We start from the raw sequence: 123,121 nt of genomic DNA on the forward strand, positions 1-123,121 counted from the left end.
TATTTTAACTCTGAAGTAGCTTTAGTTTCGATAAGAACAGATTATTTCCAACAGGGGAAAATAAAACAGCAAAATACAATATTTTGTCTCTTCAGAAACATAGCACATAACAACTAGCTAGTCGTTAAAGATTTTTTTGAGTAAGTAATCACCAAATTCATTCAGACCTTGTATTCATTTGATTAACTATCATTCACTCAGCAAAAGTGGTTTGGTTAATGTCAAATTCAGTTGATCATGTCTAAAAGGTAGGAGAGAAAATCCGCACTTTTTATCAGATATTGAGCACCATGAATGTAGGACCTTGCAAAGGGAAGAAGAAAACTAATCTTGATAGCTCAGTTGTGCCAGGCACTATATCTTCCTGATCACCTTTAATCCACAAGCAACTGTATAAGGTTAGAAATCATTACCCCTACTTTACTGATGGGAAAACAGAAGCTTAGTGAAGTCCAAGTAATTTGGGCCTGGTTTATACATGTATAGTTTGTAAAGTTATTGAAACATAGGCCTCCCATGATAATTGCAATACAACATGCTATCTATTTAGCTTTTCAGAAGGTAAGTATTCACTTGTAAAAGCAGTTTTAAACATTAAATGAAAAATATTATGAAATCATTTTACAAAATTCAAAGCATTCCATAAACGTATGCCATTATTTTTGATTATCAATATTTAATGGGATTATTTAAAAATATTAAGGGGAAATAGTCCAATTCAGGCTTGCATCCTACATTTATAGATTATTCCCCTCAATTTCTGATTTCTTTGCATTATATCAATTCCACACTATTAGTCTGTGTCTATAGTTTGAAACTTTCCGAAGTATGTAGCCTTATTTGTCAATGTTTCTCAAATACCTTATTCTTACCATATAATTCATTTTAGTACATTCTTCTTTTTAAAGAAAAATAAATTCCCTTTACTTTGTTCTCTGTAAATTGTACTAACTTTAGATTAGTTTTTTAAAAAAGTGTTCATTGGCAAAATAAAAAACAAATAAGGAAAAGAACAGTGAACACAAGTGGATGCCCAGGTCTGCTGGGCTGTTTTGCAGTTGCCTATGAAGAGCCGGGAATCTTTAGAAAGCTTGTTACAGAAACCTGAACTTGCCTTACTGGGAAAGTTGTATGTCCAACAGCTTGTTTCTTGGGTAGCATTCCTCCTCCACGGCATAGGTACAGTGGGCAATGAGTTCGGGTCATGTTTCACACTACTACATAGCTTCTCTTGAACTTTCAAATGGATGTTTATATATTGAAGACTCTGAGAAGTTCTGCAGCAAGCCTGTTTAACTTTGTAACAATTTTCCATGACTCTTTATATTTTCCATGCACCACAGCTCTGGCTGAGGGACTTAGGGATGCTGCCATGAGTCTATTCTATTGACCATTTTCTGCCCATAAAATGCCAGTTTGACTCTGCCAGATTTAGATACAACTGTTGGTCAAGGTCTTACAGGGCTAAGATGATCAAACTAATGTATAAACGAGGTTCATTACCCAAATAGTCTATGGAGAAGTCCATGATGATAAATACGCTTCTCATAAAATAAAAATGTTGCAAGAACAGTATTTTAAAAACTCCTATATCCATCATCCAGAGTCCTCAATCATTATCATTTTACTATATTTGAATTAGCATACTCTTTGTAGACAGACAATATAGATTGAGTTCTTTTCTAAATCGTTTGAGAATAATTTGAACAAGTTGAAGACATCTAGTAATATTCATCAAAATTCACAAATACTTATAACTATTAAATCAAAATCCTCAGAAGTATATAATTAAGTCTATAATTTTACTTATAGTAACTTATTGTAAGGAAATCTTATAGAGATGAAAAAGTTTTAATTATAAGAACATTGTTCACAGCAATGTTTATCATATCGAAAAACTAGAAATGGCTAGTATACCCACCAATAACTGCCTGGTTGAGCAAATTGTGCAGTTCAGCTATACACAGCCTTAAACGTCCTCCTGTCTGCCACTGACCATTGGCCTCTGTAGCCATTAGGAGAAAGTTCAAAACTCCTAATATGTCTGCTGCTATTGAATGTATCACAGTTCTCACAACTAGAGCTCCTTTGAACCTGTTTCACACTTCTTTAAAGAAAATGATCTTGCAAGATACTCTCAACCTCACATGGCCTTGATGAACATTGTTTTCATCATGTAAGTCTCTCCAACCTTCCCTGCATTCAGGGTGAACCAAGGGACCATTGTACATGGATGGAGACTCTGTTTTGCCTCAGGTGCCAGACACTCCTCCCTAATAGCCTAAGATGAATAATGTGACTGGATCCAGGGCAGCAATGAAAAGCCTGGGCTCTTTCAGAAAGTCTTTCAATGGAAGAACAAGTAAACTTGGAATACAATCAGAATCCTACAGAATTTTCATTCAATAGTTAGTTCCTCAAAATTACATATATTCATAAGAATTCTTAGGAGAAGAATGTCAGCTTTATTCTTAGTCACATCAACTGGGAAAATTGATTCCTGTGGCTCTGAAAATGCAAGCTTCCAAAAGCTGTGTATCCTTTTCTAGCCAGTATGTTTACCTTCCTTACCAAGAACAATGAACACAAATATAATATTACATAATTTCCAAAGGAAATCATTTTACTTTGACATCTCAGATTCAGATATTCCAAAGTAAAAATAAACATAAAATTTCAGATAGAGAATGTTTGGGATCATCGTATTTCTTATATAAATATTTGGATGGAAAATCATAGAATCTGATACAGCAGTTATGAAATAAAAAAAGAAAAGTTGACTATAAAATATGCCTCATAAATATTACAGATATTTCATTATATGAACAAAATTCTTAGAATCAGGAAGGAAACACACCAAAACATAATATTTATTTAAAAGACAATACAGTTTGTGTTGAAGACATTGTTTTCTGGGGAGAGAGGGCTTAAAAATGGAATAGAAAAATGCAGAGTGCTTAATTGATTAGACTGGAAACATCAGTACAGAATCTCTTTTCTCAAGGAGTGTACAAGATACCACACAAAATTTTGATTTTATTTAGTTTATTAATATGATACAAACTTAAGAAACGAGGAAAGAACACAAAACAAGATTTAGCTAAATTATATGAAGACAACCAAAAAGGTCTCCAGATATTCAATTGGTAACAATTTTATTATGGAAAGTCTGTCTATTAACTAATATAGAAATAAATCTACAACAGCAACTGTGACTCAAATTGAGCCAGTATGCAGCCTGTGCGACATCCAATGGCAGTCCGCGAGGCACTGCATAGACCTCACACCCACCTAGGCCAGCTCCCTCACACTGTTTAGCCTTGGACTGGAACCTCAAAAAGGACCCCTCACAGCATAGCATTTGCAGCTGGATACATGTTCTTCTCAGCCTACAACCAGTTAGGTCCATTTCTATGTTTCCCGTAGCCTCTTTCTTTTGAGATAGTGTCAGAGCTCAATAAAACACTCACCTGGGCAGCGCTGAGCAGGGAAGGATGCAAAAGTACTGAGATGGGGTTGGGAGTAGCAATAGACTCAGATAAGTGAAGAACTTAGAATGGGCATGATCAAAAAGTATTGAGATATGGGACCCACGGGTAATTCACAGAGGACAGAACTGGGTAACATTGAGACAGGAGGGACCCTTGTTACACTTGGAAAGACACACCCAAAGAACGATGAAGAAGATGAAAACTGGAATGGAGAGAGAGTACTTCTTTTTACATGTTTAAGATGAAAGTATTTTTTTAAAAAGGAATATAAAGGCCAAATCAAAATTAAAAACATCAAATAGCAATTGTGAGTGTTTAAATGAAATGTATTCCAGAAGTAAAGAAAGAATTCTTTTACTTCCACTTGACATTGTCCAAATTTGTATAAAGGTGCAGTTATCATGCCAGTTGTGCTCCATTGGTAATTGATACATTTTATCAGACATTTCTGAGGAAAGGAAGAGAACCCATGACATCTCCTGGGTAGATTGGGACAGTAGGAGGGAGTGTATGAAAGGTAAGTCTCCACGATCTTCACACACACTCCTCATGCCCAAAGTGCCTTTAACTTCCACCTTCAATGACAGTCTCGGATCACAGAAGACATCGTCACTGAGGACTACAGAATTAGGGCCACATGTGTAAGCGGCTCAGCACGCTGCCCAGGACTGTGAAGCACAGCAGCAGCTTGAGCGAGAAGCTTCTATGCAGGGATGAGGAAGGAGAGGTGCACACCAAAGGCTCTGCTCTGTATGGTCTCTCTATGTCTGGAGGTAATGCTGTCATCCCTTGGATCTGAAAATGAAAGAGCAGACAAAGCCAATGGGTGAATGATTTAAGAGCAGCGCTGTGGGCAAGCCTGCTCAACCCTCGCACTTCTGCAGGGATCAAAGGGGTGGGGGTGGGCGAGCAAATATCTGCTGAAGTTGTCAAATATCAGGACAGTCCCAGCCTTAAGGGACTTGAGGGAAGTGGAGAAGAGAGCCGGGCACACCTCTGGGACAGAAGAGATACAAAACAGGCTCCGCTGCTTTCTGAAACTCTCATCTCATGCTATTGCTGCTTCATACAACTTTATGTTTAGAATAAATTTCCCTCTTTAAAGGGAGTGAAATCAGGAGTTTTCGGAAAACTCAAGTAATGGTTATCAGCTGGATTGTTAGATTTCTGGATATTGGTCTGTTCCTTAGATTTTAACTGTTGTGGATTCAAGGTAAAATGGGACCTCTGGTATCCCAGAAGATTAAAATGGAGTAGGGCTTACCGACCACTCTGCATTGTCTGTCTTGGAGCATCTCACGTTCACTGGCAGGCTTAGGACAAGCTTGTTGAAGGACAGACCTTCCTTTTTAGTCCATTTAAACTTGTTCATTGCATCCATGAAGGAAAGGTTTTTATATTGCTTGGGGCTTTTAATAATGAAAGGCCAGGTCCTGAATTTAAAGTTAAAAAAAGAAAAAAGAAATCACAATGTCATATTCAGAATAAAAGCATTACATGTTTCCATTCTTTTTCAACATTCTAAAACAGACCTCATACTTGCTCATTTTTACAGACATAGATGATGTAATACACCGCACTGATGAACTCATCAGCAGTTACTAGAAGAATTACATACCAAATAAGGAGTCTTTTTAAACAATGAAATTCCTTGTTTTGATAGCAGATGGATATTACTTTGAGACAAATAATTTTGGCTCAGAAAGCTTCCCCAGAGCCTCACAATTCCTCATTTATTTGTTTTGGCTCTAGTTAATAACATAACTGATAGATAAACAGTTCTAAATAGTGTAATGCTAATGTTAATGGTGTCATTTAAAAACATGTAGGATCTTGAAAGGGACTGTACCGGCTGTGGAAATTTCAGTTTCACTCACAGTAGAAAAGCCTGACCCCTAGTGGCTACGCTGCTTTGACTTGCTTACATGGAGAAAAATTCCAAAGATTTGAAAATGAACCAGTATTTTAAAAATTTTACTGAGAAAAAATATTCTTCAGACAATATACTTTGCTTCTACTTGCTGCTCTAAGAAAAAACAAATGAAAACCATATTAAATGCCCAAGAAAGAAAGAACAAGTCACAGAAGAATGACAAGACCTGCTTGAAAAGATACTCTTCATTAAATATAAGTTTAGTTTATATTATTGCTTTGTAAAAAAGAAAAAGTGTGAATGGTGACACATAACAAAAAGTTACAGGAACTAACCGTGGACCTTCCAGGAGACTGTCATGGGTAACAAGCAGGTGTCTGGCTCCCATGACACCCCAAGAAGATGTTCCACTAATTACCAAATAATTTATCTCCAGCTGAGAAATCTCCATTTTAATATTTGATTTTTAGAGTTTCTTCCCTTACGCACATAACCTACTTGGACACACTGAATATGATCGTTTTAAGTAAATTAAGCATCCTTTATTCATTTTTTAAGTTATAAAGATAAATTTTATTGTCTAAATTAAAATTATTTCCTCCATACCATAGTAAGTAATACAATAAAAAAGCAAAGCATAATATACAATGACTTTTCTATTCTTTAGTCCTAACTTCCTTTGTTCCTTTCATTAAAGTCAATATATCTTTGTTGAGTTTTAAATGCATTATTTTGTACAGTGACCTTAAAATTAAATGTCAGAAAGGAAGAGCAATCAGCGTCACATTACATTAAGCATATCCACCAATGACCTAGAATCTATCGCATTTTAAAATTCAACATGCTGTGAACACTGGTAGAGATACAAATCAGAATTAGTATAAAACAAAAGCTTGAAAGGGGACTATTACGTTTATATACAATGTCCTTTTAAATACAATAAAAACTACATCTAGGTTTTATTATTAAATGTAAAAGTTTTAAAACAAAATATTAAAAATAAAATTTACTTTTCAAAAGGGTAAGGCATCTGCTTGGAAAAAAATAAAATCAACCTCCTAACCAGGGAAATACTGGCGGGCGGGGGAGGTGTGGTTTCCCGGGAATATGAGGGGAGGAATCATCAGCCTGTAACCACCCAACACACCACAAGGTGGCACTAGAATCTCTACTAAGGATCCGAGTTGGCCTAAATCCTCTGAATTTTCTGTAGCCTTGCAGGTAAGAATGAATACTGTCTTATTGTACATTGATAAAATCTTTAAAAGCTTTGCTGTTACAGTAGATTAGCAAACTAGGATTTTTTGACATGAGGTATAAAATATGTTAACTTACTATAAATATGTGGAAAATATGTAAAAAAGGAAAACCCACAGGTTCATAGGTTGGGGACAGCAAGGCATGACTAACTTGGGGACATAGTCACCAACCTCTCTGAGATGGCATTACTGTATAATGTTTATTGTCTCTTTTCCATTCCTACAAACTGCTCTATAATAATGTCACACCGCCACTTCCAGCCTGTCCCACACCACACCTCCAGCTTATCCCTGGACAAAAGAGGGCAAAGCAGAAAGAGGAGAAATCCTGAAAAAGTGAATATTTTCATTTTGAGTATTTTTCCTTATAAGACTAAGCTTCAAGTCAGAAATACATAACCTTGAAGTAGCAAGTTCTTCTGCTATCTCTGGGTCTGAGAGTTAGGAATATCAGGAATGTTCTAGAAATCAATAGTTACATTTCTGCACATCTGGGCAGTATGTAAACATCTACCCAAATAAACACTTTAAAAAGGGTATTATTTATATATTACTGTAGTTAATAAAAATAAATCACATTAATATTATTTAATATTAATGAGTAATTTCTCTTTGTAATTTTAATCTAGTTGACAGGTTGATTTAAAATATATAGAAAAATGAAATAAACAGACTATCCAAAGTAAGTTGGGGAAAAGGAAAGGAAATGACAACATTTGGGGACTTAAACGCTCTAACTGAAGGACAAACTATAAAATTATAATAATTGAGTGTGATATTATATTAAGGCTAAACATGTACAACAATGACACGGAATTCAGAGTTCAGAAATAGTCAGCACATGGTCAAATGATTTTCAACAAACATTCCAGTGCAATTCAATAGGAAAAAGATAGATATTTTTCATCTTACTGGTTCTTGAACAACTTGATATCTGTATGAATAACAATGAACCTTAGTCTTTATTTCATACCACGTGCAGAAATTTATTCAAAATATATCATCAACCAAAATGTAAAACCTAAAACTATAAAGTTCTTAGTAGAAAAAAAAAAAAAAAAAAAAGAAAGAGAGAAAAGGAGAAAATCTTTATGATCTTGGGTAGGCAATTATTTCTTACATAGGACATCAAAAGCACAAAACAAATGATAAATGATAAAATGGATTTCAAAAACTACAGCTAAAAAATGAAAATCAAACCACAGACTGGGAGAAATTATCTGTAAAAATATGTCTGACAAAGGACTTACATCCAAATATAAAGAACTCTTTAAAAATATAAAGAACTCCTACAAATCAGTAATAAAACAAAAAAACCCAACTAAACAATGGACAAAAATTTGAATTAAAGAGGAACTTATATAAATAACCAATAAGCATGTGAAAAGAGGTTCAAGATTGTTAGTCACAAGGGAAATGGAAAATAAAACCACAATAAGATCATACTCGTCGTCGGCAGCCGTCCGTCTCGAGAGACGATGGTGTAGCTTCTTAAGAGTCTATCTGCACCGCCGAGAATGGCTGTGCAGTCCGACTCGGGAGTGACACGGTATCTGTCTCCTCCCGTGTTGAATCGACATCTTGCGATGACGCTGAAGCTACAGAGCCTGGGCAGGGTGATATGGAGGGTCTGCTGTTGCCCATGCAGCAGACCCCCCCTCTCTTCGCAGCTGAAGGGTCCAAGGGAAAGACGGAGTCAATACAGCTTGGTTTCAGGTGCGCCGCAGGAGTTGCCGGTGTTGACTACAACGTCAAACCGCCTTAGGGACTCCGGCTCCGGATTTTCTGTCGAGGTTTACTCCCTTAGCCTTTCCCCTGAAGAGGTATGCCGCAAGGCAGCGGAGGTTTTTTGGAGTCAGAGTTTTCCTTCTCTGATCATACTACATACATATTAAAATAGATGAAATTTTAAAAACTGAAAATACAAAACATTGAGAAGAATGTTAAGCAATAGGAGCTTTTATACACTACTGCTAAGAATGTAAAAAGGTCCACCATTCTGGAGATGTTGAGAGTCTTATGAAATCAATGTAAACTGAGTATACAGTCCAGCAATTTCACCCCGAGGTATTCACCTGAATGTTCAACAATGAAATATGTTCAGTTTAACTTATGTGTTCTACAGGTACAAGACAAACGCTCCCATTCATCCAAAGAGATCTCTGAAGGGGGTGGGAAGGGATTATCCCACAATATTTTATCCAGTAAAATTCTGCCCTGATATAAGTGCAGCAATTCTCAAAGGTAAAAGAACTCAGGGCATAAAGCACCTGGAAGCCCTTCTTGATTAAACAACTTGAGAAAAAAATCCTGATATATCAAATTAAAAAAAGCAAAAATGTAGAAATCATATAGATTCGGGATTATCATGAAATCTATTTAAAAATTAAAGTTGCATTAAATATTGTTAGGCTTAAGTTTCAAAATTAAATGTGAAAAACTAAAATCTTGAAAATACAAAATTTCTAATATAAATAATAAATATTTGGAGGTATAGAAAGGGGAGGTTGGACACAATGTGAAAGTATGAATGTCCTTCTCATCTTTTACGATCTAAAATTAAAACATGTAGTTTAGGGGAAAAAAGAAAAAAGAAAGAGAAGGAAAACAGTAAGAACAACAACAACAACAAAAAACAACCAGGAAAATAACCACCCCAAATCCCAAAATTTAAAAAACAAAAACAAAAAAACAACCACCCAAATTCCATCATGTAGTTTTTAAAATGTGAGTGTAACATCTTAATTTTTTTACAATCTATTTTCTTAACTTTTGTGAGCCCCTTAATTAATTACTGTCTTTGTGGTTAAAAACAACAGCAACATTTATTTGAAGTTCAACAACTCTTCTGTTTTAGTTCAGTTTCTTTTTCTTCTGATAAATTAAAACAAAATTAAATTTTAATGTTTTTGTTTAAAACAGTGAACAAGTTAAAATCTTTATAACATAATTTATTCATGTTTACATCAATATCTACACAGGAAAATGTTTATAACAGCTTTCAATTAATGTTATTAGTATTTATTTTCTAACAGAATTTGAGGTGATGGCATTCATTCTTTTGAAAACATTTTTCTGCATTACCTAAGCTATAATAAGCCTTTGTGATTTTTCACATTATAAACATAAAGTGATTTTTTTCTATAAAGAAAAAAAAAAGAAACATCTCTCTTGATTCACTTTTAGAATTAGAACAAACAAAAAAACACAGGAACTTTTCCATTACATAAACCTTCTGGAACTACATTGGTGTGTGATGTTTCAGAAAACAGAGAAATGATATAAACTCATTATCTAGTCTGTCATCTCATCTAACCTTTGTGAGTTTCTGTTCTTCCTTAAGCCTTGCCAGATCTGTAGGAGGCATCCCCTAGAACAGATAAATTCTGAAACAGGATGTAGTTGTCTCTATTTTTCTAGGAAGTCATCCTCTAATGTCAGAATTGCTATGTAATGTTTAAAATGAAATGGGGCACCTAACTAATTATTACATTAAAAGCACAAAATAGGAGATTTGGGGTTACATGTGAGAAGATATTCCTTTTTAGTATTGTGTCCTGAAACCAAATTAGCAATTTTCTTTGAAGTAAAACAAAACAAACAAACAAAAAAAAACAAACAAACAACTATTTCCCTGTTTCTGATCTTTTAACCAGTACCTTGTTATTTTGGCCTTCAATAATATTATGTCACTGTGATGATGAACTAGACTTGGAACTTTGATTTAAAGTCCAAACATGTATTTCATAGCAGAGACTCTTTTCACTCATATTTTTGAAGAATAAGTATATTTAACGTGGAGTTAAATCGCTTTATGTAGGCAATGATATCTCAAAACTGGCCTTGTTCTGCAAAGCAATTCTCCTTCTAAGTGATAAAAAGTCCAACGTCAGTATTTCCTGGGGGAGACCAGAGCATGGGCAATGGCAGAACCCCCTCACAGGGACATGGAAAATGAGCATTTTCAGAGATTTTACACAATAAGAACCAAGAAAGAATAATTCCACCATAGGATGTATTCAAAATAGAATGTATTTTGAATCACCATCTTGTAAACATGCAGCCTTGAAAGTCCATTTGTTTTCAACATTCTTTCAAATTAACTGCTGATTAGGGAAAAGTTCTAGTCAATATATAAGAAATATTCTAAAGGAATAAAAGGCTACTTAAATGTTAGTAGGAGAGAATATTTTAAAAACAACACTATATTCTAGTGTTTTTAGAATAACATTGTATGTGCTGTTTTGATTTTTATCAATATTTTATTTAAAAATATAATAATTTGTAATAAAGGAAAATACTTGTGAGTATATCGTCGTCGGCAGCCGTCCGTCTCGAGAGACGATGGTGTAGCTTCTTAAGAGTCTATCTGCACCGCCGAGAATGGCTGTGCAGTCCGACTCGGGAGTGACACGGTATCTGTCTCCTCCCGTGTTGAATTGACATCTTACGATGACGCTGGAGTGTCATCTCCAGTGAAGCTGAAGCTACAGAGCCTGGGCAGGGTGATATGGAGGGTCTGCTGTTGCCCATGCAGCAGACCCCCCCTCTCTTCGCAGCTGAAGGGTCCAAGGGAAAGACGGAGTCAATATAGCTTGGCTTCAGGTGCGCCGCAGGAGTTGCCGGTGTTGACTACAACGTCAAACCGCCTTAGGGACTCCGGCTCCGGATTTTCTGTCGGGGTTTACTCCCTTAGCCTTTCCCCTGAAGAGGTATGCCGCAAGGCAGCGGAGGTTTTTTGGAGTCAGAGTTTTCCTTCTCTGATGTACCCTGACTGGAAGATCGAACCAGCGACACTTAGCTCGCAGGCCGACGCTCAATCCACTGAGCCAAACCAGCCAGGGCCAATATATATATATATATATATAATTAGAGACTACAATATAAACCCTAGCTCTGCCATTTACTATGAATTATAGAACACTGAACAATTTCATCATCTCTCAGTTTCCATTTCCTCCTCTATAAAACTAGGATTGCAAGTTTTGCTCTACCTATTGGAATTGTGTGAAAATAACTTACATGAAACCATGCATTTGAAAATACTTCATAAACTACAAACTAATTCACATAAGCATTTTGTTATTTGTATTTTAGTGGATCCAGCCTTCTGTTCTGGTGGTCATTGGGTTGTCTGGATACGAACTCAGTAGAACACATTTATGAACTGTAAGTGTAATTTTAAAGTAGTGCTTTAGTTCATAATTTATAATCTCTATAATATTTAGAAACAAAAAGTAGACCATAATTACATTCTCCTTTAGCATTTGAATTTTACCACATCCGCATTGTTTTTTTACCCTCTTCTTAAATACACCCACTCAGAAATCTATGTGTAACTTTTGCCTAATTATATCAGTCTCTTTCATTTTGAAGAGTTTCTGAAATCATTAGAACATTCTTCCTTATATTAAAACAAAATCTATACTTCAAAATTTCCACTAGGCACACTAATTCTTCTGTTTTTCTACAACCTTAATATATCCAAAACAGAATTTTCAATTTCTCCATCAAACAGGTTTCCCTACACCATTACCCCACTGATACAACATCATTTTTCCTTCCCTCTTTCCCTTTGACTAACTCCCTGAGATGCAATCAATCAACAAGTCCAGTGAGTGCTGCCTTCAGAAGGTAACGTGGTGTAGCCATTTCTCATTAACTCTGCTGCCACCACCTTGGTACAAGGCACCCTTACCTCTCACCTGGACAATCATAATAGTGTCCTGGTTGGTATTATTCTCTCTAATCTTCCCCTCCTAGAATCTTTTCTCAACCCAAGAACCAAACTGACTTTAAAAAAAAAAAATTATTTACTTGTTTATTTATTTTTAGAGAGAGGGGAAAGGAGAAAGAGAGGGAGAGAAACATCACTGTGTGGTTGCCTCTCACTTGTGCCCCCAACTGGGGACCTGACGTGCAACCTAGTTATGTGCCCTGACTGGGAATCGAACCCCCGACACTTGGTTCTCAGGCCAACACTCAATCCACTGAGCCACAAACTGACCTTTTTTTAAAATACACTACAGTGTCTTCTCTTTGCACTTAAAACCCTAAGTCCTTCTGTAGCCTCAATCCTATATGATCTGGTCCCACTTGCTCATTCCCTACCATACTTCACTCTGCTCCAGCTAAACTCACCTTCGTGTTGCATGCTAGCTTCGTACTCACCATTGGGTCATTACACTGACCCTTCTCTCTGCATAGAGTAGGCTTGGATATCTTTTCATAGCTGGCTTCTCATCACTTTGATCTCTGCTCAAGTAGCACCTCTTGCCATGGACTGAATGTATATGTCCATCCAAAATTCATGTTGAAATCCTACCACCCAAGGTGACATTATTGGGAGATGGGGCCTTTGGAAGTAAGTCTGCCCTCGTTTATGGGATTACTACCCCTTATAAAAGCAGCTTAAGAAAGTTCCATTGTTCCTTCTGCCATGTGAGGTCACTGTAAGAAGATGACCATCCATGAGGAAGTGGGGCTTCACCAGACACCGAATCTTCCCATGTATTGACCTTGGACTTCCCAGACTCCCAAAATGTGAGAAATCAGGTTCTGGAGTTTATAAACCACCCTGTTTATGGTATTTAGGGTACAGTAGCCAGACTAAGGCACCTCCCCAAAAGGCTCTCACCACCCTATTGACAACAACTACACACGTCTTTCACTGTCTTAATTATTTTTATAACATCTTCTATCTGAACTTTTATATTTATATTGTTTATTTATTTTCTCTCCCTCATTTGAAAGGAATAATATTTATCTTGTTTATTGTTTTATCTTAACGAGTTATGCAGGAAGAGTTCAAAGAGCCAGCCTGAGACTGCTACAGTATTCCCTCACTTCTCATGGGTATTACATTCCAGATCCCCCACAAAGTAGGAACCTTACATTTATTCTACACTCTTAAACCTACGTCACTTTAACAACATACGTATACAGTACCGCAAAATCCCACCATATAGCGAAAAATCCGTGATAAATAATTAAATATATTTAAAAAAAATACCGCGATACAGTGAGACCATGATAAGTGAACCATGATATAGCGAGGGACTACTACTGTATTTTTAGAAATGCCTGCTTGGAAGTTTGACATGTGGCTGGCATCAGGGAATTTAAATAGCAACCAATTTGCTGTACTAATATAAAACTTTCTCTAAATGATAAGAGTGACTCGTTGTGCCTAGACCGTTTGCACAATACTGTAGTTTATATTGAGTACCTGTTTTCTTCCTGGGAGTCTGGAATTTAGGTATTTTCTGAGCAGAGGGCACCTCTATGACCAGCCCCCAATAAAAACTCTTGTGCACTGAGTCTCTAATGAGATTCTTCAGTTCACAACCTTCTGAACATGTTGCCATAATTTGATGCTGGTGGAATTAGGCACTTTCTGTGTGACTCCACTGGGAGGGGTTTCTTGGAGGTTTACGCCTGAAAACTTTGCCCCCTGTACCTTTTTCCTTTTGTTCATTTTTCTTTATATTTTCTCACTGTAATTAATATTAGCCAGAAGTACAACTATATGCCGAACCTATATGCTGTTAGGTCCTCCTAGAAAAATCTCTGAACCTGGGAGCAGTCTTGCAGACCTGGGCAAAGCAACCAAGAAGCTCTTCTGGTTTCCCCAGTTGAAGATAAGCAAATAGAAATAACATATAAAGGAATTCCATAACATGATGATAAATACAATAGGAAAATAATGCTCATCCTTTTTGGAAGTATATCACCCCTACCATAAAATTCAATTATTGCTTACGTGACTGGCCTGTAGATCTCCTTCACGCCAATGAACTGAAGTTGTTCCATAATGTCTGGAATACTTGCACATCGAGTAAGATTAATTCTTGGGTAATAAAGAAGGTATGAGAGACACATTTCATTTCTGGTGCTTAGTCCTCCCTGAAAATGAAGATGTTTTATTTAGAAAAATATGCTCTACTAATTGGGACATTTGTAGCACACAAGCCACCAAGGTCATACAGTTCCTTCCAGTATTAAAATGTAAGAAATCTGAAAGCTCAAACATGATACAAATGACAATTTACTTTTTTAAAAGGTAGTGACACAGTTAAAATTAATACAATTATTTCCATCCCCTTAAAAGTTGTCTTTCTCAAATGACCTCATGATCTCCTTAAATTTCTGTTTAAATGATGTAAACTTCTCGCCACAGTGAACATTTCAGAGGATTATGGGGGTATATGGTTAACATGATACCAATGAATCAGTCAAAGGAATATTTTCCCAGTTGCACTGAATTCTCTATAATCTTGTTGTCATGTGTGTAAATATCAGCAGCTGCTTACCACAAGGATACAGATTTCATGTTTTGAATCTAGATAGTAAATTGTCTATTAAAATTAAAAAACAAAAACAAAGATCCTCAGAAGAAGAGAATCTAGAATTGCTACAATGCATTATCTACACTGTCCAAGTTTTCAACCTAAAGTTATTAAACATGAAAAGAAAGAGAAAACTATGATCTGTACTCAGAGGGAAAAAGTTAATCAATAGAAACTAATTATGAGAGAATACAGACACAGGTTTTAGCAAAAACTTAAAAGCAGATATAAATATATTTAAAGAGTTAAAAAATGATATTCAAGTAATTAAAGGCAAGTATATTGAAAATTGAGTGAACAAATAAGAAATGACATCAGAGAATGGAAAATTAAAAAATAAAATAAAATTCTAGAGTTGAAAGATACCATAATTTAATTAAAAATTCACAGGACGAACTCAACAGCAAATCTGAGATGGAAGAGAAAAGAATCAGTGAATTGGAAGGAGATCAATAGAAATTATCAAATTTAAAGAACAGAAAGAGTAAAAGCAAGACTAAAGAAAGTGAAAATTTCCCCCAGAGAGCTATAGAACAATTACAACTGTTCCAACATACATGTAATTGGAGTTCCAGAATGAGAACAAAGAGAGAAGGGGTAGAAAAAATATTATAAAATATAATGGCTGAAATTTCCCCAAATTTAGTGAAAAAACATGAACTTATAATCCCCAGCACCTCAACAAATGCCAAAGAGAAATATTAAGAGAGCTATACCTCAATACATCATAGACCATATTGCTGAGAGTCAAAAAGACAAAGAAAAGAAAATCTTGAAAGCAGCAAGAGAAAAATGACATAGCACATGTAGATGAACAATAATACAATTGACAGCTGGCATTGCATCACGAAAGATGGAAGTAACAAAAAGATATTGAAATTGCATAGTCAACTACTGCAGGGAAAAATAAATTAATCAAGAATTTTGTATCCAGCAAATTAATTATCCTTCAAAGATAAAAGTGAAAAACTTAGTAATATTGTTCATGGTTATAAATTAATGCAGTGGCTAATATGCAAGGACTACAAATTATAGAAGTATGATGTCTTACACTTGATGAGCAAGGCAGGATTGAGCAAAGAGAGAAGCCATTCTACAAATGAGACTGCATCTGATGCCTCTGTAAGTATCATATTTAGTCTATCCTTGAGCGGAGGTGGCTATTCAGAGTTTTCCCACACTGTAGGAAGGAGCTGAGCCTTTGAAATCTCACATCAACCGGTCATTGACTGCTGGCTGCTCCACTAGAGTGAGTGTAACTTTAAGTGAGCCATTCCCTGGCACCAAAGTCAATGCCCAGTAAAGGATACAGTTGTGGCTGAGGTTTAGCTGTCTTAGATCTGAAAAGGGAGAGTATTGAAGCAGAGCACCAAAATATACATTAAAATAATAATTTATTATATATTTAGTAAAATATTCCATGCAAACAAAATTACATATAAGGCATGAGAAAAATGTCAACACCAGTGTCTGGACTACCTTCTAGAAGTGTGCTTACCTTCAATTTTCCTCTTACCCACCTGAACCAAAGATGATGATCATCTCAATATTTTGTTTATCATTCTAATGCTTTTTATTATACTTTACATTTAGTTCACTGATGTAGGCATCCTTTAAACAATACATGTTTAATTTCATATGTTCTTGAACTTTAGATACATGATATCACAACTACATATAGTCAGTTGCAAATTTGCTCTTTTCAATAAAGATTATGTTCTTCAAATACATTAGTTAATATATGAATATCATTAGTTTCCATAACTATATATTTTTATTTACATAACATGTGGACCTACTGTAACATATTTTTTGTTTTCCTTTTGATAAATGATTGAGCTGTTCCCAGGGTTTTGCTCCTGGGTTGTTACATATTACTATGAATATTTTATGTACTCTGCTCCTGGGACGCTTCCTGCAGAAGTCACCTTAAGGTTAAATCCACATAGGAATGGAACTGGGTAGGGCATATATCAGTCTCCAGCTTTACTTGAGAATGCCATGCTTTTCCCCAAAGTGGTTTTATAAATTTATACTCAGCAGCACGAGGGGAATTATAATTTTAAATATTGTCAAATGGTAAGTATAAAATAACTCATTTGGGTTTACATTTGTGTAACTTTGGTTTCAAATAAAATCAAGGGTCCTTTCATATGTTTATTATCTGTTTGGGCTTTTATTTCTATTAGCTATTAAATATTTTTATCTTTTGTTTCTATTGTATGTTTGTCTTATGTTATTGAATAATAAAATTTCTTTTAATACTGAATAGTAATGCTGTTTTAATCTATGTATTGCAAATATATATTTTTTCAGTTTAAAACTTCTTTTCACTTACTTAACCATGTTTTATTTTGTAACCAGTGGCTTTAATGTAGTCAAATTTATCAATATCTTAATTCATAGTTTCTGCTTTTTATGTTTTGTTAAAAAGTCTTACCTACTCCAAAGTCATAAAAATATATTCATATATTTTTTTATCCTAGAGGTTTTGAATTTTTGCTCTTCACATTTAAATATTTCATTTTCCTGGAACTTATTTTCTGTATATTGTGCAAGATAAGGACATAATTTTATTTTTGTCATTTGGATACCTAATTGTGTCAGTATTCTTTACTGAAAAGTCCATCCCTTTTCCTCATCTGAATGCCATATCTATCCTAAATCAAGTTTCCATATAAAGGATTTGTAGGTCTGTTTCCATGACCCTACTCTGTTCCACTGTTCTAACTCTGCACCCAAACACACTATTAATCACCGTAACTATGAAATAAGCCTTCATCTCCAGAAGTTTATTTCTCATCTTGTTCTTTTAGTAGTATACTGCCTATTATTGACACTTTGCTCTTCTATGTAGATTATAGAATCAACTTTCTCCATGTAAAAGCTAAAACTGTCAAATTCTTAGAAAATTAATTTATAGGAGAATATTTTTGTAGCTATGGCTAGATGAGGATTTCTTAATACCAAAATCCCAAACCATAAAACCTCTCTGAAGTTTTTACTGAAATTATATAAAATTTATAGAACAATTTAAATAGAATTGTTTTTATTTTACTGAACTTTTCTATCCATGAACATAGTGTCTCTTAATCTTTAGATGTTTCTTTATTGTCTTGCTATGTATATTTATAATATTTTTCCAGAGAGATCAAACACAGCTAATGTTAGATTTTATTTCTATAGAACTTAGAGTTTTTATTGTATTTCTTGAGATAGTTTCTTATATACTAAAATATAATTATTTTAGATATTACAAAATGTGAGAAATTTTTTATGTGGAAAATTACATATTTGTGAATAATGTGTTTTGTCTCTTTGCTTCCTTTCTGACCTTATATATTATATTTTTATTTTCCAGTTCAATGTTGAATAAAAATGGTGATAACAGATATACTTGTCTGCATGATTTTCAAGAAACACTTCTAGTAGTTCATTTAGTTTAATAATTGCTATAGATTTTCACAGCTAATTTTTATTTTGTTAAGAAAATTCTCTCTTATTTCTGGTTTGCTAAGTGCTCTTTTTCCCCCCATGACCGACTTAAATTTTATGAATGATTTTTTTCTTCCCTAATTGAGGTTATCACACATCTTTTTCCTTCAATCTCTTAACTAAAGAATGGCATTAATATATTTCCTAATTTAAACCAATTTGATGCTTCTTAGTGAAACCCAAATTGATCCTAACATTCGGCAGCCGTCCGTCTCGAGAGACGATGGTGTAGCTTCTTAAGAGTCTATCTGCACCGCCGAGAATGGCTGTGCAGTCCGACTCGGGAGTGACACGGTATCTGTCTCCTCCCGTGTTGAATCGACATCTTACGATGACGCTGGAGTGTCCTCTCCAGTGAAGCTGAAGCTACAGAGCCTGGGCAGGGTGATATGGAGGGTCTGCTGTTGCCCATGCAGCAGACCCCCCCTCTCTTCGCAGCTGAAGGATCCAAGGGAAAGACGGAGTCAATACAGCTTGGCTTCAGGTGCGCCGCAGGAGTTGCCAGTGTTGACTACAACATCAAACCGCCTTAGGGACTCCAGCTCCGGATTTTCTGTCGGGGTTTACTTCCTTAGCCTTTCCCCTGAAGAGGTATGCTGCAAGGCAGCGGAGGTTTTTTGGAGTCAGAGTTTTCCTTCTCTGATGTTCCCTGACTGGAAGATCGAACCAGCGACACTTAGCTCGCAGGCCGACGCTCAATCCACTGAGCCAAACAAGCCAGGGTGGATCTTAACATTACATTTTTATATAATGTAGGGTCTGACACTACTTTGTCAAAGATATTTCCATCAAGTGCATATTGTTGACCACTCTCAAACTGCCATTCTCAAGTTTTAGTTTAAAATTATGCTAACTTCATAAAATGATTTGGTTGGAGATGTGTTCCCTGGAAGAGATAAGAGAGGCATGAATGATCTAATTCTTGAATATTTGACAAAACTCCCCAGTAAATCTGTTGGGATGAAATTTCCCTTTGGGTCAGAAACCCTAAGAACATGCAATTCATTCTTCCTTTTGAAGTCTTGATTCATCTAAGTCCAGACTCATGTACATCATCATTAGTAACCACAGGTCTTTAATTAATAATACTGGGTGAGGAAAAACTAAAAGACTAAGGATAGCTTTTCATGCAAGAGTCAATAAATTACAATGCAAATATTATCACAGTATCATTAGTTAATGTGATGAAATGCTAAAATAGGTCTGATTTCACTTTTATAATGTTTCATGTTGAAGACATTCAGGAATTTTGCTTCCCAATGAAGATGTTTTCTAATTTTTTTCTTTAAAATCAAAGTTTATTCCTCCCTTTCTTCAAATAAATTTTAATAATAAAAATGTTCTTACCCAGGTCATCCGGGACCTGTCATTCGTGCTGTAGCGACACTCAGTAATTAGATGATCTCCCTAAAACATAAAGGTATGAGCTTTCAGATTGGAGGCTTACACTGTTTCATTTATCTAATACATTTGTAGGCCAGCAGTTTAGATTGCTCTATGGAGGGATGCATTAAGTAATTTGATTCAGGAGAAGACCCTTGATCTGTTAAATTCTAGGATGATAAGCAAGCAAGCAAACAAGCAAGGCTCTCTGGGTTCAGGCCAGACTCCACTGTGTTCTAGCTGCGTGACCTTAGGCAAGGAAATGAATCGTTGGGGCATAGTGTGGTCACTTAAAACATAATGATAAAAACAGCACTTATTTTGCACAGCTGTTGTGAGGGGATTATATGGCAAAACACACATTTACTCCTTAGTAGTGATTAAACACTTCATAAATGTTAGCGATAGATATTAGATATTGTGATTACCTCTTCATTTACATTATTCTCCTTAAAGGTCTTCAATTGTGTCTTTATTTTCTTACAACAGAATTGTGAGGCAAATTAATAGTAATTTATCCTTCCAGTGTTTTCCAATCTTTTGGACAATTCAGCACATATAGAAAACAATAATTTTTTAGGCTGCCTGCTCAAGTAAGTGGACAGGCTATTTATGGACAAGACAGAGATAACTCTGGTGCTAGCCCTCAGATTTGCTCTCCCTGCCCTGCTAGTCAGAGGGACCATGGATGAGTAGCTCAATACATTTATACCCGGCTCACAGCCCACCAGTTGGGAAGCTCTGAGATCACACAATAAAACTGGCTGGAAAACCTCAAGATGAGATCAGCCAACAAAAGGGAATGAGGAGTCTTGACATAGTGTTTCGCACACTTCATCTTTCTAGTCTCAGGGTATATCAAAGAATTTCTGCATGTAGAAAAGATAGAGCTATTACTATCATTTCAAAAGTAATATATAAGAATTGAACTTCTAAGTATAAAATATGGGTAGAAAGTTGTATGACAAACTTGATGGTCACGGGATAAAAAACTTGAAAAAAGTGAAGTATCACACACACACACACAAACTTAATAAAGCTTTCATTATTGTAAGGCTTAAGATTCTCTTCTGTGTCCTTCTGCCATGACCCCAACTATTGTTGCAAGTGGATTACACAGCACAACATAATTAGCCATGTCTGAACAGCATTGCCAAATAAAACAATTATCCTTACAATCGTGTTTACTGAAATGGAACTTCTAAAAAAAATATCCTATGGAATAAGGAAGGCTCTGACTTACCATTACCATAACTGCAGCTAAAGATTTCAACGGGGGAGTCAAATGAAAGAGTAATGCTAGTGCTCAGAACCCAATTTTTATTTTCTTTTAAAATCAACAACCTGAAGTGCCCCTGGGAATAGCAAGAAGAATGAGTTTTGATTTTGGAAACCAGATCAAACACATTGCGTCTGGGTTGTGCAACACCCATGGTGGGTGGCTTGGAGAATAAGGATCCCATGAGCAATTCATCTCAGCGGTAGAACCTTGCTAATTCTCAGCAGATATATGGCTCATGACTTTCATAACATTCATTGAGAAAGAACAAAACATTCATACTGGTAAGATTGTCTGTTCTTCCTTTAGATACTGAAACTCCTGGAAATTGAAGTCAAAACTGTCATCATAAGCAAGTAATTTCATTTCCTTCCCTTTGCGAAAATGACGTAGCCTGATGCCTCTGCCGGCCAGGTGAGCATGGAGAAGAACAGCAAACACATGGACTCCACTGGGCTTTTCAGCTTCCAGAGCCTATGGATTGGGGGTGGGGAAAGTGGAAGACTCGATTAGCCCAAACAAGTATGGATTCAGACAGTTCTTGTTAAAAGAAACTTGGAAGGACAACTGAGAAGAAAAGCTAAAGCAATTTAAGTGAATGCTTGAGCCACCAACTGGGACTTTTCATGATATTTCTACCAGTGTTATCATTGTGAAGCTACATTTATCAGACCACTCCTAAATCTTATCTTACTTTTTCCTTCTTTTAAGAGTTAAAGAGGAAGTCAAAGCTCCTGGCAAAAATATTCTGTTATATTAGTAACCTGCAAACTAAAACTCTTAAAAGGAGAAATTATTCCCACATTTACAGATAAGAAAACCAAGTGGGAGAGAAGCATTAAATGGACTTGCCCACAGTCCTACAGCTCATAAGTGGTGTAATGGCAATCTGAATTTCGGTTTAACTAACTCACTAGAGCATGCTTCCACTTCGCCTTCCTGCCACACTGCCTACCACCACACCATCTTTTAATTCATAAAGAATCTGACCCATGTTGAGATACTTTCATTCAATAGAAAAGAATATAAATGAAAGCAGCCATTGTTAAATACTTATACATGGTTTTAATTATCCAGTCTGTATATTTATATTAGTCATTTTGGCTCTTTGGTTAAAGAAGGGAAGAAAACTAGGGAGCAAAGAAAAGGGGGAAAAAAGGAAAATAAATAATGGAAAAAGGTAAAAGATGAAAGGTAAAGTTGAGAAAGGAAACTACACAGGGAAAGAAACTTTGAATGATAAACAGAAGTGTCCAACATAAAACAAACAAAGGAAGTGGGGCTAGGAAGGAAAACACGTTGAGAGTCATTCTTGTCTTCAGAATTCTACTCCTGCAGCCTTCAAGACTTAAAATAAAAGGTCTTGCTAAAATTATAAATGATGGTTTCATATTGTGATAACAAGAAAAACATTGATAATGAAAAAGCAGGGGATTTCCCTGACAGTTTTTTAAGAGCATTGAGTCATGTGTAAATAGCAGCACACCAACTGAGGCACAGCATACCTCTTCCAGGCACTCCAGCGTGCAATGGCCCTCAGACTGGAACTCAGGCATGCCTGGAGGGATGGTATGGAAGAGGCTTACCCAGAGGCCAGCCTCAATCACCCCGGCATCATATTTCCTTATGTCTGTTGTATGAAATAACCTCAGTCCAGAATTATCTAGTAAGCCTGGAACAAGAGCACGTAATTAAAAGTGAGTTTGCATTCTTATAAAAAAAATCCCTATATGCATTAATTTTCCCCAACTCTCACAAGGAAAAGGAATACAAGCAAAGATTAATGGAAGACAACATTCAGTTTCACAAACAGGAATTAAAAGACAAGTCGCAATATTATCTGCATTCCACAGGAGAAATATTTGTGTTGTCTAGCTGATATATCCCAATTATCCAACATGAAGACAGAATGAAAATCCTAAAGTCATTAGAGTGTAGAAGAACTCAACAAAAGTCTTATATTGTTTTCAGGTGAGGTTCAGTAATATTTATAAAGAGGTGAAAACCAACTGCTCAGTCAAGAAATCATCTCTTGATGGAGAAAACTGTTGGTAATTAACTTTCTATAGAGTTTGTCACCATTCTTTCAATCATCCAACAGTTATTCAATCAATACTAATTGAGGCTTTATCATGTGAAAAGCACTACAATAAGCATTGTGGAATGAATGGTGAATAAGACACATTCTTTGCTGTGACATACTTATAAGGAGGGAAAGTATGAATCCCAAACTTCATACATCTGTTCCACTAATTTTGAAATTAGTTGACTCCTTTCTGCAGTGGTGACTTACCTACCTATCAATATCAAATTGACCCTTTGGATCAATTATATGTATCATATCTAATTTTATATTTATTGGTGTAAATATTTTATTGTTACTGTTTCCCATTTTACTATATTTCCACAAGGGTGAAAACAGTGTGTTTTTCATGAACATTATATCATTAAGCACAGACCCAGCACATAGCTGGTGTTCAATATTTGCTGAATAATTTCATGAATCAATGCAAAATAATAAACAAAGTTATTGTTTTAAGTTGCTTCTGTTGATAATTTCATATTAAATCTTTCAATTTTTTGGTTTTGGAATATTTACATATGTAAATTCAGATATCAAATGTAAATATTTACTCCTCTTCATTTCAATATCATAATGCAGTGTCTCTGAATACTTTTTGAGTATATTTATGGTTTTCCTATCACACAACAAAATGCTTAATACTTCCTAGTGCGATATATGGTAGTTTTTCATATATGTAGTTAGAAAATGTTTCATCCTTATGAAACTGTATTTGGGACTAATTTACATAACAAAGGGAAAAGTCTATTCTCCTACTTCCTGGTAAGTAGTATGCAAACATTTTTTTAAGATTAGTGACCATGAGGCCCATTTGCCTTGTTCATCACTGGTAATGACTCTCATCCCAGTGTAATTTTTAATAGTACCCTCTTTTACTCTATAAGTATCCTAATTTGGATCATAAACATAGAATTTTATTCTAACAATAGATGTTATTTTATTTCAACTCTAAGACAGAGGTTACAAAACTTTTTAAAATCATAGATAGAATATACGAAGAATAAACTCACCTTCCTCATATGTCGGATTGTCATAATGAACTTCCAGAAGCACATAACGAGCATCTAATGGAGTGCCGAGCGATAATCCAACATGAGGTGGATAGGAAAAACCCTAAGTTAGAAAAATTTCATGAGACAGTGTCCTGTGAAAGTCCCTGAAAGCTCTATCCCACTCAAAAACCAACCATTCTCAAAGATATTTCAGCATACTGGAACTTCATTAATCAATAGCTGATAAGATAAAATGGCTTAAGGGAAGAATTCCTTTCTTTGGAAAGAAAAATAAGCTACCCTCATATCAAAAATTGTATATAGCTTTACTTATAAGTATTGGAATCATAGGGGGAAAACATGATCAATTCATTGTGTTACATCTCAGTAAACTCCAGCCCCACCTCTCCACCAATGGCCCAGGCAAACACAACGGTCTCGCAGGTGTGGAACGCATCGGGCATGTTGGGGTGGTAGCACTCGTGGCCATAGTCCAGAACGCTGTCATTCAAGTTGCTGCTGCACTGATAGAGCAGGATGTGATGGACCAGACTCTCATGGCCTCTCTGTATCACAGGCTCCACCTAAACAAGCGCAGAGCAGAGAGAGGAGGCCGTAAATTAAATTAGCCTCCCACACCGCACAGCAAGCCTGAAACCAGCATAACTGATGATCAGTTTTTCAAAGAAATGGTTTCTCAGTTGTGAAATGGTTATGTGGCTCAAGTATAATTTGTTGTAATGATGTTGATAACAGCCATGGCAACAACAGAGAGGAGAGAACTATTTACTACAAGAATCATGGGACTTTACTAATCTGTTTTTTTTTTTTTTTTAATTCTCTCTTATTTCCCTCATCATTCTGCATAACAGACGTTTAACACTTGCTTGCCCTCTGCCAGGCTTTTCCTTTTCCTTTGCTCTCCTTCCCTCTTTTTTTTTTTTCCAAGTAGAAAAAAATATATATCAAGGCATAAACTCCCCCATTCTCCTTCTCTTCCACCTCAAAATGTTATCTTTACTAATCTCTACTGGGGGTGATGGGTGAAGTCTCATGCATCTCTCTATCATCCATTTATCTATCTTCCTGATGCTGAGCATAGAGCTGGGCACAAAGTAGGGCTCAATCATGGATATTTTTATTTTAGGATTTAAAGACAAATTTTATTAAGAATTTTACTATTAGAATTTGGGAGGGAAGACAGAAAACACTGTAGTGATGTGCTCTTGTGACCCCCACTCAAAGGAGCAGAGGGGAGGCAGAAACCAGTGAAAACAATAAGCAGAGAAGTTAGTCTTCAGAGTAAAAGCACAGTCCACGGCAGCAGGGCTCCTTCCACTGCACCTTCTGTGAGTTCCCTTCCTTCGAAACACTCTCCCACTTCAGTCCAGGAGCTCAGAGTGAGCTAAGCATATCCTCACATCCCAAAGAGCCTTCCATCCAGAGCAAACGCATAAACCTTGTACTTAGCCTTGCTGGGTTATTGGTGTTCCCATCAGTTACATGGTTCTTTGAACCTTCTGTTTATCAAATAAGCCCTCATGTGTCCATAAATTTCCAAAGTTAAGCTGTCTTAGGGATCGTCCACACTTCTGCTTTTAACCTTATTTACTCAAATGCAAGCAATGCATTTTGAAATCCTCTCTTATTCTCTGTTTCAGACATGCATATAAAGATGAAGTGTTTTCAGTTATTTTCTCCTAAGGCTTTCCATTTTGATTTTCTACATAGTTTTACCTCTTTTTTTTTTTTTTTTAATAGTAAAATCTAAGCAGCAGGAGAGGGAAATGGTATGTACTGTAGTAGGCAGAGCTCTGAATAGGCAGCCAATTTGAGTTTCTAAATCCAGCTTGATTTTGAGTTGCACAGTGAGTCATGCCTTTCAAAATATGTACATTTTTAATATCACATATCCAGAAGTGACATTGCATGTGGCTTTGTCGGCACTTGCCTTGTCTCTAAAACACTGTGTGCCCTGAAGGCAGAAACTGTTTTCTTATTTGCTTGGAAATGACAGTTACTATTCAAACATGGTTGCATAACATACCATGGTTACACAAAAGGATAACCCAGACTTTCTATTAGATTTTACTTTCCACATCTAGTTTGAACTTTCTTGGGACACTTGATTTATGTGGGCACCTCAGTACTCCATGGGGGACAGGGCATTGCTAATATGTCCACAGTAAAATGTATAGGCGCATGTGAGATTTTTGCTAAGTGCCTTCTAAGTTCAAGAAGAACCTGTAGGCTGTACTGAACTTTGACAAGGTAGGTCTTAGAAAGGAATTGGTAAGGCAAAACTGTTGGTTGTTGCCAAGGCAGCTACAGAAACTAGTGGTCTTCATCAAGGCATAGCAAGAGTGAGCCAAGAGTGTGCATGCAGAGACGTGAGGCTAGGTGGTGCCTGCCATTAAGATGCGTAAAAAGAGGCAAAGGACCTGAATAGACTCTTTTGCAAAGAGAACATACAGATGGCCAATAGATATATGAAAAGATGCTCAGCATCACTAATCATCTGAGAAATGCATATTAAAACCACAATGAGATACCACCTCACACCTGCCAGAATGGCCATCATCAACAAATCAACAAACAGCAAGTGCTGGCGAGGATGTGGAGAAACGGGAACCCTACTGCACTGTTGGTGGGAATGCAGACTGGTGCAGCCACTGTGGAAAATGGTGTGGAATTTCCTCAAAAAACTAAAAATGGAACTGCCTTTTGAACCAGCGATTCCACTGCTAGCATTATATCCAAAAAATCCTAAAACCCTAATTCAAAAAAAAATACATGCACCCTTATGTTCATTGCAGCCTTGTTTACAATAACCAGGATTTGGAAGCAGCCCAAGTGTCCATCAGTAGATGAGTGAATTAAAAACCCGTGGAACATTTACACAATGGAGTACTACTCAGCTGTAAAAAAGAAAACTTTACCCTCTGCAACAGCATAGATGGACCTGGAGATCATTATGTTAAGTGAAATAAACCGGTCAGGGAAAGACAAGTATCATGCAATTTTACCCACGTGTGGAATCTAATGATCAAAATGAACTAAGAAACAAAATAGTGACAGACTCATAGATAGAAAGCAGGCTGACAGCTGTCAGGAGCGGAGGGGTGGAGGGATCGAGCAAAAAAGAAAAAAAGAGAAAAAGCTCATGGACATGGACAACAGTGATTTCTTGGGGGAGGAGGGGAGGGAAAGGTTCAGAAAGGTACAAGGGGGATAAATGGTGATGGAAGAAGACTTGGGTGGTGATCACACAATACAGTGTACAGATGATGTGTTGCAGAATTGTGCACCTGAAACTTCTATAATTTTGGTAGCCAGTGTCACCCCAATAAATTCAATAAAAAGGGAAAAAAGGTGCTTCAAGTGAATGTCTTAAAGTGCCTTTTTAAAGTATATTTTATTGATTATATTGTTACAGTAGTTTCAGGTTTTTTCCCCTTTGCTCACCTCTACCCAGTACCGCCCTTCCCTCCAGCAATCCCACCCCCTCAGTTCATGTCCATGGATCGTGTATATACGTTTTTCAGCTTCTCCCTTTCCTATATTATTCTTAACTTCCCCCTGTCTATTTTGTATCTACCAATTATGCTTATTAATCCCTGCACCATTTCCCCATTTCTCCCCACTTCCACCTCCCAGCTGATAACCCTCCAAATGATCCCCATACCTATGATTCTGTTTCTATTCTGGTTTGCTTAGTTGGATTTTGTTCTTATTTTTTAGATTCAGTTGTTCATAGTTGTGAGTTTGTTATTTTAATGTTCATAATTTTGATCTTATTTTTCTCAAGTAAGTCGCTTTGACATTTCATATAATAATAGTTTGGTGATGATGAGCTTCTTTAGCTTTACCTTGTCTGGCAAGCACTTTATCTGCCCTTCCATTCCAAATAATAGCTTTGTTGGATAGAGTAGTCTTGGTTGTAGGTCCTTGCTTTTCATCACCTTGAGTACTTCTTGCCAGTCCCTTCTTGCCTGCAAAGTGTCTTTTGAGAAATCAGCTGACAGTCTTACAGGCACCTCTTTGTAGGTAACTCTCTGCTTTTCTCTTGCTACTTTTAAGATTCTCTCTGTATCTTTAACCTTTGGCATTTTAATGATGATGTGTCTTGGTGTGGTCCTTTTTGGGTCTAGCTTGTTTGGGACTCTCTGTGCTTCCTGGACTTGTATGTCCATTCCCTTCACCAAATATGGGGAGTTTTCCTTCACTATTTTATCACATAAATTTTCAATTTCTTGCTCTTCCACTTCTCCTTCTGGCACCCCTATGGTTTGGATGTTGGCACGTTTAAAGTTGTCCCAGAGGTTCCTAAGCCTCTTCTCATTTTTTTTTTCAATTCTCACTTCCTTATTCTGCACTGGTTGACTGTTATTTTCCTCCTTATGTCCCAAATCATTGATTTGAACCCCAGTTTCCTTTCTTCACCATTGGTTTTGTGTGGATTTTCCTTCATTTCACTTAGCATAGCCTTCACTTCTTCTCTTATGTGTTTGCTGTACTTAAGCATATCTATCAAGCCCATGAGCATCTTTATCACCAGTGTTTTTGACTCTGCATCTGTTAGGTTGGCTATCTCCTCACCACTTAGTTCCCCCACTGGAACCTTGATCTGTTTCCCCTTTTGGGTCATACTTCTCTGTCTCCTCATCTTAACAGGCTCCTGTGTTTGTTTGCCTTTGTGTTTTAGGTAGAGCTGTCACTCCTGTTACATTGTAATGGGTGGAGCCTTAGGTATTCATCAGTACAGGGCGACCTGTTTCACCACATTGTGGCGCTGTCTGTGGGGGAGGGGTCTAAGAGGAAACAATGTCGCTTGCTCAGCACTTGCCCCTTTTCCAGGCATTCTCCCACTTTGTATGGGACTGGCGCCTCTCTAGTTGTTGCCTTGGCCATTGATTGCAGAGTGGGTGGGTCTGCAGATGTTCTAGGACTATGGGAGCCCTTTAAACAAATGGACTTTGCTGAGAGACCGGCAGTTTCTTCCTCTGCCCAACCCCCACTAGTTTGCAGTCAGAAGCAATGAGGCTTTATTTTCACCTCCTCTGGGACCGTGAGCTGTATGCTCTGGTCTGGTGCTGGGAGTGCTCCCCAGGTGTCCCTCCTGATTTTTAAAAATGTGCTATTGTGCTTTCCGGCAACCTGCCACTGCCACCATTGCTGCTGCCACCTCACCACATCCCTCTGCCACCGCCCCGCCCCTCCTACCTGTTTGGATGAGTATTTCTTCTTTATATCTTTGTTTGTTGGACTTCCATGCAGCTTGATTTTCTGGAAATTCTGGTTGTCTTTAGTTTTGAGGTAGTTGTATTTCTTCTTATTTGTGGAAGGAGATGCTGCGTGTCTGTATACGTCTCCATCTTGGTCGGAAGTCACCTTTTTTTTTTTTTTAAATGTAGGAAGTGCTGAAATCAACACCAAGCTTCCAAGGTACCAATGCATTCTGGGAATAATAATAATAACTTCTGTCTTTTCTTCAGCACCTACTACCTGCCAGCCACTATATTCGTCATTTGACATATTTCAGTTAATATTTATAACAAGTCTATAAAGTAAATATTAGATGAGAAAATTGAGACTCAGAGGATTAGGGGACAAGCCCAAAGTACCATAGCTAGGATGTGGTAGATGGGGATTTGTTACCGGGCTGGTCTGACCCCAGAGTCAGTGCTTCTAAACTGTGACATGTTATTGCAGGAAGACACATTGGAGATGTACCAAGGATCCTGCCAGCTGCTGCTGTGAGAGGGAGGAAGAAAGGCTTCAATAAGGCACGTTGCTGACAGATGTCAGCAATAAGGGTGATGACACCACAGCCACTACCAAGAATCACCATACAGCCTTGCCAGCAGTGAGCAATGGCAGCTAGGGAGCCTATGGGCTGGGAGTTGTCTCCTGCTCTCCTTGCTACTCCAGTCCAAGCACCCCTTGATCTTTAAAGAGAAGAGAGAGCCTGTGGCCTTTCCAAAATAGAGGAAATGACAAAGTATCTCCTTGAAACCTGGTGAGAGCTTCAAGGAAAATTAAACTGAAATCCAACCTACAGATTACAAATTGAGGGTATAGGTTAGAAAATGAGGATTTCCTAAGAAAAAAAAATACATTCATAAGACAACAAGGAAACTTTATGCATTCACTCCTGAGCACTAATCATAGGAAAAGATAAGACAACTTGGAAAAAGCAATTATTTTGGCAAAATAGAATGGATGTAAGAGATGAAATAGACAAAGATAAATTATATGTAAAGCTAACTACTGAATTAAGGGGCTACTAAAGTGGGAGAAAATATATGGGTCATCAGACTCCCAAAGAACAGGTGAATTTCTGAAGAAGGAATTTTAAGACAGTTGTGTGGAATAATTAAGTGAGAAACCAAGACTATGCCTGTGGAAAGGCAGGGTATAAGTCCCAGGGAATGGGATAACTTTGATCAGAGTAGGTCAGGGCCATTGGCTCTATTTTGCTTAATTCCCCAGAACCTCAGAATGTGATCTTATTTGGAAATAGTCTTCTACAGATAATTAGTTAAGATGAAGTCCCACTGTCCTATGGTGAGTCTTAAATCCAATGACTAGTGTCTTTATAGAAAAGGAGAAGGAAATTCTGATTCTGACACACAGAAAGAGAAGATGGCCATGTGAAGACAGAAGTAGATATTGGAGTCAAGCTACCACAAGCCAACGGATGCCAGAAACCACCAGAAGCTGGATAAAACAAGGAAGGATTCTTCTCCAGAGCCTATGGAGAGAGCACGGCCCTGCTGATGCTTTGATTTTGGACTTCAGGCCTCCAGAGCTGTGAGAGATTAAATTTTTGCTGTTTCAAGATACCCAGCTTGTGGTTATTTATTATGGTCTCATAGAAAGCTAATACATCCACCTCTCTCAATTTTTGTATCATAAACTAACAATTTGCAGACTTGTACATTTTATACTTAGGTCATAAATGTCCCTCCATTTATTTGTGACATGAGCCTTTCACAAATATACATGCTCTCCGTTTCATGATTGATGTTAAATAGATTTTATAATCTATAGCTAAATATATGTGTATCTTGCTTTAGATTTTATTTCGTGGGATAAAAATGGGGGAAAGTGCCCTTCCTGACTCGTCTAAGTATAGCTCGGTGTGAGAAAAACAGGAGGCTATTAACAGGTCTCACGAACAGTTTCCCTGTACTTGCTGTCCCAAGTATACCCACTTAAGATGTTGCTTGTTGAAACATGACTGGAACATAGCTCTCCACAAACAATTTGCAATTCAATAAATTAAAATGAAAACAAAATGAGAAAGATGATGGGTGGACTCTGTAATGAGTTGGAAATTTTGTAAATCCCTATCACTTTTCTTCCTGGCACCTTGTTTTATACATTCACTCAAGGCACAGGTTGCTATCCATGTAAAAGCCAGTAAACCATCTCCAACAGAGGTTATCCCAAGAGCATCTGGCTCATAAAGAGATGCTGCGTATGAGGATACTTTAGCCAGAACTAGCAGTGTAGGTAGATGACTATAAGATCATGCTGATATGCTCATGTGATCATGGTAGGACAGGGGTACCCAATTTATAAGAAGCAGTCAAATTGAGTAAGAGAATGATTATCCCACAGGTAATCCACTCTAAAGAGGCAATCAAACTGAGTAAGGGAATGATTATCTCACAGGTAATCCACTCTAAAAATGGTCAGGTTCCAAACAAAACCTGCCTTGCTGATGTGGTGTCAAGGGCCCACAGCTTGAATGCACTTGGCAGCTAAAGCTCAGGAAGTGATGGTCAAGTAGGATAGAGATGATAAAAGAAATGAAAAACAGGGGAGATCTGAGTGAGAGTTACTTATTCTGGGAAAAAAATTAACCCCCCACTGCAACCCTGAATTTGCATGGGAAGTACCATCATCAAGCACCAGCATGCTCTGCCAGCCACTATTGGCCAAATCAGGGATGGGTACCTAACACATCAATCTTTTCTTGGGATTTTCAAACTATGGGGGGGGGGGGAAGCGAAATATCACCCTCTAGAAGCTGGAGATTGTAGAAGTCAGCGCAAAATGAGACACAATTCACACACAGAAAAATTCCAAGGACAAGACAAGACAGTCCTGGCAGGGTTTAAATACCTAACAAGTCGTGTCTGAAACCAGTTGTATCCCTGCCATTCTGTGGCTTATTTAGTCAAATTTTCCTCCTATTTAATGAGTCAAAACATTCCTTTGGATTTTCTAAACTAGTTCAAGTTGGGTTCCTGTTACTTGCAACCAACAGTCCTCATTAATAACCAAACACAAGTAACTATATATTAATTCATCAAGATGTATGTGCATTTATGTATGTGCTATCTGAAATTATCTTTTATATTTTCTTAGGAAACTTGCCATATAAAACTATTTGCTTTTGTTTTACTCTTTCATCTTAATTGGATCTGAGTAAGTTAATAAAAAAGTTAGTCCAATAAATGCCCTTGGAAAGCAATATGAGGGGGAAAATCACCCTCTATAACACACACAATGTCTTTCTCCCTTGCTTACTAATTCCTGAAACTCCACATAGGTACCTAGTATTAAGGCTGTTTTCTTCATGAATAAGCAAGGATCCTTGAGAGAGATAAAACATTGTGGTTTACAGTCATTTATTTCAAAATATGAATTAATTAGGTTCTTTTGCCAAATACCTCAAGAATGTAAAAACAAACAAAAAAGAAAATTACATTTAAGAAATTTTCTAATACAATATGCTTAGTGTATATATTGTTCTTTGAGTTTTTAATAGATTATTAATTAACTCTAAGGTAGCTTCTGAGGCTATATTAACACATTGTATGTGGGACACGGAAAATTACATTTTTTGCAAACTGTGCATAGAGTGCCTTTATCTTTCATAATAACAATGAAGAATACATTCTAAGGTAAGAAACTCAAAATTTCATAAAGAAGATTCACTTTATAGTGATTTTATGTAACAAGATATTCAACAAACTAGAGAATACTTAGCTACTCTAAGAAATTTTAAATTAACACCTATATGGCCAGAAAGGAGTAGTGTGGGGAACTAAAAAGTTCCTCAGCTGAAGTCTTACTAACTGACATCCTAAAGTTCTGCTTGGCATAGCCTCACCATCCCATAATAGTTGTTTACTCCTTACTAGGGCAACGACCCTCTTTCTGTTCCTGGGATTGCTGTCCTGCAGTTTAACTCATATCTACCAGATAACGCCCAAGCTGCAGCTGCGTTCCCACCGAATGAAAAATTCCTCTTCTCCTGAGCTATAAGAATGCTGTTTTGACTAAGAATAAATGAGACTTGATCAGAGCACTGTCTTGTCTCCTCTCCTTGTGTCTCTTGTCCCTTCTTCATCCTCACTCCCCCTCTAGGGTCCTCATTGCTCAACCTGTGGGACGGGTCAACTAGTGGAAGGACCTGGAGGTCAGGAGACCAAGTTCACTTCCTAGCTGTGCCTCTAATCAGCTGAGTGATGGGACCTCAAGCAAGTCACATCACACTAGCTCTTACTTTCCATCAATCTCTAATGCTCTAGCCTCTATATGGACTTTAATCCTCAAAATAACCTTATGAACTTAGAACCAATTCATCACACATTTTGTATAGATGCAGAAAATAAAACCCATGTCAGTTAAGAAACTTGCCCAAGTATCAGAGCCCAGATTCTGACCTCTGGTAGCACTGGGTCAGCAGTCAGTGCTCCTAAGCACCACACTGACACCCTTGTATCTTCACTGACAGGGTCATAGGTGGGACAGGACCGATGCTCCACCAAGATCACTTCAGGCCCCTTGAACCTTTTCTGTGTGTCCATCACCCAATTACGGGGTGCCTTAGTTCTAATCACTTGCATCTGTGACTTTCCTCCATGGCCTGATCTTGAGCTAACTTTGCAGAGAGCAAGAAGTACCAGAAAATGCATATTCCTCTGGGGAAGAGGAAAGATAAGGGAGTGTAAATGCCCAGCAATCTTGTGTCAGAGGAGACAAACTCTAAACATAATGTTCCCCATGGGTGCTATGGACTGAATATTTCTGTCCCCCACCAAAACATTTTGTTATCTTGAAATTCTACTCCCCACAGGGATGGTATTAGAAGATGAGGTCTTTGGGAGGTCATGAGGGCAGCTCCCTCAGAAGTGGAGTTAGTGCCCTTATAAAAGAGACCCCAGAGAGCTCTCTCGCCCCTTCCACCATGTGAGGACTGCAGAGAAGACAGTCATCAATGAGGAAGCAGTCTTCACCTGACACCAGGGGCCTTAATCTTAGACTTCCAATCCTCTTTCGTCTTGGATGTTTAGGTGCTTTCTTTTTGGACACTCCATATTCCAGCCAGACAATTTTCCCAAACCAGCACTTTCACCTTGTTAGCCTGACCGATAATGGTCAATGGTTCCACACCACCCATCCTGTAGTTGATCAAGCCCACAGTTGTTTTTTTCTGACTCAGGGCCCTCTGTCATTGGCTGTATATAACCTGCACAGTCCCATATGCATAAATTCCCAGTCACTGGGGTCCCTTCCCTTTACACATCTTGTTCAGTGTGACCTCCATGACTTCCTTTACAGTTTTTTTCCATTCAATACATCCCCTTATTCAAATTTACATATTAAAATCCTTCTCATTCTGAAAGTCCCGGTTTTGTTTTCACTGGATGTCCTCTCTGATTATTTTGGCTCACATTTGCGTTGTTTCTCTGAACTTCTTTCAAGAGGCATTACTGTGTGGTAGCCTGAAGCCAAACACTTGGTTTGGAATCCAACCTCTGGTGCTTAACTGGCTGTGTGACCTGAGGCAAATTGCTTAACCTTACTGAAACTCAGTCACTTTATTTATAAGGTAGAAGTACAAATCGACTTTTAATCCATTACAAAAAATAAAGGAGAAAATGTGTCTAGCACATCATAATTTATAGTAGGCAGTTGAACTATACTCAGCTCTATACAACTTAGCACATACCATTTTTTATTGAATGTAATTATTTCATATGTGAATTTTTTCTCCTTAATTGGAGCTCATTGTTTCACCCCTTACTGACAATTCATTATATGAAGCAGACGTCTTTAAAGCCTTTGTTATTTGTGTGTGTTGTAATTAGGAAAATATAATATCAAGACTAGATCTTGCTAATTATTCCTTGACATGCTATTGCTTACATCTTTATAGGTATAAGCTGTCTTTAAGTGAAAAACTGAATTATTTTTAAGGTTAACCTGTTACCAGATAGCAAGTTGGGATCCTGCTGCCTGCTGCCACCCTGTAGGCAAAATTCCAGAGGCAAAAGTTTGGTGATAAAAGAAAGGAGTCTTTATCCAAAGGCAGTTACTTAAGCCTATCAATTAAGGCTAAACTCGAACACCTGGGTTCTCCTAGCTTTTCCCTGGTAATTTCTGTAGGGTTAATTTACAAACTAAAATAAAATACACAAAAGCTACACAATTTTTGGAAGAATGACAGGCTTCTACTTCAGAGCGTGTTCCCTCTAGAACACCCAAAGAATAAACCTGCCACCCTCTGCCAGGCCAGCCTAATCATAGACTGTGCCTGGTTTTCCTTCCCATCCAAAATACTGTTCGTTGGGAAACACAGGCAGCTGCAGCACCATCATCCAGGCACCTTCAAGGAAGAAGAGCCTGAAAGCGAGCTTAAGAGCCAGAGTCAGAGCCTGAGACAGAGCAGGCTCAGGAGCCAGAAAAGGTCAGAAAAGCTTGTGAGCCAAAGAGCCAGGCCTCTTTTATTTCCACGTGCTCTGGAGGCATCAGCGTCTCAGCCAATCCTATCCTAGACTGTTTACCGTTGCCTCGGCAAACTCCTCCTACAGCCCCTCCTACTTCTCCCCAGTGACCTTAATCAGATCTCTCTGTATCAAAACTACATGTCAAAATCTGGTAATTCATGGAATTAAAAGTACACACGGTTCAAATTCATATAAAGGCTCAGAAAACTTTTCCAACCATTCTATTGGTCAACACATGCTCTTTGATGCAACAATACATACATCAAAGGTGTGAGTATATCTGGATTTCTGCTAATCCTATGCAAGGTAGAGAGATGGCATGAACCAACATGTTTTATTGAGAATACAAACTGCAGAAATGGGAACATCTTATAGGGTTACTCATATAGTTCCACACCTCAGAATGACAGGCAAGACAGAAGTGTGTGATAAAATACATGGACACTCCAATGTCATTTTATGTGACCTGTTCTCCTACCCTAGAGAAATGAACTAAGTGTTAATAGAGGAAAGAAATAGAAGCAACACTCAACTGAGCTAAGAAAAGTAAACAGTAAATTACCAAAACAATGGAGAAAATATTTGCAACATTTATGTCAAACAAAGGGCTAAGACCTATAACACAAAAATGTTCTGATAAAACAGAACAAAAAACCCAATAGTGAAAATGGGCAAAAACATGAACAAAAATTTCATAGCGAGAGATTACAGGGAAGAAAGATGCTAAAGGACATCAATAATTAAACAAATGGAAATGAAAATGATGTCCTTTTTTTTCACTTATCAGTTTGACAACATTTAAAAAGTTTAATAGGCAACGTTGGAGAGCATTATGATTGAATGTTGCATCCCATCCCCTCCCTCCAAATTCATATATTGAAGCCCCAACCATCTACAAGCCAAGAGGAGAAACCTCAGAACGAAGCCTATCTTGCTGGCATCTTGATCTTGGACTTCCCAGCCTCCCAAAGAGTGAGAAAGAAATTTCTGTTGTTTAAAGCCACCCAGTCTTTGGTATTTTGTTATGGTGGCCTATGCAAACTAATACAGAGAGAAAGTATATACTGGCATTAAGCTGGAAATAATTAAATGTTGCTGATTAAATTATGTCTAGATTCAGATAATATATTATCACACAATCATAAAAGAATGATAGATCTATACATGCTGAAGTGAAACATTTTCTAAGAGATCACACTAAATATAAAAGGAATTGTCAAAATAATGCAACCCCATTAGCCTCTAAAGATCGAAACAACAAATAAACAGCAATAGACATAAATGTATGTGATTGCATATATGTATATATAGAAAAAGTTCAGAAAAAAATATAAGAAACTACTAATGGTGTTTATGGGAAGTGAAATGTGAGTGGTAGAAGTTAGAGATTTTTGCTTTTCACTTAATGGCTTTCTGTATTTGAATTTTTAAACAGTGAAAAAATATTAATTTTATACTATATTTTTAAAATTCTGGTTTCATCACTTACTAGGTGACTGGACCCTAACGAGTAAACTAAATATATGAGTCTCTATTTCCTACCTCACAATGTGATTGTGAAAATTAAGTGAGATATTGAAAAACCCCACACAGTGCACGGTTATATACAAAATATTCATCAAATATTAGTTCTGATATTTCCCATCCACAATGAGTTACATATGTATTGTATTTATGTCATGCTATTATATTTAATTTTATAATAGAGAGTCTCCAAAAACTTTTGAAAATTTTAATTTCCCTATACAGTGTGACATAATCTCCTTTCTTTCATAATATCCTGAATTAAAATTTGTTACTTAGAGCAATAATTACTAAGATGGACTTGGGACTAGGTTTCCGGAACAACACATTGTTACTTCGAAAACTCAATTATATCCCTTGAATTTCTTAGGCCCTTAGAATAATTTTAAATGTTTTCTTCCCCAAACCTGCTCTTAAGACTTCACAGCCCAGTGCCAGATGTCACCATGGGTGGCTTTACCCCTGAGCAGGCACAGCTCTTGCTAGGAGGGCCCAGCAATGACACCATGACACCAAGACCTTCCCTTGGTTCTGCATCAAACATTTTCTACCTCTCTGAATTGTATTTTGCTTTTTGGTCTCCTTTGAGGTTACAGTTGCTAGTCTGCTTTTATTGTTGTTGTTGCATATGGGGTTTTTCTTCTTCTTTTTTATGGTTTAAAGGCCTAGTAATTCCATCCATCAAAGGACAGAAGTCAATTACTTACAGATGATCTTCGTGATAAAACCCCACAGCCCCAAATTAGAGGAAAGAAACAAAAGATTTTTATTTAGTCCAATACCACTTACATATAAAAATACCCAATTTATTTCAGCATATTTTAAAATTAACTTTTTTAAACTTTTTTTCACATCCTGAAACTGCTAGTCCTGTGTTTACATATAATTTATCATAATAATTTTGACAGTCTCAAATAAAGCATTCATCATAATTTAAGGATTGTGTTTCCTGAAGAAATTTAATAAATGGGCCATCTTATTATTTTTTCTGAAAGAAGGGAAATAACCATTTTGTGGCATTTTTTATTCCTTCAGACATAGTTTAAAGATTAGATCTAATTGTAAGCAATACAGATTTATAACATTGCCTCATGCAGATTTCTTTGGTTTTTATCCAGAGGTCTAGAATTCATTGCTCTTTAAATTGAAAGTATATTCTGTTTTATCCTATAATGAAAATAGGAGAAACTAATGTTGAGTAACTTTCTCTAAGATACAACATAGCATTGCTTTGCAGCTGGTAATAAATCCAGGTCTTCAAATCATAACTTACTTCATTGAATTTTTTAGTTGTCTATTAAGTGTCTACAAGTAGCACAGCAGAACTGTTCAGTTCAGCCCTCAAATCAGATGCAGAATCCAGTGTCACAAGTTCAAAGTTCATTTGTCCCAGGGTAAAGATAGGTTTTTCTGAACATTGTTTACAACTCACCATCATTGACTTGAGTCTAGATTTGAGTTATTCATTCAATAAACATTCAACAAACATTCTTTAAGCACCACTGTCAGGAGCTGTGCCCAGAGCTGAAGACCCAAGGCCAGTAGGACACAACTGTCAGGTGGCTTAAGTTTCATGGTCAGGTAGAAAAGTGAGTCTTATGGAAAATGTATAGGTGCTATGGTATATCGATAATAGCTACCATTCGTATTTATATGTACTAAGGCCATTACACATAGTATCACATTTCATTTCATTTCATCTTTATATGCTCCTAAGAAAGGTATCACTGCCTTCTTACAGACAAGGAAACTGAGGCACAGTTGAGTACCTTGAACAAACTCACGTAGCTGCAGAATAGTGGGCTTAAATTTGCACCTAAGGCTCCAGGCTTCAGTGCCAATATCTGGGCCACTGTGCTTATCTCCCTTTCTTATCTGTACGGGCTGCAGTGGAAGTGTGAAGGGGGAAGGTAAGATTAGAAAAAGAACTGGAATAAGGCTCAATATAATTTGGTACTTTAATATCATAGTGTTGTTTCAAAGAACTACTGGAGCTCTTTATGGAGTTTTACCCTCTGGTTGGAAAAAGAGTGATAAAGACATGAAAAATGTTGTGCTTGATCTCACAGAGAAAGACAAATACCATATAATTTCACTTACATGTGGAATCTCATGAACAAAATAGACAAACAAAATAGAAACAGACTCATAGATACAGAGAACAGACTGACAGTTGTCAGAGGAGAGAAGTGTTCTGGGACCTGGGTGAAAGAGATGAAGAGATTAAGCAAATAATAATGATCATCATCATAAATAAATAAATAAATAAAAACCTCATAGACAACAGTAAGGTCATTACCAGAGGGAAAGGGAGTAGGGGGATGTAGGAGAGGGTAAAGGGGGGATAATGGTGATGAAAAGAGACTTGGCTTGGGGTGGTGAACACACAATACAATATACAGATGATGTATGATAGAACTGTACTCCTTAAACCTATATGATTTATTAACCAATAGCACCCCAATAAATTCAATTTACAGAAAAGAAATACTGTCTTTTATACTTTGGTGAAGTTAAGTAGATGAATATCAGTGGATGGCTTCTGTAATTCTGGCTCCTCTCTGTTTCTCTCTTATTATCTAAGTATTTAGGCATGAGGCCTTCATAAAAAAGAAGTCCTTATTTGTATGTCAATTCCATGAAAAAGGGAAAACAAACTGAACTCTGTCTCAGGCTATGGCTGAGTTAACATTGGTATTTTGCGAGTGAATCTCACTCTAGGTAGATAATTCCATTCAAGGATGTCTTTGCTTAATTTAATAAGCACATTCACACTTAATTCACCTTCTAAGCCCTTATGTTTCCTACTGCCTTCCAGCCATTTGAACAAGTAACTCTTCTCTAGATGGAGGTTTTTGGGGAGCAAATGTTTTATTAAGCTTTGGGGTTGTCTACTTTTGATTCAATTTGAAAAGATCATATCCAGGGAAAATACATCATATATCAATCACACAAAATTAATTAACATCTTGTCAGTTTTACTTTGTTATTCACCATTGTCCTACTAATCCAGCACATTTCTCTGTTCCCACTAGGCACTCAATGGTGACCTGAATTGCCAAAGTCGTACATAAAGATGAGTCTCAAGGACAAACTCAGGGGTCACTGGTCTTAACAGGTTTAACCCATTTTGTTTTTTTCCTAAACATGTCAGCTATCTCATTTAAATTAAAGTTTAAATAACTTTTGCAATTAATACTTTTTATCAGAATTTAAACATTCTGATGTCTATAGTCATAGAAGTCACATTAAAAATGGATCTACATATGAAGGAAACATAAAAAGCATAGGTGATTTATTTCAGATTTTTCTCCATCAGATAAAAGCCACACTCAATCTAAATTTCTTAACTTACAGCCTGCATAGACATTCAAAGAGAAAATTTTCAGTTTCCAAAATGTGGCCAATCTCCCTTCTTGGCAGCTGAAAGAAGAAACCTAAAAAGATCTGATAAATTAAGTCACAATAATGGTTCTAGAAGAGACCTCATCATCTTCTCTATCCCCAAGAACCATCACTTCTTTTGAAGTCTTATTAAAGTCCTAACCCCTAATACCAAATGTTTTGCAAAGTGTTTGAACTTCTACCTCTACAACAACACTGTGTGCATTCTCTCCTTACTTCCAAGGCCACTCTTCCAGTTGAAGCTGCCTTTTCCTCTCATATACACTGTCCTAATATGTCCAGCTAAAGCATTGGCTCTCATCTTCTGTATCTTGAACTCTATAATGAATCACGCCATTCCTTCAGCTAAAACCCAGTGGTTCACTTTGCCTCAAGAAGAACACATGTGTTGGCCTGCTAGCCATGCCATGCTCTCAATAATCCTGTCTCAAAATCTTGCCCCCCACCCCCCCGCCACAACCACCGCCAAATTACCAAGAATATATGTTCTCTGTATCTTTGATCATGGCATTCCAGGATTCTCAATTCTGAATGTGGCAAACCTGAACTGATCTATCAGAACTTGAGTTGTCACTAGAAGGATAGCTAGATGTTCTGAACGTCCCTTACTTGGAAAACATCTAGATTCTCAAAACTAAAAACAAATGTGACTTGAAATGTATTGATAAGTTCAGTAAGAAATTAAGGAGAACTTTCCAAAGTTAATATTAAAAGAATATAAAATTGAAATCAAAGTGATAAAAAAAACAGAAACTAAGGCTCCTGTGAGAATATGTATCTACTACGATCCTAATGTCTCCAGGAAAAACAGTCACAAGGATAAGTTAATTCAATGGTGGGGGGAGACTAAGTTTGACGCACACCACTTCCGCCTGCACCCTTCATTTAGATATAGAACCTGACCCTCCAAGCTGATACAACTCCCGTGAATTGGTGGACTGAAAAAATATAACTGCTAGTAAAGGCAGCTAATGAAAAACACCTGTCTATCTCTGCCACAGTTCTGGGTTATTGAGAACTGAACGTTTGTGTCCCCCCAAATTCATATGTTGAAGCCCTGACTTACAGTGTGACTATTTGAGAGGTAACTAAGGTTAGATGAGGTCATGAGAGATGAGGATTAATGCTCTAATAAGAAACCAGACAGTTTGCCCTCCCTGCCCCCTGCCCCCATTCGCACACAAAGAAGAGGCCATATGGGCACACAATGAAATGGCAGCCACCTATGAGCCAAGAGAAGAGACCTCAGAATGAAACTTTTCTGACCAGCATCATGAGCTTGGCTTGTATGAAATAATTTTTTTTTCAAAATAAATTTCTGTTGTTTACAAGTCTATAGTATTCTGTTATGGTAGCCAGGCTAAGACATGGGTAGAAGAAAAATAATAACAATATTCTCCCTGGAGATGTATAAACATAGGTCCACCCTCATATGACAGTAGCATTTGAATTTATAGCCCTGGATGGTTTAGGAAATTCCAAACCAAGACAATAAAAAAATCCCAATTGGGTTACCTCCCCTGGCTTCTGGCAAAAGCACATACAAATATACTTCCTGGAAGAAGCATCCTTAGACCAGTACCTTGTGATTCACATAAAAAAGGTTAACTTGGTAAAATTTAACAAACACTTGGGGAAACAAGAGACTAACCACAACATACTTAGATTCCTAAGGACTTGAGCTACTGGAATTATCAAACATAAAATAGGAAATAGCTATGTATATATTATAAATGCTATTTTATAAATGTTTTAACATAAAAGGTGGACTTAGAAAGATGAGCAAGAAATATGAAGATTAGCTCAGCAAAATAGCATATAATTTCTACAAATAAAAATAATTGAAATTTAACACTCTATGAGTTGGATATAATATTAAAAGCAATTTAAGGGAGAATTATTGAATGTGAAAATACCATTCTGATCACAAACTTCTCCAATACAACTTTTTCTCACCTTTATTAAGGTATAATCAACATACACTGCATATATTTAAAGTATAAAACTTGATGTTTTGACATATGTACATATTCATATCAAGATAATAAATCACAATCAAGATAATGAATATATACATATACATACATATATGTATATATATATCCATTATCCACAAAAGTTTCACTGTGCCCCTTGGAAATCTCTTATTGTCGTCCCTCCTTTATCTGTCATCATCCCAGGAAACCACTCAATGGCTTCTTTTCACTATAGAATACAGTAGTCCCTCTCTATATCGCAGTTCACTTATAGCGGCCTCACTGTGTCACGGGATTTAAAAAAATATTATATTTAATTATTTATTGTGGGTTTTTCATTATATCGCAGGATTTTGCGGTACTGTATATGTATGTTGTTAAAGTTACACAGGTTTAAGAGTGTAGAATATGTTTAAGAACATAAGTAGTGTTTATGAAAGTGTGGAAAGGGTTAATAAGGGAGTGGGAAAGGTTAATAAGGGGCTTGGAACGGTTTATAAGTGGGGTTTATAAAGCCTTAAAATATATATAAATACTAAATACTAAAATAAATGTAAGGTTCCTACTTCACGGATTTTCACCTATCGCGGGGGTGTGGGTGGGGGTCTAGAATGTAATACCTGCAATAAGTGAGGGAATACTGTACTTACACTTTCTAGAATTTTATTTAAAAAATGGAATCATTATTATATATACTTTGTTTTGTCTGGCTGGTTTAACTCAACATAATTATTTTCAGATTAATCCATGTTGGTTTTATGTATCACTATTTCATTATTTTTAATTGCTGTGTAGTGTCCCGTTGTATGTTTATTCATGCACCTATTAAAAGACATTTGGATTGTTTCCATTTTTTTGGCTATTACCAATAAGTTGCTATGAATACTTTTTTTACAAGTCTCTGCATGGTCATATGCTTTCATTACTCTTGGATACAAACTAACAGTAAAATAGCTGAAATTCATGCTAGTGTATGTTTAATTATTTTAAAAATTGCCAAATGGTTTTCCAAAGTGATTATGCCACTTTACATTCCTATCCACAGCATATTCTAGTTTCAGTTGCTCCACATCTCGCCAACCTTTTTATTTTCATATAGCTATCTGTATAGGTGGTATCCCAATCCAGTGTGGTTTTAATTTGTACTTCCTTAATAAGTCATGATGTTGAGCAATGTCTCAAGACAGTGGACACAGAGCAAAAAGGAGAGTGATCTCTGAGAAATGAGAAAAAAATGAGATTAATTCTATGACTTCCTCAGTTTACCACATGGATAGAGTTTCCAGGCAGTTGCACAGGAAGAGGAAACCCAGGCAGAACCTGGCATTCTCCCTGAGTTAAGGAGATAGAGCTAGGAGTTCAGGGAGACCAACTAAGTTACCGTTCATTAAATAAAACATGGGAAAGGAGAGAGATTCACAGAGAGTACTCAGGACATCTGCATAGGGTCTGCCTCAAGAATTTTACTGAGTACTGGTCCTCTCATGCAGCTAAAAATCACCCTGAAAATTTCTACCCGAAACCAAGTAAAAATTACTCTAAAGAATCAGAAGGAGCAATGCCAGAAATAACACAATACAGAGAATAGAGCATTTTCCCAACAGAATGGAAATCTCCTAATTCACAGAGCGGTAAGTATTCAGAATGGTTTTGCCTTGCAGTGCATGAAATTAACAGCTAACAAAGCTTAAAAATAAGATCCAAAGGTCTGATTCTATGTGTATTAACTACGTCTTAGAACAAAGCTCAAGACTATTTATAGGAACGAATATATCCAGCATTCAGTAAATAAAAATATCTGGGATCCAACCACAATTACTAGCCATACAAAGAGTTAGGGAAATAAAACCCATAATGACAAAATTCAAACCAAAATAACCCAGAAATCATGCAAGTGATAGAAGTAGTAGACAAGAACATTAAAACAGATATTATAATTGTATTCTGTATGTTCCAAAAGATAAAGCAAAGAGTAAAGATGTTAAGTACAGACATGATATATTTAAAATACTCAAATCTAATTTTTGAAATTAAAACTACAAAGACTGAAATGAAAAATACAGTGTAGAGTATTAAGACCAGAGCAGGTAATGAAGAAAAGATTGGTGCACCTGAAGATAGAGCAATAAAACTATTCAAAATAAAAAAAAAATGGAGAAAAACAAAACTTCAGTGAGCTATGGAAAAACCAGGAGAGCTTAACATACATATAATTGGAGTGACCGTAAGAGGGGAATGATAGAAAAACCTAGAACTAACCTAATAATAAAAATTGAAATACTTTCCTCCTATGGTAAGAAACCAGAAAGCAGCCCACCCTCACCATTAGTATTCATCATTATACTGGAGGTCCTATACACTGCAATAAGGAAAAAAATAAAAAGAAAGATCAAAAAGGCATCATATCAGAAAGGAAGAAGTAAAACTGCCCTTAGCCTCAGATGACATGATGATCCATGTAGAAAATCCAATTGAATCTGTAACAATGCCACTAGAACTAACAGATAAGTTTAGCATGTTTGAGGAATACAATCCATATATTAAAGTCATGCATATTTCTGGGTAACAGATAATCAGAAGATGAAGTTTAAAGGTAAACACCATTTAAAACAGCATCAAAAATATTAAATACTTAATAAATGTGACAAAAGTTGTATAAGACCTTTACTCTAAAAACTAAGAACATTGTGCTTAGAGCAATTAAATAACAAAATATTTATGACCTTGCGTTAGGCAAAAATTTCTTAGTTACTACACCAAAAGCACAATTCATAAAAAAAAATAGATTAGGCTTTACCAATTAAGAACCTCTATTCTTCAGAAACCTTGTTAAGTGGATGCAAAGACAGACCTTAGATTAAGATAAAATGTCAAATATGTGATTTAAAAAATTATATCTACAATATTAAAGAATATTCAATACTTAATAAAAAACATCAATTAAAGAAAATGGACAAATATTTGAAGAGTCACTTCACCAAAGAAGATATACAAACAGCAAATAAACAATAAAAGGGTACTCGACTTGGGAACTGGGGGAAATACAAATTAAAACAACAATGAGATACAACTGGCAGAATGGCTAGAATTTTAAAAGACTGACTATTCCAAGTGTTGATGAGAACATAAGCCCCTGAAACACCCTTCTATCATTGCTGGGAATGTGCGATAAAATGGTATAACTACTTTGGGAAATAATCCAGCAGTTTTTTAAAATGGTAAAAACATTGAATACCCTATGATCCAGCTGTTCTATTGCTAGGTATACACTGAAGAGAAAAGAAACATATGTTCTACAAAGAATTGTACACAGATGTTCACAATAGCTGTATTTATAATCACTCTGAAGTAAAAACTACACAAAGATCCATCAAGTGAATGGATAAATAAATTGTGCTATATTCTTATAATGGAATGCTACTCAACAATGAAAGAATAAACTATTATATGAGCATGCAACAACATGGATAAATCTCAAAACAATTATACTTAGTAAAAGGAAGCAGCTTAAAAAAAGTACATTATAATTCCATTATATAAAATTCTAGAAAATTAATCTATAGTGACAGAAAGCAGATACATGGTTGTTTGGAAATAGAGGGCAGGAAGAAATAGGAGAGATTACAAAGAGCCATGATAAAGTTTAGGGGATACGCTTATATTTTTAGTGTGATGATAATTTCAGAGGTGTACACATAGATTAGAACTTATCAAATAATTTTAAATATGTGCAATCTATATTCCATATACTTTAACACAGCTATTAAAAATAATACCATATAATACCACTAAACTCCCTCTAGAATGGCCAAAATAAAAAATACTGATAATAATCAAGTATATACAAGGACACAGGGCAAATAGAACTGTTGCAAAACTATTCTGTATCTAGGCTGGAACTGTTTTCTAGGGCAAGAGTAATGGTGTGTCAATCCCAAAACCAGGCCTCAATTGCCCTTACAGTTTGTTCTCTCTTTCTCTCTCTCTCCCTCTCTCTCTCTTTTTTTCTCTCTCTCTTCTCTATGTTTCTTTTAGCTGATGAAGAGTCTTGCCTTCAATTTTTATTTTATATTTTATTCTACTCTTTCATTTGGAACCTTGCCACCACCACTTGAAGAAGCTCAATCAAGGCTTCTGGAGAAGAAGATGCTACAAAGAAGAGCCAGGTGAGGCCTCCTAGGCCAGGCTACAAAGACCTGACTCCCCACCATATGATATGCTCAGCCACCGGTTAAGAGCTGCCTACACAACCCAACTTGATTATAGACCTATGAGTAAGCAAAGCAATACACAGAACCCCCTGGCCAATCTGTAAACCCTACTAAGTGTGCATTTACTTAAAGCCTTTAAATTTGAAGGTGTTTTGGTACACAGCAATAGTTAAGTGATATAAATGAATAAAAAATTCTGGTATAGTCAGACAAACACTATACAAAGATGTAAATGAATACATTATTTTCTACTGAAAACAGTATGGTTGACTTATACATCATGTTGAGCCAAAAAAGCCAGATACAAAAGCATAAACTGCTTTCTAATTCTCTCTACATGAAACTCACAACTGGCAAAATTAATTAAAGGATTTTGTTTTGTTTTTTAATAAAATGACTTTTAAAAAAGGAATTGGTAAAAAGATTGAATGCAAATTCACCAAAGAGGAAATATAAATAAAAAGAGCCTCTGTATCACTGGTAATCTGAAAAAACCAAGTCAAAACAATTTTAAATATTTTTTTTCACCCATCAGTAGGCAATAAATTGAAAAGACTGAACTATTCAGTACTTGAGAGAGCATGAGGAAATATGTACACATGGCTAGTGTGTAGATTTTAGAAAATAATCTGATAAATATATTAAAATTTGGAATGTATATAACCCTTAATGCATTTAGGAATCTATCCTGCAGAAATGATAAAAGAATATTCATCGAAGCACTGTTTGTAGCAGAAAAGAAAACATCCTGGATGTGTATCAGTGTGGATGGCTGCAAAAATTATGGTTTACACATAATAAGAGATTTAATTATGAAAAAATAAATAAATGTGTTATTATAGTTGACCTGTAATGATAGGGGTGGTAATTTGAAAAAGCAAATTTCAGAGTAATATATGCAGTGATCCTATTTTTGTTTTAAAAAAGGGATATTTACTCAATAAAAGCCTATATAATTTTGTGTTTTCTTGAGCATAAAGTTATAAAAGGATACAAATAAATCTGTTAACATTGATTATCTCAGGGAAGTAAATTTGGAGGAAGGGAGATACCACTATTATTTCTTTTATGCAGTTTTCACTTTTTTATTGTAACAAGTACATATTACATTAAAATGAAACAAGTACATGTTAATAAATACTTTTAAAAAATTCCCAGCATTGTAATTAAAGTAAAAATAAGAACATCAAATTATTTGATTAAATGCAGTTTTCAAATCTTATGCCAAATCAGCACAGGCAGACATAGACATCATACAAAATTGGCCAAAGAAAAGGAGAAAAAAACTAAACATTCCCTTAGGAAATAGTAAAACAAACTCCTTAATCTTTCAAAAAATGAGAGAGAAATTTAACTGTTGTGATCTCTTTCAAGATTGTTAAAGGACAGTCCAGGAGCATATCATACCACATATACATTTCATATGATTATTAATTCAAGCTGAAGAAGAAATGAAGTATTCCATAAAATAATTTTTAGCACTTGGAATAAATATACTTTGAAATAATGTCACTGAACCAACAATCTGTTGGAAAATTTTATTTGCTATATGAATGAAAAATATTACTCAAGAGTACTGACATTTCCTGTTTATCATTAAAAGAAGAACTTAGTTCTCTAATCTTATAAATTTAATTCAATTGTGACTTTTATGACTTTTTGCAATGAGAGCTTGCCTTGCATGACAAATAAGATGGATTTGGCAGGCCAGCCCTTACACACACTAACCTTTATCTTAAAAGTGAATATTGAAATAAAAAAGCTAAGGTAGTGAAAATGGTAAATTTAAGTTATAAAAGAACTAATATACCATATAAAATCCAGCTGGATATAAGCAAATATATTTCAGTGTTTCCTCCTTTTTAATGTCTCAAAAGTCAATGAAATCAAAGTGAGTTTCACAACTGTTCTAAATTGCTAGGTAATTACATGCAATTAATTAAGAACTTTTTCAAAAAGTCTAGAAATTCTTTTATTATAGATTATTTAAAGATGAAAGTAGAGAGAGATACAGCTCTTGGGTAAGTTTTGCATATTTTGATATTGTTTTATATTTTATATGTTGAAAGAGATACAGACAGCTAACAGTAATTTGGATTTATGACCTAAATTTTAATCCCAGTTTCAATTAATTAACTGGATGAGAAAAGCAGTTTTTTTCAATAGCCTTCACTTTCTGTAACCATGGAATAAAGTGTTGACAAAAGCAAACAGAAGGTTTAGAGTGTCAGAGTAAAAGAAAGAAGTTACTATAGAAACATAATATGTCACATCTATCATACCTCAGGTGCTTTATAACCATTTCCAAATAATTTCCACAGTAACTTATGAAGAGAATAGATAATATCTCCATTTTCCCAGTAAGAAAACAGAGATTTCAAGAAGTTCTATTTAAGTTACTCAAGGTCATACGACCCAAGGTCCTATAAGTAGTAAATGAGAGAACTGGGATTTAAAACCAGCTCTAAGTGGACCAGGAAGACAGGACTCTCCCAACTTCATCTCACAGAAGTTAAATAAATTGTGCAAGCCCCCAGTGCTAGACTAAGTAATGAGGTTCTTTGTTGAATTTATTGGGGTGCCATTGGTCAACAAAACCATACAGGTGTCAATGTTGTATAATACTTAATACTCTGTAACATTAAGACAGAACTAATTGTTCCGAGCCTCCATTTCCCTGTCTGCAAAAATGGTGTAAATAGTGAGTGAAGCACGCTCATAATGAGCATTCAACAAATATGTGCTTTTCTAAATTCAAAACATTTAAAGCACTTGCAGAATAATCTTGAGAAGAAAGGAATTGTTATTTCCATGTATGAGGCACATCAGAGAAGGAAAACTCTGACTCCAAAAAACCTCCGCTGCCTTGCGGCATACCTCTTCAGGGGAAAGGCTAAGGGAGTAAACCCCGACAGAAAATCCGGAGCCGGAGTCCCTAAGGCGGTTTGACGTTGTAGTCAACACCGGCAACTCCTGCGGCGCACCTGAAGCCAAGCTGTATTGACTCCGTCTTTCCCTTGGACCCTTCAGCTGCGAAGAGAGGGGGGGTCTGCTGCATGGGCAACAGCAGACCCTCCATATCACCCTGCCCAGGCTCTGTAGCTTCATCGCAAGATGTCGATTCAACACGGGAGGAGACAGATACCGTGTCACTCCTGAGTTGGACTGCACAGCCATTCTCGGCGGTGCAGATAGACTCGTAAGAAGCTACACCATCGTCTCTCGAGACGGACGGCTGCCGACGACGACATCTTTAGAAGGTGGTTTTAAAGCAGTATTTTTTTTTTCAAATCTTGGCCCATAAATAAATAAATAAATAAATAATCATTTGAGATAGATCTTTATTAGGCCCATGTTTCAATAAAACAAAAGGCTAAATGCTACAAACCTCTTCTACAAAGAATCCCAGACACATGATATACATTTAAACTATTAAGAAAATGTGGCTGACATTGACAGTGGGAATGGACATCCAACAAACAACAGTTAAGTCACTTGACATGACTAGAGCTCTAGAGACGACGCCTTCATTTCCACAACCGTAAGGCCATCACTCTCTCTGAGCAACTGCCTGCAGCTTGTCTTTAAAGAACTAAATGGTTATATGCATACGTGTGCAATTAAAAGGTAGCCTTGATTTCTACTCGGGAGGTACAACATAGCTTGTCAAGAGTATCGACATTAAGTAAAACTGGTAAATTCATGCCTGGGGATAAAGCGGCACAATGGTATCATTCAAGACAAAATCAGTGACCCCATTTAGGTACTAAACTCTGCAGTCTGCAGCCCTTTCCATATTTCACACTAAGGGCTTTGGTATGGATACGGCATTCTCGGATAAAAAAATGCAGTTACCCTGACAACAAGTCACTGCAGGGACTCTGTATTCTAATCTGACATAACTAGACTATGGATTTAAAGTTCAGCCAGCAGCTGCTGGCTGGCTCTAGCACCAGCAGATGCTGGTTGTAACATCAAGTATTATTTGCCACATGTGGGGCCAGATGGAGCTTCTGCACAAACCAATATGTAATAATTCAGAACTTTACCAATGAATCTCACTTCCTATTTTCCCGTGTTTTTCCACAGACTTAAAAAGTCTTAGTTTGAGGTTAAACCAGCAAAAACGCTCATTCATGTTTATTTTTAAAATATACTATCTTCCTCAAGGAAAAGTATACAAACAAAGAAGTTATCAGTGTGGGCATGTTACTTAACCTCCCTGGGCTTCAGTTTCCTCATGTGTAAAGTGAGGGTAATAATACCCACTTCCTAGGATTTTTATAAACATGTAAGGTGAGCAGAATGCACAGGGCTGTCAACACATGTTGCCTTATCCTCTGATTTTATTTTGGTGCTTAAGCATAGAAACAGAGAGGCTGCCTCCTAGCCATCCTCACCACATGTCTCTAAGATCCATCCAGTTGTATTTTCCCAAAATATTTTTCCCATGTGGCATGGGACTGCCCTTCACTGCTGTCTCCTTTCTTTTTGCCTACACAATGTACTTTGATACCAATGTTTGCCTCTATCATTCATGTGTGCTCCTCTTCTCTCCATCCATGGAAGGTCCTTGGAGGAGAAAGGCTATGGTTTATATTGCCTTATATTTGACAAAAGACATAGCACTAAGCACTGTCCAAAGCAGGAGCTCACTAGACACTCATTGATTCATTCTTCGTTGTGATTTAGAGGGAGTGGGAAGGGATGTTTCCAGATGCCTAAGTTACGAGTATATGGTGTATTAGGTACACATCTTGTCTCTGAAGTCTATCACAAACCAAGTGCCTTTCCTAGATTCTCAGGACTTCCTCACATTAAGTGAAGGGCTGTGAGACTATGAGGAGCATCTATACATACAATATTTATTAACAGTTACATATATGGTCTTGCTTCCACTTAATATCTAAAATTCCACACAGAGCAATTCAGTGAGATTTCAGTGATGAAAAGACCTCTCTTTATTGGAAATGGAATGCATTTAAACTGAGCAAGGTGGCCTTCAGTATACAGTTTCTAAAATGGGTCCATTACATTATAAACATTCATGTACAGAGTTCACTTTGATATATATATTTCACTAGAACATAAATCTTTTTCCTTTCATAAAAGAAAGTATCCCTTATATCTGAATTAGTTCATGTTGAAATTTTATAATGAAAGTCAGCTGCGGCTCCAGGAAAACAGCTGCTGTTTTTGCCTCTCAACTTCCCCAAAGAAGTATGCAATGCATCAAGGAATAAACCATTTCAAAATCATAAATTGCTTAAATCATCTTCATGTTCAGACAACTAACATTTTATAGTTGATGTTTAATATTTGTTTAATTTTTACATTTGTTGAATAAAACAGTGTATTACTCAAAAAATGTGTATTGATGATACTTAATATAAAGGACATTTAATAGGTTCTATGAAATATAACTTAAATACAGTCTCCTGGGAAATTTTAGTAAGTATAAAACAGTGATTCTCAATCAAGGAGTTTGTATTAAAATCTACCTGGAGAACTTCTCCAAAAGACAGCAACAACCAACACCAACAAAAGGGCTTTGACACATACCCAAAGATTCTTTTCAGATGATTCTAATGTGCACTCTAAGTTAAGAATTAAGAAAAATAACAGTGACTCAAAAAGGCAAGACTCAACCATAATGTTTTTGACATGTGAGTGTAATACTTTTCTTCATAAAATAGGTATACCATTACATTCATATATAATATGAATTTTTAATGTAGAAGTACATTCATTTTAAATGTATCAAGAAAGGCTTGATAGTCTAAAAATTACATCTGTGCAGCCTTTTATAACTTGACTAGGGTTGTATAAAACTATCCTTTGATTTATGAGTTTTATAAACTGGAATAGTAAATATCTCATTTACTTAAAGTGAGTTTCCACTACATATATATTTTCTACCAATTACTGAAATATCCATTCATAAAAACTATTAAATATTTCATTGTTGCATCCAAATGGAAACTGATGTCATCTTGTTTTAATAAGTATGTAATTTTTAATATTGAAAACAGATATTAACTTAAAATTGGCATATTATATCCTATGGGAACACACAGAATAATTACCTTTGTTTCTTTTACAACTTTTAGGAAAGCCTTTTATTATAGTTTGTTTTATAATGTTATCAAATTTATATATATATTGTATAAATTTCCAGTTTTGTCAATTCTATTATTTAACTAAAGTCATGGAATTTTAAGAGTTAAAGGTCACTTAGAACAACTCTCAGGTATACCGCTTTATAGTCTTTGAACTGTATTATTAACATGAATTGAATTCAATCTCCTGAGAAGCACTGTGAAGTGGCCACAGGTATGCCCAGCAGACCAATGGCCAGTGCAGGGTCTGAGGTCACTCTGAGATGCCAACACTTCTAGTTCCTTTGCAATAACATGGTTCTTGTTTTTAGGTTACTTTTGTATAGGAATTTTGCCAAAATTTAACTTCCAAATGAAAATGTTAGTATTTCTTCTCACAAGTCCCTTTTTATAGACCGTTATAGTGAAGGAAACAAAATAGGTCATTACCATTATTTTCACTTAACTCCAAAGAGGATTGTAACTCAGTTTAAACAGAGGCTATAGGATTGTTTCCAATGCTCCGTATAAGACATGTCCAATAAGGTTAGCAGGCTAGCTTCTTGCCCCTGAAATTATTTCCAGTTCCTTCCTCCCTCATATCACCTCTGACATTTAACATTTTGTAGCCATATGCATAATGTTTTGTCTAATCACCCTAATTCTAATCTTATTTAAATTATTTCCTAAATTACAAATGAAACTCTACATGTGTCATCCCTTGTTAACACGCATTTTCACCCCCCAAAAAAGTGAAAACAGCAGGCCTCTGTGTACTCAAATGCCCTCTAACCGGATTTAAGTGAATTCCCAGTGTCTCTCAATGGTACCTCTGGAAGGTTCTGGTGGGATCTGTTCCTGTAGCCCTTGGTCTCTGCACTGATTCTGTAGGACATGCAAGTACTGTGGATTCTGAGAAGCATAGTCAAAGGGCCAGTGGCTGCATATAAGCTACCAGACATTTCTCACACAAAATATTTTTCGTTGTAGCATATATAATCTAGAAAAATCATAAGGCTTGAGCTAGTAGAAATTGTATATAGAGAGGTTCACCAGTTTTGCTAAGAAGTGTTTACTCGTAGCTCTGCGTCACATAATTTGTGTGATATCAAGCAAGTCACTTATTCATGCCATATCTCAGTGTGCTCATCTGGAAAATGGTGGTAATTCACCTTACCTTGTGGGAGGCTGTGAAAATCTAACAAGATAATATATTAGAGTAGCAAAAAATAGGTACGTATTTTATTGTACCTACATACTTCCCTGTACGAAAGTAAAAATCATTCATATCTTAATATTATCATACTTCTTAATCCTGTTATGCATTCAACATCTAGAATTCAACATAAATGTCTTAGCACTCTTAATAAAAGTGTTGTTAATTAAATTATTTACCAATTTTTATAGCTAATCATTATTAATACATGTGTTAATGCTTTTCAATTTTGTCATGCAACCTTTTGGACTATCTTTTAAAAATTTTACTAAATTGGAGAGAGTTCAGTGGTAAAAGAAGAGGAAAGAAAGTAAATATATTTCCATGTCTATTGAAAATGGCTTTATTTAAGGCCATAGAATGGAAGGCTACTGGGTGACCTTGGAATGCAAAAGAATATTTCCCAGAGGATAGTCACCAGCTGGGTTTTATCCTTACTTAGACAAAAACAGGAGGAAATTAGCTTGAATTTCATTTGGTTTCAAACAATGGAAGCAAGCTATGAAATCTAATTCCCAGGGAATCTTTTCTTCAAAATAAAATAGAGACTTACAGCCTACCATGGTTCCTGTGCAGTCCTTCTCAAAGTATGAGAAAATGCTAAAAGAAGTTCAAGTCGTCCATCTCTATAATCCCCAGCAGGAGAAGAAAACAAGCAATTACAAGCCTATTATGCAACAGGTGTTTTCACTTGTATTCATTTCATCTTCACTAGAAATTATTTCTCTTACTTCACCAGTGAAGATACAAGCTCTGAGAATTTAGTTTGCCCAAGGTCACTGAACTAATGAAAAACGGAGTTAAAATACATCCCTGCCTCTATCTCTAGAGCCCGCCCTGGGCACTGAACCTATAAGCCTACTTCTTTATAAAAATGACATTATTTCTGAGATTCATACTATTTATTTATCCATTTAAGTTGATGTTATTTAGATTATTTCCAAGATTTAGAGGTACATGAAACAAATGTAAATTGGGAATATAGAGTAGTTATTGAGCTATCTAATAATATATGTCAAATATATAAAACTTTACAGATATTATTTCATGTATTTTAATAACGACAGCTAGAATTTGAGACAAGTACTATTATTATTACTCCCATTTACAGATGGAAATCTAAGCCTCAGAATATATGCTAAGGAAGTCCATGTCAAGGGACGAAGGAAGGAGGCCTTTTAACTTCACAGGAGGCAGTGGGGTCCTAAGTGTTTCACCCTGCCACGCCATGGAACTTGGAACTTGGACCACAGGGCATACAAACCCCAGCACAAATTTCACTTCTACTTTTTAGCAAGTCATAGATACAGTAGTCCCTCTCCATATCATGGTTCACTTATAGCAGCCTCACTGTATCGTGAGATTTTTAAAAATATTATATTTAATTATTTATCGCAGATTTTTCACTATATCACGGGATTTTGCAGTTCTGTGTACATGTGTTTTTAAAGTTATGTAGGTTTAAGGGTGTAGAATAAATGTAAGGTTCCTACTTCACATGGGGGTCTGGAACGTAATACCTGCGATAAGTGAGGGGATACTGTATTCATAAATAGGAAGAGCCAACTGAAATCATCTGGTCCAATCCCTTTATTTTACAGGCAAGGAATCTGAGAACCAGCGAGAGGTTAAGTACTTTCTCTAGGGTCAGAAAGCTAATTAGTGACAGAGTTAACAATAAATCACTTCCATGAAAAGACATGCTTTCAAAGTGAGTTCAATTACCTTGTAGCCACAAGCAGCTATTAAGAACACCCAAGTAGCCAGAGATCTCCAGTGTTTCTGTGAAATAGATGTAACCCCAGAGGGTAGAAAAAGAACTTTGCAACACTAAGCCATCTAAGTCAACAATCTTTACAATGTGCTAATTTGAGTCAACTCATTATTGTTAGGGGTGGTGTTCCTACCAACATTTTTGCCCAAAGTTACAGTATCAGCCAGGAGAATGCCCAAGTATTTTCATCTCTTCTCTAGTAGATAAAAGATATATATAAAATTTCATACACGCTTGGGTATAAGGGTATAATTATTTCAGTGTTCATGAACTAAGGATGACAAATTCCCAAAGAAGAGGACTGTTTTGAATTTATAACACAACTTTTCCTAGAAGTCAAGAATCAACCATTTTGTCAATGAATGTCAAAATCACAGGGTCCAGTTGTAATGCATTGGTATTAAGAACTTAACAATAAAAAAAAAAGTTACAAAATATGTAAAAGAAATGGAAAGTATTTTCACATGAGGTCTTCTTTGAAAGTTAATTTCTTTAAACATACTTAACTAAATCTGCCTAAAGATCCATAGATTTGCCTTTAGGAAAAACGAAATTAGTAAAAGATAAAACAGGAAATGTCAGTAAGCCAAAAATGTTTACAGAGTTAGAATGGAAATGGGTAAAACTATGAACAATCAGTCAACTGTCAATAGAAAACATCTACTGGCGTGCCACATAATAAAGTGAAACAGAAGGTGAACACATGGAAAAAGAAAGAAAGAAAGAAAGATGAGAGTCTGTGGAAATGCATTCTGATGACAAACCAAAATGCTCTTTCCATCAGGGGGAAAAAAATCACTTCAATTAAAATATACTTTGAAATACTTCAGAGGAAGAAAAACGAAGAAGATATACTGACAGAGAAGAAATAATTCTAGTAGTTGCCAAATGATGCAGTTTGAAATTAAGAATTCCCACAACTTACTAAGTTTAACCTTGAAATATTACACATTTTTAGAAATAGAAACTCGTCATACTTGACATTTCAGAATGTGTAAATGCTAAAGTTCTGCATTTGATGGTGTCCTTTTAGTAAAAAGAACGGGGGTGGTATGAAGATAATAGAGAAACTGGGCTGGGCTACAAGGTCCATTTAACATGGTATGTAAAGTCACGTGTTCGTGCTATGTGTCTAGTATAGAAAAATCAACTTTTGAATGACTATTTCAAGGCTATACAGTACTCTGACTTCAAGGACATTTCATGGTTATTCAATGACAATTATGCTTAGACTTTCTTGTCCCAGGAAACAGTCCCCAATTAAATCATTCACATTCACAAATGTCATGGGGAGAAAAAAGCAGCAGCATCTAATTTCATGGCAAGAAAGATGTTCTGTTCAGTAGCAGCTATAAAGCATAGTATTTTCTTTCCTTCCTGTTTCTGTTGATGAAGAAAATGATTGACAGTATTTTGTTCACCTGAATTTCAGATTTCCCCACAGCAGGGAGTTCTCAGGGTGGTCTCCTTAAATGAAATGAGTGACAATCACGGTTTTATTAGAAACTCTGACTATCTCAAAAGTATTGGCTTGTTTGGGATTCCTCAGCAACCCAGAGACCTAACAAGATGACCAACAGATTAACAACTGTGTATCACTAGTGGTTTACATAATTTTATTTAATTACTTTATTTAACAAACACTGTTGTAAATACTTACAAATATTAAACTCCAGTGACTCACTGACTAGTCATAAGAACCCTATTAGAGGAGAAGAATTATGCCCATTTTCCAGATGAGAAAACTGATGTACAGGGAAGTAAATAATTTTCCTGAGGTCACAGCAGGAAAAAGTAATCCTCATTTAAAACTCAGCAACGGTCAACCTTCTAGCATAATGCTCTATTCTCTTCTGGGGCTCCTCACTAAGGAGCAGTTTTCAATGAAAAGTCATTCAGGATTCAACACTGAAACAAATGGCCTATTGATAATAGCTGGCCTTATTAAGCGTTTTCTCTGTGTCATATACGGTGCTAAGTGTTAATAATTTTTGTAAAAAACTGATATTTAATCTTCAGTAGAAACAATCATATAAAGAAGGTACCATTCCTATTTAAATGATTAAGTTAAGCTGTGGATGATATTTAACTTTCCCACAGATGAACGACTAATAATGGAAAGAAAAGATTCAAACCTGGCCCTTCGGAAGGCACAACCCAATACCATGAAGCTTACTGCTACCCTATTAAGGAGAGATGACTAAGAAATGATGATTCAGTCTGGCTAGTTTTCTTTTTTTCCTCTTTAACATGATAGGCCATCAACAGTTATTTATTAAATTGATTAAGACATATCAAGTTTAAACAAATAAACAAGGTGGTTTATCTACAACAATTTTCTGACAATTATCCTCAAAAAGTGGAATGTGCTAAACCAATTGATAACCCCAGTTTCTAGCAGAGTATATACAATCATTACTGGTAGGTAATAATGATAGTACCATTGACCAAAGAAAATGGAAAGAATCACTTCCCCCACCCCAAAATTTTAAATTTAGAGCAAAGTGATGTATTTGGCAAAGCATAACTAGGGTCGTCTTTAAATATGAAGGGATGGGCTAGACAGTAGGTGTCACAACAGAGAGGCAGAAGTGACCTCATATGAGAAGTGTGGTTTTCATATAAATTACCAAGAACCTTCTTCTTTACAATCTCCGTATCTGTCTGCAAGTGTAATGTGCTATCATCTGATGATACAAACAATTTCAAGTCACAATCTCAAACATTCTTGCAAAGATCAAAATACAAATCAATAAACTAGAATCACAAGTGAACTGGAACCACCAATAGTTTATACCGTAATCCCATCTTTACTGCAGATGAACGTATTTATCTTTGTTATTTTATAATTTTAGAAATTATTTACCATGTGTCATACTTTTAGTAGTAAATATTTGTATAATTATATGATTAAAATGTAAATTTTAAAATGTAATTAATATTTTGAATGTAGTCATTTGATTAAATATATTCATGATCAAGCCACTGATTTTTTATCTGCTTATCTTTAGGACACTCCAGCGTCATCGCAAGATGTCGATTCAACACGGGAGGAGACAGATACCGGGTCACTCCCGAGTCGGACTGCACAGCCATTCTCGGCGGTGCAGATAGACTCTTAAGAAGCTACACCATCGTCTCTCGAGACGGACGGCTGCCGACGACGACGATCTTTATAGTTATTACAACTACAAAGTATATTAGGTAGTACTATTAACATTTAAACTGCAATTACAAACTTTTTCTTTGTTTGAAATAAAGAGCAGACTATAAAATTGATTTCTCACAATACTACTAAATTCAGTATGTTAAAATTCACTCTAATCAAATACAACATAATACAATATAAAAGCAATGTTCTTTTTTTCTGAGAGAGTACCTTTTGTTTCTATCAGAGAATGTGGCTTTTTTATACAGCAATTTGTGGAACATAAAATAAGGAATAAGGAGAAGCATTTAGCTAACAGCTTTTCAAAACATAGGAGTCTTTTTGACTCAATGGAAAAAGGATATACTTTTCTTACATTTTTAGAAATCATCTCTATTAAGGAAAAGAGAACAAAAATGGGACAATTTTTAAGATAAGTTCTAGATCTATGAATTCTACCTTAGAAATTTATTAAAATTATTGTAAACTGCCATAAGCTGCAAATTAAAACTCATAACTTTATAACCTAAATGTTTTGCATTAATTTTTCCCCATAAAACTTTCTTTTTTTAAAAAATATATTATCCTATTTGAATTCATTTTTGAGTTAAATGTTTCATAATATTTAATGAACTATAAAATCTTCTAGGATTTACCAACAAGCTCAGGAATTTATTATAAGTGGTATTCTTAAATAATAATAGAATTTCAAAATCTAGCCACCAACACTCTGCCCTACAAAAACAAAAGCTCAACTTTGACCTGCTGCTGTTCCCTCAAATCCCCTTTGCTGGAATAAAGAACTTTCACCCTTTATAGACCCCAAAACACTGCAAAAAATGTTCCAAAGCCTTTCAGGTCACTGAGATCCCTTTTGATACCTAATGAAGACAGTAATGTAGACCCCAAAGTACTTAATTCTAAACACATTATTACATAATAGATGCCCATGTATCTGAGTATTACTAGGATCTGCTTGTGATAAGAAATCTAGCAAAGAATCTTTAGATGAGGTAGCAAGCAAATGTCCTATGTGGAGGATCAGGATATGTACTGCCCTCTCTTAAGTGTAGAAAATTATTTTTATTTCATTCAATTTAATTATTGGCATTAATAATGACAAGAAAAAATGCGTTAGTGTAAGCGATTAAGGACTTTGCATCCCATCAATTAACATTTGCTGAAAAACGAATCAAGGACCTTTTTTGGGAAACATTTATTTTTATTTCTGAAACTATGGTTTTATATATGTCCCTTAAACCAGGTTTCAATTAAATTTACTGCAAATGACACACAGTAATATATGACTCACAGGATATATAACTCTAACATTCTTTTTCTGAAAAAAAACTTTTCCTTCAAATAAGGAAAGAAAATAGGCACTGTTTTAATATGTAAATTTGCACTCCCTTTTTTTATATGTAAGAATTAGAAAATTACATTGCACAGAGGTAAAGGACTCATCTGCAGTCATATTGCTGGTGTCTTATGGTTGCAAAAATGTTCCACAAATATTTAGGACAGCTTACTAATTCAATAAACATTTCTCAAACTCCTCTTCTTGCCTCTAAGTAGTTATGAATCATTCTGTAAATGAAAAGCAGATCTATGCCAATGGACAAATACATTAGTAATTAACAAATTTAAGTCACTTCATAGAATATGCTCGGTGTTTCCATCTCTGCCAAAATGCTTTGAGGTTGCTAGCAAAAGTTCTATGAATGACCACCTTTTACAGATGAGGAAATCAGCACCTACAGCAAACATAAACCCCAGAGTGACTTACCTGAGACACATAGTTAATTAAAGAGTTGACCTGTGAATCAAACCCACATATTTTCCTCTAGGTTCCAGAATCTCTAAGTTTGCTCTTTTCTCACATCCACACTGCTTCATTACACAGTCTGAGGGCTGACAAAGAGTTGGCAATGTCTGGCCTCCCGAATGTTTACAGAATTTAATAAGCACTATTCAGTTCTACCTTATTCTTGCTTGTGTCTTGGTCTTGACTCCTACAATCTCACTGTAGGTTAAGACTATGGATATCTTCAGCCACTGGGTCTGCCAAACAATTCCTAGCACAAAGCCAAGGACCTATAAGTGTTGAAAAATACTTGCTCATTCACTCAGAGGCAAAAGTTTTGGGAGACCTATCCCTGAGATAGTGGGTGGGAATTATATGCCACAGTCCAGTTGTGCTTGTTTACTACACAATTCTTTATTTTATAAATTTTATAGAAATTCACTAATTTTCTTGTTTTCCTAGTTTCAAAAAGACTGTAATGATTATTTTTATGACAATATTCAGTATCATCAAAGAAGCAGATATTCTTAAACAATTTTGGTGGGGAATGCAACCTTCCTGGATATAATTTATCAATACATAAATACATTATTTTAAGTTGCAATTCCAAAATTCCAATTGTAGAAATGTTGTCCAAGAGATAACTAGAGGTGTTCCAATGCATTCCAAAATGTTTACACTTAACATGTAAAATTAGGAGAGAAAATGCAAAACACTAGTTACAATCCAAGCTTTCTCCCTAAACTCAATGATTCTTAAAACAATATGTGTATCAGATAAGCCAGTTCTTTGTTCTCTAAATAACTTTCAAAGAATTGAAAATCATTTCTATATATTTTTTATCATTTTCGTTTTAAGAACAACAATTTCTCCTCCATTCATACAAATTAAATTTAGCCTGTGAGTGAGTCACATACCTTTATTACATGATGTTTTTCCTGAAACACAGGAATCTTAAACATTTGGCACCAATATGTTGTACCTTTGTTTGGGATGAGGACCTGTCTTAATAAAAAGGGGACAGGAGCACAAAGTTACATTCTCTTGACAATTAATTAAATACAGCAAGTAAAAACTCTTGCACACTTCCAATAAACCCACCCCCGCAGTCATAAAGTTGGAAAACTTACGTCCTGATTTACCAGGTCAAAGTAAGGTGTGGCTGTAGACAACACACTGGTTTTCTCAGGATTCAATAACCGCAAACTCTTGGTGCCACGATTGGAGCTGTGGTACTTGGGGCCATCTTCTCCGGCGTCTTCATGGTGATAGGCCCAGATCACTCGCACAGTGCTTTCCTGGTGGTCAGACATGGGCATGATTATGGTCCAGGAGAGCACTTCCCTTACCACTGAGTTGAGTTTAAAGAACTCTATTTAAAGCAAGATATAAAAGTGAAGGAAAGAGAATAATAACATTTGGAATTCTCAATATGTTCTCTAACATTTATTGTGTAAATCTGATTCAATCATTAAGTATCCAAATAGACAAGTGGTTTTTTTTTTTTTTTTTTTTGGTCTTTTTTGGAGGTGGGCAGTGGGGTGAGCTAGAAAAGAGTAGTCTCTCTCAGCAAGCAAGGTTATGTGTTCCAAAAGAGGGTGAAGGACAACTGAAGTAGTAGGTATGCTTTCAAGGCACACAGAAAGTGCAAATCATTGTCATGCCAAACCCCCAAACTAGCAATGGGTAGTTACCAAGCAAATATTCTTGTTAAGTAACAGGGATTTTGGAAAATTAAAACCTGTTTTAATGCCATGGACATTTTAGGGAGAATAAATAAATAAGATGAAAATTAAAACTAGTTTCTAGGTCAGAGTTTTTACTTTCTAGCCCAGTCACAGGTATGAATTTACAGAAAATGTGAACACACGAGAAACTTCTAATTCTGGGTTTGTTTATTAAGCTTGAATCTATCTAATAGTTGTTTTATAAATCCTTGGACTTTGTAAGGAATCAGTCTACTATTCAACTTCATTTTAGAAGCTCACTAATATGAATCAGTTACAAATCAGATGAACTGCTCTATCCCAACTGTCAGATGAAATTAGTTTCAACTTAGCCACCAAGAGAGATTACCCAAAAAGTCGCAGGGCAGGCTATGGGGTGGCGGGGGCTGCTGGGTTATAAAAAAATTGTTCAGTCCTCCCACAGATAAAGGCGTCTTTGCCAGATCTTTGTAATAAGAACTTTGAAAATAAATAATAAAGCAAAAGCTATTTATTTTAAAAGCTATATTCTTTCTTAATAAGTCAAATGACTATAATTATTATTCCAATTAAAGTATAATTGCACTGTATATTACGTAAAAAATGATCCATGTCTTTGCATGTGCTTTTTTTCATCATCTTTTACTCTTTAAGCTGAATGTTAATCAAAACAGCTTTAGATTTTCACATTCCTATTTTTAAAGTCTTGATTTACCAAATAAAAGATAATTTTATTGGTCTATATAAAGTGAAATTGATCTAAGAAATTCATGGAAACTTCCAAAGTACCACAGGAATTATATAGTCTCTAAACATTTAATTTGCATATGAATAAAGTATTAGTTCTGACAATAAAAAATCTTGTATAATATGTTGAAAGGCAATTTTAATTAGTTCACTATTCATCTTGATTTTAAAAGTTTAGATGAATCGGTTACAAATCTGATTAATTATATTCACTCTCATACTTCTTTCTCCTGTAATATATTTCTTCCAATCTTTATCTATTGTCTATTTTCAAACATTAGAGAGAAGAAGCTTAAAATCTTTTATAAGTCAAATCACACTTTAAACAGCTCTTCAGAATTTGATATTCACACATAAACTGCCTTAATTGACACTTATAATCTTAGATTTTTTGTGTGTGGCTTATGAAGACAATTCAAGAATATTCTCCCAAAGACTATGTGTCTTTGTTATCAAAGGTTATTTTTAGATATTTGTTCCTTTTATCCTGTAAAGGGTTTCATAACTGTAAATGTACAACTTATTCATGCATGCATTCACTTGGACACTCCTTACCGTTATAGTCTTGTCATTAGTGTCACATGTATGCAGTTCTCGGGTAAATTCAATTACTGTGTGTGTGCTATTTTCCATGGCATATTCCAGGTGGTAATCTTGCTGAGCATCTTTTTTCAACTCTCTATTTTCATTTGTAAAATAATCCTGTGAGAAACATAGAAAAAAAATCAGGATATCCTAAATTCAGAAGGAAAAGAATTTAGATTGAGTATTTACAGGACCTTAAAAAACTGACTTTGGATTTGCTTATTACAAAATTCTGTATCTGTAGTTATTTTTTAAGTCCTGAAAATTTCCAAGGGGCTGGAGGTTCTCAACTGGAGAATCAATTCCCCAGTAAACTGGCCCATCTTTGAACTTCTGGCCCTTCAGGAAAAGGTGGTGTGGATGTATAATACTATAAAGCATCAAAAGAGATAAAACATTCAAGATCACTGAGTACTTTTTATTTATTACGCAAAGAAGAAAAAGAACTTCTACATGTGAAATTGCCTGCCCCAAAATGAAATAACTAGTTTGTGGCAAAGCAAGAACAAGCCCCAAGATCAGCACTTTTTCCACTATTTCACACATAATGTCTCTTCTGCACTTAAGCAAGGAAACCCATCCTTAAGATGATACGTTATTTTAGTATGAGCTTTAATGGCATACACTTATTAAAATGAAATGCAATAAAAAAGAAAAGAAATGAAACTAGCTAAGTTACAAGATATTAAAAAATTAGAGAAGTTTGTTTTTTGGATCAGCTATAACTTTCGTACTAAACTTGTTCAATGGTGTACAGATCACTTCTGGGAGGCAGACAGATGCAACAAAGCAGGCATAGGCTTTGGAATCAAACGACCAGGAGCTGACCCCCAGCTCTCCCCTAAATGCACTGAAGAATTATTAAAGTCAAACTGTGAGCTTTAGTTCTAACATTAGTAAAATGGGAATTATATATAATATACCCTATTTTATGGATTTTAGAAAGATAAATAAATGAAATAGCATATAAGGGGAACATGCTTATTATGCTTAGTGCCCATTCAAAGCTATTTCTTTCCATTCTAAAATATAGTTCGTTTTTTTCCAAAATATTCCTTTATACCCTTTACCATGAGCTTACTATGTTGAGAGTTATAAAAATCACACTGTTGATTATCATCATTTATGGACATAAATTTTGCCTCAATTATACTGGTTTTTCAGTAGATAACAATACTTTATTTTCAATCAATCACAAAGAGTTGATTTAGAATACATATACTAACACTAAGAGTAAAATTGCTTTTGAAGAAATGATTGCTATGCTTAGGAGAGAAAATACATTATACAAAAAAACATACAAAAACCACAACCGTAGATCATCAATAAATGTCACACTCAAATGAGTGGTATTTGGAATTTTTATTCCTGGTACTTTTTAAGGTAGTTATCAAGCACATGTAAATTTGCATCCAGGATCCCAGATCTAAACATTGTTCAAAGCCCACATTATTGGCAATGCTCAGAGCCTAAGTTTTTCATTCTAGTGACTATATCTTATTGAAAACATGTTATGCACCAGGTCCACTTTAAGCATTTTACATGTATTAATTCACTTAATTTTCATATCAAGTCTGTAAGATAAAACACTGCTTCACAAATGAAGGCACTGAAACACTAAGCATCTTGCCCAGGACCATACAGCTGGTAAGTATTAGCAAAGCTAGTATTGAAATGCAGGCAGTCTGTCCTACACCATAGCGGTCACTTCTGGAAACTTATGAGTTAGTTCATTTTTTGGTATATGGAAAATATCTTTATCAAGTTTTTCACATAAAACATTACTTTTCCCAGTGCTAAAACTGGGGTTTGTTAAAAATATATTCTGAGAACCGGTTGTGATTGTGAAAGCAATTCAAATGAAATATTCCTATGAAACAGTGATTTTCCCATTTTTAATTACACAGATTTTCAATATGTAAATGAAATAACAGTGCCTGTGGACAGTAAGGGATTTAGATTCATGTAATGAAATCTGAGCTTTACACTAAGTTTACAGTTCTTTACATGAATCAACCAGTTTTTGCAAACAAAAAGAATACAATACAAAATGTAATCAGTTCAAAGAGTAGAATAATTATCCTCATCTTACAAACATGTTTCTAAAACCATTAGTCCCACAAAATATCCAGCTGGCTTGCCAATTTTCCATTTGTTCTATTTCCATTCACCAATACCAATTCCTTCAACTATCCTACTTTTTCTGGCTTCTCAGATAACTTAGCCATGTAAAAGAAAATGGGAGAAACTTCACTCAGGCCTTAACTAAAAATCCTCGAGTTCATCATCCCTGTGTAAACCACTGAGGGTTCAATATATAGAAAGACCGCAGCCAATTATGTCAAGTTCCAGACTCCTGGCAAAATGTGATTGTCTAAAAGAGCTGATATCTTCAACCTTCCTGAGGGAAAATATGAATACATTTGATTAAAACTAAAATTGAAATGCGAAACATACTAACTATCCCTGTAATTCTACTGCATTTTTTTTTCACATTTTTCAACTTTAAAGGTCTATTTGGAAACATACCTTCAGATTAGCTATCCAAGTAGTATTATTAGTTACCTGTCTACTTCAGCCAGGCACTTATTAATGCTTGAAAACCCATGTTACTCTCTTGCTGTTTTCTCAGGAGCCATTCCAAGACAATTGTCCTAAACTTATCTGTGCAAGATGGCAACATTTCCCCATACTCAGCTATGCTCACACACCTCACTTTATTAAGAGAACTTCAGCTATGATCTGTGAGAGCTCACACTTTGCCTTTTTTTCTGTCCTAAATAATATCTACTTTATGAAATCATAAAACATACTCAATCTAAAAAAAAAAAAAGCCTGAAAAGAGAAAATTAAAACAAGGAGCAGATGTGTCAAATAGAAAACAAATAGATATAAGTGAAATGAAAGACAAATATTAAAATAGACCCCAGAGACATCGAAAGGTGAATAATATTAGGCACACCTTGATGCATAAAATTTGGATAATTTATATGAGAAACAGGCAAACTTCTGGAAAGAAACACACCAGCAACTTATTTGGAAAAAACCAGATGCACTGAACAGCCTTATAATCTCAGAGGTAAGAACCTTCCTACAAAGAAAAGTCTAAGCCGAAGTGCTTTCACTTGGGATTTCACCAAATATTTAAGGAAGAGATAATATCAATCCTTTGCACTTCCCAAATAATTTTTTGATGCTAGCATTACCCTGATAACACATAAAAGGCATGACAAGAAAATATACTGAGTATTATCTCTCGTAGACCTACATGCAAATTTTCTTAAAAATATATATTAGCAAATAGAACTCAGTAACATAAAACAAGATAACATGGCCATGCAGAGTTGCTTCAACATTAGAAAATTAATCAACGCAATTCATTGTGTCAAAAGTCTAAAAAAGAAAAATCATACAGTCATCTTGATAAATGCAGAAAAACCATTTGAAACATTCATTCATAGTAAAATCTCTTAGTAAGCAAGCAATAGAAGAGTACTACCTTACACTTACAAAGGGCATCTAGAAAAACCCTACAGCTAACACCATACTTAACAATGAAAGACTGAATTTGGGAACAAGTGAGTCCTGGGAACAAGGCAAGGATGTCCACATTCCTCATTTTGAGAAGGCTCCACTGTTGATTGCCCACCTCTGATAGTTTCTGTCATTCTCATCCCGAAACATGGACATCAAAGTTATCTCTTTGACAGTGTACTCCTCTGTCTTTGGATTTCTTCCTTTGGAAATCATCTACTCCAAGAGTTCCCAATCATCACCTTTATTCAGTATCACATCTTCAAAAGTCTATCGGGGCCCTGGCTGGTGTGGCTCTGTGGATTGAGTGCCAGCCTGTGGCAGGCAGCCTTGCTGGTTTGATTCCTAGTCAGAGCATATGCCTGGGTTATAGGCCAGGTCCCCAGGTGGGATCATGCAAGAGGCAACCACATATTGATGTTTCTCTTCCTCTTTCTCCTTCCCTTCTCCTCTCTCCAAAAATAGATAAATATATTTTTAAAAGTCTATTGGACATTTTCACTTGGAAGTCTTACTGTCATCTCAAATGCAATGTATCAAAAATAATCTTTACCTTTAATCTGTAAGACTAGTTTTCTTGATTTTCTTTACTTACACGGCCATTCTCCTAGTCATCAAATTCAAAACCACAAATTTTTTTAACTTCTTCCTCTATTATTCACAGTTCCACAGATAGTCTTTGCTCCTATCATATCTTCCTTTGAAAAAATAACCCATCTTTTACTTCTTCTCTACTACAGCTTCTCCTATTTCAGTTCAGGCTCTATCTCCTACATATTTCTGTCAAGCTCTTTCTTCAGAATCACTCTCAGTGTGTCAATACATTTAATGCAACAGTTTATAGTACAAAGTCCTATAATTTAGATTCAAGTTCACCTAAAATTTAGCCTAACCTGGTTTTCCAGGATGTCTATCAATTAATCTTACTACCAGATCTCTATTACAATACAGATAATTATCTATTTATTATTCCCCTTAAATACTCTACCTTTTTCCAGCTCTGTTCATATTGCTTGTGTTCATATTGTTCCTCTGTATCTCCCATTCTCCTTACCCCACTGAGATAGTAACTAATTCCACCCATTGAAACACTTCCTTCTCTTTCAGACTCATGACTCTATCTCCTCTATGAAGTTTTCTTTGATCATTCCAACTGGAAGTGATCATTCCTTCTGTGAATCCGTATTCTTCTACCTGCATTTCCATGTAGCATGCAATATATTCAAGACACAGCATTATCCTCTCAACCATGTGGTAAATGTCTAGTAATAGATACCTAATACTGTTAATCCAGTTATAAATTTGTAACTTTAGAATAGTTGTTTACACTGTAAATTGAACAAAAAAGAGGAAGACAGATTATTTTCTCATTTGCTCTCAATATATTTACATATGGTTAAGATCTGACATGGAATGTGTTTAACCAGATGCTAGGATGAATTTGGGTCTGCATGATCTGCCATGCAAAGACATCTGGCACTGAACTCTGGGGATGTTGTTACAACCTTTTAGCCCCTAAATGGACATGAATCTTATGAAACTGACATCAGCATTTAGAAAAAAAGTTTATGTATGCAAGTGCTCTTTGAAATCCTTTTACACTAGGAGGGCATTCCTTACCTATTTTAAAGGAAAGAAAAGAAAAACAGATCTGAGAGGGAGAAACCATATTTAGAATGTTTTCTAATGTAGAAACCATGTTTTAGAATGTTTTCTAATGTTAATTTATATCCTCAGTGCCTAACAGAATGACCTGCACAGAGCAGAAGCTCATTAAATATGTGTAATTTTAAAAGGAGCATCCTGCCTTTCCTTTTGCTAAATCTAAATGAAAATTAAAAAAATAAGAACCCAAGAGCCATCTTACAATATTCGCATTTTGTGGTATAGTTATAATTTAACTTAGTGGGAGCAAAACATTCTCCAGTAGTACCCTTTCTCTTCTTTCACACTGTATTAATAAAATACATGGTCTATAATCAAATATAATCTTAATGTTGTTAATATCATATAATAAAAATGGATTATTGGCAAACTTTAAGAGAACAATTGAGATAAGAGGAAAGAAAAAGACCAAAAAAAAAAAATCCTATTATTCAACTATTCTTGCTAGGAGGAAGAAGGAAGGGAGGGAGAGGAAGAAGGAAAATGAGCGAGAAAAAGAAAAGTCACTCAAAGACCTTTCAATTTTAAAAATCTTTTATGCAGATTAGCTCAACCTAAAAAAAAATAAATAAAAATGGATGTTTAGAGAAGAGTTTCCTGACAGTGTGACAAAGGGATAAATGTTATTCAAGTGGATAATTAAATGGAATAGTTATTTTGTAACTATCACACTGGGGCATGGGGGCACTGGAGAATGAAATTGACAGTAAAACATTGACCAAATAAGAGTCTGAATATCGGTACCATCACCTAGAAATTTATATTTACAAAACCATACTGTGGTATTTATGAGATATTCAAGGGAATTTCCCAGATCATTTTTACTGATTTTCACCTCTAGAATTAGAACTGAATGGCATCCCTCACCCTCACCCCAACTCCCTGTCCCACTGAGCAAATGGTCCCCAATGCAGCTCTACTGTAAATCCATGGTGAAGGCCTCCCTTCAGCTAACCTCATAGAGTGCTTGCTACTCCAGGACTTTAAAAATAAAAATAGGAATTTGATCTCATTGTCATGGCACAGACAGCCATTATAAAAATCTAATTGTTTTATATATATATATATATATATATATATATATATATACACACACACACACACACAAACACACACACACACTATACACACATACATATATATATGAAATATACTGCGCATTTTATAAATATAACAAAATATTGATAAATAAAAGTAGGCTCCAATTAAGTATCATTAAAAATGGACTGTGAAAGTAAGAGCATTGAGGAGGATTCAGACAGTCATGATTCTGTAGAGATTTTCTAAGAGTTTAAGAATAAAAATATGTAGATGTTTTAATTATATAAATCTAAAACCTGATACCCCGAAGCCATTCTTCTTTGTACTTACTCAGTTTTGAGGTTCTGTAAAGGGAAATGTGAAGTAATGTTACCCTGGATCAATGGCTTTATGTGAATTTCAATAATTCTAACACAAATATCTGCATTAAGATCTGCTTCAATTATGAATTGTCATTGAGATATGTTTTTACTGTGGATTATCATCTTAATTACATACTTTACTAATTTTACCTTTATACTGTATAAAGTTTTTTATTAGCCTTGAAAAATGAGTTAGCCCTGGCTGGTGTGGCTCAGTGGATTGAGCACCAGCCTATGAACCAAAGGATTACTGGTTTGATTCCCAGTCAGGGGACACGTGAGAACCACACATCAATTCTCTCCCTCTCTTTCTTCCTTCCTTCCCCTCTCTCTGAAAATAAAGAAATAAAATCTAAATAAATACATAAGAAAAAAGAAAACAGGAGTTAATAACTAGAGTCCAGCAACAGTTTTTCTATAGTTGTGTCATAAAAGATACTACTCTTAAAGCATGTTCCCACAGGATATTTTTTCTTTTGAACACTTTATGCTTTGAAAAAAATTATGAAATATATCATTAAGGTTTTAAAAGGCTGTGTGGCAACAGTAAAGTGAGCATTAGCAAAAGTTGGCATTTATTTTTAAGCATGAAAGCACTAGTACTTTCTGCCACATTCAAAAAGATAACATACCCCCCAAAAGCTAGCTTTTAGATTCTACAAGATTGGTATGACCTCTTGTTAAAAAACATGATTATGTACACAGATGTTAAATTGGTTCTCACTCATTGCCAGTTTTGTTTCTCTCTTGAATAAAATATAAGAGAAGAGAGCTTTGGCTGGTGCTATGCTAAACAGGATAAAGTGAAAATGCTCTGGGTGTAATAAAAGATATGAATAAACTCTGGTTCAGCCTGGAGAACTGAATGTAAGCACAGCTGCAGCAAAAACCTTGAGAAAAATGTTGCCATCTGTCATCATTTTCTCCAACAGGTGCTTGTAGTTTTTCTCCTTTTTCCACATCTCAAAAGCCTTGTTCCTTCGAACATTTGTTTGTAATATCAATTTCTATAATAACTGTTATCGTGGTTAAATAATATTGATAGTAAAATAATAAATATTTTTGTGTTAAAGGGAATCTTTGATCCTACAAAAACATAAAATTGTATAAACAAACTATGGAAACATAATCTTCAGAATTTCAAGACAAGCTGATTTGTAAGTTATCTTCACAAATCTTAGAAATTTGAACAAAATGTCATAACAGAAGGGGTCTGCCTTCTGGAAACCACTTCAGATAAAACTGAAACTCTAGGTCTAACAAAGGATCTGTTAAATAGCTACCAGATTCCAAAATATGAACCCCGCTAGTTTGCGTTCCCTGGGGGGCCCGCCTGAGCAACTTCTTCTGTAAGGTCCACCTTCTGAAAATACACATCCTTAATATTAATAAAATTAACATTCTCATTTTAATTTTATTGTAATTTAATACTTTGCTAAAATTATAGAATTATCAGAGATACGAGGTAAAATTAAAATTTGGACTCTGTAACAATAAACTTCAGTGAAAAAAGCAACTTCAGACCTCATCACTGAAATAAGATATTATTTTACCTTCATTCTAAATTTTAGATGACTTCTCTTAACTGTCCACGTCCATTCTAGAAGGGATATTTTGGTGTGATTGGCTTACTACAGAGTAATATATCAATACCCTTGATACAAACAGTGGAGTTTATAGGCTAATACTGAATTTGTTTAGCAAGCATATCCTTTGAGCTTAAAATGAACTAATACTTACATCTTGTTCATATGAACTCCAATTAAGTCCAATTTTACACTTCTTATGCATGCATAACTAATTTTTTAATCAAATGTTTAACTTTGTGTTCTCATTGAATTTTTAACTTTTATTTTCCTTTCATTATTTTAATATATTACAAGCTTTTGAGTTCTCATTCTGTAGTCTAATGTAGCCAGTTTGTTATCAACATATTTTGGGTTTGCATGTTTAAACATCTATGATTATAACTAATTCAACTTTATTAGTCCATATTCTATAAGGGCATCTGAAAACCCTATTCATTACCTAATATCATTCAGATGCGCCATTTATTTGATACCCCAATTAATGGCCCAGAAAAATCAAATTCAAAAGAAAATGCAGTCTTGTCAGTATAATCTCTGGTTATTGAAACCGTGTTGGCCTCTAGTCATTAAGGATTGCAAAGTGTTCACAAACCAGTTGTTTAAAGTTTGTTCTCAAATTTTCTCCAAAATTTCTACCAATCTCTACCAACTATACATTTAACAGAAACTTTTCCCATGTTGAAAAGCTGGAACATGTGTCTCTATGTAATCTTTTGATGGCATTTCACTAAGTGATTGATTCAATATAGCTTGTATTTATTAAGTACCTCAATGTGTCACATGCTGTGCTAAGAGTTTTACATGCCTGCTTTACTTATTCTTCACAAAAACCCCATGCGTTGAATTAATTACCGGCCCATGACGAATTCATTGTATAACTGGAACAACATATGGACAAGAGTCAATTTTATTATAATAACTTTGTTTGCTACTAGATCTATGGTGATCACATCAGAGGGCATATATGCTGAATAACTACTTTGTACACCTGAAACTAATATAACATTGTATGTCGACTATACTTGAATAAACAAATAAATAACATGGGCCAGAGAGTCAGGTTTAAAACAGCAACAATGACAAAACCCATGCATTAGATATGATTCTTTTCCTCATAAAGGAAACTGTCACTTAGAGAGGTTCAGGTTTGCCAAGGGTGACACAACCAATAGACAGCAAGCAGTGTTGAGATTTCCACAGTGTCGTTCTGCTTTTAACTGCTCAGCAGGTATCCAGCAAGTATTTCTTGGGGACCTGCCAAGCACCGGGACTTGTTCTTGGTACCTTGGGAAGATGTGCTGCACTGACAAAGTCATCAACTTGTTAAAAAAAAAAAAAACACTCATTATCTACCACTTCTGCTACCTTTGCTCCTCCCTTATGCAACTATAGCTGAGGGGCATTTCACTGCTTATTAGTAACCTTGGAAAATGACAGAGGGAAAGGAAAGGCTGTGTATTTGTATAACTGGAGAGACACTTGAGGAGAGTTTTACCAGATACAAAGGGAGTCCACTTTGTTACTGTTAATTCTAATACAAAAGTTTAGAGCAGGACAGTTTTCTTGGTTTAAATACAGGCTGCGAATTATCTGGGACATTCCTTCCTAATGTTCTGCTGATGACCTGGGATTATATATTATAACATATATTTTAGACTCTGTGTGGGCAAATATTCCTGTTGCTTAGAAACACAGCAGCTAGTACCAACTGACAAAAGGTGTGTCGGTATTTAAGAGCGCTCGGAGGAGGGCAGACACTTCCTGCTCATCGTATTTTGAAATATACCACTACCCACAGTTCTTCTATTGCGGGTCTTGTTTCAACATGCAAATTTGAAAACTACATAGAATTATCAACTAATTCATGAAACTCATCTCACAATTGTTTCCGCTCTAGGAAAACCCACTTTATTTTTGTTTTTGCAAAATAGTCTTAAATACCAAATGCTAGCCCTTGCTTCAAACATCAGATGGTCACTCTAAATTGCTTTGTAGAGCCCTGCTTTGCATCCCGTGTCCTATGCCTGGAATCTGCCAAACTTCTCTGTGTGGTTCACAAAGGAACCTTACTGCTATCAAGGAGCCTGACCACATAGGGTCAGCAGTTTCCAAACTTGCCTGCACATTAAAATCGCCAGGAAAACTTAAAAATATGCCTGTGTTCACCCCTGCCCCTCCCCCCAAGATTGTGATTTAATTGGTATGGGGGAAGGAGAGAAGGGATTTTCTGGACATTAAAGATTTTAAAAGACACCCAAGTGATTCTAGTGTGCAGACAAATTTCAGAACATCTGACGTGGAAGCATCTTTCCCAGCTCTCAGTTCTCTATAAGTGCTGCCTAACCATCACTAAACTGCCATCTGCCATAGCTTGAATCCATCTTGGCTTTGACCAAAGGTGTCCAAAGTACCAGGAGGTCTAGCATCTATTTGGTTTTATCTACCATGAGTTTCCTTGTATGAGTGGGTTTCAGTGTATAAACTTTGCCGGGAGGTGGGGTGGGGAAGGTAGCAATTTAACTTTATCTGAGAAACCAAGATTTTGAAGTTTTAGTTTAAAATTGCCTAAAAGATGGACATCTTCCCCAGACATGTGTGGTTTTGTTGATCTAGCTTCTCAAAATCCTTGGGTTCTATAAGATTATTGAAAATGAGAAAGTACACAGAGTATAAGAGAAAAACATTCCCACCTAGTATTACGAAACTTCTATAAAATCACCAAGTCTCTAGATCAAAGCTTGAAAGACTCTAGTTGAGCTTACTAAACATCTGTGTTATAATGCCACAGAAATAAAAAGGAGAGCTCATGTGGTTCAGACACATTTGAAAAAGCATTAATTATATTTCCTCCAGGTAGGCAGTTTCCTATATTCAAGGTCTACAGAGTTCTTTGATGCCCATACCACGTAATCTTCTTCATAGTATGTAACATTTTGAACTGTAAACACTATGGTTAATCTTGAAAACAACCTTTAAAACTTGAGATACTTTTTTTCCTTCATGTTTTTATTATAAGCATCCTAATCTGAAATAGCCACTCAACCCCTTATCACATCACCCTATTTTAATTCTCGGCACAGCACTTATCACTTTCTGATATTTTTCTTGTTCATTTATTTTTTTACCCCCACTGAAATATGAGCTCCATAATACCACTAACTTCATCTCACTTGATGCTATATTCCCAGCATCTAGAACTGTTTGATAAACCTTCAGTAAATATTGGTTGAATGAATGAATGAACATGCCAACATTCTCTGTCTATAGGTGAGTACTTTACTGAAATAATTAAATTCACAGATGATCCCCAAACTGTGTGACCCAGAGGCTCAAGATTATACCATCTACAAAATGAGAGAAATAAGATACTGGGCTATTGTAAGAATTACACACTTTAAGGATTTACCATAATGGTTGATTATATAAAGAACTCAATGACTGAAAAATCATATCTTAGAAATGTATATCTATGGCATTTATAGTAAAACAGAAGTAGTGAAATATACTATGATTTTATTTTATCACTCTGTTTAAAAATATATTTTATTATACATGTTCTTTAACTATTGAGGAAGAAAATTGGAATGTGGTTTTTATAAACTACAGCTTGCTTACAGAAGAAAGAACATCAAATTGGAACTCAGAGAGGCAACAAGCCATTTATTTAACAGCTACCCAAAACTCAGTTTCCTCATTTTTAAAATGGGTGGGAAGTAAGAAGCCACAAGTCAAAACATAAAACATTGATATTTAACCTGTAAAAGCAAGAAGTGTTTAAAGATTTTCTCGTAAATTTCTGCTTATGTTAGATCAATAAGAAGACCTCAGTAGTAAACTAAATTTGGTCTATTCATTATTTGTGTAGCACTTAGATATATAATCCCAATTTTACAGTTAACAAAAATTATCTATTTGTAATTACTATTTTGCAAAATACTCTACTTATGTGCTTTATGTTGCCCCTAGGAGTAGCTTTTTAAAAAAAATTTGCTCTAGAATTTAACAAGTTAAAAAGACATAGATTTGGAAGAAGCTTCCTGAAGAAATATATATTTTTAAAGTTCTGCATTAGTTATTTTTAACGTTACAATAAAGAGCATTGTGAGGCATCTGTGTGCACAATTTTTTTTCTAACATATGGATCAAACATTTCCAGAAACATGATGAAGTATAATGAATTCATTCCTTTCACCAGCAACTTTATTTTACTATGGCTCTATTACAAATGATGAATCAATAAAACACCATTCACTTTCTTTGAAGTGGAATCTTGCCTCTCTTTTTAAGAATTCAGAACTTGCCATTTGTTGCCTGAAGCCTTGAACTCTGTTGGTCAATTCATGGTCATTGTTCCTTTGCCTCTTCAGTATGTCTGCTGTTTCCTCAGACTGGCATTATGAAATCATCTGCTCTGCCAGGGAGAACCACACACGGAAGACTAACACCATGTATTGTGTGTTACACTGGCCATGTGTTCATATTACTAATACACAAGCATGAAGCTTGGAGAAGCCCCTTTGGCATCTGGTTATTGGGGAGCATTATCCAAAGACTTATAAATATCCCTTAACAAAGCCCCAGCTGGGCTGTGTCAGGGCGCACACTCTCTCCATCTTTCCCTTACGGCTTTTCAATTTGCTTTCCAAACATTTCTTTGTGGCCGTTGGCTGGGGTGCACTTAAAAGAAGCACATCATTAACCACAAAGAATGCTCACTGTTTTCTGTGATTTCAAATCAGTTCCAAGCACTTCCTCAGCTCCTCAGCAAGCAGCCCGGGAGCAATTACCCCGCTGCTGAAGACTCACTTCTCATCACAGAAAGTCTTCAGTTTCAGAGACAGCCAACAAGCAAGGCTGTAACAAATGATGACACATATTTTGGCCTCCATTCACTAGCAAGTTACACCCCCAAAGGAAGAGTGAATCAATTTTTGTGCAAATTCAACAGCACACCCGACAATGCTTCCCTCTTCTCTAACTCGCACAAACTGGGCATTCATCAACCCAGATCACTAGCCTCAAATGGGGATTCACAGTTGCTAAGTGGCTCCATTGGGCATGGGATTGCTCTGTGTCAAAAAGGGGCAAAGTACAAGGAAAGGACACAATCCATCAGGGAAGTGAGCATTGAGTTAATTCATTGAGAAAAAAATAGTGAAGTTTTCAAAAGCCAATGCCAAAGGAAGGACTACTTTCCACTCCCACCCCTGGCAATTTTGTGAAAGACGATGTAGAAAGTGACCTCAGCAGCATCCCTGGAGCACCGTTTCCCGAAGGGCAAGCTGCTACAAAACAATTTAGGTCATAGAGTACACTGAGACAGGCTTCACTTTGCAACCACATTTCTCTCTTCTCTTTCCCAGTTTGGTAGTACTTGATAACACACCATTTCGGGAAATATCTCCAGCCAGGGTCAGAGGGTTACAAAATGGGCAGGGAAAATTCCCATAATGCCTTCTCCTGTCTGGGTATAGTAAGTCTGTTGCCCTGCAAGGAATTTACTAAATCTGGTTTCTCATTCCACCAGCCCACAAGCAAATGTCACACTGCCCTCTGGAGGTAGACTCATTGGGTGATGGGCAACCATTGAACAATATGGGTTGTGGAAGTTCAGAGCTCATTTTGGGAAGGGAGCGGGGAGGAGTGGTAGGACTATGGAATAGGAGAACAATGGAGAAATTACCAACTATTCACTAACTTCTTATGAGTAGTGATTGTGTGTGAGTGCGTGTGTGGTGCATGTGTGTTTGTGTGTGTGCGTGCATGGAGGGAGAGAGAGAAAAGGTAAGTAAACACTGTCTCCAAATCTCAGCAGTGTCAAAAGAGAGTGGATGTGTGTAGACAGGTACTCAAAATTCAAAAGGAAATGGTGGCAAGACTGTAAGGATGGGTATGGTAGAAGGTTTTTTCCATACTAATGGCCATACTAATATATTTCATTGCCATGTGACCTCTTTGCAATGTGACATTGAGGTAGGGTCTATGTTCCTTCTTGAATCCAGTGGGACTGTGACTATAGCAGAAGACACATGACATGACTCAAAGGCTAAGTTGAAAAAGCTATACAGTTTCCACAAGGGCATCTCTGGATGTTCACTTTTGGGATCCAGCCACTCTGCCATGAGGACACCCAGAAGCTACATGCAGAGGCCACTCTCCCACCTCAGTGTCTGCTGGGGTCCCAGACAGCAGCCAACATCAACTGCCAGTCAAGCCTTCAGATGATTCCAACCACTCACCTTGGGGTTGATACCAAGTGGAAAAGAGAAGATCTATCCCCACTAAGCCCTGCTCAAATTGCAGATTTATGAGCAAAATAAGTGCTGTCTTTGGGTTAAGCCACTATATTTGGGGGTGGTTTGTTACACAATAGATAACCAAAACAATGGGAGGTCCCATCTGACACTGGACAAAATGTTCTTGGCACAGAATAAACCTAACCTAAAAAGAAATGGAACCCACCTCATTGCTTTTCATAGATTCTCATAATTGGGGGTGATTCTTCATTAAAATTAGCTTTTTCCTCTTGGTCCCAGATTAAGTTGTGCATGGGATCTATCTGAACTGAAACCATGTGTGTGTGTGTGCACTACACGATCTTTGTACAAACTTGAATTGTGGCCAGTATTTAGCAATCAGAAGATTTATTGCTTACACACACCTACAATTAAATTTCTGTCTTGTCTCAAAACAAAACAAAACAGAAGATCTGGCAATACTTGAAAATGCATTCCCACATAACAGCAATTCACTTGCAGAAACTCTGGTTTCCTCAATCCCCTCTACCCTGTTGCATTAATTACATCCTGCGTGGCCACTCAAGCCCCATCACTCTTTCACATTTGCTGCCTGCCCTATATAGGCATTTGGGTTTGTAAGATCTATTTAGCTAACAATTCTCTACCTGGTTGGTTGGGACTTATTCTCACATAGTTATTCAGCAGTTAACATCCCACTGAAGAGTTTAATATAATCAGAAAAGTAAAATTCAGAATAATAAAGTAGAAGTATAAAAGTCAAGTCCGTAAAACTTAATTAAGAAAGGACGAAATCAAATAATGAGGAAAAGCCACAAAGGGAGGTGACTGGGGTGTCAGCTTAGGTTTCATACAGCCTGATGCCATTTCCAATATCAATAGCTGCTGCACATGCAAAGAAGCCCCAGAAGCCAATGCTTTTGTTTCATTGTTTCATGTAAAGTTTGTTCTCCCTGGAAGTAAAGTTACACAAAATCCAAAGTACTATTGGAATCTCATATACTATGATTAGGAACCCTATTTACCTTTGCATATAGTTGCTGAGAATACCCTTATTATACCATGAAGACTCTGAAATGGTTTCTAGAGAGAAGATCTGGTGTCAACTGTTGGAAAATGGAATCACCCAGCTTGGATGAACGAGCTGAATCTGATACATTTCTTTGTATTTTTAGTCCTTGGTGTCTTTTATTTCATTACAGACTTTTAATAAATTATCTTTGAACTTCACTGATTAGCATAATTTTATTGTCTCTTACATGTCCTAAAAATGATTAGGATATTTAAGGAAATGAAATAGTAAAGGAAGTCAGCCAACTAAGAAAATGATTATCTTTATATATGGAAATGAGGATTTTTTCCTTAGGAATAAAAATGGAGGGAAAAAATCCTACTCCTTGCTCATTAAACTTATCAGAAAAGTGCCCCTTTTAAAGGTTTATCTCATAGTGATATGTATCTACTAATTACTTTAAGAAAAATTCTATGGTTCAAAATCAACTTAAATAGCACTTAATTAATTCTTATGCAATCTTTATAAAGAACCACCAGCAGTGTGAAAATACTCTTTAACAAAGTCTGTGCTGTGGTGGGCCCATTATGGCATGTAGAAACAGAATTCTACTCTTAACCTTTCATTTGATATCAAATTGAGTGGGTTTTCTAGAAATGCTACTCTTTGGGGAAAAACAATATCAAGTTATCTTTGATAGTATACCCTGTTTTATGATACTGACTTAGTAAGATTCTCGTGTCCCCTTCAATAAAACATGCAGGGATAGTTAAGGGGCATATTACCCTCCCCACCCTAAGAAACAAACAAACAAAAACCAAACAAAAAGATTTGGTTCAAATAGGTATTTATGTAAGGTATTGTCTACTTTGTATCACAAGAGAGTTAAGTTATTCAGCTAGTGAGGCCTGTGTTTGGGGTTAAATTCGTGGTTTATAAATTTTATGTCTGAGATGCTGCAGCAGAAGAAAATTTATACATCAATGACTTCAACTGAGTGTTATCCTCATAAAACTTTATTTTATTGTAGTTGTAGAGCACTTAGTTTGGGAGGGAAGGATTAATTTATAGGGAGGGGGGAGAAGAGGGTGGTTTTGAAGTTTTAATTGCTGTCATTTTCTTTATTTCCGGCCAACATGAGTAGCTCAGTGCCAGAATTAGAATTCAAAATTTGATGGCATCTCAGTCAGAACGTTGTAGAAATCAAACCCAGAAGCCAGGAATAAAATACCTAAGAAAGGCACTTTGAAATCTATGAAGTACATTGATTTTAATATCATCAAAGCCTAACACAATGCCAAAACAACTAGAAGTTTTCATCTGAATCAAGAAACTTTTAGCAAAGGGCAGTTCGATGAACTTCGATAAGTAACAACGGGTTACTTATTCACTACGCTGTTATATCATTGTGGAAAAGCATCCAAAGGTTGGTCAAGATCAAGTTAACAAAGATGTCCAGAAAACCTAACAACCTAATCATTCTGGTCCTCTCACAACTCGTTTTTCCTCTTCATAAGGATAGCTATGAACAGGCAACATCTCTGCTCCAGCTCTTTCCAAACAAACCGCCAGTTGTCAAATTAGCTTTGTTCGCTATTTAAAGTACGTGAAAAGTTTTGCCACTCAATAGGGGATTTTGCCTGGAGCTCTAGGTTTTGCAGATCCTTAAATGCAGCTTCCTAAGCGGCTGTCAGAATAGCAAAAATCCTAAACAATTCTTGGAGACTTACCTTCATCTCTCTGAAGAAGTAGCCGACACCAGTCCCGCGCCTAGGGGGTACCCCAAAAGCCGTGACTCTCTCAGAGTCCCCGACCCTAGGCAGCAAGTCAGCAAAATGCCCCAAATTCTCCGGCCCCGCCAACCCTGAGAGCGGTCCATTAGGTCCCCGAAGCCAGGGTCCCTCTCCTTTCCCATCAGGACTGAAAGGGATGCTCAGCAGGTGTGTACGAGGGGGTCTGGGGACAGAAAAGCGTTCAGAGACGGAAAACTGCCTGGAGTCACCCGTGCTTAGCATCGCGGGGCAAAAACTCTGAGCCGGGCGACAGAGGCGGGGAGTGGGAGAGCTGGCTCCTTGCTCTGGGGGTGCAGGAGCAAACTGCAACGGGGAGTGTGCGCTGGGCTGCGCGGATCGGTGACATCCAGCCTCGGTCAAAGAGACAGACAGTGGCCTTTGGTGGCCCTGCACTCGCGCCTGCCCCGGGTCAGAATGGACGGAACGGGGTGCGGCGAGGCAGGGTGTGCTCCTGCAGGGGACGCGCTTACCTGGAGGTAGGGTCGCCCCTGGGCCACCCCGCCCACGACAATGTCGGCTGCAGCCATGGCCCCGTTGGGCGAGAAGCCGAAGCCCACGTAGCCGGCGGTGCGCACCTCGAGGCGGAAGGCGAGCCGGCTGCCCCGCGAACTCCAGCTCAGCCAGTACTTGCCCTCCGAGTCGAGGAGGGTGCGGTGCGGGAAGGTGAGGCCCGAGCCCCCCGCCGCCGCCCCGGGGAGCAGCGCCCACAGCAGGAGCAGCAGCCCACCATACATCCTCCGCGCCTCCTGCCCGCAGGCACCTGGGCTCCAGCCGACTGCTGGAGCCAGGAGGAGGCTCGAGGGGCGGTGGCGCAAACACGAGCCTGGGACCGCCCCTTCGCCCTCCGCCCGCCGGGAGGGGCCGGTCCGGCCAGGGTCCTGACGGCTCCTGCCTTGTCCCGCCCTTCTCCACGAGCCACCTGCCGCCCCCACCCTTGACTGGGCCCCGGAGGTCTGGATTGGGTGGGAAGGAGAGCAAGGGGCGCCCTGGAGAGAAAGGAGGGAAAGGAGGAGGGAGAGCGCTCCCGCGGGGAGGGCGTGGGCACTTGCCTTGGACGTGGGGCCGCGGGATCCCTGCGGAAGGAATGAGAATTGATGAGAGGGCAAGTTTAGCCTAGCCCAGGAGGAGAGAGGTTGAGTGTGAGAAACGGATAATTCTAGGTTTGGTGGAGGGAAAGTGAAAGACAGTCCCCGTCCTTAACCTTTTTCTATCCGTTGCTGTTGATTTTCCGGAGCATTGAACCCAGCGGTGACCCTACCCGGTGGAAAGACAGGGCTCCCCTCCAGCGGGGTTCTCTCGTCCTTTCACCCCGCTGGGGCCCTAAGTCTGGGGAAGTCTTATTCCTGACCTGAGGCCTCAGCATCCTGACGCTTGCCTACCGCAAGGACGTGGTTGCGTTGAGTTTGGTTCGGCTTGGTTTTGAGGGGACAATTCTGCCAAACGACTTTTCCATCAGCAGAGTAGGTCAGAATTAAAGCACCATTTAGCAGTTAGATTTTAATTTAAAGTCCTATTTTTCTGCTGTTTCAAGTTTTGGCCGTAACCGTGTTTATCAGAAAGTGTTTTTGCCTCTGCCTTAACCACATCACTCCTGTCTTCTGAAGGCTAATTACTCAACGTAACACCTGTAAATTACCTTCTTTATTTATTCATTTATACTTCGCCGTGTTTCAAAAAAAGTTATAAGGTGGCTTACAAAAATACAAACAATACAAAATAGAAAAATAATATGAGAGAATCGATGAAAAATATGGGTAAGAAGAATTCTACAAATATTTACCCTGGATTCAGAGGCTCCATGCAAGCCACCTATACTTCTTATTTTCTCTCTTCAAGACATGTTTCAGCTTGTTTTTTCTTGTTTCTGTTTTCTCTTCCCATAACTTTTCCAAAGTTATCAGCATGCATCAAAACTGTGTTCTCTCAAAGACTTGGGCATATTTGACAGTGTCTGGAAGGCAATCATCAAGTGGATCTGCTTACCAGGGAGGGAATTCAAGGAGTTACCCAGAAAAGAACTCATCCCAAGGGGAGAGAGCCTTGGGTCCACAGTTTTAGCCAATGACAATAGGCCAAAGTCAGAGAAGAGTGATGTTGAAACCCCGGGAAAAGGCAAGAAATAAAAGTCTGGGAGGCCTTAAAAGAACTTTGGCATTGACAGTATGAACTATCAGCAACTACAGGGCTCACTGGACAGACACGAGGGCAGCAGCACCAGTTGCAGGAACTGAGTGTCTATGAATACCAGGGGCTTGGCTACTGCTGGGCGAGCTCCAGCCAAGAAGAGGAGAATATATGTAGAGAGAAACAAAATGGTGGACATGGAGGCCAAGAGGAATGGTTCTTAGCACTATGTGAGGCACACTCACCACACTGGCCAGAATTCCAGGGGACTTAAATTACTCTAGAGTGATCAAAGGCAAACTTTCTGTTTTGTGACCCTACTTTTATTCTTAGCGTAGAGGAGCCTGGAATACATGGCTCTGCCTGCTTCCCAAGGTTCATTATGCAAACCCCCAAATACACATCTAGAATCTATTCTCATTTACTGTTCTAGTTTCACCTTCCATCACTCTTCTGTCATTCACCCATTGCCCTCTAGACACATGACAACCACTTCGGGAATTCTTGAAAGAGAATCCTGCTGTTTCATTCACATCACAGCACCTTTTCAGACTGCGCACTCAGCCAAGACTCCTTTTCTCCCCTCTGTTCTTTGAAGTATTTTCCAACCCTCCTTTCCACTCTTCCCAGTGGTGCCTGTGGAATGGTCCTGTAGACAGCATGATGGCACCCCTAATGCTTCAGTGTCCTTGTGCTTTTCCTCTAGGATCCTCTTCAGGTCAGGAACAACTTCTGGTTCCTTGTTTTAAGCCCCCTGTTGAGAATATGGACCAGCATGCAGGAGGGGCTTGATAAATAGTTGTAGGAAGAGCAACTACATATCCTGATCCTCCTGGTAGAGACCTCTTAACAAGGTTGGATTAGGGGAGGGAAGCATGGCCCCCAGATGTGATTGAATATTCTTCTCTGCATTTATATGAAGCAAAAATAAGACAGAAGATGATACATAAATATACAAAAGAGGAAGTCATAACGGTTTTTATTCTTTCTTTAAGTAAGATCAGGTCATTGAGTATGAAGGTACTGTCTTTTGTTTGTCTTTGAGTGGCACTGCATCTAAAACACCCTGCATGTTCAAGAAATATTGAAATTATATAATCATTTTTTGAATTGGTCAACAAACAGAATATTATTAGCATAATTCATACTCAAGAGACCTGCTGTGCTTTGGTTTGAATTACCACAATAAATGAAAACAAAAGAGGGACTTTTATCTAAGGGTGCTTTATAAGTTGCCTAAATTCCCTAGATCAAAACCAGCTCCCTACTCAATTGCATACAGGTCTCAGTTTCCCAATTTGGAACTTAATTACTATGTAAGGAAAGCAGAAAAAAAAGTGTAGATCCATTAAAAGCTTGGGATGTATAGCAGAGAGAAGAATGAAATCAGTGGTAAGGAGTTTCAAATTTATTTAAAAAAAAAAAAAAAGAACCACTACTTTTTATTTAAAGAGAAAGGTTAGGTAATGCAAAAAAAAAGTATGAATAAGAAAGTAAACAAACAAACAAAAAATAACACCTGGAATTTCACCATCTAATAATAACCCTTGTGTGTATTCTAAGAACATAATTCCAGAACCTAGTTCCATTAAAGCCTGGAGGAATGGCGTTTTGGACAAGAATTTGCAATGAAACAGGTGAATTAATTTTGTAAGATTTTCTTGAAACAAACAGAGTAACTCTAATATATATATATGTATTACATATATGTATATGTAATACATATATATACATATATATATCTTCTTTTTACATGTATCCAAAAAAGAAACAGAGCAGGCAGAACTAGATATTCAGTGAGGTTTTACTTAAGTTCAGAACATTCAACCAAATTACTCATTCTTTAAATGAATAATTTTCTCACACTTTTCAATCAGGAATTTTAAATGTAATGTTTATTTTGAATCCTCACCCATTTGGACACACAGTTTCAGATCAGCCAGTGTGGCTGCACCCATGCTGAGCTTCCTCACCTTGGTTTATTTATATTTCCACACTCATCAACTACAAGGGGAGGAAGGGGAGAAAAAGCCCAACACATGGTAATAAGCCAATGCAAAGTTGCTTGGTATAAAATAGGTTTGTCTGAAATAAGTTACTTCTTATGTAAATATGGCAGTATCATAATTTTCTGTCTACTTGTACCTAAGGTGCAACAATAATACTAAATATTTATAAAGTTCCTGTCTTCTAGGGATCTCAAAGAGAAATATTTATATAAGTGATCTCAGCAGGTCTCCAGCATTAAAATAGGGAAGCTGAAGCATTTTCTCACTTTTTCCTCTATTTACTGTACCTCCTGTGTGGATAGGTGACTGGTTCAAGTTAATACTATGAGTCAGTGGCAGAAAAGCCAAAAATAGAACTCTGGTTTCTTTCCTATTTTTTTTTAACTGGATACTTCCTATAGTTCTTATTTCATCACCAGTTTTAAAAAAAATTAAAGCCACCAGCTTATCACCATGAAATATTCTTTCAGTAGGGCTGGTTTATTCACATGAGCAAGATTCTATGATCCACTATTAACCCAATGTTATATTCATTTTAATAATGGATGATACTAAAGCTGATGGTGGTATGGATAAAGTTGAGGCTATAGTGAGTTGATTTTTATTAACAGGGAACTGAGATGGGCTTAACTGAGGTTTTAGAGTTACTATGAAATTGAGTGCCAGTTGGCATTGAAAATCACTCTTAGGTTCTTCCATATGAAAATAACAGCAAGCAAACTAATTACTCTGTGCAAAATCTAAATTTTGGTTATTACCTGTAAGCTATGTTCTGAAATAAAACTCTTTCACTTTAAATGAATTTTGGGGAAAAAATAATACATTTAAAAATCACTAATGATCCCTTGTTAGGATTTTCCTTTATAAGGAGCCATGATGTATGTAAATAACATGGTAAGAAAGAGATTGATTCATATTAGTACTCAGCCTATATTTTTGTAAAGCCATGTTTATAAAGTTGCTTGGGTATTTAAAATATATATGTGTATATATATATGTGTGTGTGTGTGTGTGTGTGTGTGTGTGTGTGTGTGTGTGTGTGTTTTGAGAGAGAGAAGGAGAAAAGAAGGAGGAGGAGGAGAAGAAGAAGAAGGATAGAAAGAGGAAGAAGAGGAGGAAGATGAAGAAAAGGAAAAAGAAGGAGAAGGGGGGGAAGGGAGGAGGAAAAGAAGGGGGAGGGGAGGAGAAGAAGAAAAGAAAGATGTGAGAGAGAAACATGGATCGTTTGCCTCCTACACATGTCAGGACTGGGGATCAAACCTGCAGCCTTTTGATGTACAGGATGATGCTCCAACTGAGCTATACCAGCCAGGGCAAAGTTGCTTGGGTACTGATGAGAGTAATAGGCCTTGGCATTGTGCTCTTTATCAGAGTGATCTTTATGAAAAATAAGCATATCCTCAACAATTTGACAGATTTCACTTCTATGGGGATGAAGCAACAGAAGCTTTCAGTGATTATGGGAGAAGAAATGAGGGGCGGGCGAGAAAACGTGTCGGGTGTGTCTTAGGAATGCCAGCCTTGAAAGGAAGCTTAGTCCACGCTCTCAGCTTGCAGATGAGGAAAGTAAGTCCTGGAGATAAGTGAATTGTTCAAGGTTACATTTTAAAAATAGATACAAGAAACAAGTTTGGTTGCCTGGCACAATTAGCAACAATGTCTCTATCTTTCTGCTTCCTTCTCTTAACAGTTATTCTTTTGGATGTCTCATTTCACCGCTGATAATTGGTCACACCAAGTTTTAGCTTACATAACATTTTGGGAGACAGCGATATGCTCCCTGAATGCAGGACTCTCTAGATATTACCATTCTGGTTATGCTGTTGATTTGGCATTCATTACATGTGCTTCTATGCGTCTAAGAGCTTAGTTGAAATGAACAACAGGCATCGAAACTGCATATGAATTTAGCTCCACACTGAGAATGAGGAGATGATTCAGCACTACTTGATTCTAAATTTCCACATGTGATTTTGGAAAAATTTAAAGAAGTCTGTACTATAATAATAATAAATAAATAAATAAATAAACAACCCTGGCTGGTTTGGCTCAGTGGATTGAGCGTCGGCCTGCGAGCTAAGTGTCGCTGGTTCGATCTTCCAGTCAGGGCACATCAGAGAAGGAAAACTCTGACTCCAAAAAAAACCTCCACTGCCTTGCGTCATACCTCTTCAGGGGAAAGGCTAAGGGAGTAAACCCCGACAGAAAATCCGGAGCCGGAGTCCCTAAGGCGGTTTGACGTTGTAGTCAACACCGGCAACTCCTGCGGCGCACCTGAAGCCAAGCTGTATTGACTCCGTCTTTCCCTTGGACCCTTCAGCTGCGAAGAGAGGGGGGATCTGCTGCATGGGCAACAGCAGACCCTCCATATCACCCTGCCCAGGCTCTGTAGCTTCAGCTTCACTGGAGAGGACACTCCAGCGTCATCGCAAGATGTCGATTCAACACGGGAGGAGACAGATACCGAATCGGACTGCACAACCATTCTCGGCGGTGCAGATAGACTCCTGAGAAGCTATACCATCGTCTCTCGAGACGGACGGCTGCCGAAATATCGAAATAAATAAATAAACATTACAAATATAGATATAAAATTTAATTATCCAAAAACTTAATTGAAGCCATTACAATTATTACTAGGCATAACACATAAGGAAAAGAGGTTCCCTTAAATGAAAAACTGGAATAATTAACAATTATTTTTCCACATGGAAACTGGCAAATATAACAAGACAGTCTGGGAATGAGTATTAAATAGGACATGAAAACTCTCTAACCAATAATAGAATAAAGAAAAAAAATGTGTATTTCTCATGCTGCAAGATTTTATTTCCTCTCATGTCTAAATCTATGCTTTAGTCTCAACTCTGGAAATTTCCAGATTTAAAAACCCACATTAGGAATTAAAGATTAATTAACCTAGCCTTACATAAATGCAGCTTGATTCTTAAAGGGCATCTTTTACCTTACTTTGATAATTAAATGAAGGACTGAATTGTAAACCAAATAATTAGATTGACTGTCCTTGCAAAAATTGACCAGGTAATTGCTATCACCTCTCTTACAGTAGAGTTTGCCCAGAGTCTATCAAAACCCCAAGCTATTATAAAATTAGCCTTAGGAATAAAACTATCAATAATAATGAGAACACAGAAGCATGACCAGCTGAGTAATTTCAAGGGAGCCCTACACTTGAAAAGAATATCACTGTATTCACTATATGTCCTCTTCCTCTTACCTCCTTCTTCCAAATTAATATTTTATAAAACAAATTCCAACAGTGAGCTTGAGACACCAAAAGAATAAAGAATAACTGTTAAAGGGAGACTATGAAAGGAGACACACTGCTGGCCTTAGGACTGAAACTATAATAAAAATAATAATATTGATAACCAAAGTAATCGTCGGCAGCCGTCCGTCTCGAGAGACGATGGTGTAGCTTCTTAAGAGTCTATCTGCACCGCCGAGAATGGCTGTGCAGTCCAACTCGGGAGTGACACGGTATCTGTCTCCTCCCGTGTTGAATCAACATCTTGCGATGGCGCTGGAGTGTCCTCTCCAGTGAAGCTGAAGCTACAGAGCCTGGGCAGGGTGATATGGAGGGTCTGCTGTTGCCCATGCAGCAGACCCCCCCTCTCTTCGCAGCTGAAGGGTCCAAGGGAAAGACGGAGTCAATACAGCTTGGCTTCAGGTGCGCCGCAGGAGTTGCAGGTGTTGACTACAACGTCAAACCGCCTTAGGGACTCCGGCTCCGGATTTTCTGTCGGGGTTTACTCCCTTAGCCTTTCCCCTGAAGAGGTATGCCGCAAGGCAGCGGAGGTTTTTTGGAGTCAGAGTTTTCCTTCTCTGATGTGCCCTGACTGGAAGATCGAACCAGCGACACTTAGCTCGCAGGCCAACGCTCAATCCACTGAGCCAAACCAGCCAGGGCGATATATTTAGTGAGTACTGCATATATGCTACACAAATTATCTCATTTAATCTTCAAAGTAACTTTATGAGGTCAGTGGTGTCTTCTCCCCATTTTGAGGAAACAAGAAGAAAATTACATTTCAATTTACATAAGAGCTAAGACAACAAGATCTTCTCTCAACTGTGCGGCATACCTCTTCAGGGGAAAGGCTAAGGGAGTAAACCCCGACAGAAAATCCGGAGCCGGAGTCCCTAAGGCGGTTCGACGTTGTAGTCAACACCGGCAACTCCTGCGGCGCACCTGAAGCCAAGCTGTATTGACTCTGTCTTTCCCTTGGACCCTTCAGCTGCGAAGAGAGGGGGGGTCTGCTGCATGGGCAACAGCAGACCCTCCATATCACCCTGCCCAGGCTCTGTAGCTTCAGCTTCACTGGAGAGGACACTCCAGCGTCATCGCAAGATGTCGATTCAACACGGGAGGAGACAGATACCGTGTCACTCCCGAGTCGGACTGCACAGCCATTCTCGGCGGTGCAGATAGACTCTTAAGAAGCTACACCACCGTCTCTCGAGACGGACGGCTGCCGACGACAACGAATACCATAAACACATATTTTGGAAAAAATTTTACATCTCCTATCAAACAACTTTGTTGGTAGCATTTTTATCAAAACAAACAAACAAAGAAACAAAAAATGCAGAAAGCCAATTTGCTACAGATGTTTGGACCTTTCCTTGAATACAAATTTCTAAAATTTTATGTGGTCACTGGGTTCCCAGAGAAGTGGCTTTATGCTGAAGTTGATTGTATGGCAATGGGACATATAAAAACTTAATGTTAAAGAGGTCATGTAGGGGATACCATGTGAAAGGGGAAGGGAGTTTGAGTGAAATCGAATGAATGACTCACCTATCTCTCCTTCTCTTTCATGCACACACATTAAAATTAATTAATTATTCTCGTTAGGGGGAACAGGAATTATTAATGCATACTTCTTTTCTCAGATGTTAGGGAAAGGAGAACTGGAGATGTTGAAAATATAAACTTCATACAATATAAAATGAGAGTAGATGTCTTGTAAAAAACAACTTAGAAGAAAATAAGTAATTAGCTTTCTGTCTTAAGTATGTAATCAGTGCTCAGAATTCACAGCAGTAAAAAGTTATGGAGAAAGTTGCCATGATCCTGTGTATTGGGGTTGTAGCTTTATTTTGTGAGTCTGAGTGACATTAGAGAGTAAAGACATTTAGATAATTCACACCATGACTACAAACATTAATCAGTTAGTGAGTACAAAATATTTTGAAAAGTTAATTTTAAAAAGAAAGAACGTACTTTTTAAAAAAAAAATCTGAAACATAATGTTTTATAGTTGCTACTTACATTGCAGGACTATTAAGTCAGGAAAAAAATCTAAGGGAGTCAAAAATATCATAATTCGGGGTACAAACCAGAAAAATCAAAATATTATTTCTGTAACTTCAATACTGTTTAAAGGCTTTTTTGACTAGCATAACAAATGTTTTTGGTTTGAAAACATTTCAAAAATATCAGCTCTTGTGAGGTAAGATTATCCATATAAAAGACTTAAATATTCCATAAGAAGGGGCTGCCCTGACCTATGGGGTCATTTTGCCCAGCTTCCCACAGTGAGGAGTCAAATAATCAGAAGCATCTCCTCTCCTGTTCTTCTTCTTTAAAAGTGATGCCTTAATTCAGCCTTGAAGAGATTCCTGGATCAATATATTTGCTGAGGAAATAATAAATAATACTGAGTAAAAAACATTAATTTTAATTATCTAATTTACTGTGAAAGTAAACACCATGTGACAAAATCGAGGTTATTTGAGGATAGCAAAGTTAGGCAAACTAATAAATGATATGGTAGTGATTTCTTAAAGTATATTTATTGTCAATTTTTAATTACTTAGGACTCCTTTAATATGAAGGAATTATCTAAAATGTGTTACTCATTGGTAAAAATACAGACACTTGTAAATACAGGTAGCTATTCACAAAAGGATGAATAAAACAGACTTCTCAATTGTTGAATGTATACCGTGAATATTTCCTTCTATTGAGCATGTGAATAGTATTTTTAAATTTTAAACTAGTTAAAGCAATTTTAAGGTGCCCAATTTGGTGCAAATTCTGTATCTTCCTTTGGTGGCTGAGAATGAAAATAAGAGGGAGAGCTAGAAAAAGCAACAGACTGAGCCCCACTGCAGGAGTCACAAGGGTGGGAGACATGTAAAAATGAAAGGGACAGGGTGACAGCAGGATACAAGGGTCCTGCCAAGTCAAGCACTGGGTCTCAGCCCACGTGACCTCCCCCTCTTCCAAATAGCTTGGTTCAAGGAAACTCCCACAATTATGATTATTGCCTTAATTTGGCTAATCTGTAATATTTCACAATAGGGGGAGGAATATGCATCAAAACCGTGAGAGCAGAAGCTTGGAATGTTCCAACAGAAATTTATGATTAACCAAAACAGCTCTGCCCAACTAACATAGGTGTCATGAAAACGAAGGCAAGCTAGTAGAAAGAGATGATAGTAGTAGAGTTTATCTAAAGATCCAGCCAGAAAAGGAAAGTTAGATTAAAGTAAAAATGTAATGCATATGTGAGATGGGATGTCTGATTTCTCAGGAGTCCTCTGTGCAGTTTTGGTTAGAAGAAGGTTACCAACTATGAGATATATTTTAGGTTAGGGAATGCCAAAACTTTAAAATCAGAAAGACTAGGAAAACTGATTTTTTTAATAGAAAGAACTCTTTACAATTAAGGAAATATGTCTATTTAATAGACATATTCACAGTATACATTCTATAATGAATATTTTTATTCAGCTTTTTGTGAATAGCTATCAGTATTTATAAGCTTCTGTATTTTTAACAATGATTAAAAATTATTAGAGCAGATGATTTTCACGGGAAATTCTAACTAAGAAAACAAAAAAATGTACATGTACTGTGAAGTAAAGCTTTTCTAAGAAACTGTCATGTTTACACAGCCTTATAAAACAACATCTACCTTGTTAGAATTAATCCTTTTAAATGTTTTGTTTGAAATGTGAGTTTTTTTATTTAGGTTGTATTCCAGGATGATATTTTATTCATTTATTCAATCACAAATACTTTTGATAACCTATTGTGTGCCTGTACTTCTAGACACTGGGGATATCTCACTGACCAAAACTCATTCAAAAAATCTCTTTCATTACAGAGCTTGTGTTTTTAGTGATTTAAGTAATTGAAGAAGTATTAGAAGAAGAATCAAATTATAAGTAGTCAAAAACTGACAGGTTTTTTTCCCCCTTTTGAGTTGGCTATGGGATGCATGTTTCTTTAATATAAAACCATTTTGAAATATCACTTTCTTATTTTGAGTTCCTTCAAAAGAAAGAACACAATAAAGGCCTCCATTCTCCTAAATAAATAGTGCTGAAATGTTTTGCTCCATGTGGTAAGAATTATCGGAACATGAAGAGTAAGTAAAACAAAGCAAAAATTTGGGGGAAGAGTATTTATATAAGAGAGAACTGCATCAAGATACTTTTAGTGGAGCCAAGACACAAAGTTTAAACCACCATAAAGAAGTAATGAGTCCAAGCACTAAAGAAACAAATGGAAGATGTCCCATTCTAAGTAGGACTGAAGTATAATGTTCACAGAGGTCAGAAATGCTGATGCATTTTATGTGATACCCCAAAGCATAGATGTTTAACTTTAACATTATCAAATTAATTTATTAGGAAGCACATTCAATCAACCAAATAAACGTTGGGTATGATATTTTGAATTAGCTTTGTTATGTAAATATTTTCATCTCCTCTTGATCTATATTTACTCAAATTGCTTCACACACAATCATTGCTTCTCTCTCTCTCCTCCTTCCTTCCTGCTTATTTTCTACATTCAGAGTATACCAATAGGTAACAAGACATAGGTTCAAATTTTCTTAAAAGTTAGAACATGGACTTTGGGGCAGGGGATACTGGAGTTGAATCTCAGCCCTGTTAACTTGCCAGCTATGCAAACTTAGGAAAGTTAGTTAACTTGTCATTTTTCATCACTTATAAAATGTGGATAAAATTAATGGTTATCTTATAAGATTGTTAGGATTAAGTGAACTCATGAAGTCCTTAAAGCCTGGCAGTAGGTACATGTTAAATAAGGTAACTAAAAAAATAAGGTAACTAAATAAGCTTACAGATAAAACTGTTCTTCACTCCTAGAAATAATTTCTCTAGAACAACAAAAACAAACCAACAAACAAAAAAAGGAAATTAGTCAAGGCAGCCAGTTTTTCCATTGTACCTAGTCCTGCATAACAAATATATTCTATTTCAAGAAATTGAAATTAATTTCTTTTGTCCATTTACTCACATTTGTAAATAAAATTCCAAAAGTTATCTGTTGTTTACATTCCATTGGTCATTAATAAAAGGTAGAATTGTTTCTGAAATTAGATATCAGTAGGGGAGTGGAAAGAAAAAAAAAGTAAAGAAGTGACTATAAGTGACATACAGGAAATCAGAAGAAAACATTTTAAAAAACTGTAATTAGAAGCATGCAAAGAGTCCTGTTGACCTCGGCTGACTCCAATAAGAGAAGTAGTCCACTCCAGCATGTTGTTAACCATAAACACAGAGGTGAAGAGTTCCAGGACAAAAAACATCAAAGGCAAAGGGAAAGTGTGATGGGATGAAGAGGCCCCACCCAACTTCCCTGGAAGAGCTGGGATTAACATCATTTTCCAGCAGACTAACCAAACCAGCTGCTTTAACCCTAAGTGTAAATTTGCACCAACTCTAGCAGACACGCCTGCAAGTATAGTTATAGGCAGTTACTCCTGGGGATCAAGGAGCACACTGAAATTAGAGAGAGACCTTTCATTCCCTTGCCTCTGAGTGGTGATCTGAGTTTGTCTTGGATGAATAAAGCCCCTCTCAGACTTGCAGACTCCCCTTAAGGCTTTGACATCACTCGCAAAGCACTCGCTACATCATGTTGCCCTCTGACCTAGTGGGAAAATCTAGTTCATGAAGGAGATCTGAGATAACTACTCATTTGTCATTGAAGTACAAGTCTATGGGCAATCACTTTGAACTATGTAGTCATTAATTTTTGTAAATTTAAAATGTGAATATCTTGAGTTACTTTTATTGATCCTTAATTGCTGGTTTACTAAATCACTACTTGATATCTACTCTCAAAAATTAAGAAAATGGAGAAGTAAGATGTGTAGCAAGAAAAAAGTCTAAGTATTTTTACTTACTTTTATCAAGAAAAGGCTAGTAATTTCCTTTGAGATCAGGAGAAATATAATTTCTTTGTGGTAGAGAAAGTCGGGGTACGTAACCCTCCCTACCAATAATCAACCAGCAGCCTTGTCTGAATGTACCCAGTTCTGAACATGAACTTTTTCTAATCAAGTAATTTAAATTGTGAAAACTTTCTGGCACACAAAAAGATATAAATATAATATAACACAATTCTGAATAAAGATGATCACTCAAATACTTGATTTGCCTGTTTGTCCCCTTGAAACCCACTAAGATAACGTTTCAAGGCTCTAACTCACAAAGAAAAAGAAGATGTAAGAGGGAAAGAGAACAGCAAAGTTTTGGAAACCATTAAACATGTGAATCCATGGTAACCAACTTGGGAAACCTGAGAAGACTAAATCCTAACCTGGCAATAGAGAAAGTCCAGGAGAAAGGTGGTTTAAATCACAGAATCTTCAAAAGACCCATCACTGGGGACTCCAGATACCCCTGCAAGTGATAGTGATGGATAGGGAGGACACTGAAAATAGGAAAAGTGCTTGAAAACTTAGGAAGCAGTTAGGCAACTTCATCCCCTCTCTGCCTCTCACCTGTGCCAATGACAACCTTCTGTTTCAGCTCCAAACTGAAGGATTATTCTCCAGAAAGGGTAACAGAGAAGCTCTTAATTGGGGAAAGGGTGAGAGGAGTAGGAAGCATTGAGGGCAGGGGTCCTGGGAAGGAAGAAGGGGAGTAAGTGCAATGAGGTTATAGTCCTTTCTTTACTACTCTAGAACCCCGAGAGCTGATTTACAGCCTCCGAGCAGATAAGTCAATGGATTATCTACTCAGCTTAAATATATTGCTGTTGGGGACTTCCCAATTTAACTGCCACATTAGATCACTCCACCACGAAGTCCACAATGTATAAGTCCCCCAAAGCCCTAAAACGTCCCATTGAATTTTTCAGATTGAGTGAACTGCAAAGGTATTTTGAAAATCCACAAGGTATTTGAGAAAATCCTCCACTATTCTAAACTAAAAATCAGAGACTGCCCCCAAAAGGGAAAATAAATCATCAAAAAAATTTTTTAATGCAACCAGAGGAAATGAAAACTATCCTGAGAAAACAAAATATAACAAAAATCTATCATTAATATCCTCAGAGAGCTAATAATTAATATAACATCTATGAAATAATAATAGCAGGATGCTTTAAGAAAGGAACAATCAGATAATAAAAGGAGTCTGGGAGATTTAAAATACCATAGATGAAAAGCTCAAAAGAAGGCTTGAAAGATAAAGTTAAAAAAAATAATAATAAAAATAAGATGCAAAACAAGTATTTTTAATAACACAAAATTAGGTAAAAAATAGAAGTTCCAGAGAAATAGAACAATTTGGGGGAAAGAAAAGTTATCAAAAAATTCAAGAAAACCCCCCAGAAATCAGCCCACTGGGCTCAGGATGAAAATAAAACTACATCAAACAATATCATCATTAAATCACTATACATTGTGAAAACAATCTGGAAATTTCCAGGGAAAATGAAAGAAATTGAGAAAAAAAAAAATGTGAGACTGAGATTGGCTCAAACTTCCCAAGAGCTCACTGGAAGCCTGAAGTCATTAGAGCAGACAGCAAATTCCTTAAGGAAAATTATAACCAACCCAGTCAAATGATGAATTAAGAATGAAGGAACCAATAAAATATTTCCAGGCTTGCAAAATCTCAAAAACTTATCTCCTATGCATTCTTTTTAAGAAACATTCTGGATGGAATACAGCAAGGAAGAGGATGATTAGGGAGCTGTCAATCATGGTCTCAGAGACAGAAGAGACAACGGAAGAGCTCCCCAAGAATTAGAAAAAGAGAGATCCAGAGATGACAGCTTGTACTTGTCATTTACATGTACTTGTAGCTTTTACATTTACGTCTATGATCTATTTGAATTCATTTCTGTGTAATGGTATTAGATAAGGGTCTACATTCCATTTTGCCTGTAGATATTTGTCTCAATATTATATTTTGAAAGGACTATCCTTTTTTCCCCAAGAATTGCCTTGGTGGTCATTGTTGAAAATCAATTCACCATAAATGTAAAGGATATTTAAATTTTAGGACTTTAAATTCATTGACCTATTGGCCTATTCCCATGCCAATAAACACTATATTTTCTTAATTACTGTAATTTTATACTAACTTTTGAAATTCAGAATTCTAAAATATATTATCTCTAACGTTGAAAGAAGTAACAAAGTGGATATACTTGCCTTGTTCCTGATTTTAGAGCAGAAACATTTAGTCTTTCATCATTAAGTACCATGTTAGATATAGTTGGTATTTATTTATTTATTTATTTGTTTGTTTGTTTGTTTATTTATTTATATAGATGCCTTTTATCAAGTTTGGGAAGTCTCTTTCCATTTCTAATTTGAGTTTTTTTTTAAGTATAAATGGCATTGATTTTTGTCAAATTCTTTTTCTGTGCCCATTGAAATGATCATATGATGTTTTGTCCAGCTTCATAATTGCTCTTTCGGGAGCAGATTTACTTACCTCCTCTTTCTGACATGCCACAATAGGAGGTCCTTATGGGATTGCAATTTTAATTATTATATAATTTATTCTTAGTTTGTGGTTGTTATTGTTCTTAATTCTTTTCAAGTCTGACTGATCATCTTTATGTGTTTATTTTCTTTTTTTCTCTTTTTTACTATTTTAAAATTAGATGCATTATATGTTTTTTATTTTCATAATCCTTTAATCTGAAATCCTGGGTGTTCAGTTTTGTAATTTATTGCTTCTTTTGAGCATCACCCATAATGGCTTGTTTCCTTGTGTGCTTTATAACTTGTATGCTCACATTTATCAAGCATATACTACATAGGAACAATTTTTTTACACCTGAACTAAGGCCAATAAAGATGGCATTGATTGTTTACCTTTCTGGGTGGAAAGATTTTTCTAGTCCTACTTTTGCTAAGGGTACAACTCTTTGAGGGTTCCAGCTAAACTATTAGGTTTTTATTACAAATCCTTTAGTAATGTAAGCCTTAATTATTAATAACTGTTATAGTTAGAAGATTTTGCCTCAGACACAGGAAGATGGAGACTAGCAAATCCCTTGGGGGTAACTATTAATTCCATGTTGCTTAGCAGTAAGAATTTTTAGCTTTCCTTATTTCTTGTTTTTCCTTATTTCTTGAGTATACACCTATGGATATAGAGCAGTGTGGTACCTAGTTTCCAAGATAATTTTCAATGATATCTACTTCTTGGTATTCACATCCTTGTGTAGTTCCCTCCAACACTGAATCATGGTTGACCTGTGTATCCGTTAGGATGATGTGGAAATGACGATGTGCACCTTCCAAGGGTAAGTCATAAAACTTTGCAGCTCCCATCTTAGCCTCCTTCTAGGATTGCTTGCTCTGGGAGAAACCAGCATCACATTGTAAGAACATTCCAGCAGCCTGTAGAGAGGCCTACATGGGGGGTAAACTGAGGCTTCCAACCAACAAGGAGCAGCATCACCTGTGGGGAACTGCTCCTTGTGGTTTAGGGAATTGTAGCCCCGGCCTGAGCATGACCTGCCGCTGGCACGATGGCTGTGCTTGTCTTTAAGTCTCAACAATGGCTACGTAGGAGACATACCTGAAAACCATTCAGAGGGTTTCTGTGGGAATTGGATTTAAAGAATACTTATTATGCTTTAGAACTTGCTCTGCTTTTCTCTATCTCATAATTAAGTATAAACAATCTCTAGCAGGGAGTATATGAAACCTTGTACCTAGTGCCAGTGTGGGGTCAAGATGTTTAATAGACCCTGGCACAGACTATTCATTGTACCCATTGTACTGGAACTTGTAATCAGTTATTGTCAATTGTAATCTAGGCACCTGAAAGCTATTGATGATTTATGAATTTTGATCTTGTATCTCCCATGAGTATCCTTTTCAATAAAAAGCATACGGGACGAAGGTCTAGCTGCTGTTCTCCGCTAGAGAGGCAGACACCTTCCTTCCCCCAGACATAATAAAGTGTCCTGGGTAAAAGTTTGTTCTGCCGTGGTCACGAAGACTGCTGGACAGAGCAGCTTCCAGCCTAGCCTAGGTGTGTGAGGCACCTCTGTCTCAATTAACTTTCCAGCTATGTGTGGGAGTTACCTTGGAAGCAGATCTCAGTTATGCCACTTATCTTCATCTGCCAAAACAGTGAGAGATAATGAGTATTTACTGTTATTTTAATCCATTAAGTAACTTGTTACACAACAATAGAAATCTAATACAGGTGGCATTTATTATAGCATTTCCACATTTATAGACGTTTTGTAAAGGGAATGCCCACAATTTTTTAGTCCATCATAGTCCCAGAAACAAAAGTATTGGCTGTGAAATAACCACACAGATGCCCTCCTGCCTCGAGCTTTTTTCACTTGCTAGTCTCTTCCCTGGTCACCTTAGCTAAAAATGTCAAGAGTTTCTCTCTTATTTCTTATCCTCCTTTCTTGTTTTCTTTTCCTCCTTAGCACCTATAGCTATGAAACATCTTAATAATTTTATTTCTTTTTAAAAATTGTGTATATTCCAACCATAACATATGTTCTTTTAAGAGTAGTGGTTTTGTTCTGATTAGTACACTGCTATGTCCCCATAACCCAAGAACAATGTCTAGAAAACAGTAAGTGTCTAATAAATATTTGTAGAATTAGTAACAGGGTAAATGATATTTTAGCCTTTAATATTATGTTGATGAAACCTTTCTCCATGATATTCTGCTAACTCCCCAAAGCTTCTATGTCTCCCAATAGTATCAACTATGAAGCCCCCATTCTCCAGATTTGGAGGTAGAGTGTGACATGCTTTTCTTTCCATTCATTTCTATTCCTCTTAATGTCTACAGCACTCTTCTGGTTATCAATCACTGAAAGGTTTTGGCTGGTAAAATTCCCTGAGTTTTCCATTTTTTTTTTTAGACAGGGTTTTCTCTAGTCCAAGTTAGATATTTCTCAACTACTTCTTAAATCTTATTTAGATAGAACAAACACTTCAGATTGGAACTAACTTCCTTCACAAACCCTGAAGTGGGTAAAGATGTGTAAATTTTACAACTACATCCCTTTATCTGGGTTTAGCATTTCCTCTATCACCTCACCTAATTTTTTTGTCTTAGATATTGTAAACCTTGTTCCTCATAAGGTTAAATTTTAAAAACCAGACTCCCACGTGTAGTAATATTAGGAAACTCCAGAAAGAAAACTAAATAAAAGGCTTTTAAGAATTTTATTTCTCCTCGAATACTTATCCAAAATGGTCTTCTTATGTTAGTTTAAATTTCACAAGAAGTTTATGTTTATTTGATTATTCTTCACTAAAAAAAAGGAAAGATTGTGTTTGTTACAGTAAGTATTAAAGTGGAGAAGAATGTTTATTTCCAAATAACAAAAATCGGGCCTAATGAGACGTATCCCTTGCTTTCTTCTTACAGACTTTCGTTGTGCCAGAAGAACACTGATCAAAGCATACTCTTTAATTGTATTAAAGAGAAAACAATAGAAGAGTTGATTTTTTAACTTAAGCAATATTGTCTTGACAAATGCTACTAGGAAATATTTACTTGACTAGAGTATGAAGAATAAGGTTACTTCCGATCTCTAGAACATATGGCTGTTTTAAATAAGCTATAAGACTGTTATTTATTTGTCTGACTAACATCAGAAACTCCACATCTCAAATGAACCAAGCTAATTACACTAGAAAATTCTTGTTGGTTTTAGATTAATTCAGCTGTCAAGGTGGTACAATGATGTATCAGAGAATCAAAAGTCATTTGGAATACACACTGTGCCTACAAAAACAAGAAAAAACAAGTTCTCAAGGTTTTTATAATGATAATTTAGAACATTCAAAAAGAAAATATGGACCAGTTCCCCACATTACATTATAATGATAAAGATACTATTATTGTTATTATCAATTTCTATGGAACAGTTAATACACTTCTTAATTACATATGAAACATCCTACATTTTCCTGTTCTTGATACACTCATATGTTGTTTTATCAAGACCAACTCACCCCTTGTGTGTTTAGACTATTTCACATTCATCAGAGGGAAGTTTTCTGGGTGTCCACAGGAGCAAATGAAAGCATGCATGTGAACACACACAAGAGGTAGTTTGGCACCTTTTTCATTTATTATTCTACCTGCAGCCCTGAGGTCAAGTTGACAGGCTTCTGTCTTTTTAGGACATGAAACACCTTTCACTGAGTTGGTACAAAACCTAAGTGTCTATAATTTTCCTGGAGAAATGTTGCCCAATGAACTTGTTCCTGAAGATGTCATTTCAGTAGGTACTCTGGCTGTTGTCTTCCAAGAAATCAGAACTAAATTTATTTTACATGAGAGAATGCAAGAATTTATATACAACATGGCTTGGCTCCTGGTCAAGATGGTAGTGTAGATAAATGTTATACTTGCATCCTCCCCAACCTCATCAAAATTACAACTAAACTACAGAAGAACTGTTAATTGATACCACCTGAAATCTAGCTGAATGGAAGTTCTATAACTAAGGATATAAAGAAGAAGCCACATTGAGACTAGTACAAGGGACAGAGACAAGGAACAGGCTGGTCCTATACTGATTTGTGGAAGATAATAATTAGGAGGGATATCTTGGCTGTGGAAGTCCCCCCTGAGAATTGATGGGACGCAACCCCACACCAGACCTCCCAGTCCATGGTTCCAGTGCCAAGAAAAGAAGTCCCCATAACTTCTGGCTGTAAAAACAAACAGAGATTGTTGCTGAGTGAGATAGAAGGATTCTGGAGTCCCAGACAGTTCCTCTTAAAGGGCTAGAGTACAGACTTACTCAGTCTCACCCCTTTTGAGTTCAAGCACTGGGGCAGCAGCTCAAAAGGCACCAGGGACATACATAGAGAAACTGAATTGTCTGGCATCAGACAAGAGCTAGAGGAAAAGTTTTCTCCCAGACAGAAGTGGTGGCAGAGGTCATTGTTCCTTTTCTTAACCCTCTCCTCTGAGAGCTAGCAAGTGGCACCATTTCTGAGTCTTCATCAGCCTGCCTACTACTGTTCATCTCAGCCTCATGGTTCTCTGAGACCTCATCCCACACAATTTTCAGGTCCACTTAGGCTGTTTCCAGTGTTTGTTTATTTGTTTGTTTTAATCCAAATGGCCAGTCTTGGCTCATGCTTAAGGTTTTCCTAAAATCTCTCAAACAAGCTGCATCTGGCCTTGGCAAACATCATACCACTTGCTAAGTGGTCTGAGGCCCAGCACTAGTGGAAGCTGGCCTTTGTTCACAGCTTGGCCTCTCCAAGACACCTCCAAGCCCAGCACAAGTAATAGCCACCTGCAGGTTACTTTGTAGCTCATGTCAGGTGGTCCTAGGCACAACACAGGTGGCAGATGACCTTGGCCTATACCTCCCAGGAACCCCTAGAGCTAGTACATCCATGAGAAGCTTCAGATCACATGGAAGCACCACCCAACCACCTCCACAAGCAACACAGTCAAGGGGCAAACTCAGCAGCACCAGAGCCCCACTGAAGTAGGTCCTGCTCTGTGGGTGGGCCCCAGTGTAGCTGATCCTACATAGTGTTTACAACCAGTCCTTGCAGTTCATCTACCTGGGGGTCAATTTCTCCCATTGATGTGCCAACATCAATCAGGCTCAATTACACAGTCCACATGGGGTGGGGTCAGGCTCACATGGCATGCTCAGTTCAGGTGAATAGGGAAGCATTGCCATTGAATTCTATAGGATACCTACTACATTAGGCCACTCTACCAAGCCTAGGAGATACAACAGCTCTACCTAATACAAAGAAACACAGGGAGGCTGCCAAGATGAGGAGACAAAGAAACATACCCCAAATGAAAGAATAGGGAAAAAGTCTAGAAAAAGGACTTAAAAAATGGAGACACACAATCTACTAGATGCAGAGTTCAAAGCACTGGTTATTAGGATGCTCAATTAACTTAAGGGTAGAGTAGATGAACTTAAAACATCAACAGCATAAAAAATGACATGGAAACCACACACACAAAAAGTCAGTCAGAAATGAAGAATACACTAAAGGAAATGAAGAATAACTTACATAAATCAATAGCAGAGTTGATGAAGCCAAAGATCAAAAGAACAATTTGGAATATAAGGAAGCAGAAAAAGAAAAAGAAAAACAAACAAACAAAAAAACACCCCCTCCCCCAAAATAAAAAAACCCAAAACACAATCAGAACAGCAAAAAGAAAAAAGACTCCTCCAAAATGAGTACAGTGTAAGGAGCCCCTGGGACAACTTCAAGTGTACCAATATTCATATCATGTGTGTTCTGGAAGGAAAAGAGAGAGAGCAACAAAAACTTATTTGAGAAGATAATGACAGAAAACATCCTTAACCTGGTGAAGGAAATAGACATACAAGTCTAGGAAACCTAGGGAGTCCCAAACAAGATGAACCCAAAGAGGTTCACACCAAGACACATCATAATTAAAATGCAGAAAGTTAAAGACAAAGAGAGAATCTTAAAAGCAGCATGAGAAAAGCAGTTAGTTACCTACAAAAAGGCTCCCATAAGACTGTCAGATGATTTCTCAACATAAACTTTTCAGACCAGAAGGAATTGGCAAAAAATATTCAAAGTGATGAAAGACAATGGTCTTCAACCAAGAGTATTCTACACAGCAAAGCTATCATTTATAATCAAAGCACATATGAAGAGCTTTCCAGACAAGCAAAAGCTGAAGGAGTTCATCATGACCTAACCAATATAACATGAAATGTTAAAGGATCTTTTTTAAAAAGAAGAAAAAAATATATATATATATGTATATGAACAGTAAAATGTCAATAAATACATATCTATCAACAATTGAATCTAAAAAACAAAATAAACAAATAAGCAGAACAGAAACAGACTCATGGATACAGAAAGCATTTTGACACTTGTCAGATGGGAGGGGGTTGGGAGGATGGATGAAAAAGGTGAAGGGATTAGAAGTACAAATTGGTAGTTGCAGAATAGTTATGGAGATGTAAATTATAGCATAGGGAATATAGTCAATAATATTGTAATAACTATGTGTGGTGTCAGATGAGTGAGATTTATGAAGATAATCACTTAGTAAGTTATGTAATGTCTAATCACTGGAGTATACATCTGAAACTAATATACTATTGTATGTCAACTGTAATTGAAAAAAATTAAATTAAAAATAAATAAATAAAAGCACAAAAGAAAAACAATTTACATACATACTCAGAGTAATGAGGAATGATTATTTGTGTAATAGGATCAATGGCCACTGAGAAGATAAAAAGACTCTGTTCTCAATGGAGGTTGAGAAAGGAAAGACTATGCTAACTCTTAGAGAATCCCTAATCTGAATGATGAAGTTAAACTTGGGTTTAGTATCTTCATTTATTTAATATACGTATTTATACATAATAAATAATTAGACATAGCAAAGTTGTTGAGGATGGAGTATTGCAGCTGGAAAAGGGAATGGCTGTAAAGGCAGAACGGAAGCACAGTGGGACCTTAAGCCCTTACATGGAGATAAAGCATTTAGGTCTCTGAGCCCCTGTCCCCATCAAGTATAAGCCCAACAGGAGCTCAAGTTGTTTTTCCCAGGACATCTGAAATATAAGAGAAAGTAGTTGATTTCCTGACCCAAGGGATAGTAATCCCTCACCCTTACTCAAACTTGCACCCAGCAAATTTTATTCCTAGCTGTCTCCCCTTCTAAACTGGGGTTCCTGGAATATGAGTGCCTGAGACACTTTCATTAATTATGCTCACTCAGCTGCTCTCTCCAGACTGAAAATGATAAGTATGTATCAATTGACTACACACTAGTCACTCAATAAATGTGAATGGGGGGGGGGTGAGTATAAAGAGTAAAGGGCGAAGGGTAAAACAGAAACATGAAGCTCAATACCTAACTGAGCAATCTTAATCTGGTTTAATTGCTTTTAATTCCGAGGTCAGAATGGTAGAACATCTATATCCATAATAAATTCTGTGTGTACAAAATCTAATACCATATTCTATGTTAGAAAGTCAATAGATTAACTGAATAAAATATTTTATGAATTTCATTTCTTTGTATATTCTGGGTAAAAATTCACAGTCATTTGTTTCTCTACTCATAACTTAATTTTTAATTATGAGCCCACCACTGTTTCACTTGTTAGCTTTTCACATCGATCTTAAGTGAGGAAATGTTTTGAACTCAAGTGTAATTTAAAAAATTATGATCATTGCTTGCTTTGGAAATATGGCTTCATTCTGAGTGCTTATAGTTATTAAACTTTAGGAAATATATAATTGAAGGGAGGTAATATAAACACAGAATAAAATTTACTTGTGTTTGTAAATCTCTTTAAATTCATTAAAAACAACCTACAGTGAATTTTCTCAAATGTAAAGTGTTGATTTTTCAAATGTCAAAATTTGCTTATTCAATCATGTCCTTTCTTCAAATGAAATCAAATGTGTAGTTATCATTACTGTACAGTATTATTTAAAACAAAATATGAGGCTGCAAATAGGAAATGTCTTATTATTTCTAATCTTTAAAGGTTAACTGTTAAAAGGTTTAGAAAGCAATTTGGTATTTTCTATAATTTTATCCTTTGTGCTTTTACTTAGATATTTGATATCTCTAACTCTGTTATTTATTGGTTTATAACATGCTTTTAAATATTTAGATAGGTTATTTCCTGGACTAGTTAATTGAATTGATTTTTTTCCTGTCAAATCTCTTCTTTGCCTGTACTCATTTACCTATCTTTAACTGAATCAAATTAGAGATCAAGCAATGTGGCCTCCAAAATAAAAAAGACAGTTAACTGAATTTTTCAAAAACTAGAAATAAACAAGTAAACATGTCATTCAACATTTCCAGTTCTGCTTTGAAGAAAAATCATGTTATTATATTTGAAGTTAAAATGTGTATTAATTGTGTGTCAGGCTCACTCACTGCATCCTGAAGATCTTCATTCTTTAAACATACATCTATTTAAAAACTATAATACTAGACAAACATTCTCAAAACTATAAACCAGTTATAACAAGCTCTCTGATTGTCCAAGGCTAAGATTTTAAATGAATCTCTGTAAACACAGACATATGTACTCTTAGTCAGGTATCTCTGTAGGAACCAAAGCATGCCTCAAGGGGATTAAAATGAAGGTGGGCCAAGGTGATTAACAGGCTTTTGAACTGACATCATCAGGCAGGTTTTTGGAATGAAACAAGAGTCCTTCTATTCACTGAAGCTTTGGATTGAAAAAAGAGTCTCTCTACTCACTGAAGCTTTGCATTGAACCACTAACATGTTTAATTTCGGGGAGACCCTCTACTGCAATTGAGAAGAGAAAGCAATCTCTTTCTCTGCTGAACACATTGGGGAAAGCATGTTCTACAAAGAAATGTCTTTTTTCAAGTTTTGAAGCCAAGTTGTTCATTAAGCTGTCAATTATTGTTATAATTATTCAACAGCATCCAGCTCAAGAATCACTGAAACAACTGCAGGAAATGCTGGTTTCCAAAACTACTTAGGCTGGAGACTCAAGCTATTTTATTTGGATATTAATGTAAAATGTGACTCCAATATCCTAGGAAACTTGAGAAGACTTGAGTTGCATACATATAGATATGGATTTTATATCTATACAGAAAAAATTTTGGAGAGATATAAACCAAACTGTTAAACAATATTTATTGGGAAAGGGATAACTGGAAACCTTTAGTGGTCTACTTTCTATATTTTTACATTGTTTAAAAATAAGCATGGACTAGTTTATGAACATGAAAATTAATAAAGATTTTTCACGATCATTATTTTTATGTATTGGCATAAAATCTTAACCTAGAGATTATTTAATTGATAGTCTTGTTGGGAAGGTACAAACTTTATCATTCTTACTCCCTCTGCTGGTTGGCCAACAGGAGCAATGAAGGAGCCTTCAGCTGCCACATGTTCTAGCAGATTCTGATGGGAAACAGGACAATAGCACATCCTTATTAGAGGCTCTTGATTGCAGAATGAGGACCGTATCTGATGGTTGTTTCTTAGCCTGGAAGGAACCCAGTGACTCTTAGTGTAGGTACCTTCTCCTGGAGAATTCTAAGTATAAAGACAATTCAGAATATATCACCTGATATTCCCCTAAATCCCACCAATGGTATCTTATGACTGATGACTTTTCATTTTCAGTTTGATATGTAGATTAATAGCTTCCATTTATCAAGTGAGAAAATCTCTTTCTTTCTTGTGCCTACCTGGAATTTTCCAGGAAATGGAGTGCGTTGCACCATCAGAGCCTCATTGGTCACTTTGCAGCCACCATTGCCCCCTGGACATCCAGTGCCTTAAACACATGCTTACAGGCATGCTAGGAGAGCCATGGGCTGATAATGACTCCAGTGTGCTCTCCTGGGGGCCCATTTTCTCCCCGTCGCTGCCAGAGCTCTTCCTTCTTGCCTCCAGGTCCCTAGACATCATTTTTTTTTCTCTTTAAGATCCAATTTAGTTTTATTTACAATTTATTGTATTTTTTTCCATTACCATTTAGTCCCCTTATACCACACTCCCCGCACTTGAAGAATGTGTTTGTCACGCACAGGCCGTGGTGACACGAAAGCTCAAGCAGTCGCTGACCATTCTCATTGATCTTTCCTCTCCCAAAGTTTCCAAGGCAGGTGGGCCAGGCCATGTGGTCGGCTCCTACTCTTGCGTTGAAGTCTCCAAGGAGATAGAGAGCGTTACTTCTGGGGATCTTGGATAACGCTTCGTCCAGTGCATGGTAGAACTGTTCTTTCTCTTCGATGGTGGCGCAGAGGGTTGGGGCGTACGCACTAAGAATGCTGACTGGGCCGAAAGTTGTTGACAATCGGAGGGTAAGTAATCTCTCTGTGCCTCCTGTGGGTGGCTCTATGGAGTTAACAAGCGTGTTCTTCACAGCGAACCCAACACCGTGCTGTCTTGGTTGGTCCGGAGACTTCCCTTGCCAGTAGAAGGTGTAGTTGGTTTCTCTGATAGTTCCGTTGTCGGCCAACCGGGTCTCCTGTAGAGCCGCAATGTCGATGTTTAGTCGTGCCAGTTCCCTATCGATGACAGCGGTTTTCCTGGCACCATTGATCCACGGAAGGTCTGCAGTAAGTCCGGGGCACATGGTCCTGATGTTCCAGCTAGCGAGACGAAGAGCTGGAGGCTTCTTTCTTGTTGTTTGCTTGGAATTAACTGGTGCGGGTGTTTTGTGGCCCACTTTTCGAGAGGCGCCTCTCTGATCCCCACGCACCCAGTGGGGCAGGCGAGCCATGGCGAGACAGCACCTAATTGGCTGGGGCTGCCCAGCTTGAGGCGGGCGGTAGCTGTCCAGTGAGGTGCGATGACCTCTCCCACCGTCAGAGGAGACCCCTGGCGCTCGTTTCCTTCGCCAATCGGATGAGCTTATAACCGGTATCTGTCTCCTCCCGTGTTGAGTCGACATCTTGCGATGACGCTGGAGTGTCCTCTCCAGTGAAACTGAAGCTACAGAGCCTGGGCAGGGTGATATGGAGGGTCTGCTGTTGCCCATGCAGGTGTCATGGAGGCACCCCCGCTCCCGCCATTGGCACCAGCTTGACCTCGTCATCACCAGAAGAACGGATATTGGCAGCACCCTCCTCACCCGCAGCTACCACAGTGCAGACTGCGACACGGACCATGCCCTCGTGGTAAGCAAGGTGCGCATAATGCCGAAGAGGTTGCACCACTCCAAGATGAAGGGTCGCCCACGCATCAACACCAGTTGTGCCAGCAACCCAGTTAAGACCCAGCAATTCATCAACAAGATGGAAGATGCACTCGGCGAGGGAGTGGCGGCAGATGACATTATCGAATCCAATTGGCCACGTCTCTGCGACGCCATATACAACTCCGCCATTATTGCTTACGGGAAGAAAGAGCGGAAGAACGCTGACTGGTATGAGGCTCACTGGGAAGAAATGGAACCCGTGATCGAGGCTAAGAGGAAGGCCCTACTGGCTTACAAGGTCACGCCCACTCCCAGTACACTTCAAGCTCTACGGGCTGCCAGGAACAAAGTCCAGAAGACCGCCCGCCACTGTGCCAACACCTATTGGCTAAACCTGTGCAGAAGCATTCAGGAAGCCGCCGATATAGGCAACGCACGAGGAATGTATGAGGGTATCAAGAAGGCAACAGGCCCAATCCCCTCCAAGATCGCCCCCCTTAACTCCAAGACAGGTGAGGTCATCACTGACCAGGAACAGCAAATGCGGCGGTGGACCAAGCACTACCTCGAGCTGTACGCAACAAAGAACACCGTAACAGACACTGCTCTTAACGCCATCCCAGACCTACCAGTCATGGAGGAGCTAGACACCCCACCTACTGCGGCAGAGCTCAGCAAAGCCATCGACCGCCTCGCTTGCGGGAAAGCACCAGGAAGCGACGGAATCCCTCCAGAAATCCTAAAGAACGGGAAACCAGTCCTGCTACAGCCGCTCCACCATCTACTCTGTCGCTGCTGGAAGGAGGGTTACATCCCCCAGGATATGAGAGATGCCAACATTATCACCATGTACAAGAACAAAGGAGACCGCAGCGACTACAACAACTACCGGGGCATCTCTCTCCTCAGCGTCGTCGGCAAAGTATTCGCCCGGGTCGCTCTTGCCCGCCTGCAGACCCTTGCTTCCCGCGTCTACCCAGAGTCCCAGTGTGGCTTCAGAGCTGGCCGATCAACAGTGGACATGATCTTCTCCCTACGCCAGCTGCAGGAGAAGTGTCACGAGCAGCATAAACCACTCTACTTCGCCTTTATCGACCTCACGAAGGCGTTTGATCTGGTCAGTCGAAGCGGTCTCTTCAGCTTGCTACGGAAGATTGGCTGTCCACCACATCTGCTTGCTGTGGTCATGTCCTTTCACGACAACATGCACAGCACGGTGTCCTACAACGGCGCAACCTCTGAGGCCTTCCCAGTCAGCAGCGGAGTAAAGCAGGGCTGCGTCCTCGCGCCTACGCTGTTCGGAATCTTCTTCTCCATGCTCCTCCAATACGCCTTTAAGGACTGCAGCGAGGGTGTCTTCATTCACACCAGATCCGATGGCAAGCTCTACAACCTGGCCCGTCTACGAGCCAAGACCAAAGTCAAAGAGGTGCTCATCCGTGAGATGCTCTTTGCCGACGACGCAGCTTTGACATCACACTCTGAAGAGGGACTCCAGCAGCTAGTCACTTGCCTTTCCCACGCATGCAAGGAGTTCGGACTAGCCATCAGCCTGACGAAGACGAACGTTATGGCTCAAGGCACGGGGACTCCCCCATGCATCACCATCGATGGATACACCCTGGAGGTTGTCAACGACTTCACTTACCTTGGGTCCACCATCTCGAGCTCTCTGTCAGTCGACCTGGAGGTCAACCGGAGAATCGCCAGGGCAGCCACAGTTATGGCCAGACTGAACCGGCGAGCGTGGAACAATTCCAGCCTCACTGAGAAAACCAGACTGCGCATCTACCAAGCCTGCGTACTCAGCACTCTCCTCTATGGCAGCGAGACGTGGACCACCTACGCAAGGCACGAAAGGAAACTCAACAGCTTCCACATGAGGTGCCTGCGACGCGTCCTGCATGTCGCCTGGCAGGATAAGGTCCCCAACACCGAGGTGCTGAAGCGAGCCAATATGAGCAGTTTGCATGCAGTTCTTAGCAAGAGACGCCTCAGGTGGCTCGGCCATGTCAAAAGAATGGATGCAGGCCGTATCCCCAAAGACGTCCTCTACGGCGAGCTAGCAGAAGGCAAGAGGATGACAGGGCGCCCAAAACTGCGGTTCAAAAACATCTGCAAAAAGGACATGACACAATGCTCCATCAATCTCAACACATGGGAAGTTCAAGCAGACGACCGCCTAGCCTGGAGGCTCGCGGTCAGGCAAGGTACGTCACGTGCAGAGGCTGCGCGCAACGAGGAGGCGGTCCAGAAAAGATCGAGGCGGAAGCAGTGTCAGCAGCAGCAACAACAGCCATCTGCCTTCACCTGTACCAAGTGTGGCAGGGATTGTCACTCCCGAGTCGGACTGCACAGCCATTCTCGGCGGTGCAGATAGACTCTCGGGAAGCTACGCCATCGTCTCTCGAGACGGACGGCTGCGGATGACCACACTCCCCCCAGCAATCTCCACACTGTTGTCCACATCCACAAGTCCTTTTTCCTTTTTGCTCAATCCCTCCACCCCATAACCTCCTCATCCCACTAGCTGTCATCGACTCTCCATCTATGAGCCTGTCCCCATTTTCCTTGTCAGTTCAATTTGTTCATTAAATTCCACATATGAGTGAAATCATATGGTATTTGTTTTTCTCTGAATGGCTTATTTCACTTAGCATGATAGTCTCCAGGTCCATCCATACTGTTGCAAAGGGTAAAATTTTCTTCTTTTTTATGGCTGAGTAGTGTTTCATTGTGTAAAAGTCCCATAGTTGTTTTATCCACTCACCTACTGATGGACACTTGGGCTGCTTCCATGCATTGGTGATTGTAAATAACACTGCAATGAACATGTACTTTTGAGTTAGTGTTTTGGGTTCTTTCAGATATATTTCCAGAAGTGGGATAGCTGGGTAGAAAGACAGATCCACTTGTAATTTTTTGAGGTATCTCCATATTGCTTTCTACAGTGATTGCAACAATCTGCATTCCCACCAACAGTGCTTGGGGATCCCCCTTTCTCCACATCCTGGCTAGTGCTTGGTGTTTGTTGATTTATTGATGATAGCCATTCTGACAGGTGTGAGATGGGATCTCACTATGGTTTGAATTTGCATGTCTCTGATGATTGGTAATGTTGAGCAACTTTTCATATGTCTATTGGCCACCTCTATGTAGTCCCTGGAGTTTAAGCGGTGCTAGCTGCCTCACCTCAGGTATGCCCATTGTCCTGCTGATCTAGACGTGACTTGTGCTCCCTGGGACACCTTTCATGCTCTCATTTCTGCTGCCCCCTGCCTGACCCCCACCCCCAGTGTTAACTGCTTTCTCAGCATTTTTCTCTGTGTCCAGCTCTCAAAGAGAAGTTCTCACAGCACACAAATAGCCCTTTCCTTTCTAGTGCAACCTCATGTTCTAAAATAAACCCCTCAAGCACTGTTGGTGAGTCTTAACTGCCAGACAGGTTAATTACCACTGGGGATTTTCCCCCAAGATGCCCCCTTGTTCGTCCTTGAAATCTGTCTCCATTTTCTGCATTCACAATCCCTTTCACCCTTCTCAGTCTGTTCGTTGGCATATTTTCACTTGAATAAAGTGAAACTCTGAATTGATTTCAACATGATTTATAAGGATGTTATGCTAATTGCCTTTTAATGTTCTGTGACAGAGAAGCATTGAGGGTCTCTTTGGTAATGTATGTAGACACCCTTCAAAAAGATGTCAGCTGTGGTCAGAGGAGGACTACCAATGACCATGTTTTAATGAAGCTTAATCTTTAGGGGCTCTCATTTGCACCTATCTATGACTTGCTGTGTTCTTTGGGTAGCCAGGGAAGAAGGAGTGGCCCTGTCCATGAGCAGGAGGCAGGAAGCATTGCCTAGTTTGGTGGTCACCTCTACAATCTGAGGGCGATATTGATACTGTAGTGGGAATAGCAGGCTGCCAGCAATACTTCCGTATCATCCTGGTCCCCCCCCCCCCCCCCCCCATATAACTTCAGGCTCCTGGAGCCTATCTATGGCCACGAGGAGAAAGACCAAGCAGATATCTCCCTGGTTGTGAGCCGCTCTGACCTCAGATTCAAGAACATTTTCTGTCTACAATCTCAGGTATTGCCCAGTGGGAAGAAGGCACAGCAAAGGCCTAACCAAAGTGGGCCATCTGTTGTGGCAGGGGCCATGAAGAGTCCATACCCTGTGATATCAACAGGCTGGAATTTTCCTATGATTTTCCTGATCACTGCCTGAGTGAGATTTCAGATGCGGTGTTAGCAGTAAAGAATGGTGAAGTTGCAAGAAAGCTTTCTGATCATTCAATTTCCATCAATAATGAGAGAGAAAACAGTGAACTATATTTCTAGCCTTTCTAGAGGAAAAAATTCTAAGATTTTTCATATGGAAAGATAAGCTAAGTGTGTGCACCCCAAAAATGTAGAAAAAGTTGTTATAGAGGTGTTCAGCTGATCACCACTGCCATCCTCATCACGGCCTATTATTTTTCTAGATTTTGTGAAGTTTGTGCTACTTAACCCTCTCAATGCAATTTTTTTCTTACATTATGATGGTTATTATGAGGAGAAAGGAGCAAGGGTTCTCCCTGTGGTAGTTTCAGCTGTGGAATTGAAGTCATTACCCACTGAAGAGAATATTAATAAAAGAAAACTACCTCTTTGCTGGTTAAAAGGGAGTGGCCTAGGGAATGAGTGATAAAATGTCTGTGTAAACTAAGTATCGTGGTTCAGCTTCGGTGTTCTCATTCCTTTTAAGATCTCTAGTTGCGTATCAATATTGAAATAGAAACAACTATTTAGCTTTATCCCTTTAAAATATTGCTATTAAATGGCTATTTGTCCTCTTCCTGTTAACTTTCTCACTAGCCCTCATTAGATTTAAAGAAATTACTAGGCCAAGAAAGCTAAGAGTCTTCAATTGGTTCTCAAGTTGAAAGCAGCGCTATTCAACAGATAAAATTATGCCATTGTAGTGTGTTTGCCTGTGTATGTCCCTGTGTTGTTTCTCCGCAAAAAAAAAAAAAAAAAAGAACAGTGCCTTCCAAATAGTGTTGTTACTACATAAAAGACAATTACACCTATATTTAGGTAATTTGGAAATAACCTTGAACAGAGACACAAAAATTAAATAAAAATATTGAAAGATAAAGTGAGAAACTGAGTTTTTTTGTTACAGTTAATGATTCACACCACAACAACAAAAAGAGCCAGTTCCTCTTTGCTCTGTTCCAAAGAGCTCACGGAGGTTTAATCTAAACAAATAAAAAATGAAATACAAATGTCACTTTGGAATCACTAAGTAGGAGCTGTTGGTCTTTTAATATTTAATAAGAGTAAGTGGTACTACTTTACAAATAAAAAAATAAAAAATAGCTTTGGAGATTAGGAAAGAGGAGACATCTAGACATTTTTCTTTCTTTAGTAAAAAATGGCTGGTGCAACTCACCCTGGTTCTCTGAGGCACATTACTCCTGTCCTGGAAAATCAAGTCAGCAAAAGGGCAGGCTCATGTGTCTCAGAGACCCTTACATACTTAAGTGTATCTTCCAGTCACATTTAATTTAAACCAAACGTTGTACAGTACAAAGAGAAAACCTGATTTGTTTTGATAAAACCCATATTACTTTGTCACTTTGTAATATATTTGGGATTAAACTTTGTTCCTTATTAGAACTATTCAGGAAAAAAGTAAGTCTAGAGGACCCCAAATCAAAGAATGCTGTTTGCTGTGAGTGATCACATTCCTCTCTGAAATAACATCCTTCCCTTCCACCTACACCTTGAAAAGTATAGAAAGATTAATAGATATCTGTAATGTAATCAATGCTGAACTATTACCCGAGGAAAAATGCTTAGGATATGAGCAAAGCGGAGGACCCAGAAATGATTAAGAAAAGTTTAATTGCAGTAAATTTATGCATTTCAAAATAAGACAACATAGAAAAAAGTAATTTTAATTTTAGGTTTTATGACTTTTTGAGAAAATAAATTTTCTTTTAAATTACGTATGGGTTGTCATGACGATCTTTTTTGTATTTGAAGCTTCTAACATTCTCAAACCAGTCCTGGATACAAAAACTCTAAACACCGAGGGTTAAGGCATCAGAGATGAAAGCTAGTACACTTACAACTATTTATATTGCAAAGGCTTTGCCCTTCTACAAGAACATGCAGTTTCCCAAACACTAACCTCTCTTTACACGGTTATGCTTATTAGCTAGGATTTGTAGCTCAATAGCAACACTGTTCATCCTTGATTCAATTCAGATTGTAATTTCTTTTTAAACTACCTGACCCTTATAATCATATGGTGAGTAGGTTTGATCATTCATCTTCCTGAGGCCAAGTATTTGGTCTGAACACAGAGTCACTTGTATTTCTGAAGCCTCTCAGCATCATGATGATTGGGGTAAAAACTGTTGAGAAAAGTTTGAAAGAAGTCTTTCATACAACGATTTCATTGTCTTATTCTTTTTCTGGAACTAAAATTTCTGATTGCAAAAGTAAGTCTTCCTAGATACAAGGATAAAGTTTTAACAGATCATCTTTGGTTCTAATTAAGTTTAGAAATGATCAACTATTTAACTGTCCCCAGTGTTAGAATTTGCTAAATAAGATTTTGTTTTATCTCAGGGCTGAGCAGTTATTTGGCACACAGGAGATGTTTATTGAATGAATGAATGAATGAATGAATGAACGAGTGACTTTACCCAACTTCATGTCTTTGTCCTCAAGCTGTTTCATTCCTCAGCATATTAAAATGTTGTTTTAAGTGTCTGATTTCACAACTGGAGCACCACAGTCAACACGCTGCCCAGATCGGATTACAGGTTGGAGGCAAGTAATTGCCTAGATGTGGTTTCTGTCCATTCCTGAACCCAATCACTGAGGCAAAAGGGATGTGATTAGGCTGAGGATTTATGTAAAGCAGTGTGGACCAACTCTGGAGTTCGGATCCAGTCAGTTCCACCCAAGGCACATGGCTGCTTCCCAACAGAGGAGAGAAAATGTTCCAAAGGGAAGCCTGGGGCCATTTAGAACGGACAGGAGTGGCATAGATACTGAAGATGCAATTTCTACTTTCAATATCACTCAATAAATAGGGTCAAATGTATGGTGATGGGAGATGATTTGATGTTGGGTGGTGGGCACTCAGTGCAATATTCAGATCATATATCATAGAAATAGACACTTGAATCTTATATAGCCTTATTAACCAATGTCACTCAAATAAATTTAATAACAAAAAAAAGAACACAGCTTGAAAACAGCCAGAAAAAAAGTGATGTATTACTCTTAGGGAAACAATAATTCAAATAGCTGCACATCTCATTAGAAACTATAGAGGTCATAATAAAGTGAAACAAAAATATTTACAGTGCTGAAAGAAAAGAACTTTCGATCCAGAATTTTAAATCAAGTGAAAATATACTTCAGAGATAAAGGTGAGATAAAGACATTCTCATATGTAAAAGAAAAATCGATGAAAGTAACTTATGTCAAATAATTCTGTATCTCTTAAAATTTAGAGTAAATCTCCTTTAAATTGGTTTTAAAAAACTAAAAGGTTTTTAGTTACATTGATATTATGCTCATTTTTAAGGAAGAAACCCTAATAGGATCCCACCTAGTGTTTTAGACTTTAACTAGATATTGATTTAGCTGACCAGCCTTGAGTATTTCTTAAAGAGTTAACAATGTTATTTCCAGAGCAGTTTTAAGTAAAAAGTGGTTGACCTGATGTAGATTATGGTTAATATTTTTTGCATATTTTCTAAGAAATATTTTGCTAATTAGAGGTCATAAAAATGTTCTAACATTTTCCTTGTATATTTTTTAGTTATGCTTAAGTAAAATGCTCATTCTCTCATTTTGGGGTGTATGATATTTTACATAACAATTAAATCAATTTAGCTTATTGTGTTCTAACTGCTCATGTTTTTGCTGCTTGAGATAAAAATTGAGAGAGGTACATGATCTACATTATAGGAGGTTTCTCCATTTTTTCATGCAGTTCTAGTAATTGTGGATATTTTGCTGATTTAGAACTGTTTCAAATTGTTATCCCTGTCTCACTAGTTGAAACTTGTATTATTTTTAGACACTTCTTATTCCTATTAATGCTTTTCACCTAGTATTTATAAGGACTAATATTGATACAGATTCCCTAACTTGGTATATTTGCTTATTATAGTATTGTTCCTAATCCTTCTTTTTGTCTTTCTCCAGACTTGTGCTTTCTGTCTTTTGTAAACTGCACATGTTGGGAAATGTTGCCTTCTTTATCTGATGGGGTAGGTCATTTACATTTAATGTGATTATTAATTTATTATGTTTTCCATTTCCTTTCTCTATCTTTGCCCCCCCTTTTTTTAGCCTTTCAAAGTTGTAATTTGTTTTAAAAAGGTTTTTCCCCTTACTTTAGAAAGCTTTCTTTCTATTGGTTAGAAGTTATACTTTTGTTCTTCTCTAATGGTTATCCTTGAAAATTTATCACAAATTCTTAGGTCAACAAAGCCTTAAGTTATTCATTATCTTGACTTCCATGCTAAAGGGAATAAGATTCTGTGAGCACTCACAGTTTTCCAAGCTCCTCCTCCCACCTTCCCCGCACATGTTTCCTGGCTCATACACCATTTTGCTAGTATTTTAATTGTGCTCCTTTTAACCCCACAAAGTTAATATTTTTTTTAAAATATAGGCAGTATTTATTTACGTTTCCTACATGATTACCAGTTACTTAGCTCATCATTCTTTCTTGCATCTCAGACTTTCCTTCCAGGGGTTTTTCTTTACCTTAAAACTCATTCTTATTCTCTCAGTGAAAGTCTATTGGTCATAAATTCTACTTTTGAAAAAAAAACAAACAACTGAATATATCTTTATTTTGCCCTATTCCTGGAAGGTAATTTCACTGGTGCTAATTTTAAGTTGAAAGTTATTTTCACTTACCACCTTGAAGATGTTATTCCAGTGTCTTTTGGCTTCAGTTTTTTGGTATTGAAAAGTCGTTTGTCATTCCTTTGTAGGCAGATATTTAGTTATTCTGTCTGCTTTTAAAATCTCTTTGTCTTTGTTGTTCTCAAGTTTCCTTATAAGCAAATTGCAATGGCTTCCTTTTACTTATCCTGCTTGATATACATTTTGTTTCTTGTATATGTGGATTTGTGTTTTTGATTATTTCATAAATTCTCAGCAATCATCTCCATTCTTTCTATTCTCTTATCTCTGAGACTCCAAGTAGACATATTAGATCTGTTATCCCTATTTTCTCTTTGTCTGTCTTTGCTGCTATGTGTCATTTCCTCAGTTAGCTAATGTTTCCTTTAAATGACTAACATGCTCTTAAACCATTAATTGAGTTATATATTTCAATAATTATTTTATACTTCTTTAAGTTCTGTTTGATTCTTTTTAATACCTGCATTTAAAAAATTTATTTATTGATTTGAGGGAGAGAGACATCAATTTGTTGTTCCACTTATTTATGTATTCATTTGTTGATACTTGTATGGGTCCTGACTGGGGATGGAACCTGCAACCTTGGTGTATTGGAATGATGCTCTGGTAACTGAGCTACTTGGCCATGGCCTGCATTTTCATTTATTTATCTCTTGTTATATATTCATTTAAATTCATAGTGATTTCTTTGTGAACGTCATCATAGTTATTCCATTTTTGCTAATTCCAATATCTAAATTTCTTTAGTATATAAATCCTGTTTCTCAATCAAAATGGCTTATTTCCCTGTGTGTTTGTTTACTTAATCTGGAAGCATTAATTAGGAAGGCTTTCCTTTAGAGAGGATTTTCATTCACTTATTAGAATAACTGTCAGAAGCCACTGACCTGGGACTACTTTGTCTCAGAATCAGAGCCTTTTCCTGTTTCCCAATTACTTTGGGTTTAACTCACTTTCATTTGTAATAGTCCTTAGTGATTATATAGCTTTCCAATGAGCCATAAAATGAACTAAATATTATGTGTTGTGCTTTGTCCAAGAACTAATATTATTTTGGCAGAAGGATGATTGAGAGTCCCAGTCAACCACACTGCCAGAAGAAGAAATCATCTATCTTTTTCTTAGTTGATTTTGATAATTTTTACTTTTCATATAAATTATTCATTTTATTTCAAAAAAAAGACTCAATCAATGCAGGAAACTTTACTGTTGTAAAGAGGGTATGGGGGGATAAATGGTAACAAAAAACTATGATAAAAATAAGTAAATAAATAAAGACATTGCCAATCTTTAGCAACCACCAACCTGGGTAGACAGCAGCTATCAATATTGAGGCAAAACCCTATACCAGCAAAAAGATTATGACTCACCTTGCTGAAGGCTCAGATGATGGTTAGCAATTTTTAGCAATATTTTTAACTAAGTTATATACATTTTAAAGATATAATGCTACTTCACACTTAATAGACTATAGTGTAGTGTAAACACAAATTTTATATGCACCAGGAAACCAAAAATTAAGTGTGACTTGCTTTATTGCAATATTCACTTTATTGCCATGATCCAAATACCATATGATATCACTCATATGTGGAATCTAATGAACAAATTGAACTAACAACCAAAATAGAAACAGACTCATAGAAAGCAGGATGACAGCTATGGGTGTGGGGAGGTTAGGAGGTGAAGGCAGTGAGCAAAAAGTAAAAAGAACTCATGGACATGGACTACAGTGTGGAGGTTGCAGTGGGGAGGAGGTACAAGGGACGTTAAATGGTAATGGAATAATACACAAAAATTACAAAACAAAACAATACAAAAAAAGCAAATCCACAATATCTCTGAGGTATGCCTCTACAGGTTTAACATAATTCTTATCAAAATCTCAGCAAGATATATGTGTAGATAAGATATTCTAAAATTTATATGGAAGACAAAGTACCTTAAACAATTTTGAAAAAGAAGAATAAAGTAAAAGCAAGAAGTCTCTTTGACTTCAAACCTTATGAAACAGATCGATCAATACTGCCTTGTATTGGTGAAGATTTAGACACAAAGATCAATGGACTAAAATAGACAACCCACATAAGGACCTACACAAATATGTTCAACTAATTTTTTTCCAGTAACTCATTTTTGTCCAACTGGTTTTTGACAGAAGAGCAAAAACAATTCAATGGAGGAAAGATAGCATTACAACAAACCTGGTACTAAAACAATTGTCTATCCATAGGCAGAACAGTGAACCTAGATCTAGGTCTCACATTTCATACAAAATTAACTAAAAAGAATCATGGAGACTTCCAGCTAAGATGGAGGCTTAGAGAGACACTCTGCATCTCCCTCCGCAACTAAGAAGGGATACAACTACTTCAAAACTGGAGACAACCAGAAGTTCCAGAAAATCTAGCTGCATGGAAGTCTAACAAACAAAGATATAAAGAAGAAATACTCATCCAGACAGGTAGGAGGGGTGGAGCCGGGGTGGAGAGGACGCAGTGTGGTGGCTGCAGCAGTGGCGGCAGCTGCAGACTGGTGGAAAGTGCAGTCATGTGTTTTAAAAAGTTGGGAGAGACACCTGAGGAGCGCTCCCAGCAGACCAGACAGTGCAGCTTATGGTCCCAGCACCAGGGAAAATAAAGCCTCATTGCTTTTGACTGTGCAAACCAGTGGGGGTTGGAGTGGAGGAAGAAACTGTCAGTCTCTCAGTAGAGTCCACCTGTTTAAAGGGCCCCCACAGTCCTAGAACGTCCACAGACCCACCCATTCTGTCAACGACACCCAGGGCAACAGCTAGATAGGCGCCAGTACCACATGAAGTGTGAGAAGTGCCTGGAAAAGGGGCAAGTGCTGAGCAAGCAGCACTGTTCACTGTCAGACCCCTCCCCCACAAACAGCGGCACAGCGTGGTGAAATGGGTTGCCCTATATTGATGAATACCTAAGGCTCCGCCCCTTACAACGTAACAGGAGAGACAGCTCTACCTAAGATACAGAGGCAAACAAACACAGGAACCTATCAAAATGAGGAGACAGAGAAGTATGATCCAAAAGGGGGAACGCATCAAGGTTCCAGTGGGAGAACTAAGCAACAAGGAGACAGCCAGCCTAATAGATGCAGAGTTCAAAACACTGGTGATAAAGACGCTCACAGGCTTGACAGATATGCTTCAGTATGGCAAATGCATAAGGGAAGAAGTAAAGGCTATGCTCAGTGAAACAAAGGAAAATCCACACAAAACCAATGGTGAAGGGAAGGAAACCACGGCTCAAATCAATGATTTGGAACATAAGGAAGAAATGACCAGTCAACCAGTACAGAATGAGGAAACAAGAATTGAAACAAAATGAGGAGAGGATTAGGAACCTCTTGGACAACTTTAAACATGCGCCGACATCCAAACCATAGGGGTGCCAGAAGGAGAAGAGGAAGAACAAGAAATTGAAAAGTTATGTGAGAAAATAATGAAGGAAATCCCTCTGAATTTGGCAAAAGAAATAGACGTACAAGTCCAGAAAGCACAGAGAGACCCAGACAAGCTAGACCCAAAAAGGACCACACCAAGACACACCATCATTAAAATGCCAAAGGTTCAAGATAAAGACAGAATCCTAAAAGTAGCAAGAGAAAAGTAGAGCGTTACCTACAAAGGCATGCCTATGAGACTATCAAAAGTAACTTTGTAGGCAAGAAGGGACTGGCAAGAAGTATTCAAGGTGATGAAAAGCAAAGACTTACAACCAAGATTACTCTATCCAGCAAAGCTATCATTTAGATTGGAAGGGCAGATGAAGTGCTTCCCAGACAAGGTAAATCTAAAGGAGCTCATCATCTCCAAGCTATTATTATATGAAATGTCAAAGGGACTTACTTAAGGAGAAGAAGGTCAAAATTATGAGCATTAAAATGACAACAAACTCACTACTATCAACAACTGAATATAAAAAATAAAAACAAAATCCAACTAAGCAAACCAGAATAGTAACAGAATCATAAGTATGGGAATCATTCAGAGGGTTATCAGCCGAAAGGGGGAAGGGGGGAAATTGGGGAAATGGTGCAGGGATTAAGAAGCATAATTGGTTGGTACAAAATAGACAAGGGGAAGTTAGGAATAATATAGGAAAGGGTGAAGCAGAAAAATTTATATGCACAACCAATGGACATGAACTAAGGGGGGGTGGCATTGCTGGAGGGAAGGGGGTACTGGGCAGAGGGAAGCAAAGGGGAAAAAATTGGGACTGCTGTAAAAATGTAGTAAATAAAATATACTTAAAGATTATGGAATTAAAAGTATTGTAAAACTATAAAACTTAGAAAAGAGCAAAAGGTAATAAAAATCTTTGGACTCTAGGGCTAGGGAAAATCTTTGATACCAAAAGCATGCCCTATAAATGGAAAAAACTGATAAATTGATCTACATCAAAATTTAAAACTTTTACACCGTGAAAGACTTTGTTAAGAAGAAAGGACAAGCTAAAGACTAGGAGAAAATACTAACAAAACTTTACATATTGGACAAAGGACTAGTATCTAGAATACATATATATTTTTTATTTATTTATTTTTCCTTTTTCTTTTATTTCTTTTTTTTCCTTTTTTTCTATTCTTTTGAAATATTTTTTCTTTATTTTTTTGTCTTTTTTTCCTCTTTTTTCGAATATATATTTTTAAAACATTCAAAACTCAACAGTAAAAAAGTATCAATAATCCAATTAGGAAAAGGGGGAAAGACCTGAAGAAACGTGTCACTGACAAATAAATACAGGTGGTAAATAAGTACATGAAAAGATGTTCAACATCATTCACCATTAATAAGTATATATTAAAACCACAGGAAGATATTACTATACACCTATCCAAATAACTAAAATTAAAAACAGTGATACCACCAAATGCCTAAGAAATGAAGAAACTAGATCATTCAAACATTGCTGTTGGGAATGTAAAATAATATAGCCAGTCTGGAAAAGTTTGGTAATTTCTTAGAAACTCAATGTTCAACTACCATATGACCCAGCAATTGCACTGCTGGGTATTTATCCCAGAGAAATTAAGACTGTTTACATAAAACCTGTGCACAAATGCTTATAGCAACTTGATTTATAATAGTCCAAACTTGCCAGATACCAACCAGTAGGTTAATAGTTAAACAGATGGTCATGCATCCACACCATGAAATACTACTCAGTACTGAAAAATAAACTATTGATATACATGACACATAAAACAATGTGGATGAATTTCCAGAGAATGATGCTGAATGAAAAGTTAATCCCAAAAGGCTACATACCATGATTTCAGTTATATAATATTAACAAAATAATGAAATGATAGAAAGAGAACAGATTAAGATTGCCAAGGATGAAGGGGGTGAAGGTGGAAACAAAGTGGCTATGGCTAAGTAAGGGCAATATGAGGGGTCTTCTTGCTGGAATGCAATATATAGAAATGTTCTGCATCTTAACTATATCAATGTCAATATCCTGGTTGTGATATTGAACTGTAGTTTTCTGAGTTGTTACCACTGGGGGAAATTGGGTGAAAGATAATGAGTGGGAGCTCTGTGTTGTTTCTTACACTTGAAAATAAAGGTTTATCTCAAAATAAAAGTTTAATTAAAAAAATTAGCATGTCACATATTTTACATGTTACAGAGAATGGGCTCTTTATTT

At 37.1% G+C, this 123,121-nt stretch overlaps 1 protein-coding gene across 1 annotated transcript; it reads right to left on the bottom strand.

Annotated features, from left to right (window-relative positions):
- Positions 1 to 3,998: 3,998 nt before the first annotated feature.
- MOXD1 (monooxygenase DBH like 1) lies at positions 3,999 to 82,398 on the bottom strand. The gene is made up of 12 exons (XM_090280652.1): positions 81,871 to 82,398; positions 64,118 to 64,264; positions 62,240 to 62,407; positions 62,027 to 62,110; positions 24,608 to 24,787; positions 24,222 to 24,324; positions 22,634 to 22,800; positions 21,411 to 21,602; positions 19,814 to 19,873; positions 14,386 to 14,528; positions 4,756 to 4,924; positions 3,999 to 4,286 (listed from the first exon to the last, which is right to left on the bottom strand). The coding sequence occupies exons 1-12, from the start codon at positions 82,132 to 82,134 to the stop codon at positions 4,119 to 4,121; spliced, it is 1,845 nt and encodes a 614-aa protein (XP_090136778.1). The 5' UTR covers positions 82,135 to 82,398; the 3' UTR covers positions 3,999 to 4,118.
- Between the last annotated feature and the right edge of the window lie 40,723 nt (positions 82,399 to 123,121).

The sequence above is a fragment of the Furipterus horrens genome, unplaced genomic scaffold (genome assembly GCF_987537825.1).
Source record: "Furipterus horrens unplaced genomic scaffold, mFurHor1.1.pri manual_scaffold_6, whole genome shotgun sequence".
Lineage (NCBI taxonomy): Eukaryota > Metazoa > Chordata > Mammalia > Chiroptera > Furipteridae > Furipterus > Furipterus horrens.

Coding starts and splice junctions, on each gene's coding strand:
- MOXD1 (XM_090280652.1), bottom strand. CDS start 82,134: ATGTATGGTGGGCTGCTGCTCCTGCTGTGGGCGCTGCTCCCCGGGGCG. Junction 62,408..64,117: donor CTAATGACAAGACTATAACG/GTAAGGAGTGTC, acceptor TCTGACCACCAG/GAAAGCACTGTGCGAGTGAT. Junction 22,801..24,221: donor CAATCCGACATATGAGGAAG/GTGAGTTTATTC, acceptor CTCTTGTTCCAG/GCTTACTAGATAATTCTGGA.